Below are 144,179 nucleotides of genomic sequence, written 5' to 3'. Positions count from 1 at the left end.
TGTGTAGTTTTAGTAAATTAAAGAGCCTGTGTTTAATATATTGTACAGAATTATTAAAAAAGAAAACCACAGCAAGAAAATGTTTAAGGTAGCTTATTACACGCTTGGAAGCCAGGAGATAAGAAAGTTAAGTTTGAATAGGCAACTACGTCCCTGCCTGTGCAGGCATTGTGGCACAATGTTAACTGAGACTGGTATTTTGCTGAGAAGTCTGAAGTACTAGGCCATATTGTACCTTTTCCCTGAAATGTTTAATACAATGTCATGTTCTACTATGTGCTGTGTTATTTACTCTGCAACATCTAATAGTGGACTCTATCAAATAGGAATCAGTTTCTACCAAAGTGCTTAAAACTGCAGCAGCCTTTCTTCATAAAATTAATCTAGACAGTGTATGAGGCTGATATGAAACTTCATTACATGTATGTCTCATGCATCATATAGCTTATTAACAGTAGCACAGCTGTTCTCATTCACAAAAAATAATTCCACTTAAGCAGGCCAAGATGCTTTATAGTGGGTTTCTAACCAAACTGAGTCTCTGAGATATAAAGACTCAAACTTCTTTCTGGCAAGGCCTTATAGACAGCTAATTAACCGGAGTTTCTGCAGGAGGATGCTTGTCGTTGAATTTTCCTAATAGCATCTTATTTGTCAGCCCAGAAGTGATCTGCCCTGACTGTCCACTTAGCCCCTCTCTTATATTCTAACTTAAGTCAGGAGAAACCGCTTCCTCATCTTTATGCAGATTCCTGTGCAGGGTCTGGAATCTGCTCGATTGGGCATAAAGCAGAAGAGGCTTTTCCCACCATTCTGGAAGAGACTGTGGTGGTGTCCTCTGGAAAAATACAGCATGTTCATAAACCAGCAGGAGAGATTCCAGGAGTGGCAGGAAGAAATATGAACAATATGAATTACTACAGAGAAAAGCATAGGAGAATGCAGTAGTCCGAAACTGAACAGCTGAAATAACTAACAGTTGCAGGTGCTACAGGCTAGACATCTACAAGCAAAAGGAGAAACAATATAGGGTAACAAGATGCTCCTCACCGACGTGTGTGATCCAGTAGTATAACTTAAATATATGATGACATCCACTTCCCTCTGTGGCCTTAAAAGTGGTGGACTGCTGGTATTGATGAAAAATCCAGCATCTATCATGCCCAGCTGATCAGAATTTTGCACCAGCTGGTTGGGACGTGAGTCTAATACAGTGTCTAAAAGGAAAATATTTCTTAGAATAAGAAATGTAGGCATTTTGACTGGCAAAAGTAATGCAAGGTGGAACTGACCATCCCAGAGGCCTGGTTTAATTTAACTGCCAAACTACCAGATTGTCAAATAGGGGTGGGAGGGACAGCAAAATATAACTTCAATTCCTGTTTTGAAAAATCTTCCATGTTGAGATTTTAAGCAATCAATTCCAGTAACTTGTCATACTTCTTAGTGCCAGTAAGCTATTTCTAATACTTCACCTCTATCTCCCTTGCTTCATTGCAATCATTGTTTCCCCTTTTATCCGTCATTGATTTGGAAATGAAATATTCCTGTCCCTTTTTACATTTGGATTTATACCTCCCATTACTTCACCTCTATCTCCCTTGCTTCATTGCAATCATTGTTTCCCCTTTTATCCGTCATTGATTTGGAGAATGAAATATTCCTGTCCCTTTTTACGTTTGGATTTACACCTCCCATCAGCCCAGTTTTCTTTGGACTACAGACCCCCATTCCTTCCAGCTTTCTCTCTTAGGTCATATTTTCTGGGATATTCCAGTTGCATCTGAAGTTAGAGGCACAGTCCTGCCAAATTCAGCTTTCTCCCATGGTCACTCTGCTCTTTGCTACTTTAAATTCAGTTCTGCCCACTGCAAGCCTACCCTCTCAGTCTGGACAAGAGAGATCTTACCTAAAGCATGTAAACACATGCTTATATTTAAAAACAGTCTTAAACACCTGACAACACTGAAGTTTTAGCCTCTTCTCTGCCTTCAGAAAATAAATGTTCTTTCAGGAGATTTTTTTTCCCCTGCCAACCCTGGCAGGGTTCTTTCCTAAATTCCCCACTCCGAAACCACCTGAAAATGATGCCTGTGAAATATGAGTCCCTGTTACCTTTCCAACGACAGAAGTGCTCGTTCTCCATGTAGTTGTTATGCAGCTGGTAGCCCTTCAGGAAGTTGTGGTGCTGGGCGACAGAGAAGCGGTCAGTCAATGCTCCCCGAAGGAAGCTGGCCAGGGGGCCAGGAGGGGTGTACATGCGAGTCCTCAGCTCATGGGGTCGTGTGGGCAACACTGGCTCTTCATCTAGAGGAGGGGAGAAAAACTGGTGAACTGTTGTTTCTGGTTGTCCCAGGGTGTGGGAGATCTCAGGGATTGTTCTGGGACAATTCACTAAACGCAAAAAGGAAGATCTCAGGGATTGTTCTGGGACAATTCACTAAACGCAAAAAAAATATTCTGAAGGAGTGGCTGGTGGACAAAGCTCTGCTGATGGTCTTAAGCTTTGGCCTGAAGGTAGTTCATCAGAAGCAATCTTTAATCCTGGAAAGCGGACACCCTTAGGGAACTAAGCAATTCAGAGAATGTCCAGTCAGAAAGAAAGTTAATTATCCTCACAGGAAGATGTAACGAAACAGAGGCAAGCATAGAATCACAGAATAGTTTGGGTTGGAAGGGACCTTAAAGATCATCTAGTTCCAACCCCCCTGCCATGGGCAGGGACACCTCCCACTAGCCCAGGTTCCTCAAAGCCTCATCCAGCCTGGCCTTGAACCCCTCCAGGGATGGGGCATCCACAGCTTCTCTGGGCAACCTGGGCCACTGCCTCACCACCCTCACAGTGAAAAATTTCTTCCTAATGTCTAGTCTAAATCTACCCTCTTTCAGCTTATAACCGTTACCCCTTGTCCTATCACTACACTGCCAAGCATGGAGAAAATGGGGCTGAAGCATATGCTCCTACTCAGTCAGATGGACAACAGGGGGAATTGCACCACGGGGTCTGTTGCAACAGTGACAGCTTCTACCTGATAATCACCCATGGCTACATGAACGCATGCTTAATCAGTAGAATGAGAGCATCCCCGGAAAACCTAGGGCATACACTCATATTTAGAAACTACAGGTAGTTTTCAGGGTGACTACATGGCAGAGTACGTGGGTGAAAAGTGGAAATGGCACAAGGTGTGGTTTTATCGAAATCACAACCTGCTTTGCCGGACAGAGTAGCTGATGGTGCAGCAGGAGAGACTTGGTGGTTTCCATGATTACACAGATGTATTTATTTTCAGGATGTCTGTAATTATAGTTACTATCATATTAAATGGTTTAGCAATAAAACCATGGTTTCTGTATTGCTTCAGAAAATACCCACTGGGCTTCATTTATCTTTGTGCCAGGATGAATCCAATGCAGCAATTACTGCACTGAGTAATAAAATAAAACCCAGGAAATATTGATTAGCCAATTGATATTCAGGTTTATTGTCTGCACAGGCAGTAAAAATTACTTCATTCTCTGCCAATGGTTCTTGATTCTGTATGGGTGAGTGAGAACGGGCAATGCCAAAACAATTCCTGAGAAATGTGGGACCTTTCTAAAGCTTTCTCATATGGACAGAGCCTTTTAACCTGTCGGGTTTTAGTAAGTCCAATAATTACAGCAGCATTTCCCTGATTAGCCTCTTCCTCTTACTCTTCACAGTGGGAGGGGAAGTCACCGTCTCTTAAGAGGATCCTGTGACGCTGGCTTCAACGTAGTTGGCAGGATGATGCCAAAAGGCATCCAGAAGACTAAGTGACCATAAATGAAAGGCTTAATAATTTCTTACCGACTTCTTCTATTCTGTCTTGTGTCCATCTCTTCCAGAAGTCCTCTGAACTGTGGGACAGTCCCCATATTTGTAATAGGTTCACAGAAAATATACTGCTCCACATACCTGTAAATGGAATCAGAGAACAAAAGGACACATTTTAACAAGAAACTGCCTTTTTCCTTCTCTTTTGATATCTTGGATTAATTTTTGAATGGGCTTAATTCAAATATTTCTAAACTTCTGGGCTGTTAAATTCCTCTTAACTTTCTATGGCATTGGCTCAGGTCACACTGCCATCAGCTCTGCACCTAAGCTACTGCGTGGCTCTGCCGCACAGTAAAGAGACAGGAGAATGGGAGAAAAGCGAAGGAGAAAAAGCAGTCACTCAAGAAACAAGACAAGAGCCCAGGTAATGCAGAGGGGTGAACTGGTTGTTCAGCCGTTCGGTTTATAAGATAATATCTCACACCACAGCACATGAAGGCTCACAGACACAGCGAGCGGGTTCCCGCTCCACTGTGCACTCTTTTCTCCATCCAGGAGAGCCCCTGTGGTGGCTTTAGTGACAAAACACAATGCCACCATTTCACCTGCCATTGTAAATTTAAATTTCTATTCTCCATCTACCACAAATGGACTCCCTAATTTTCAGTGGGACACACAAACCAACACAGCATTCACACTATATAGAAAAAGAACTTCCCAGCAGTGGGCCAGGTAAAAAGAACCAGCCTGAGAGGCAGTACTTTAAAGATATTCCTTGGGATTATGGACTATTTAATATCACAGCACCTTTACTGAAACCAAGGAGCTTCTAAGCAGCACAAGTACGAAAAGAGGTGACTGAAACTGGACTTGCACAGCTCTGTGTTCACTTCCAGGTGATTCTGACTCCTCAGTAAAGGGATATTATTATTCTTACACACAACCCATCAAAGTATAAGTCAGGCACAGGCTTGAGAGGTTCAGACACCCTTTGGTCTGATCTCACTTTTTGTCCTGGGCAGCCTGAATTTTAGTAGATGGGATTCTCTACATGGGGTTGAAGTTAAACCTCATGGTGGAAGCACAGATGCAGATTTCCTGCAGTGTCAAAATTTTCATAAATTGGAGTGCAGTCAGAGAGGAATCATAAGGATAACCAAAAAAGTGGGAACACATCTCTTACAGTGAATTAAGGAGCTCTATCTATCCCATCTATGAGACACTATGTTAAAAGCTTTGTGCATACAGAGACAGTGACAAGAAGCTGAAAAAAGATGTGGGATTTTTTTCCTGCTACTACAAACTACCACACGCTCCCATTTCCTGGCAGTCTATATCATAGTAGTGTTCAGTGTGTTAGACATGAAATACCCACGCTCTGGTTAATGACATTGCACCACTCTGAAGTGCCTCTGTGCCAGGACAACATGATACATCACCTTGAAGGTAGCAGATCCGGGATTCGGGGACCTTTTTTAACAAGCGTCCCATGAAGAACTCGCTTCCGAAGTGCTCTGTGCGAACGAAGGCGCCGTACTTCAGCAGTCCCACCTCATAGGGTGTGAACTCCACCCACTCTGCAATACAGCAACAAGAGGACACTTAGCAGGCTCCCAGGCTCTCTGTTGGGTGTGGAGAGTGGGGCAGTGAGGGCATGAACCGGGCTGACCTCTGTTTGCTATGCTGCCTTGCTTATAAATGACTTATGGACCATAACTTCCTTTTCATTCAGAAGTGGTTTGTTTTTTCACCTCAACCATAAAAATTTAATCTGAATTTCTTTTCCACCTCTTCTCCTCCTCCATCTCTTCTCTCCGTGGAATAAAAAATAACCAAAACAATGAGCAAAGCCAAAGATTCAGTTGGAAGTAGGTTGGATGCTTTCCCAACCTTTATCATAAGTATGTGTTCTTTCTTCATATTGAAACTCTAACTGGTCACAGACAAAAACCAATATTTAATTTTCAGACAATTCCAATGCTTCTTATTCTAGGTATATCAGATAATATTTCAAAAATGGCCTGACGGGCTTTTGATTGCATATGTCTAGACAGTGATACGCTGATCTCAAAAAGCTCTTGTATCAAAATTATAAGGCATGGAGGTGATGGTTATTTCTTCAAAAAGAAGAACTAATACACCAGGGCTGTTTACTCCAAGTGCTACAAAGCAGAGAAGAGCAAACCACAGGAATTCAGTTGCCAGTTGTAGCCCCATAGGATGTGAAACATAATTCTTACCTTTGAAATCATTGGTGCTGTAGTTGTCCCGGACGCAGACCGACACATAGATGGGCAGTGGGTTCTGGCCATCACACAGGGCTTCTTGCTGCTCTGAAAGTTTGTGGGGGTCTTTCTGGTTTTGAAGAAAAACAGTTATGTGAGAAGAGATGGAAATAAAAATTTGGCAGCTTCTTTTCTGGAAAAACATATTCTCATTCATGAAGAGGTTTGTAAAAAAAAAAAAATCTCATGAACTCCTGACAAATTTAAGACCAGATTAGGGAGATGTTAATGGTTACATAGCAATAGTCAGCATTGCTAAAAGGGAGAGATGCATGGATAGATTGTGAGGGGGACCTCATCTAGCTGAGTTTAAAAGAGAGGCAGCTGTTCAGCTTATACCAGATTGTGAGGGGGACCTCATCTAGCTGAGATTAAAAGAGAGGCAGCTGTTCAGTTTATACATTTGTTTAATATGTAGTGTTCCTCTCTCTATGTATTTATTTTGTGTTTACATATATGTAATACTCTATATGTGTACTTATAGAAAAAGAAATAAATAAAACCAAATGAAAGGCTGAATGACTGCAGCATTTCAGCCCCCACTGGAGCACACTCCTCTTGAATCTTCAACCACTTGTCCCTTCCCACTTCCCAAGTGCCAAAGCACACATCCTTGAACTGTGCTCCAGCTGGAGAGAAGAGGGAGCGGACTGCTATACTCTAGGGGTAGAAACCACTTCAGATAATAGCAAAGCAAATTTGTTATTGCTTGTAAAAATCAATATCACTTAAACCAGCTACTGCTTGAGCAGTCTTTCTCAGCAAAAGTAAAATGTGCGCTTGCCTCCAGTGTACCTGCAGATCAAGCTACCTGCCAGAGGATGCAAATCACCAAGGACCCTAGCTGTTTCGTGCTTGCTTCGGATAGTTTTCACACTGTTGAGATTACTCTGCTTCTCATCTTGAGCTTGTTTTGCATGAGTAATCTGCATCTTAGGCAGGCTGCCTGAGATTGCCTCCACTTCTGTTTAGATACCAGCCAGAGTTCAAAAGGCTACATCTATGACCTAATTTATTAACATACAGTATGCATTTTTCCCTAGATAGACTATTAAAGAAATAAAAAAAATCTGAGAGTTTGTTGACATGGAGAACTCCACTCTGCTTTGAGATGTGTTCTCTGAAATGATGGGCTAGTCTCCTCTCCATTCACTAGAGAAAAATACAAGTTTCTCTAAGAAATGGAATATACATCATACCCCATCATTCAGTAAGTACTCAATCATGAGCCCCCAAAGATCTATAAATGATGTCCTGTATCCCTCTTCTTTCCGCTGACAAAGTTGCTTGTTGTAGTACTTCATGCGATCCATGGAGAAACAGCCCATCTTGCACTTGGTTGCATGTTTCTGGGCTTCACCAATATGCCAGTCTAGGTCCTTCTGGGACCAGTAGGCATCTCTGTATAAGTTGGCCATGGTCCTGGAGAAAGGTAATATAGACAGCAAAAATGAAAAACAGCAAAAAAAAAAGACTTGAAATGTCCTGCCTTTGAGGACAGAGATTTACATTTAGGGATTCACTTCTGCTCATAGATACTCTGGTATTGCTGCTCCATCCAGCAGAATGAACACTCCAGAGTTCCTATGACTGTTTTAAAGATGGGCTTGAAGGTTAAGGGTGTTTTTTATGTTTTTGATATTTTTTTTTAAACAGAACTGGCAGCAGCTTAAGGGATAGAATTGCTAGGTGTGAACATAGGTACCTTTTTGAAGCACAAATTAGTCAGAAAATTATAATGAATTTGCTTTGCACTAGCTGCTGTCTCTTGGTTTTGCATCACTTAGTGTTAATCTTATGGTATCACTATGATTTATTTTAACACCATCCTCTATTTCGCCAACCTTCCCTGTGTGGAACCATCAGATGTTGGGCAGGTCCTGTGAGCAGTAACGCTGCCCAGGGGAACTCAGTCCTCTCCCAAACTGACAGCTTGGAGGGGTAAGTGTGCACTGTCCTGCAGTTTACTCTGCGTAACCAGTCAGAAAACAGAGCCAGTCTCAGAAGCTACTGGGAGCAACAACAACTGGGACATAGTGGAGAGAGGACAAGGCATGATGCTATGGGCAGTCTTACATCCACAGTAACTAGTCACTTAGAAGGCATTTTGACAAGTGTAATTGTCATATATATGTTGCACAGTAAAAAATGGCTAATGAACAATCGGTGCATCAGATCAAGCTAATATTTAATGGCCCATTACTGAGAAGTAGCTTGTTTCTACAATGCTTGTAGAATATCTCCTGATCTTGTCTGATTTCAGAAGCTCCTCTCTGCAGCAGCATCACCCTCAAAAGGCCTGGCCAAGCCTCCTGCCCGAGCTGGCTTACCATGTGGTGCCGGACAGCCCACTGATGTATGTCACACAGTCCAGGAGATTTAATTTCTTGAGTCCCATGAGACTGCCATAGAGTCCTGTCATTGACTTCAGCCCTCCGCCTGTCGTGATGATAGCCACAACTGGGACCTGTTGGGCAGAGGAGGGAGGGACATTCAGACCAACAGCATTCAACATGCCATCCCAGACTTCAGCAGGGTCTGGCCACCACACCCAGCCCAGGTCCTGATCCCAGAGCCTGGGTCCCTTTTCAGAAGGAAAGGCTCCAAAACCAAGCAAGGACTGCAACTGCTGCTTCCCTTTGGATAAACACAGGTTCAGACATTAAACCAAACTTGGGCTCTTACCCATCTCTAGGGCAAGTAGGGGCAGGGATGAACAAGAAGAAATCCTTCTGTGGAGGCAACAATGTTTTTTCTATACATTTCCTATTCCTTTGACACTTTTTTTCTTATTGCAGACATCTAGTACTAGTGTTTTAACATCCACATGCCAAATCCATGAAGAAATACAGTCAGTTCACAGCCAGTGTTGTTAAGCTGCCCTCATCAATGCTATTTTCCTTCAGTATCATGAACTTACTTTCAAATAAACTATATTTATTTTAAGGAATTTCAGAACTGCAAGGAAGGGAAGATATTGTAAGAAGCACTCAGAGATGTTTATCCTAAACTCTCACAAAATGACGACATTTGAACAAGGGAAGAAATCTTTGCTATGTAATGTATTTAGTATGCAGGCAGTATTTCTGAACCAAGCCAGTTATAACATAGGATAGCAGGGATGAACACACCTCAGATCTGACAGATTCCAGATTGACAGTCATGAAGGATGCAACTACTGCAACTAGAGTTTCTTGCAATAACAAACCTTGAGAGAAGAAGCAAATGTATTTAAGACAAGCTGGTACCCACACCACAGATGCACGTGGCCCATTTTGCTGACTGCTCATCTAGAAGAGTACATAAAGGCACTAGAAATTCAAGATCTACCCCCCCAACATACACGTACTTCACAATCCTGAAGATCCTGTTGTAGGTGAAAAACATTTTTTAGGGCACTTGCTACATATTTCTTTCTTTTCCCCAGGAAAGCCATCTCCTCCGAACATAAGTTAAACCCAAAGCGCATGTCCAGGTCTTGGTGGCACGAACAATTACTAAAATAAAAACAGGCACATATTTTACATATTAATCTTAAGACCTCGATAAAATTCAATCTACAGTACCCTTCCTTTCAAACAGGGTGATGCAATATGACAAGAGCAAGAGAGAATATTCCAGTTATTTTTTAAAGTAAGAAAACTTATTTCAATTAGTAAGCTTAACCAGTAGCATTATGCCCCATTGTTACTAATTGATGAAGAAACAATGTATAGTATCTACAAATGAAACAAAATATTTACATTAATAGTCTAAAACTAAAATAATTACAAGTTCAGAAAAATCTGTGCAAATATTCCAAAGTGGGAGTGTTGATTCCCATTTCATGGGATATTTTCTCATTCTAAATCTAAAATAAATCCCGGTTTTCAACTGTTGGCATTTCCAACCTGAAGGGAATGTCCCATTTTGAGCAACTCGTGTGGGAACACAACCCCCTCTAGCGGTGACCATCGCTGGGGAGGAAACCCAGCCACCCGCCTGCGGGGCACAGGTGGCCATGTCACACTGCCTGCTGGAGTGGTGACATCCAACCCCTGAAGGGATGGAGATGGGTCACTGAATTTGGTGGGGCATGATTTCACCCCCACTGCTCTGATCTGTCTGCACCTGCACAAGCTGTCTCATGGGTCAACACTGGCAGCTGCATTTCACGTCAACCTTGACTCAAAAGTTGCAAAGCATGATACTCTTCAGAGGAAGATTACATTTGCGTCAATTTTGAAATTCAGTAAGTCATTCCTTAAAACTCCACTGTTGCAGCTTATTTTCCTGGACATCCATACTCTTCTGCTCACTAATCTCCCTCCTGCTCTCCCTTCCCTAGCACCTACAAGACTTCAGTGGGCAAGAGACCTGGCGTGGCGTCTTCAGGCCAGAGCTACCTGTGGACACCCTGGCCAGGCATTATAAAACAGCAGGGTTTTGCTTTTGCTTTCCATGACAGAACTCTCTTCTTCCGAGTCTGTAATTTCAATGAAACTAGAAATGAAATTTATGTACGAGATTTCTCCACCATCAGATTTGGATAATATCAGCCAAATGATGACAACTGTGTTTGTAAATGAAGATACACAAAGGGAACTGAGTTGAGTGGAGCTGCAAAAGTCGGTTTCCGTTGTAAATCAAGATATAAACAAACTGCTTTAAAGTTCTCTGAATGTAAAATAAATAAATGGTCACATTTTTTCCTGTTCTGGAATAACACTGGTTTTCCTGTTGTCATTGGTCACTTGCCTCTCTGAAATGAATGATAAAGAATTCTGTTTGAATTCAAAATTAAGTTATTTTTCCCTTTTGTTTCCTAGTCAGGCACACACACAAAAAAAAGGTCAGTTTGCCCAGTTCTGTGTGTTACATGTGGTTACGGATAACATGAAACATCTCCATGTTTAGTGATGAGTATTAATGAGCATGTCTACAGATGTCAAATCACTAGCTGCATTGTCTACCCGAGTTTCTATTCAATATGCAGTATAACTGGACTTAACAGAACACAAAGCTTATTGCTACTGAATATTGACAGTTAAGGAAAAAAATGTTTGTACTTTCTAATCAAGTTTAATGTTTACTCCCATCCATTCTGGTTGTTTAGCCAGCTTTGTTCTTTTTGGGAATTTCAGAGACTGACATTAATCAAAAATAATATTCTGTGGTCAGAAAGGAAGGGGTGATGATAAAATAAGTATATGCTTATCAATATTTGTTTATTAAAGCCGTATCTTCCCAAGGCTAATTATGTATAATATACTGTGCTTGTGTTTTATTAAAAGCCCATTCTAGTTTTCAGACTGAGAATGCCTGCTGATGTCCTTTCCATGTGGCTAGAACAATATCAAAAGATCTCTTACCAGCTTTGTGCTGTCACATTCAAGTCAAATCTTTTCTCCTGGAAAACAAGAATGTACCATAATTTTTTAATTTTAATTTTAAAATTTCTTTTTCCCCTTTCTGTCTTGGGGTCAGAGATGGATTTAGACCCCAGCAAGGTCTAGCAATCACGAAGTTAAGCGTCTGAGATCTTGGCATATTTTTCCAAAAGCATTCACTTATCCTTAGTGGAACATCCCTACCCACAGATCCCAAATGTTTCCAGGCTGCAGAAACCATTAACAATCGTGGAATAAGAGGTTCCTGAGACCCATGTTATTCACAAGCTTTTTGCAGCATCCTAAAATACCATCTTTCGTACCTTTCCCATTCTTTATGCTCTAATACACAGCAGATCTTTGACATCCTGGCCACAGTCTCACAGTGAGGAGACTGCAAGTCTGCATTTGCTTCTACCAAGACTTCATCTTGTCTTAAAAATCATATTGCAACCTTCACATTAACTGACAAAAAGTGCTCTGCTCTGAGAAGATGTTCTAATGGCCCTGAAATCTGATGCTCTCCTACTTCTTCACAACGTAACAATTGAAATTTGGACAAGATTGTCCCTAATAATCTGCGCATCTGTAAATATTTCTTAGCAGAAACACTTTTTTTTTTAATATTAAGGATCCTTTTCTTCTATTAATTTCATTCCAAGTCATACAGCATATACATCTATTTTAAGCAATATTCTCATTACATTCTTTAAAATTCATACATTATTTCTAATATTTTCAATATATTTTAATGTATTACCATTTGAAGCACATGTTTTACTAAGAGCAGGTTTAGTGACTTTTTCCTAGCTTGTGTCCAAGGAGCAACTTTCAGCTTGGACCCTAAGCAAAGGAGGGGTCAGCAAGACTTTGGGTAGCAGGGAGAGATGTACTGAAGGAATCATCATCTTTTCTAGCATCCTTGTTGGTCTCTATATCCACCACTGGCACATATAATGGAGACTAATGGAGGGACAAGCTGCTTCTGTGGAGAAAACAGCTGGAGACACAAAGGTCCTGTTTGTTCAAGGTCTAAGAAAAAAACCGGAACATTTCTGACCCTCTTAGCAGCCATCCAGGACAATATTGTGGGGAATGTTTTCTGCTTGAATAACCTGTTATCCCTAAGAGCTGGAAGTGATGCTCACCTCTGCAATGGTTGTTTTCCTTCCCATGGGCAGTGAATTCAGCATCACCACGGGGGAGCCCGTCTCTGTACTGTACTTACAGGTCCACTGGGAAAACAACACGCTTTAGGACAAAAACAGTGGTGGGTTTCCCCTTTCCCCCTCCTCCCACTTTCTAGAGAGGCACTCATGGTCAGTTCATCGTTAAGGTCACTTCCAACATACAGGGTGATAACGTCTCTTCTTTGGCAACATGACGTCCAGCGTCGGCTCCGCATACTTGATGTAGTGGAACTTGGTGGGACCCGACGGGCTGGCCACTCCGTCGGGGCCCAGCGTGATATCCTGTGTCCCCTCAAAGGAGCCCTTCACAGTGAGGGAAAGCTCTTTCTCTAAAAAAGGAAAACAAATGATTTAACCAGAAAATTGTGCTGGCTTGACTGAAAGTGGGATGCAGGTAGCAGAGCTGGAGTTTAGACCACGGCTTTGTCTACTGGAAAGTGCTCTGAAGGGAGCACTGGCAGTGAAGAGAAAGGAGCAAAGAGAATTTCTTTTTGGTAGGGAGGGGACTCTAAATGTTCTTGTTGCTATACAGAACTGGGATTTCAACTTTAACACAGGTCTAACAGACGTGATTTACATATACCTAATGGAGTATGAGATGCAGTCATTAAGGTCTACAACAACCTAATGTGTTTACCTGATGTTAACTGCACTGAACACTGTAAATACTATTTATTACACTAGGACATTATATGAAAGGGGCATCCTCTCATCAGTAATCATGCAGTTATTGGTAAACAGATAAAGCAATAACCTTACTTGATTTTTGCTGCATCTTCTCTGCCACCTCAACTTCCAAGCAACAAAGTTCACGACACTGTAAAGGACAGAGAAGAGTAATCTGTGAGAAAGACCACCACATCCCAACCTTGTTACGGGGAGTTGTGAATCACTCAGCTTTTGGACATGTCTAGTTACCTGAGGTGCCTAGTTCCCTGGTGTTTCTGGGCTTTTGCCCAGTAGCCACTGACTAAGAAAAAGGAAAAGCTTTTGAGGGAGTTGTAGGACATCTTCCAGTGACAGTGACATATGATTGGGCACAGTAAGAGGAATGTACAAAGGAAGAAAATCAGGAGCATTTTCAGGATAGTAGCATAGATACAGAGAGTTAAACTGGGAAAAAATAAATGAAAGATATGCTGCTGGGAGATGAAGAGTCATTAGTAGAAATTGTTTTCTGAAGAAACATTGTTATTAACATTTTGTGGTTTTGAGTTTTTTTGGGAACTCACTCTTCTTTCACATAATGTAATTAGGATAGGTCAATACTTAGTACTGACCTTACCCACCAGGCATGGCTCATCTCCCAGGGGAGGAAAGGGATGGGTAAGTTATCAGCAAGGGGCTTCACAGTCTTTTTACCACTGCTTTGATAGAAAGCAGTAAATGTTTTGACAGAATACTGATACAAGAGGAAAGCTCTGTGTGTGGTATGTCAAAATATAGGACAAATAGGTAATAATGGGATATCACCAATGAACAGGGCAAGAAAATATCCCATTCTCAGAGTATCTAAATAGGAAAGAGGGAGGAAAGAGAAAGAACAGGCCTGCTGGCTTCTCTAACTCCCGCTCTCCTTTCCCCTTCATATTAAGAAAACAATCATTGAAAATTTATTGGGAAAAAGACACATACCACCACGACTCCATTGGTAGCAATGACTTCATGAGGACCAGAACTGGGAAACAAAATTAAAAACATTGGTTTTTTAGATCCAAAAAATGCTTACTCATCCTTGCCCAGGGTGTTACCCTTTTTCCCCACTTAGAAGAAGAACCACCAGAGGGACCCCAGCAGGTATGTAACACGCTCCTTTCCATCCTTGCTTGTCAGCACTGCTCTGAGGGGGCTTGCATCTGTACCAAAGCTAAGTGATGTGTGTCACGGTTACTTTTTTGCAATGCAATCTCATGGTCATCTAAAATGGAATCTACAGTTAGGCAGTCAAATTCTTCTCCTCACTATAACATGTAAAGTACATGTGTTTCAGTGGTAACCTGCTAACACACCAGTATATCCCTGTTGAGAAGCCCAGTTCTATGTATTTACTGGTATGCAAATACAATCAATGGGGCACAGGGCAGTGGGTACCTGCACTAGAGCTTCCGACACATTGTCATTGTGTTGGGCAGAAAGAAAACAGAATTTCTAGGACCAAAACAGTGCTGCAAGGGAAAATCGAAGGAGCCAGAGATACACTGTAAACTTAACCAGTATGGTTCAACATGAGAAGTCTGTACAATGCATGAGCTGAAACAGGCATGGAAAGATTGATAGACATATGTGCACACACAGCCGCATGCACACAGAGCCAGAAAGTCTCCTGAAATGTCCCCAAGTAGCCAAATCTGACATTGTGGATAGAAGAGACAATGCTCGGAGGTGCGTCTCTGAAAGTAACTAAACTACAGAACAAGCTGACTGGAGGGATCAGCCGAGTGTCTGAAACTGCAGTAACGATGTAAGAGAATTCTGCCACTTTTTTACAGAAATCCCAAAAGTATGACTTCTAATGCTGTTTATTTGTTTTAGCATTTACTTATTTTTGCATTTTTTACATAACCTGTATTTCACTTACGCAGCCTCCAATTTGAATTCAACCTCTAGCTCCTCCTTGGCCTGAAAGCAAGAACAAGAAATAAAATGAAGTGGCTACATAATGCCTTCTTCCTTGTCTAAATACAGGTCCCTGGTATGCAACATCGAAGTAATTAGTGGCAGCGTAGAGCCTGTGATAAACATTTCACACTGGAAGGTCTGAAACAACATTTCAAACCAGATAGCTTAGTGATTCCTTCCTCACCTCCTTCCTTCTTCAAGGTCTCATCGAAACAACCTGTGCTTTTATCTCTTAGTGTGAAGCTGTGCCGGAAAGACAATTTGCAACTCGCTTTGTCTTCTGAATCCTGCCTTTTCCTCCCAACTATTCCTGCCGCTGTCCTGCCATGACTTGCCGTCCTTGCTATTAGCTTGGAAGTTAAGGATACTTTCCACCCATCACTTTAACATAATAAACAGAGACTGGTATTATTGAGTGATTCAGAGTTACAGTTATGCAACCCCCCGTAAGGCAGTTTTGATATGTATGAGCTAGTTGTGAGTGACCTAGTTTGGGTACCAGAAGCAATCTGCCCCTGGTAGCAAGAAGTTGCGTGTGAGATACTTCACGGATCTCATCCATCAGTCTCAAAGGGAATCAAGACTCTTTTTCCCGTTTTATACATAGGAAACTGAGAAGCAGAGTAAATCAGTCATTCAGAGCTCCAAAAAGGGATGAAAGTAGATATAATCGAAGGGTCATGGGGTAGTGCCTATGAATTACATGGAAAAAATATTACAGATTATTTACCCTGCAACAGCTGTGCAGCCTTGGTGTTGGTCAGAGATAGCTCATGGTTGGATCCCTCCCTTACACCATATGGTTTCAGTCATATGTTCTTTAATAATTCACAAAAATACTGTGAGGAGGGGCTCAGGCTCTCAAATCCAGATTTTTTACCACATTTTTTGCGTTTATATTTTGAACAGCAATTCATGTACCTATTATTGGGATAAATCATTCCTGGCAGATTCGGAAAGCTCAGCCTAAGATTTTGGAAGTGTTGTACAACTCTCCTCTGGTTTCTTAGTTGCTTTATTTTTTTCTCTCACCTGTGGACTAGGCTTAAAATACAGGATCACTGTTCTTTCAATTGGAAGTTTGGCAACATCAAAGAGCGCACAGAGGAGATGATCATCTGGAGTAGCAAAATCCTCATCATACACTGTCAGCTCCAGTACATTCTGGAAAAGAGGGAGAAGGCTTTCTTTTATAGTTTCTACAGTCTGGACATCATTAGCTCCAGGGAAGGAGGAGTGTTGGAAATGTGTTTGAGAAGAAAAGCTGCAAAATTAAGTACCATCCCCCTTTGGAAAAACATACTGTAAATCCAATATTCATTCTTCCTTAGTTCAGTTTAATTGCGGTAACACGAGTAATACATTGGCGATACCTATACGACAGCCTAGTTAGCTCCCAAATTCTGTATCTGTCTAGCACTGATCCACGTGAGCATCTAGTTTCCCTAAAACCTCAAAACCGAGCTCTGTTTCTGGCTCCCCTAAAGAGCTTCATCGAACAGGCACAGGAACTCAGTCATCTCTTCTGCTAAACAATTTGAACAGTCCCTTATCACGTGCCATCTCTTAAACAATCCCTGGGGGCAGTTCAGGAGATAGGTAGGACCCACCATACACCAGTAGACAACCTTGACTCCTTACCTTGACCTGACTTTGGATCCTGAAGTAGAAGGTTTCATTCCACACCGGGTTGTTGGAGTTTCTCACAGTTTTAGTGCGGGACCTTTCCCGTGTGGCAGTTGGCAGCCACAGCGACACGTAGCAATCCGCCTGGGTCACTGGGCAGGGAAAAGGAAAAAGGGAAAGAGAACAAACAGTCGCCAATGGGGCAAAGCCAGTGGTGCTGCACGACACTGGAAAGGTTACTGCGTGGTACCAACAGCAAATATGGGTTATTTAAAGGCAGATGTGCCAGCTGTGTTGTAAAGCTTTTCAAGATATCACCTAATACAAAAGGTCACTAACTCTGAGAATGTCCTTTGAGGAGACTTTTGAGAGAGACAAGAGATGGCAGCAATATATGGAGAGGACCCTTCGGCAGCAGGTAAGGACTCTGCAGGTAGGCCAGGGGAACAGAGCTTGCACATCTACTTCTGAGGAAAGGCAAAAACTCGCCTGACTGCAACAGGAACTTTTTCTTGTCTTCGCTTTCCTTCGCCACCAGATTTTGGCAGTTGTCGCCCTACAGTCATTGCCTCTGTCTCAAACTGGGTGGAGGCTGCGTTTTATGTTGTTGAAAGCGTATTTGTTAAAAAAAGCTTGCTGCCTTTTTGTCCAAGTCAGAATGAAGAACAGAAATTCAGAACTGCTTGAGAAATCACAGGATGCATTGTGATAGACAATCTGACACCTTAATTATTGTTTTTCTACTTTTTAGTGTAATAATGCAAAAATGAAAAAACATTTTTAATTCTGGCAAATTTTTCCTTAAACCAATATTTCTCTGATGGAAAAAAAAAATGTTCAGAAAATATTCAGCAGGCCCTAACCCTCTCCCTCTCCTGCTCTTTTCCACCTTCTGTGGATTAGAAAAAAAAAAAAAAAAAAAGGCAAATTAGATTCTGACAGAAATTTAACTGTCCTTGTCCAGAGTCTTAACTTCTGCTTTAACTCACTTCTACCTTCCCACCACTCTTTTCTCTTGGCCTCCTTCCCTGTGCTTTCTTCCTGTGTTAGCTGAGTGGAAATCTCACCTACAACATTCAGGTTTCCTCCTTTCTTTTCCTTTTCTTAAGGAACAAAACCCCAAAGGGAAGGAGAAGGGCTGCTACGGGCTGCCTTCCTGCTCTGCGTTCAAACCCACACATGTAAAAAACAGAAATTACCCCAGTAGCATCTGTTTCCCCTCCAGAGATGGCACAACAGGCTTTGCAGACTGACAACTCTGAGAATCATGATTCCCAGGGATGTCTTTTTCACTTTAGACAATTTGGTTGCATATTATATCCCTTTGCTTTCTGCTCTCCTTATACTCATGCCCACTTTGCATTAAAGTCTGGGAGACATACCTGGGACTTTACCATTGCCGTGGGTACAGATAAACAATAAACAGCATCAAGAGCCTCGTTAATGAACATGCGGAGACACTGCAGCACACAGATGATGCATGTCACAGCAGCCTGCCAGGAGACTCACTGCTAAAATTGAAATCATTGGCTGCTCATACTGAATGTCTCCCCAGTAAGGGTGACCCAGTCTGGCTGCCTTACACATTTTGCCTTGCTTAGGCACATGAGCATCTCTCTGAAGCAGGAACAAAGTCTCTCGTCTGCGCCTTTTCCTTGAAAAGGAGTTGCTTGCCTTTATTTCACTTACAGACAGAGTGATTTAAGGCTGCTCTCCTTCTGTCTTAAGACATCGTTTTTAATTGCCTTCTACTTGTCAAATTCCAGCATCCAGTCTATACGTTTCCAGGAGGTGTGTCTGTCTTGGACTGGGCATTTTGGGAAAGTCTGATCTGGAAGAGTTTATCTTTTTTCCAAGGATGAGACAGAACTAAAACAATAAGGCTTTTTCATCTTAAAATAGAAATTCTTAATCTTTTCACTGCCAGGCAATAGCTCGTTTACATCTTGCTACAGAGCAGAAGAAACAAGCTAATTCTAGTTTGGTACTGCACCTGAGACACCCTCCATCATTCAGGCAGTGCCACGGTGGGGATCTCCCAAACCAGAGTTTGCATTGGGAATACTGTGTTAAATAACCCTTGCTAGACTTTTGCTTCATGAATAAGTTATTTTTGAACAGGTATATTTTAGCATCCATACATTTCCGTGACAATGAGTTCCACAGTTTACTCATATGTTGGTTTTATTTGTTTCAAGCTTCCTGTTTGATAACTTTATTGGGTGCTCCTTTACTCTCACATTGTGAGAAACAGTGAGAAATGACTCTTTGTTCACCTTCTCCCTCCTATTCCTTTTTGTACAGCCAGCTTCCATGTTCTCCTCAATAATTTCCCTTCCACTCTGAAGGCCTGTAGCCTGTTTAGTCCCCCGGATGTACAAGCTGTTTCAGATCTGTCATCAGAGTGGGTACCTTTTGTTACTCAATTTCCTCAAGTGCCAGAGGCTTTTGGAGTGGACCTACAGAGTATACCCCCCCCAGAGCATCAATTTCATTCTGTGCAAGTGTTTTTTTTTTTTTTTTTTTTTTTAAATCTGGAAAATTATTATGCTTTGATTATTTATTTGAAACTGTAAAAATAGGTATCCAAATATGTTTGGAGATCCCAGAAGTAATTATATTGATTTTTAAATGTTTTAAAAGTAATTCTGGATGACTACTGCATGACTTCTGGTTTATCATGGGAGATCAATGACTGTCGGCTGTTTGGCTGGCAAAGTACTCTGATCTACTGATGTGATTCATCATTCTTGTATCTTAACTGGATTTTGAGATACAAAGCATATGAAACAATCCTTAATTACATGAGTAGATGCAGGCAAACTAGTCAGCTGTGTATTTAATGCAAAACGTTGCTTCATTTCTGTTTGCACAATCTCTTCCTACAACCTAGTTATTTGTGATTTTGTCTTGCCACCTGACATGGAGAAGATCTGAGATGAGCACCTGATGAAACCTTTCTGTGCTGTTGCATCATGACGTGTGTGCCAAAGCCATGGACCAGGAGGGAGGTACAGCTGCAGAGTGCAACCCGACGACTGAAGATATGGCTAGTGTATTCCTCACTGAGGGCTGTCACACGGGGAAGACCTTCTTTGTCTGAAATACTTCTGCTCACTGCATGTGTGGATAGTCCACGTCCTTTAACTGAACAGTGCTGTTTTCCTTCCCTGCTCACTCGCTTTCCTGCCATGTGACTCACACGCTTGCACAACCTCAAGGCTGCTGCACGATCAGAAGGGACAAAGCATCCCGCTCTCAGTCAGTAGCTTTTTTTGGCAGTAGTTTCCAAGGTAATTAATAATGCCATTAACTTGGTGGTAATGATTTTAGAAAGTTTTTTCTTGTTCATTTCATCTGTGTCAGAACCAAGACTGGGAGGAATGGAAAAGTTTGCTCCTCCCAGCCACAGTTCCCAAGGTGCTACAGCTAAATGGCAAAACTACCCCTTGATTTTGAAAGCGCAGGATGCAGTCCTTTTCCTCTACCTGTGTCAGAAACTCTCCTTTCTTTGCGATAAAGTACTTATACCCAAAAACACATTCAAGTCCTAAAACCAACCGGAAAGCACAGGAGTAACATTTAATGAAACAGCAGCAAGCAACAAGGACTGACCTGGTTTATAACAATTAGTTTACATAAACACTGGGTTAGTTCGGGAACACGTGGAAAAGGTTGCTATACAATTATGAAAGAAAACTTGCTGCCTGTTCCCTGAGATACCACTAAGAATGGCAATACTTACAGGTGTCCACTCGCTGGAGATTTCTCATACGGATGATCCTTACAGTCAGCAGGTAGCAGGGAGAGGATTCTATCTGGAGAAGAATAGTACAAAAAAAGAATACAAATAAGCCTTCAGTGGGAAAAAGTATCAAATGTGCAAACTAACCAAGTACTTCAAAACAGTAATACAGTTGGTAAAAATTGTGTCAACCATCTCACTGTTCTGTAGATGAAAATCTGCAACATAAGCTTCTTCTATTAAAGAAGTGTTGTTTTAACATTTTATACATTTCACTGTCCTTTTGCTGTGTTACTCTGAGAGTCTGGATTGCTCATCATAGCAGGAAAGAAAGGGTTAAATCCCTGTCAGCTGTTACTGTCCGTGAGAAACTTGCAAAACCCCTTTCTCTGAAATTGCAGAGTTTAGCTCTACAACATAGCTACCTTAAGTCTCTTGAATGGAGTAAAGGCACTGGTGAGCACCATGGTGGTGGTGTCAAAATACCGCCAGTTTTACTCAAAGTTACCGGCAATGCCGTTAGCAACCACCCATGAGGTTGCATTGCAATTAAAAGTGCTGTGGAGAACGTCTGTTGTCACTGACTCTCACGGGACAAACCCAAAGTACCACTCTCACAGAGGTATTTTTGCCTTCTGCTTCAAAAACATCAATTTCGCTTTTTTCCCTTTACAATCGTAGGGCAAAAACAGTAACAATGATCTGAGCTTTTGTAAATCACAACTATGAGATAAACCAATAGCTGAGAATTGTTTCCAGAGGATTTAGGGGCTAGGGAATTAGGTATGGGTTGCCTTTGGAGAAAAATAGAGTGCTACCCTCCAAAAAACCCTTAAGATTGAAAGTGCTTAACTTCCTTTGGTCCCTTCGAATGTCTCAGCCATAGCGTTCTATAAAACAAGTCTCGCCAGATTTTGTGTCTGCAGGGACCTCTTCCTATTTATTATTAGAGGATAATGTGATTTCCTTCTTCTAAGGAAGGCGATTTCCTGCCGTCTCATTCCATAAAGCTGTCTCTGGCTCAGACCCATCTGCAAAAGGCTCCTCTGACCAAGCCAATAAATAAATCAGCATTTCCTGTGGCTGTGACACACGGCCATTTCCTCACACTCCTAGAAACATTTCCACCTGCATAAGTGGTAACAGCAGAGCCCTCCAAATCATTCTTTTTGACAACTGCTATTTTTATCAACTGATTTCCTCTAATTTAGGAGCATCCTTCTATTTCTATAGCACTTCAGAGACTTCCTAGAATAACTGTAAACAAGCAGACAAAATAGATGCTAAGGCAGATAAAGAGAAGCTGGAAGAACCTCACTTAAAACAATATGTGTAATGTCGCCAATTTTTTTTTTTTTTAAGAGAACAGAGCAAAACAAACCTTATTTTCAGACAGGAAGACAATTAGGCCTCCTTTGTCACACAAACATGTGTTTAAAATACTCTCTTCTCTCTCCTAACACATCGTGTTGTGTTAAAATGTTTTTGCTGAGATCTTCAAAATAATTTTTTGTTTTCATCCCTTTTTAGTACTTCTTCATGAAATTCACGCACAGCAATCCATCCACCTTCTATTTCAACTGTTTCCAAAGGAGAAGCAGCCTAACTGAAGTTGTAAAATTTGCAAACAACTGATGGAAGGGTATGTCCTCGGAGCTACCCTGTGCAAGGACACTGGTTGACATTTCAGAAACAGTATAGCATATTAATACCACTCTCCACCCAGTTAATTAACCCTTCTTCTCAGCTGGGTAGTTAGCAAAGGTGGATCGCCACACTCACATGTTAGGAATGAGATTGGGCACCTCAGCATATGCCCTGGAAGGCAGAAACTCATGGTTCAGTAGGATCTGCATAAGCACGGGGCGACACTTGCAGCCATTTATCTCCAGAGATTGCACAGGGCGCTGCCAGCTCCTGGAGCAGCTCCAGTCATCAGCCCTCTCTAGTGTTACTGCTTCCAAGGAGGATTTGCTATTTTAATTAATTCCAGTAACATATTTAACAAAAGAAATGTATTTAAATAGCAACTGTGACAACCATAACATGATGTCCTAGGGTCTAGTTACACAAAGACAATAGCAACTCTGCGTGCATAAAGCCAAGGAAAGAAGTTCTGTTATTCTGTTTACTTAAAAACCTATTATGATCTCTTTAACAAAAAAAAAAAAAAAGAAGAAGAAAAATAAAAAGGCTGCTGCTATGTCCTCATGTCCCAGATGCAGAGAGGTTTCCACCACAGCCTTTGCAGACCCTGAGCAGCATCCTACCCTCAGGCTGACAAGGACATACTACATCAACCGTTTAGAGCTGTCACCTTGCAGCTTTGCTTTTGATAAAATCAAGGCTGATGTAGTCACTCTGCGACTGTTTCACTGATTGTCAATCTGTCAGCTTGTCTTCAGTTCAGTGCTTCTCAATTGTGCTCATGTGTGATTCAGGTACACGCGTGTGCAACATTCCTGTGTACAATACAGCACGCTGCGATGCCACTGCACGAGCTGGGTGTACGCTGCTGGTTTTTCTGCACTCCCAGGGAAACAAAGTTTTACTGGGATTTTCCAAACAGCAGCTCCATCAAACATAGTACAGATCTTATAGTCTCTTCTTCCAATTTTGCACCACTTCCCATAAAAAAGAATAACATGGTATGAAACTTGGCACCAAGTTACTATGTAGGTGGAAGTAAAGGATTTCCCTGTCATGCGAATGATTTCAACTTTCTCCCACTCAGGTTAGTAAGAATTCGAAAACATAATTTCTCTGTTGTGAGCACTCTGGGGATGCAGGCTGTCTGCATTCCTGGCAGATTTGTGCCTCTGTAGGTCTACCCCAGTCCTCTTTAAAGTCGTTTCTATTCAGATGTAGGTATGTGTGGCATGCATCCATCTCCAGAAGCACTGTGGTACTGTGAATTACTCCACTAGTTTAGCTGTATAATACATCCTGTCACACCACAAACATCCACAGAGCTCCAAAATGACAGTACTCCGTAATGAGACAAGAGTCCATGAGACCAGAGGATGTCTATTCTTCTTCACCTCTTTTTTACTTTATTTCCTCTCAATATCTTTCTTCAGCCTCTAGATTTCATCTAACAGACTCTTCCAGCATGGGTTATTGCTAGCAGCATCTTCCCAGCTTGTGATATCAATGGTATGGACATTCACCACTCTGCCATGCCTTCTGTAGACTGCCTCAGTCTCACAATTCCACAGCAGGACACTCAAATGTGTGCTGAGTCAATTCATATTTTGGTTTTCAGTGTTAGCTCCTTGTTTTACCATAGATGTTGAATCAATTAACAGAATATTGTAGCTGCCTTTCCAAAACAGAGATAAGTCATCCAACAACACAGATCCAGAGAGGAGAATTTACTCTTGAACCTGCAGGGGCAGACAACACGTTCTCAGTCTTGATTGCTGCCCTTCTTAGATTGCTGTTTATTCCAAAGCAATCATAAGCTAATAGAAAAATAATGCAGACATCCTGAAATTAATCTTCACTGCTCATGATGAAAATTATATCATCTCCAAAATGCAGCTGTCCTCTGAGCAGGTGCTTAGCTGTTGCTTTTCTTCATGAAATGTGGATTGGCTTCCATTTGGTCTTGTGAGGACATGGCTTCTGTCAAGCTGGATGAAAGATTGTGGTGAGGAAACAGAGAAAATTGTGTGCCACAGTGCGCTGGTACCATTACCAGCGTGTAACCACACTACATGCTATTCCACAAGCCATCCTGCAAAGATCAGATGACATTTAAAAGTACCTTGAGGACAATCCATTTACTTTTTCAATGGTTGAAAAAGCCCATTTTTACAGACCAAACTGAAAAAAAAATTTCTTTTGTCTACGAAAACCATGAAAAGAGCTTCCTCTCCACCCACACATTTTTCCTGCAGTCGCACAATAATAACGCCTCTCTCCATTTCTATGTCATCTACTGGCACGGGGGCCTTTCCTGGCACAGATAGCTTCCCTGCCTTGCCTAAGGTCCCCCTGCATTCCTGGCCCTGGGAAGCATTCTGCTGAGATGAAATCACTCACAGGATGTCACCAGGGAACTCCTTTCTTCATCCCCAGGTGCTCATTTAACTAGACGGTAGCCAGGGACCAAATCAAAAGAACTAAAATACTTTGCTGCTGACGATGTATCTAGAGCTGGAGGTGTGTGAAGTGCCCACCTTGAGCTGCCTGAGAGTTGGGTCTCCTTAGAGAATGTGCATCCTCAAGTTTTTTACAGTTGTAGTCTGGATCCCTCAGGATGTGAGCATCCTTCAGCCAAGCCCTGCCCCAGCCTCCCATTGCTGTGGGATGTGCCAGGGGAGCACACCATGGCATGCTGCCTGGGCTAAGCATGGTCAGCTGCTGCGTTTGGCCATGTCTCTGAAGCTCTTCCTCACTCTCGACAAACCCAGTCTCTATGCCGGAAAAACAGTCGCTCTAATTGCTTCCTTCCTTCACCTCGCCCAGGCGCCGGGGGCTGTGGCACCTCCGTTGATGGCCGTGCAGGGGCTGGAGGGGTGCCGAGGACCACTGCTGCCACCGGCTGGTATTCACAAGCCGTGTGTTTCATGGTTTTTGTTAGTAAAATAGCTTCTTCTAATCAGATCATCATTTCACCAGAATTAGCAGACATTGCAGTTGGGTATCGGTGAATTAAAAACTCCCACAGCTGGATGGAAACACCCGTTTCACGCCTATGGTCACAGTAACCCCGGTTTGAGCAGGGAAAATTTCTCTGTGTCCACAGGAGGATGATGGTTTTATGCAAGGCCACAAGAATTGTGGCCTTCAGATCATTGCTTCCTCAAACACATATCCATGGGACTCTGAACACCTTCGAGGAATAAGACTGTGCACAGGATGCTGTGCTTGAAACACATTTCCAAAAAGCAGAACTTCAAATATTGGTCAACACAACACAGATACTCTCAGCGCACAATGATCTCAGTTTCTGCAGGGATTCATTATTTGACTGGTAACTTGGGCTAGTTGCATAGCCCTTTCAGTACTGTTAACGTTGCCCTCCATCTTTTGGTGTTTCTTGATGTTTAACGACCAGATTTTTTTCTGATTTTGAAAAATAGGTCCATTCAAAAACAGAGCATTCAAGTGTGTGTTCAGAATTATTTTCATAATAGAAGTGTATTTTCATAGTAGAACTGTAGCCAGGGGAATGGAATAGTCCATCCTCGAAAAGACAGAGCCCTCTTATACTGCTTTGCCCTTCCCAACCAGAACAAATACGAGAGAAAGAAACTAGACTGAGCATTAACCATCTGAGGCTTGAGGCTCCTCACACCCAATTCCAGACAGCTGGATAGGCGTTTACATCTGACAGCTGTTAGACATTTCTGGAGTCTCATCCTAAGGTAGACATTACCACAGGACATGCATCACACCCTGAAAAATCTCTGTTTCTGACTGCTGATTCTCAAGGAAATCTAGAGGTCTATCTCAGACACATGTTTTACAGGCTTTTTTTGTCAAATATAGATAAGACAAACCACATTTCAAAGTTACGAGCTGATGGGAAGTGGCCTCCTTCGACTTTGCAAGGTTCATTTCTGAAGTGGGAGGCATACTGCAGCACATCACTTCACCAGTCTGTATTTTAGCCACCTCCATACCACCACTTGGCGTGGCAGGGAGGCACCTGGGCTCAGAACAGCTGCTGCAGCTGGTGCCACACTCCTGCAAGCACCACGCGGATGGGGTGGCTCAGGAGTTGCTGCCTCCTGCCTTTCCAGTTACTACTGAGCCCAGGGATGGAGCTGCTCCCCACAGCAGGTTCTTGCCCTTGTGGGAGACAGGGACCCCATGCCTGGCACCAGCGGGGACCCAACCCTCCCGCCTGCCTCAGCTCCTGGTTCCCACGATGGAGCCACGCCTGTATCAGAGACAGCAGCAGCTGCAATCTCCTCCTACCCTCACCGTGATCTCAGGAGCTGCTTCCAGCTTCCAAACCCAGCAGAAGCCAGAGCTTTGCACAAGGTTAGAGCTTAACCTGCCCCTCTTCTGCTAAAGGGCTGCTGTTCTCCCAGCTGCACAAACCCTGCAAGAATGAGGAGCCCTTGCCTGGCAGGGAAATGAGGTACCACTTGACCTGAGGTATGAGGCATCTTGCCCTTGTTAAGGCATGGCTCATGCTGCACTCAGAACTATGCATCCAATTTTTCCCCTCCTCTTCCCTCACATTAATTAGTGTATGAGACCTGCTGCAATCCTTAAATATTTTAATATAAGCACTGATGTCTGAAATACCAGAGCTGGCTCTGCCTGCTGCTTTAGCATGGTGTGAAGTACCAGCCAAGGCCTGGATAATATGGATTTCTTAACACAGATAAAAATCAGCATGTTGGTGTAAAGGCACATGCAGTTGCTGGGATATGCTGCGGTATGTTTCTAACAGATTCCTCTTAGCAGGCAGATACCCTCATATTTGAGGTAGTTTCAGTGATTAAAAATTTATATTTGAGAAAAAATTAGCAGGAGATAAGAGCATGTACGTGTCTTTCCATAAACATATGATATGCTGCAGTAATCGAGTCATTATCATGCAAGTGCATAGGATAGGGTGCTATGTTCTGATCATAGAAGAAAAAATTGTGACTATGTAACCAGATGCAAGAACAATAACTCAGTTGATCACCAATGGATTGCCATAAATTTTGGGGATTTTTGAAATGTGAAAACAAATCCTTCAGTGAGAGGCAGGGGCAGTATAATGGTCTAGAAGAAGGTTATGGTCCCATACACACAAGATGATTCTTTTGGTCCACTACTGTCACACCTTCCCCCTCAGAATTTCATGACCTTTAAATGTCTTTGATCTAAGCCTATAACCTGAGCAGACAACAGGAAAAAACCCACATCACTCTGTGGGATTAAGAAATGGAGACAAAATGTTACCTGTCATATGTATAATTATCATAGGTAACTGCAACCCAGGAGTTCAAATCTTTTTGCTTTCTCTCATCATGATTTTAGGTCCCTTGCCCCTTGTAAGGAGCAGATGTTACGCCAAAGACTGATCAATTCATTGGTTTTTGGCCTGTTTTTACTATCTACAAAATTCTTCATCCTATTCATAGCCCAGAATTTTGGTATCTCCACAGGCTGTAGATACTAGAAATCGTAAGATAAATATTTGAATATTTGCAAGATGAAATGCCATAAAGACCCAAGACTGATAAAATATATCCTGAGAAAATATAGTATAATCTATTAATGCCACTGATCTATGTTTAAAAAAAAGTAAAAATCCTAATACTGGGCAAACACAAAAGCTAAACTTTGAAAAGTGTATGTGGTAAAGTAAAAATACTCCAAATGTGAATAAGAATTTAAAAAAAAAAATTCCTCCATGCCTAAATTGTACCAGGACTACCTGGTAACTAGTTTATCACAAAGCTCACCTGTCTTCTTGTTTACAGTAGAACTTCACCTTGCACATAAAGCTCCTTTTCAGCTTCATTTTGTCTCAGTATAACTTGTCTGCATGGATTATAATGCAAATTTCCATAGAATTATCTGTCTCAGAAGCAGACACTTCTTGGGACAACATTGTTGCACGAGTCACATTTAAAATTCTCTAATCCTGATAGATAGGAAGCAATGCCTGTCCTTACTGCACAGAGAGCAAAGTCGCAGAATGAGAACCCCTATCAAAATCTGTAATTTCTAACAAAAATAAACCTGTGACTGATCTTCAAACACAAGAAATAGCTCTAGCACATTCAAGCATCACTCCTTTTACAGAATCCCCTGTTAAATTTTTTTTCTGATGGAGCACAGAAGTGGTGAAAAATCAGGGTCCAATAATCCAAGGCTCCCCATAAATTGCTAGGATAGAGATTGCACCGCCAAAGCCATTACAGCAGAACATGCGTCACTGTTGCTTTTGGCCCTTTCAGGTACAAGAAAACATTGTGGAACAGAAAGCTCGACAATGGATTTCTCATACAAGTGAGGGATTAAAACAGTAGATATTCTGCATACTCCCCATAGAACGTAACAGAGAAATACAATAAGTGATTCTGAAAATCATAAACATAAGTGGAAGAAAATGATCCAAACAATAAACTTAAGAGCGTTTCCCTTGTAATGCTCAAACTGGTGCCATCATTATTATCTACCTGAGCCTTCTCCCCTTTTGAGCAAAACAAAACCCTCATTGGTTTAAAATGCTCTTGTTCATAATACCTTGAAATCACCTTCGCCTGGCACAGTATTTTCTTCTTGCGGTTCACCATCTCCCAAAATATCAGTGTCTGAGTCTTCATCCTGAAGAAAGAAAATGATAACACTAAAACAACAAGAGCAGCATTATCAGGGTAGATAATTAATTCCTACTTGCAATAACTTATGCTGAAACCCCAATTAGAGCAGCTGGTGGTTACACCCATCTGTGTTACAGTGCTCAACATGCTGAACAAACTATCGGGTGGTTTGGCACATGTGGGTACAAAATCCATGCCGGGGTACCCTTCCAATGGAGTGAATGATGGAAGTGCCATTGCAGCTGGGAGATACCCAAAAGGTGCCTCTGCATTTATCCTGTGAATAAAGGTTTGCTTTTTTGTTTCAAATGTGATATTTTGGCAATCTGCTCCTGCTCTCCGGAGTATTAAATCTCGATTTTAAAAAATACCAGAATCTCTTCTCTGGGTTTGAACCCAGAGCATGAAACATGTTGCAATTGCAAAATTTTAAACCCAACATTTTAATTTTTTCAGGAAACAGAAGTTACCAAACACTTCTACAGTGTAGGGTGCCCTCTTTTGAAACTGTTTGTACAAAAAAACCATTAAAGGACATTTCTTATAAAAAAAGTTGGAAGTATTCTGTTTCCAGAGTACTTCCTGAAACAATGTGCCTTTGTCCAGTTAAAGAGCACACAATGTATGACATACTAGGGTTAAAATTAAATGTGAATCTTGAAATGACCCAGAAAATGCAAAGCAAAATGGGAAATTCAGAAAAAAAATTGGAATGTGGAAATAATAGTCACTTCCCTATCCCTATTCTCTATCCTGGCATTATCCCTTTTCCAAAAACAAAAAAGAAGGTTGTCACATTAATACACATGTCAAAATTTTGCTACTCATACAGAAATATTAAGATTCTAATAAAAGTAGCATTTAACTATGAAAGAAAAAAGATTTTTTAAGTCTGGGTCTGGATTCAGGTTGATAATTCAGTCCCATAAAAATTGTTTCCTTCCTTCTTCTTTTCTTCCACTTTCTCTTCTTTTTCTGTGCCCTTGCTGCGCTGACTTATCTCATTTTGCCTGTGAAGCTGAGATCTTTGGCTCCAGTGGAGTCAGGAGGACTTTTGCCACTGACAGCCACAAAGGGACCATTTCACCTTAAACTCCTCCAGGCAGAGACGTTGCTGCCTAGTCCCATCAGGCAATGAATCTGTACAGTAGCTTGTATACAAACACACTCACAAAGCAGGATTTTGTTTTCTGTCAATGGCACATCAAATGCAGTAGACCTCAAGCAAAATTTTAAAGCCATTTTCTTACCTGTAGCAATTTTGCATTTGCTAGCATCGTGGCCTTCCCTTGATTCCTGTAATAGAGCTCTTCTGGCACCTCCACGGGCAGCACTTCCTGAGACATGTTTGCGGGATTTACTCCTGTAGGAGTCAATGACAAGTTATTTTATAAAATGACCTGAGGCCCCACCCATCTCATCTCTATAAGTAAAGGACTCCCCTCCCATTGCCGAAGACGGTGGAGTGCCAAGGATGACTGCTCCAGGGAAGGATCTTATGGGGCAAGCACAGCAACCAGAAGGGATGCGGTGCCTTCCTCTGGCTGGGAATCTCTTCCAGCCTGCACTTGCTCCTTGGGTCCTGCACTGCTGCTGCCTTTTTTCACGGTGAGCAGAGTCCCAGGCCATGCTGCTAAGCAGAGGAGAAGATGCAGGGCACCACCGCCAGAGCCTGCTCTTTCAAACCCAGCTCATCCCCACCTGCAGCACAGGGACTGCCCTGAGCAGAGAGCAACGGCAGCTCCTCTCTGGGGGAAACTGAGCCCTGGGAAAAGCCCCTGTGTGTAAAAAAACTACCAGTGACCTGCCTGCTTGCAGGCACACATCTGTCCACTTTGGTCAAAGCCTCTGCATAGGCAGGGCGACCCAAACTCGCTGTCTGCAAGCAAGTGCTGCCCTGAGTCACGCAGTAACCCCCCTGGAAAGTAACCCCCCACCCCCTGGCAGCTTACTGCATGGATCAGCAGCTCCCAGCTCCTCCTGGACTGCTCCTGGTCCTTCTTCCCAGGGGACCTAGGCCAAGGCGTGGGGACTGAGCTGGGTCTTTGGTTTGCAGAGCTGAGCAGAAGGTAGTGGAGGTGAGAGAGGGGCACGGAGTAGCAGGACCAGATTGTGTGCAGTAGGATGGTGGGGAGAAGGAGGTGGACATTTGCAGGGGTTAGCAGAGATCTTGACATCAATGCCTATGGCTACAAGCATTACCCAGGACTACTACTGCACCTGGCAGAACCCTAAGTTTCACAAAAAAACCCAAGGAAATATGTAATAGCTGTGCAAAGCAGATAAGAGCTGTGCTTTTGCACATTTTCCAAAGAAAGACAATTGAACTTTACACGGCAATTGCACTTTACATGGCAATTGCAGGAAACTCATGTCAAGATGAATAGAATGTAGTATCCAGTGGTTTAGTTTTATTAGTTTTATCTTACAGAGATTTTGTTCTGTCAAAGAGTATGAACAAAAGAGCACATGAACACCTCCAGGCATACCCAGTGGAAATTACTATCTTCAAACAAACACAGAAAAACAAACGAATAAACTGGCAGCTCCAGTAGGCTGTGTCATAGCATCTGCATTTCCAGCATGAAAAGCAGCTCTGCCCACACTAGAAGTACAAGACCATCTTTTGGCCTCAGGTCACAGACACTCTGAGCTGCATCCTGGAGAACTCCTCTTACAGCTTAATTCAGGGAACAATAATTCATCTTTTTTTTTGTTGTGTTTTTTTTTACCCCCACCACAAGAGAAGACCTGTGATGGGACACCAAAAATACCGGTATACTTGCTCTTAGAGCAGGCCAGCTTTCCCAATGCTGATTAGTGCAGAGGACCATCAGCTTATATGATGATATTCATCAAGAAACCCCTGTAAAGGTGACAAATCTTAAGGAAGTTGAGATCCCCTGTCCTCAAGGAAACCTGTAGAGAAGAACAGGCGGATTCTGCATACAGACTTCCACATCTGCAGTGTTAATTCCCCATTATACACCCACCTGGCCATCTGGAATGATCTGTATGGCCTTCAGCTGGATCGAGGGATTCTGCTCCCACCTGAGTGACTCCACAGGGAATGCCATAAAGAAAGAAAACTCCCAGGCTCTCATTAACAACTGAACCAGTGTTATCAAATTTAAAATCTGAATGTTCAAAGCTGGATGGTCTCAGTTTGTAGAATGAATCTAGGTTCTAAGCTGGAAACACAACCAGGACTGGCTGTGACCTCCTCACTGCTCTCAGACGTATAGATACTTCCATACAAAAGGAGAATTGAAGAACAGTGTCAGATGGGCATTCTGGCTCAGCTGCGTCCTCTTCCTGGAGGAGGAGTGGTATCTTAAGTCATCCCTTGTCCAGTTAGTGAAGAAAGGAGATGTGGAGCAGGAGACGGAAATCATGGGAGGCAGGGGCACTGCTGCTGTCTGTCATCTTACCCCTGTGACAGGTCAGAAGAAATCTTCTGGGAAATTAATTTTAAAGAAAGTGTTTAACCAAAGAGTTTTAAAGTACTAGAATATACTCCTGTCAGGGCATGACAATCAAACCAAGAGAAGTACAGCACTTTACATCCATTAGATATATGCATCAGCATTTGTATGCATCTAGCATATAACGAGTCCACAGCTCTGATACTGAAAGTTATTATTTTCCCAGCAGAGAGACTGGCATCATTAATGACTTTTTACATGGCTGCATTCACGGTTAAATGCTTTTCTATGTTTCTTTCATCTTACGGTTACAGATGCACTGGGTAAAGCTCAGCACTGACCACACCAGTCTTAGAGCAGCCTAACCGAAGTGGAGATTCATGCTTCATTTTGTGTCTCTCAGATTTTATGCATGTCTTCAATGGCTACCTGTAGAGTGAGAAAGTCCTCTGTGCCTGGAGTTGCCTCACTGTGGTACGTTTTCTGTACTTGGAGGTTTCCCAGGAGCACAGTAAACTAGAAGAGCAGTTCCCAAAGTTTTCTGAAACACTGTTCACTCTCCATATTTCTGCAGACTACATGCAAGTTTATCATCTCCTTGTGAGCTGGAAAACCAACACGAGGGCAGGATTACCAGTACAGTGCTTTGTCCCGTGCTCCAGACCAGCTGTGGGTTACAGGCCACCAGCTCCTGCACCAGCAGGGATTACAGACCAGAACTCAAGCGTGACCAGAAAAGGCATTTGTTAAGGGTCTGTGAAGGATTTTCTGACTACCCTTCTGCACATGGGACCAAAACATTTAATCGGTAGCAAATTCTAGGATATCATATCATCTGTTAAGTCTCAAAAATAAACTACATCATACGATTACAAAGTAGACACCAAACCAAAAGAACTACAGCCTAAGGAGGAATTTGGAGCATGCCTTGCTTTCAAGACTGTTAGGAACCATTTTGGATGTCAGCCAGCTGAGTAGCAGAAATTGCAAAATTAAAGAAACACCTGTCAATTACTCAAGATTTAAATGTGCCTATTAATATATGTAGAAACTTGCAGCTCCTTACCTGATAGTTATCAGCCTCTAAGGATGCTCCATTACCTCAGCAGAAAAAACGGAAATAGGAGGAGAGGAAACCTTTCATATATTTACAACTAATTTACAGATTATTAGCTGAGAGGGAGAAGGGTGGAATAAGCAGCAGCTGGCAGGAAAGTCATACTGCTAAGGGCCGAGGGACCATCTTTTCCCCGTGTTTAAGGGCAGAGAAAAAACGAGAGAACTGGAAACCAGAAAGCATTCAACATGCTGTGAGTGCCTATCAAGCACCTGTAAGCTCAGAGTGCTCAGAATCTCAGCAGCAGGATTTAATGCCATCACATTTTCTGAATTAGGTCTTTCTGGTTGCCACTCTTGTTAATGGAAAAGCCTATCAAGACTGCTTTGAAGAAACTAGAGGAGGGATATACCTTTATCTCCATTTTAAATGTTTGTTTCCAACACTTTTTTTTTTTCCTGATTTCCTCTTTCTTTTCTTCTTTCCATTCCCTGCCACCTTTTGTTTCCCATTGACTTCTTGGCTTTCCAAAATATTTGTTTCCTTCCTTTGTCCATCTCAATACCATATAGCTATAATTACCTTTTTCACTTTTATTCATGTATTATACTATTTTTTTCCTTCTCCCCTTCCTCCCTCCCTTGCTTTTTACACCATCTGTTTTCTTAATCTTTCCTCTTTGTCTCAGATGACTGCTCCATAATGCAATGGTACCTCCAGAAGCTTCAAATCCAAGTGACGGAGGTTGGGTTGTATTTGGAACAAGCATGAACACTACAAGGATCAGGGCAGCTGTATTCAGGCCATGACATCTGGGTGAGGCACCCAACTGCATGAAGAAAAGGAGATAAGCAATGGCAGGTTGAAGGGAGTGCAAAGGAGACCTCAGGACCCAAGGAGGAAGAAACTGGAGACATGACAAGACATCCCAGAGCTTAGATACGAAGAGCTGGAGGGGTGGGAGGAGCGGTGGGGAGGTGCTTTATGGATGCTGCAGGTGTGCTGGGCTCCAGTGGAACCCTGCAAGGGACAGACTTCTAGGAGGAGCTCAAAGGTACAAAAGTTCAATGACATGAAAGACAGGGAGCTCTCTCGCGTTGCTGCCTGTTGACCTGCATACCATGACCAGGGCATGAGGAAACCAGGCCTCCTCTGCAGCGTTATCACTCTAGAAAGATGGTTGGATATTGCACATACACAGCAGAGTTTACATGTGAACACGTTTTGGCACAGGGTTTCTCAGAAAGGAGCCCTGCTCACTGCCCACGTTCTCGTCATTCACATGGGGCAACCTGTAGTCTCACAAACGAGTGGCTCACTTCACTCAGATCGTTTGCAGTAATATTTTTTTTTACCACTCTTTGGACTATAGAACAGGTGCTGCCAGCAATCCCATTAGCTTCTGCCCCCTCAGTGGCACTCACCCGACAAGACTGTGAGTAATCACACACCTCTCTAGGGGTTCAAAGACCCCACTGCTGCTTCCCTTAGGTTCTTACGGGCTGACTCACCTCTCTGAGCTGCCCAGTTCTCAATGCACCTTTGAGATAATAGGAAGGGCTGGGGCAAAGGTGCAATTGCATACTAATCCCTTCACTTACCTACAGATAATGAATAGGTAAGAAGGAAAAGCAAGACACAGAAAAGATGCAGAACATATTCATTACAATTAAGGAGGTCACCGCGTTAGAGTTGGTAGTTCCTATTACCACAGCTACCAAGAGTTCTGTCTTTTAAAACATTTAGGAAAAAACTCCTGCCAGTGCTGACACTGTGTTACAGTGTGGGCTTGGATTCTTGCAGTGCTTTTTCCCCTCCTAGTTTATTTCCTCCCTTGAATGGATAATTCCATTAAATTGCTCCTATTTCCTGTAAAAGGGGACACTCCCAACCTGCAAAGCAAAAAGGGTTTTTAAATGCCTGCATCTGCAGCTGTTACCCACATTCTTCCGATGCCTCAGCACAGCCCAGAGGCTGTGCATGGGAAACATACCCCATTACCAGCTGAACCAGAACAAAAACCGCCAGAAGACAAAGCCACACAAAGCCTCCATGCTGGCCTGCAGGAACTGACTACCAGGATCTCCTGCAAGTGTTCTGTGCAATTAATTAATAAATTTAATGATAAAAAGCAAGCTGAGCCCAACAAATTAACCGGCCCCCTAAGTCACAAAAACAGTATCTCTACTAAACACGGACCAGGAGTGCCGACTAGATGGGAGTCAGAACAGGTCATCGCTGAGGAGCAGTCACCTGGAGACACCTCTGCAGTATCTCAGGGAGGAAGAAACCTTCTGCGGATGGTGTGATGGGGCTGGTGTCCTTCCCCTCAACTCAAGAACATTACCTATGGGTGAAGGCCCCCAGTACCCCAGGAGAAGGATGGCTGGATGGAGGATTAAGCCAGACCTTTTTCAGGGTCTACAGGAACACAGGACATACAGGTATTTTCAGGGTCACAGCAATGACTTTGCTGTGGGACTCGGGTGGCTGTGGCCATATCTGAAAGAAGAAAGTCATGGATGTCCGAGGATTGCAAGGGGAGAATTGACAAGAAGATCCAGTTCTTGTCCCAGAGCCTTACCCACACTGAAAGCACCACCAGGAGCTATCGTGTGAGCCTGGTCAGACTGCCAGCGGGTGGGATGTGCTCAGCCCCTCAAGGGAACAGCAGAGCAAGGGATGCTTTAGTGGCACACCTGGAATAAATGGGACGTCCCTATGTTAAAAAGTGACCAACAAACAGAAAGACAGCAAGGGAAGAAAAGGGGTATAGTTGAGGGAAGGGACGAGAAGAGAGAAGTAGGGTTCTTGAAACTTGGTGCCATGGGCAGCCTTGGATGGCAGGTCTTGAAGATGCCCGAAACCCCATCTGGAAGATGGGCAGTTGGGAGAAGCAGCAAACACATGTGTCACCCCCAATGGGTTTTCCATAATGATAAACAGGGGAGGCCGAGAGGGAGTTCCAGCTGAGGCAGAGGAGAGGCGATGCCAAAAGGGACAGCGTGACTCAGCAGCAGAGATCACAAAGAGGAGCCCTGGATGAGCGCTGGGACGTAAACAGCCATTTCAGCACACTGGAGATTTGAACCAGGGCTGCAAATTGGATGGAGGTGTGAGGGCCTGGAAAAGCAGCTGGGGCAGGGACACGCCATCCCTAAGGGGGCTGAGGTCACCGGAGGTGAGTGTGGGAGACTGAAAATGATGAAGGCTTAATGCCATGAAGAAATGCTTGAAGGAAGAGAGAGACAGACAAATGATCACAGCAGCAGGGAAGAGAATTTTTCAGGTTCATATTTCATTTTGAATTAAGGATTTATTTTCTATTTTGGGTATGATTGCATTATGCATAGCTCTGTGTGTGCCAATACCTGTTACTTCAGCACAGACAAGTTACTGCATTTCATTTAAAATTGAATTAAGGGCAGCTGATACTGTCTGAAGCATTATATCTTTTTTTTAGATTAGCATCTCTGTTGTAACAAAACAGGTTTGCAGATCATTTGCATTATTAAAATCCTTCATAAAGCAAATAATTACTTTGGTCTTCATCTCAGAAATAAGCAGTTTAACAAATTGCCTGGTGCTGTTTATAGTAGTTGCATAAACCATGTGTTGATTGCATATAGTCAGGGGCTGACAAAGTTATGCCATTACCCATGAATTACCTATGGATATCAGTGTAAAGCACTTAGATCGCCTTCTTACCACAAAATCTGAATCTCTCTCAGTTTTTACATGTTTTTATTCTCACAGCATCCCATCCTGCAATAATAAGAAATACTATTAAACCTGTTGAAATTAATGGGACACAGATGTTGAGCTGGATCCTCTAAATACCATGAGCGTTCAGTGAAAAGCACAACCCCAGGTTATGTACTTACACACACACCACAGAGCTGATCTTGACTCACAGTGGGGCTTGGAATGGTCACCTCCAAGGGGTTTTCCAAACCTAAATATTGTTGGTATAATACAACCTGTAAATTCAGAAGTATAGAAAATTTGTATTTTCCATGTGAAATCTCAGATTTTCTATATCTTTTATGCTTGGTTTTGCATGTTATTTACAACAAAATTTATTGTTCATACTACAGGAAAACACAGTTTTCTCTTTTTCTTTGAAATTGTCCACATTTATTGAATATTTTTCTGTTGAACTAGATTTGGAATAAATTAAATATCTGTAGTTCATTTTTTTTTTCACATATAACTTCTACTAGCATAGTAAATTTTGAAAGAACTGGTATTGCTGTCCCACATTCATCATTCAAAAAACTCATCAATAAGCCCCATATTTTCTAAGCTTTGATTTACTATATATGCATGTATGTACATGAAAAAAATATTCACCGGTAGTGAAATCCACTATAAACAAAGCACAAGACTAATCATTATTTTGTTTGATTGGTTTATCCAGGATTGCCACGTGGTGGAGAGGAGCCACAGGCTGAGACAAGTCTTTGTACTTTCCCAAGTCCATCATGTTCATTCACAAACAGCTCTTGATTCTTCTGCATGGAAAAAAAATATTATTTGTATATCTTTCTGAAACTCAGGACAGCGTTTGTGCTTTGTGGCGTCGTTTCTGCTCTATAGCTGAATTCAAAGCTTGAAGGATCAGATGTTTGTTGTTCAGAATGTTGTAACTAGTCAGTTCTATCAGCTTGTCAAACTCCTCTTCTGTGTAGGTAAAGCTTTGTAAACAGTATGGGGAAGAAATGCTGGAAACGTCCACGTTGCCCTGCGCCATCTCAGCAGGACTGCGCTCCACACCTGGCAAACAATGAAAGTTTGTCAATGAGGTATGGATGTGATCCCATGTCCCACTTTCCAGATGGGGCACAACATTGCTCTGCGCTACCCAGACACCCGCATTTCTCTCCCACGGGAGCCACGGAGGGACAGGACCATACTAGACCATGCCTCTCAACCTGACACAGCCAAAGGATGGCCAGGTGGTGGGAGGACTCTCTCTTAGCTTCTGCTTACCAGGTTCTTTGTATTTTCTGAAGGTGTCATTCACCAGTGGGAAAAACACCACCGTCGGTGCCTCTGGGGTCTCTGCATCATCAAAGAGGTAGCACTCCTTTAGATTTTTCTTTTCTTCTTCACTCAGGTGGATTTTGGGAAATGGGATTCCCTGCTTTAAGAAGTACTTGGACGCTTCTTCCAAAGGCTGCATTCAGACAAAAAAAGAGGTCAGAAATTCTGCCACCCCCCAACTTTTCCAAATGCACAGATGCATCCATCAAAGGCTCTTTGCAAAGATCAGGAAGCAGTGTTCATGTACAGTGTTTCTTCTGGCCTTTGTCTCTTGTGTGTTATATTAAGTACTGGTTATTAATAGAACAACATTTCAAGATCCAGCCTCCAACTTGCACTCCTGATTGTTGTCCTACCTCCTCCTACTCATCAGCCTTTATCTGCAAGATAAATAAGATGTTCGTGGCTGCGGGCAGGGGTGGTCTGGCCGCTTAGGACACAGAAACATGCCCTCTGCTGGAGAATATCCTGAAATGAGTAAAAGGGACGGGAACCTGAAATGGTACACTTTTTAAATACAGATTCATAAAAGTACAAACATTTTGTTGACTTGGAATGAAATATTTAAAAGCTCTCTAGCTGTCTTAGGTGCCTTAAGATGGTTGTGAAAAGCAATGTAGGCATCTGGAAGAAACAATCATCTTGACTGAGGCGTTAATTTAATCTTGCAGGTGTGTAAGTCATTTTTGAAAATAGGATTTATGTTCCTCAATCTGGTTGATGGGTAAGAAAACTTCAGTCTTCAATAACTTATGTCTTATACATACCTAGTAACAGGAATTATAGGCCAGGTTGTGAGCTGGTAGTTGAAAGAGCAGATATGGCATCAAAGGGCAATTCTCCAGAATTTAGAACAACAACAAAACCGGGTACTGTTTTAAAAGACAACTGGAGAAATTATTTCTAATTCAACTGCGTGTGGGTATCTTTTGATAGATACCAAAGGCAAATGAAACGAGTTCATCAGTGGTGGTACTAGTTCCAGAGAAATGCTCCACGCAGAGTGTAGCCTCGATAACCATATTGAGATACTAGGAGCGTTTACCTATCAGAGGGTTAATTAAAATCAAAAATTTGGAAAACTGACAATATTTCTGTTCTCCTTAGTGGATTTGCCATGGTATACCAGCATCACTGAGAGACCTACACATCTACATGAAGGGAGCTGTGCTCCAAGGATCCTTTTCTTCAGAATCAGTTTCTTCTGTATCAATTAATCTGACTCCTTAGGAGCTGAAGTGCTAAAAGGGCTAAAAGACAGTGGTCATTATTGAAGAAAACAGAGTAGTCATTATACCAATGTCTGTGATCCAGAAGAATAGTTTAGGTGCAGGACAACATCCACTTTCCTCTCCGGCCTCATGAGCGGTGGGTAGCTGATATCGATGTATCCCGCTGTGTCTGCCAGCCGTAAGAACTCTGCTGTTTCTGTCAGCTGGTTGGGGAAATTCTCTAGTACAGTGTCTAAAGGGAAATATTTCTTATGATGAGTGATTAATTGTAAAAAGTAGTATATCTGTTGTTTAGCTAATAAGGGAGGAAAAAATGCCTCTTGTCTCCTTTCTGCTTTTGCTTTCCAAGACCCTGCCACACTACAGAAGCTCGGCCTTTACACAGAAAAAAAAAAACAAACCTGTCCAAAGGAAAAAGACAGAGCTCCTTCACTTCTCATGCCACTCCTCTTCTGTCCCCAGTGAGCAGTAGTTGCCTTTCCTGAGAATCAAGGGACTTCTTGGATTATTTGTTAACACGTTCAATTCAGTAAAAACAGAGCTGTGCCACAATTTGATCTGTTTCACAGTTTCACTTTAAGCTCAATATAAAAGTGCTGATATCTAAAAGTGACTTCTGTTAAAGATGCTCAGGTCTGCCCAGCTGATTTGACTGGATGAAATTTAACTAGTTGTCTCAAAAGTTTTGTTTCCAAAATGAAGAATAAAGCCTGTTCATCCTCTGCCTTCTCTTCACTAATGAAAACACCAATCATCTCTAGCAGATAAAATTTAATATTCAAGAATGTTTACCTTTCCATATATGGAAGCTTTTGCTGTGGAGGTATTCATTATGCATCTGGAAACCCTTCAGGAAGTTGTAGAACTTTGAAACCATCACCCGCTCGGTCAGGACCTGCCGAATGATGCCCATGATGCCACATTCAGGAGTGACTAAGTAAGTCTCCAACTCATGGCTCCTGGCTGGCAGGGAAGGCTCATCTCCTTCTGAAGGGTAGAGGAGATTAACAAGTTGTTGGTTTGATACAGTTCTTTGCAATACTTGAATTACCAGAAGGCACCTAATATTAGCTAGAGGAAAGAAGATCCTAACAAGACATTGCAACATACAATCAAATCAATACCAAAGAAGGAACAAGAAGAAAATCAATATTCAGTAAAGTGTATTCTATGAAAAACAAAGTCAGACTGGCAACAAAACTTCTTAAAGCTGGAAAAAGTGATCTACTTCTTGATAGAAGTCATAGGTGGATTCCCTGTGTGAAGGTCAGTGGAGGCTGAGAAAGGCAGCTTCCTTTAAAACTAGTCCCAACCAGGTTTGAAAAAAAAAAAATGCTGTCAGGAGACTTAGACACCCAGAAAAGAGCAGAGAAAAAAGATCATGCTAAATGGCCCATCAGAAGGTTGGGAAAGTGGGCCAATGATTTTCTATCACAGGCATTCACTGCATTCAGGGTTCTGCAACACTTCCCTGGAGAAAGTGAGGAAAAGCCCATAAAACAAAGGTTTACAGTGAAGGATTTTCCTTTCACAAAAAAAAAAAAAAAAAGAAATTGAGTTCCACCTAATTGATATATCCAAGTCTTCAACAGCAACAGAAAAGTATGATGTGCCAGGGCAGACAGAGAACATAGTGCTGAGATGTTTGTCACATAATGTAGGTTCACTGAAAAGCCCCTGGCAAAGCTGATGTGTTAAAAACTTCAGTAGCTTCATAAGTGGCGGCAAAGGATCACTTGTATTAATTCAGTCCAAGGCAGACTAAAGGAAATAATGTTGCTATGAATTAATTCCGAGAGGAAATCTAATTAGATATCACTGGCAACAGGACACCTTAGGGGGAACCCCCCCCCCCCCCAAACCAGTGCAGTATTGGCCTCAGCTTTAAGATTTTAAAAGCCTTCATTAAGATTTCACACATCTGAATGTAACATTCATTTGAAGATTAATAAGACAACAGGTAAAGTAGAAACAGAAATGTAACCGACCAATGTCGACAGTTCTGTGTTGGGTACACCTCAGGGAGTGCCTTTGTGTAGGATCTGATGAATGCCAGGCATCCAACAGGTTGTAGGAAAAGACATTGCTCCACAGGCCTGTGCAACGGCAGAGAACAGGGAAACTTTTTAATGGAAAATATCTCTTTACAAAAAAAACCAAAAACCTTTCAGCATTGCAGGGAGTATCAGAATGTCTCAAGGTTTCCAAAAACTATATTAAGTTCTTTTGTAGCACCTTGCATTCTGTCTTTCTAAAGAATTTTAAACCTTGTGCCTGGCCTCCAGCCGCTGTAATTCATTGTCTCATACAGCTGTTGCCAACACACCGCAAACCAACATTTCCCAGACTGCATATTCCTGTCCTATAAGCAACTGTCATCAGAGAGTAAAACCACGCCATTTCACATAAAGTAAGGGTTTGCTCTACAGAGTATGTCATATACAACTGTACACTTAATTAAAGGTCTGGTGGCTGCTCCTGAACAGCCAAGATCCAAGTGGTTAGAGCACAATTTGGGATAACCCACAGAATAGTCCTCTAAAACAAGACATCTCCTCTGTTCCTAGTAAGATTTCCCTGGCCACAATCACACAGTCCCCAATAGTCCTTCTTCCCCTTTCACCCTCCCACTTGAAAGAGCACCTAAAAAATGTCTTCTCAGTACAGAAATATCCAGAACCCTCTTGGATCTTGAGAAGTGTTTCTTCCTCCACAGCTCTGCTGCAGACTCTGAGAAGAACTCTGCCAGAAAATGCAGGGCTAAGCTTTGCCTTGAAAATCTCTACCAGTGGAAGCTTTGCAAAAGCCATACATCACCAAGCACGCAATAACTGGAAATCCAGAGAACAATTATGCATTCCTTAAATTAGCAAGAGAAATACAATTCCCTTTTAAACCTGGCTTATCTGTGGAGTGGATCAAGAAGCCAAGGGTCTTCTGCTTCACAGGAATAAGAATGGGACTCACTTGAGAAATGTTAGAAATACATAATTAAGAAATCAGATAGGCTCTCTCTGGCTCTTAGCTGGTAACCACAATTTATTTGCAGAGAATTACTGGCCATTTTCCACCAACACAACCTCATCTCCCCACAGCTTGAGAAGCTTCTGTGCAGGCCTGCTGCGAGAAGGCAGCTCCTGTCATTTTTCCTGTCTTCACCTGGTGGCTCCTCACTCCAGGCAGCTCCTGTCATTTTTCCTGTCTTCACTTGGTGGCTCCTCACTCTGTAACACTTCCAACTCCCTGAGCTTGGGGATTTTAATATCTTGTGCACTTTAATATCTTCCCAACACTGGTGTCCTCCCAGGACTCGGATGTAATCAGGTAGCAATGTTTCCCTACCTTTCTGCACTGAATTTTCACAGTACCTGTATTTGCTGAAGAACTATGAGGAGGGATGGTATCTTTTACTAGGTGGACGGAGATGAAAACAGCAGACAAGCTTTCATGTACCCCAACCTTTCATCTTGAAACCTGAGGGTCTCGTATCTCCATAAGCTTATCCAGTCTTTCCAGCCCTAGCCACTGCTCTTATAAAAGGCCTTACCTCTCCCTGCGAATGACACCTTGCTTTTAATCTTAAACCATCACGCTGTAACTAACAGGACATTTTAATTGCAAACCAAGAGGGCATTACATGTTTTCTCACTAGATGGCAACACTGCTCTAGCTCTCCACTCCATCCTTTCTAAAGACACACCTCTGGCTGTGGGGTCACCAGCCTAATGCAGGTACTGGGGGTGAGAACACAGAGCTCAGCCCAGACTGGATGTGTTGGGTGTATTTGCTACCTGGCCACCTCAGGCATGACCACACCACTGTCATTGCAAAACTGCAATGGGGGCACCGTGCTCTCAGAGGAAGGCTCCATAGTCCCACCTGGCTCTGTGATTTACCTCCTCCCTCTGGCAGTCAGCACAGGGTGCTTCATGTAAGAATACGAGGTAATGGAAAGTGTGAAGGGCTCCTTCTGCAGTGTACTCAATTTGGTACGTCCAGTGCTGGTGGCTGCCTCTGAGCTATTATTGTGTTTCAGAGCCACCAGTGGCACTACCTTCCATGAATTTGTTCTCCCCTTTGTAGACCTATTTATACCCTTGGATCCTGTGGTATCTTCTGACTCTTCTCCCCCAGCCACCTCTCCAACCAAGTTCTAAACACAGCCATTAAAGCTCTGAGATTTACTGTCTGTGTGGCTAAGAACAATCTTCTGTTCTTCATGCCCAGCTTTTTCTCATGATCGTGGCAATAGGACTTGGGACTCCTTCTGCGTCACACCTTGAGATACACAGCTTCTCTGCACACCAAAGAAGGAATACCACACGGTGCTGCTGGTTGTATGGGTTTTTCAGTTCATAAGAAAACCAGTTGTTACTGGTATCCTTGGTGTCCTGTTGTGTGTTGTGCTTATTTACATGCAATATTTCCATTGTTTGCAGTCTAAGGGCAGATGGACTCTTGTGCAGACAACTTCGCCCCAGAGAACCAGTGTACAAAGAAACGTGTCAGTGAACTCTAGCATTATGCAAAATTAAAACAAGAATTGCATAAAACCTTCAAAGCTGTCTTTCATGCATTACTGGCAGCCACTCACTTTACTGAAATAAGGATGTCAAAACTCACTGATTTAATCACACTAGCGAAGTTACAAACTATTTAGAACACTATTAAACTTGCAAAAATGTCAGTAGCAGTTCAGAAAACTACTCAAAATTGACATATTTTATAGCAAACTCAGTAACAACATAGATTTTTGTTATAAAATCATCCCATTCATGGACAAATATGGTTTTAAGGCTTCAGTTTCAAAATACAAATATTTCCCATGTGGAATTCTGCTGCTGATCTGTTCAAAACAAACCTAATTTCTTTAAGCAGTCTTGAAACTTCAGGCATGGGAGTCACCATCCAAGACAAATGCAACAGCGAATAGTGTTATTTGAAATTCCCTCTAAGTATTTTTTAGCCCATCTCCAGCATCTAAGGAATTCACCCAGAGGTGAGAACAACATGTTGGACACTGCTTCGGTCCTACAGGTTGCAGGGCACTGGTTGCAATATGCAGGGTCTGTATTATATTAAAAATAAAGCATATTTTTACACAATTCAAAATTTCCCAATGGAGCATATCACCTTTCATGAAGCAGATGCGGGATTCAGGGAGCTTCTTCATCAGGCGACCCATGAAGAACTTGCTGCCAAAATCCTCTGCACGAATGAAGGCGCCGTATTTTAAGAACCCAACCTCATAAGGGGTGAACTCCACCCATTCTGCAGAGGTACAAAATGGACTTTTACATCTCAACCCTATCCCTACAGCCTTGCAGGAAGCGCTCTGAAATTACAAAGGAGCAGCAGGACAAACCCTATCACCAGGGGTGATCACAGACTGGCCTTCCCCAGTGTAAGGAGATGTCATTCAGCTGGTCTCAGCCACTCACTCAATAATGTTTCCCAGACTTGTTCATACAGAACTTTCCAATGAGCCTCTTCAGACAGGACATAGACGAAGTTTGTACCAAAAGGGGACAGCCTAAATTACCCGACATGTGGAGCTAAGGCTCTGATTTGGGATTACCTTGGCTGTCCCTGAGCACCTCCCCCAAATTAATCCCACCCCTTAGAAGATGGGTTCCTCTCAGATCCTGGGCACAAAGTCTAGAAATGGAAGAGGAAACAGAAGTTAAAGAGAAAGAGGAACTGTTTATGAATGCTATGGTTCAGCAGTGCAAGGGGTTGCAGGACATGCAGTAACCAATAATGCAGATCATTTGAACACCAACCAAGTCCCCATACAGCTCAGTTTTGCCATCACCTTTGAACTCTGAAAGGCTGTAGTCTTCTTTGATGTTGAGGATCATGTAGATAGGTAGGGGATTCTGGCCCTGATTCAACGCCTGTCGCTCATCTGAGAGTTTGTGGTTATTCTTCTGTGAATTGATCAGAAAGAGAAAAACCAAAAAGGCTGTCTTGGCATGGTGTACGGGCTTGCAAGATTACAGCAAAATAAATACCTGTCTCCATCTTCATTTTCTAATTATCTCCACTCATTTTGTGCCCAGACTTCTTTTTAACAAGGAGTGATCTCAACATTTACACATCCACATGAGCTTATTTAATTACCAGTGAGCTGTAGGAAATTGTGGTACAGTGGTCCCTCGTTCTTTCCAGTAAATGCACCCATTTTACATGGATCATTTAAGTTCCATCAACAGAGCAAAAGAAAACAACAGCAGCACTTTGCTGTTAGATGCTCAGACACTCATACTGGTAGAAGGAGACGTAGGTTACCTACTCTACAGAACGCCCTTTGGTCTGCTAGTTATGTATTGAGAGATATGTGGGGATAAATGCTCTTTGTTAGGCAGCAAGAAATCATCTGCTGGATAATGCTGGCATGCTCTCAGGCTAGCACCTGTCCCTGGAGCTTCCTTTTCCATATAACAGTATTCAGCAGCTGTTAGGAAAAACAAAGACACACTACCCCATCACCTAATGCTTTTTCCAGCAGAAGCCCCCAAAAATCAATGCTAGAGATCTGGTATCCCTCTTGCTTCCGTAGTTTTAGCTCCTTGTCATAGTACTTCAAGCTCTCCAGGGAAAAGCAGCTCAGCTTGCTCTTGGTCATGTGCCTGCGGACTTCACCAATCGGTCCAGACAGATCCTTGCGTGACCAGTCAGCACTCTGATACAAATGTGATAAGGTCCTGGAGAAAAGAAAGGAAGCACGTTGTCATATGCGCAAAACAGTTTCACTTTTTCAACTTGGATTTAAGGACTACATCAAATGAACTAGCTGAGGTTCATTAAAAAAAAATATTTTGGGCTTGGTTTATTATGGAAAAGATTGTTGTTTTTTATTTAGGGGACCCCTCGAATCCCTACTGAAACCTGAGGACATGCAAAAGGTCCCTCCATGCTACACAGGTTTCTGCACAAGGCTGTGATCTGCACCAGGGTCACTCCCTAGGGAAGATCCTAGAGGTGAAACAAAGGGTCAAGGAAAATGTTCTTCCCAATAAGCAGTACCGAGGCCATATTTTGGCTCAGGCAATGTATTCCTAATTCAGCAATAAAAATGCTCAAGACTGAAGTAGTACACCTTCCTTTACCAAAATGAAGAGAATAAATGTCATCGCAAAGCAGACCGTAGAGGTGAGGAATGATGTCTTTGCTCAGGATCTCCTTACCATGTTGAACCAGATGACCCAGTGATGTACGAAATGGCATCTAAGAGACCCAGCTTCTGAAGACCCAATAGGTTGCCTAACAGAGATGTCAGTGCCCGGGTGCCACCTCCTGTTGTCATGACTGCTACCACTGGTACCTGTTTAAACATCAACACAGCAGGGGTAAGAGACAACTTGGTTTACCAGCACACGTGATCAGAGCTGAGTGAATTGCAGCATTTCTGTCCCACAAGAAATTCCAACATTTCACCATTTCCCCAAGCAGGGAAGGAAAAAGATGAAAACCAGGTATTTTGCACAGAAAAAAAAAAAAAAAAGCAAGCAAAGCTACTTTTTACCTTCTTTGATCAAAATCAATATTTTTTTTATTCTAAACTGTCACATGCTGGCTTACCAAAACAGCTCAAAGCTTGTTGTTTCAAGGCATTTCAATATTTGACTGTGTTTTCCTCAGTGGAAAACACAGCTCAAATCCTCAGCTCTCATCTCATGGGAGCTCTATTTTGAGAACAAGCAGAGCTCATCCTCTCTTGTAAGTGAAATATAATGATTAGATTACATTTCCTATAAAGTACCTAGAGTATATAATTGCAGTGATGAACCACAAAGCCTAATTGCATGGAAATGTAAATTGCATTACATGAAGACAAATTCCTCCAAGAAACCCACTGAGAGAAGGGGACCCAAATGGCATTTCTCATACACATTTCCAGGCAACTACGTCAAGAAAACACTCAGCAGTAACTTGATTCAAATCAAACATCTCAGATCAAAGCAAGTATCCCGATTTGGTTTTACCTGACTATGGGAAAACTTTCTCTTTTTGGAAAATCTGAAATTACTAGTTACAAGTACTACCCCTAAAAAATTCTTACATGTAAGAAACTTCTTTCTTTTCCACTGAAACTAGTGTGCTAAGGAGAAACAATATACTGATGTGATCAGTTTGTGAGCAGGGACATCATTTGTAGCATCCAAAGCCATTCTGTCATATAATGCCTTTGGCATAATATGCCTTTGGTCCAGATGTCCTGGACAAAGGGAGAAGAACAGGTGAAAAAAGACCTCTCAAAATGAAAACTTTTTAATTTCTGAAGTGCCTGATCACAGACCAAGCTCCCTCCCTAAAGCACCAACCATCCCCATGCCATCAAGGACGTGAACAAATACAAACCCTAACTCGGTCAGACAGGAGAGAGAAAAATGTTAAATGTCTTTGAGCTGTTAAAGTGACAATACAGCTGAGACGATGAGCACCAGAGAAGAGAGTCTGTCTTAAGAAACATCCTCATCAGTCAATGTATGCATCACTTCAACTGTTAGGTATTCCTCCTCCAAAATCTGATAATATAAAATACCTCATGGGGCCTTGGTGACTGAATGCTCAGCTAAGAGATTAGGACTATCCAGGTCTATGAGTCACAGAAGAAAAAGAAATAAGGCAGGGGAAAAAAAAATTATGATTTATGGCATTCTGTTTTCTGAGCAAAACGTGCAGCAAGTGGGTTTGATACTACTCATGTTCTCACATTGTTTCATCTCAATATTTCTCAACGCTTTACGTGGGGCACTGAATATATCAAGGCTGGTTAAGGAACAATATGTCATATCAACAATATGTAACATATTCCTCTTACACAGCATGGTCCAGCATTTATGGTGCTCCCCATACCTCATGGTCTTGTAGGTCTTGCTCTAAATGAAGTGCTTTTTTCAGAGCAGAAGCCACAAACTTCCTCCGTTTCTGCAGGAAATTTTTCTCCTCCGTACACAGATCAAAATCCAAGCGAACGTCTAAGTTTCTTGACCTCAAAGTCCAGGGTTAAACAGGATGTGCATTGCAATTAATGTCTAAGCCCGTGCTTACCGGTCGCAAACCCTATCAGGCTTAGAAAAGCTGTTAGTGCGGCCCCAGAAAAACAAATCACAGATGGTACAGACAAGGTAGAGAAAAGACCAAGAAAGTTAGAAAGTTGTAAAACCTTACAGAAAAAACAACTGAAATATTGTTTATTGCTACACTGACTTTCATGAATTGTCTAACACAGCAATCCATATACAGATATTACAAACAGTGGTATATTTAGGATTTGTTGCCTGAAGACATCCAGGTTTTATAAATACAAATACTCTGGATTCTTCACAAGTAAGGAAAGTGAGGTATAAACACATCTTTTTCTAAACTTGTAGCTCCATGGATTTTGCAGCCAGAAATATTATTCTCCCCATTCAAACGGAACTCCTGCATAGTAGCATAACAGGAAATTTCACCCAGCACAGTTAACAATGTCCACCTTCTGGACGTGGGTAACTAACACAGGATAAATAGAGGTTAATATAATCATTGACTAAATCCTTTCTCCCTTAGTAACAGAAAAATGTGAGAAGGCAAAATCTGGGCAGCATCTTGTTTTCACAACCGCAACACCCAAAGACAGAATTTCTTACCAGTCATTTGTCTTCACATGTAAATTTATTGTTTCATCCTAGAAAAAAAAAAACACATTATAAGCACTGGAGAAGATTTTTTATTCTTTCCTTTCCTTTCAGTCAGATTTGAAGCTCTTAACAATCAGAAAATCCATCCAATTTTTAAAAATTCTCCAAGTCCACTTTATTTTCTTTAAGTTGTTTTACACTAAAGATACAGAGAGCAGTATACAGGAAAAACCAGCACCAGCTCTGCCAGTGTGCCCCGTCTTGCCTCATAATTTGAATTTGCTCTGGCCTGCATTAGTCCCCCAGCTGGCCACGGTTTTTGGTTCTACTTGGTTCATATCATAGAATCATAGAAAGGTTTGGGTTGGAAGGGACCTTAAAAATCATCGAGTTCCAACCCCCCTGCCATAGGCAGGGACACCTCCCACTAGCCCAGGTTGCTCAAAGCCTCATCCAGCCTGGCCTTGAAAATGTACAGGTTCATAACCCTCTCTGTTAGGAATGGGAGGGCACTAGCAGTTGTATATCTAAACCTCTACTTCACATTGATGTAGTTAACTCATGCCCATTGATCTTTGGTCCACAGCTTCACATTCATTCTGTAAAGCTGGTATCAATCACCTTCGCTACTGCTACTTTCTCCTTGAAGGGAAGTGAATCCAGAGGAACAGTGAACGATACATGGCAGTCTTTTTTACCTTCACTTGAGGTACCCTGAAAAAATAAATTATAATGTAGAAAAATATTTAATGTATACATCACAAAAAATGTACATTTTTTTCAACAGGTGTCACTGTCCAGCAATTTCCAATTTGGCATCTAATATTTAGGTGTCTTAGAGGGTACAGTGCACTTACAGAGCAGAAGATGACAAAAGATGGCTTTAATTAAAAATATAAATTCTTTCCATTTGTTGCAGTCAAGTATGGAAAAACATGAGTTTACTGTGCTTACTCACACTAATGATCACATACCAAGCAGAAATGAGGCTTCTTCTCTGCTAGAGCCACGCGCAGCTCTGAAAGGCTGTATTTGATGTAATGGAAGTCCAGGGGCTCTGTGGGTCGCCCAAGAGAGCCCAGCGACAGGGTCTGGCTCTCTTCATAGGATCCTTTCACTGAAAATAAGAAGTCTTTTTCTAAAAAAAAAATAAAAATATATATATATACACACAGAGAAGTTAATGATTATTATCTCAGAAACAGAACATTAAATGGTCATTCAGAAGTTGTCATTTTAATGTACAAAACATTAAGCAATGCTTGAAAGCTCCCAGACACTATTTATCCAAATGGGGATCATTACAGCAAGGGGGGGGTTAAAAAAAAAAAAAAAAGTTTACAAAACAGCAGTAGCTGTTTTTAAAACTCAGACATACAGGTAAATTGTGCAAAATGTAAATCATTGGGAGATAAATATTTATTTACTTCTATTTTGCAGCACTAATAAGGCTCATCATTCTAATCTTTCACTCTAATTTCAAAGTTTTTGTAGTTAGTTAGCACAGATACACTGTAATTGTTGGATCTATGACCCTGTACATACTCCTAAACATCCAATTTCTGTGTTCTAATTGTAAGAACAAAGTAGGGAAATTACTGGATGAGAAAATGACAAAAAAAACCAAAGAGATCTTTTCAGTTTTCCATAAAATAAGATTTTTGTTTGTTTGTTTTTAGTTTAAAGGCTAACCTGAAGGTTCTTTCTTCATCTGTCTATTGTCCACCAGGACTTCCAAGCAGGAGATTTCACGAGACTGTGTCAGGGATGAACAATGAGAGAAACAAGTACACAAAACATGTCATATCTCAGTTACTTCACTGCTACCTATCTCTGGTCACCTGCTTCCCTGGGGTCTGCAAAACTGCCCACCCTGTGTTTGTTAGGCTGACAAGAAAAAGACCTTGGCAGTCCCCAGGGGGAATGACCCAGAGGCAGGCAGTCAATGAAAGAGCACTTCAGGCTTTGTCAGGAGGCTTGCTATCAGCTGGGGGCAGTGGACAGGTCTTTGGGTATCCCTAATGACTGTGCTCACTCTCTCCTAATACATCCTCCCACAGGAAACAGCACAACAGGATGGCTGCCAGTGTCTGACCTCCCCATCTCCCTTCCCTTCAGCCCTGCCTGCAGTGAGGTGTTGGGGCACCTGCCAGATTCACCATTCCCATCACTAGCATAAAGACAAACATAGAAGATAAATAGTTTAAAATTACCACTAATACACCATTAGTGATGAGCTTTTCAGGAGGGACTGGACTGAAAGAGAGGGGAAAAGATGCAATCAGAACTAATAGGACCTAAATAGCTCTCTAATTCAACACCAAGGAATAACAGTTCCTTAAATGTTACCTTATCCAGCATAGTCTCAAATATGTCACTGATTTTTAATTTTGGGAAACATCTGAAATGTGGCTTCCTTGTTTTTTTAATGATAACGGTAAGCAATAGTAGTAATAAGCACAGTGGCTGCAATTCTTATAATCCCCCCCCCTCTTCCAGCAAATAAGGGGATAAATTAGCATCCAGGATGATTCTTGGTAGACAAGGCACACAGAGTTTTAACCAACATGAACTAACTTGATAAACACCAGCCATTGCTGTGATGCTGAATGTTTTAAACTATATGATATTAAATGCTAGCATTTGTTTGACTGCTTGCGTTTGCAAAGTACAGTTCTTCAGTCTTGTGTGAGTTTTACTCACATGCTCTCCGACGCAAACTCAACCTCCAGCATCTCTTGTGTCTGTAAAAGATTAATTCATTCTAAGCATCTAAATTCATTTTCTTTCTCACTGGCTATGGTTGTCAATTATTATTCTGGCTCCTGAAACAGCTCTTAAAAGTCACATTTCCCTCCTGCTCCAAGGTATGCTCAGATGAGTGAAAGTAATTGAGTTAGAGTGATTTTGGAAAGTATTCTTCCTCTTTTGTTAACCGTCAGTCCTGAGGCGGACCCCACTTGTCTCTTCAGTGGTGAGGCAGAGTAAAACGGTCATGTTGACAATCCCCAGTTCTCAGCCTGCAATAACTGTTGGCTTAAAACTGTCTAAAGCCTCGGGGTTTTGGGGGGGTAACATTATCAGAAGATTGATACTGTTGGATAGCAGAGGGCATTCTCAGTTCTGATCAAAAGGACTCCTACAACATGGACCATACATTGACCAGTCATCAAACAAGTTAGTATAGACTGCCTGCTAATATCACCATAGAGCTCAATGCCAATACATATCCTATAAGAAAAGTCAGTGAAACAGCTATAAAAGTATCTAAATTGGACACCCAATTAGATGTCCAATTAGACAATCCAATCCATAAACTCATCATGTATGCATTCAGGCATACTGAAGCAATGAGCTGTTGCAGTAATTGGCCATCAATGAGTTTTAGCACTTCAGCATGGATCTTCATGTTATATTCAGGTATATATAAGAGAATTACAGGGCAAGGTACCAGTTTTTAAGCGAACACTCCAATGTCTGTGCCAGAGTCACAAGTGCTGGTTCCAGGAGAAGAAATTCTAACAGAGAAACTTTGTGCAATGATGAAGAAGTCTCTTATCTCCACCAAAACCTATTTGAGCAACAGAGTCAAGAAAGAGGAAAAAAAAAAAAAAAAAGGAACTCTGGTGTCGGAAAAACCCTGCTAAGAGGTTTGAGGAGCTAGTAAAAGCCTTCAGGATCATTCCCAAGATAGGGAGGTAAACCTTGTCCACTTTGTTGAACAAGGTTTGGAAGGTATTTTACAGGATACATGAAGTGCAAACCGATAGATAACAAACCCTCCAACCTACAACTGCTTTACAATAAGTTATTTAGGAGGTAATACCAAAAATGTGTTTCCTTCTTGTGGCCAAGGCAGGTTTATTCCTCACCTTTGGATTTAGCTGAAAAGTCAAGCGAACAGTTTCTCCAAGCTGGATTTTAGCAACATCAAAGAGGACAGTGAAGAGGAGGTCATCTTTAGTGATTGCATTTTCATCATAGACTTTCAGCTCAAGAATATTCTGTGAAGAGAGGTACAGGATTAGGAACACTACTATTTTGAGACCTTACAGAGGCACAAGATGATGTGCTCAGCATGTTAAGCAAGACAGGCAAAGGATGGGGAGAAATGAGAGAGCATGCACAACCTTTCCATCCACGCAGACCTGGATAAAGATATTCTGAATCTAAAATAGTTGGGTCTGTTACTGATTTTCTCCTGCAGAGTAATTTAAATGACAAAAGCTAGTAGAATAATTGAATATATAGCTCCCATATTGAAACACATGTTTGACCTCTAATTTGGTTTGATTTTCCCTGTATTGTAGGAAACCATCTACCAATCGGGACTTTATAGTGAAAACAAAAAAGAATCCTTGGATATAAGCAGTGATTAAAATACGTTGAGGAAGCACCATATAACTACTGCATGGTTGCATAATTATATCCTGTAAATTATTAAACAGATCACACGGAGATAATTACCACGGAATGTTTTTGCTAACCTGGTGACAAAATGCACAGAAAGCAGTAGGAAAAAGGCCTTTTTCCATTGGATAATATCCTACACTTCTCAATCTCTTCTTCCTTCCTCCCACTGCACAGATCTCCTCCTCTCCCTCCCGTGTCCCCTGCCTGTTTGGATGGACAGGAGGGGTAGCAGCCCCTGCCATGCCTGGCTGGTAGCTGCATGTGGGCTGATTCAGAGGTGCCAACCAGAGTGCTGAGCAATAAACTACTGTTTTCTCAGTGGGGAAATAATTCAGGCTTCTCTCTGTGTATTCGGCAGCTCGTTCTCATGTAAATTACAGTGATTATCTCATAGATTCTTATTTATCCATCAGATTTAACCAAAACTTGCTAAGAGGTTCAATGCTTATTAAAAACACACAGATAGTAGGCACATGGTCCATAATTAAATCTGATAAGAGATTGAATATACAAATACACTGAAAGGAAGATGAGCCAGAATACAAGCATTCTATTTTGACATCTATCATTTCTGTAAGAAACCAGCAGGTGAGAGGTGGCAAGCTGCAGTGAACCTGAGTTTGTGGTTTTCTGCCAGAAGACAGGAAGGCTGCTGCCCTTTAAGGCCACACACGTAAATGCATCACACTGTGCTTTGGACAGAAAAACAATTCTGTTTGGGGCAGGCAGGGTCAGTTCTTGCCTACCACGCTTGCTAGGAGAAACACACCGACAAGAGGCAGAGAGAAGCAGCCCCAGGAACTCGGCTTACAGGCCAGCCACAAACTGCTTGTCAAGGATTGTGGAAGGGGATGGAGAGGATATGGTTAAAAGCAATTGTCTGCAGTTTGCAGAAGGCAGGCTTACACTGAAGAGCATATCAGTTTTCCTAGCTGTGATACTGCACCAGACTGTCCTTATTTAGCTAAAATGTCTGACTTATTTTCTTAGTGACTGGACGATTTGAAGCCCCTCGGTTACTCCCAGCCAGGCGGGGGACACGCACAGGTTGCCGGCGGGCTGCACCACGGGGCTGCTGTGTGGGAGGCAGCCGGGGCAATCTGGGCAGTTCACTGTTTCTCTCTGCTCCTGACAGGGGATAGGAGGGCAGCATCGCTGGGAGCCAGGCGCTGAGCAGAGCCAGCCCTTGGCAGGGCTGCGTGCCACAGCTCCGGGCAGGGTGTCCCTCCTGGCGCAGCCCTTCCTCACCAGCTGTGCTTTGTCAGACATCCATCAAAGCAGACACCTTTCAGCAAACACTCCCATTCCTGATGGGAGCCAGTCCAACATACCCAAATAAGTTTTTCTGTTCCACAGTAACAGTGTATTTTATGATTTTCCTGAGCTCTGGCTCCCATGATCTAGGAGGATAAATACCTCAACGATACACGGGACAGCCAAGGAGAAAATAAGCAGAGCAGCAGACTCTGGCTCTGCTCAGAGGGTATGGAGCAGAGGAATTGCAGTGTACACTGAGAAACCCATGAGTGCCTAAACTTAGCCTGTTGAAACCAGACAGCAGCGAGGCAGTAGTGACAGATGTGCCAGAGCACTTTGGTTGTCCCAAACCCCCAGGACACATCCTGTGCAGCCCACTCTGAAGCCACAGTGACCACTGCCATGCTGCTGTTGCCACACACTGAAAATTATTGGGGTTAATGCCACGTGTCTCGTCTCCTGCTGCAAACTTACTGCACAGTACACATAAGGTCCTCCTAAATACTGCTTCGTGAAGGACTAGTTGAAGGAGCTTCCTGTGGCAGAGGTATTTTTTTCAGCCGTTACGTGTGGTGCTGCAGTTTTGAAAGACCTGTCAGCCACGAGCCCTTGCAAAGAGCAGGTGTTCTGGCGCAAGAGCTGCGGATCGCTGGGTGTTTGTTCCCATGCTGCAATGTTTGTCTCTTGCCTTTCACCTCCCCGACAAACCTGCAGGGCTCCGTGAAACTGTGCCTCACTGGTATTTTGAAAGAAGTTGGAATTTTTTTTAGAAGTTTGGAATTTTAGTACCACCTAACTCTGCTGAAGGAAGCCTGAGAACTTATATCACGGGCAACTTCTGCAGACAAAGGCAGGAGGGATTCTTCACTGGAGACCCTGTGGTGTAGCAGCACTTTGAGCTATTCTGAATGCTCTTTTGTAAGAGTTTGACAGTGCTCAAAAGAGCCAGAGGACTGGCCTGCTGATTTGGCACTTGGCAGAAGTGCTCTTGTCCTGCTCTGCCACCAGCACTAGGAAATGAAGGGTCAAGCTGTAAAGCAGAGCTTGATTGCCCCAGGTGTGAAGGAAGCTTGGCTCACTTGGCCTGTCACTGGTCTTTGGGCACTCCTAGACTCTGATATTAATGCTGTCTTTTGGAGGGAGTGGATAGTGGGGCTTGCAAATCTTCTTAAGCTCTAACAATTATCATCATAGTGAAAGCTCATCTTGTCTTCTTTGCAAACTTTAACTGTTGTTTTCTGATTTTTTTTTTTTTTGTATTGCAGGTCATTCCGAAGGAACAGTTTAAAAGTACAGCACTGTGATGCTTCCACTACTTAGCTCAAACATATCTTTTATGCTGTTCAATTTACTCCAAAATTCTCACCTTTGCTCTTGAAAAGCAGTGATTTAAAAAAAAAAAAAAATAGAAGAAAAAGTAAAAAGTGATAGAACATTATATGAATAGTTATGAAATATCTTGGCTATCTTTTACATATCAGAAAATAAAATCTGATTTTGCTGCTGCATGCTACTCCACATCCCATTACCCTTATATTTGTAGTTCCTCACACATATTTATTTTTATGGTATTTATGTTACTCGACATATAGATCACACAATGAGATCTCTGCCCCACAAGAAAAACAAATGAACTCTTACTTTTACTTGGCTCTGGATCCTGAAGCAAAATGTTTCATTCCACACTGGATCTTTGCAGTTCTTGACGGTTTTGGTCCGGACAGTCTCAGGGGAAGCAGTGGGCAAGGACAGGCTTACATAGCAATCAGTTTGACTAACTGTATTTGAAAAGATATATTGTAACTAACAAATTACTATAAATATCTTAAAACATAGCCTTATAGCACTGTATAGATAGCAAGCTGCAAAAAGGAGATATAATTACTATTATTTTTCTTATATGTCCTTACTCAATAGCACTCACTACTATTTATTCCCTCCTGCAGCTGGGAGCTCTGGTCACTAATGGAGATTCAGAGAAACTATTGCAATAAAGACAACTGGTAAGAAAATATATGCAGAGCTAGTTTTACTTAACAAAACTTACAGTTGTTATGTTGCCTGTTTGTTTAAAATCAACAAATTTCAGTGATAGAGAAGAAAAAAGTTTACATTTTAAGAGAACCTTTTTAAAGGGTAAAATACTTATTTGACTCTTTGAGCATTTACGCAAGGATCCTCTTCTCTTGAGAGGAGAACAGAAGAGCTAAAGAGGGTCTGGGTATGAAGGATCTTCCCCCTCTGGTCTGCTGCCCCCGCATAGCTGTAGCCCGGTCCATGTAATGAATCAACTGTTTCACCCAACATGCGATCACACCCCTTCACCATCAACAAATATGTAAAAATAGTAATGCACTTTTATCTTACTGATTTAAACTCTGAGCCTTGATGGTGAAGAAATTTCTAATTTCTGAATAAGGTGCTAATATAACACAAGGTTGCACAGTTAGCTACAAGTATGGCATTAAATCCTCGTAACACACGGAGGCTGCTTTGGGGTGCTCTCCCAGGAACCACCCCAGCCCCAAGCTGGGGCAGACAGTCTCCTGGCCAGGGGAGCACAACTCTACCAGGCACTGCCACAGTGTTGGGCTCCTAGATGCATGAAAGAGTCGATGTGTCACGAACCTGTGGTAACAAACTGAGACCCTGAAAATACAGTGAAGAGTGGTGGGACTCTCACTCTCTACACCATCATTCACCCTTTCCAGCCCTCCCATTTGGAGCAAATCTGCTGTCCTTCCATCCTGTGCACCATTTGCACTTATTTTTAGACAACAGACGTTTCTTTTGTCTGATGGGAAGCTACAGCGGTCTCTAATGCCTCCAGCTCTAAGAACTTGTTTTGTAATCACAGTAACAGGTCAGATTTGGGTATAATAACAGGCAGTTTGGTGTTGTGGGATACATACTGAGAGGCAGCATGACCAGGTGGGTAACATGCTGGAAAAGGTCTCATGAGATGTTGGCTCCAGTCCCAGCTGTGCTCCAGGCTGCTAAGTCACTCTGGGCAATTGCCTCCATTCCCATTTATCTTGCTTCTCTATCTGCATTTCCCCATCAATAAAGCAGTGATGATGATCCTTTCCTCTTTTGTAATCCTCTTTGACATCCCATGATTAAAAGCATTATACAAAAAGTAACTACTGTTATTAATATTTCCACATGACCCACAAGAAGAGAGAGCCTTATCAGTAACTACATTATTATTTCTCTACTGGTCTCTTGGTTCTTGTTCCACACTTTCTTCAAACTTGTGGTGTAACCCATGTGGCAATGAATAGGTGTTGCTTAAAGTGATTTGTGCAATCGGGTTATGTATGATTTATCTTTCAAGTCTTCTGATACTGTCTGAACATGAAACATCTTCCAGTTTTTCAGCATGCATTTAATAGCTTCCATAGCAAGGAAGAAATGACTCTACCATTGCAAATGCAGGTGTCTGTAACTCTTGCAAGTAATATTAGGATATTTTTAGATTTATTACTGTAATTTTAAAATGCAGAATACGTGCAATTCACCTATATATAACTATTTATTGGTAAAGGAGGTGATGAAATAATTTCTTTAGCTCGCTCTCCCATTCTCCCATTGATTTTTAACATTTACATTAGCGTGTTTTAGAGAATTTGCTCATTTATGGTCTGGGATATCTCCTTGTTGTACATACTGGCTATGAATCCTGATTTGGACGACAGGCATTCGATATTTTCAGAGTATCAAAGAAGCTCTAAATTTGTGACTTATAATCTTGTATCTAGATGGAGCAGTGGTGGGATCTCTGTTCAGCCCTTCATCCTCTCTGAACACAATAGACCTATAGCCAACTTGAGAAGTTAGTCCAGTCTTTAGCAAGGCTGTTCACCCTTAATAAGAACAAAAACAAAGTCCCACAACCTGATGATCCACATGTAACACCAGCTTAGTTAGCAACCAGTGGGGCCTCAGTCTCGACATAGCCCAAGACAAGAATGCAGATAGATATTTGAATCTGAAAACAAGCAATTATAGCCAGGCCACTGCATGAAGAATAGCAAATAATGCCCCAGTACTATAATATTGCAGAACTTATCAGATAACTTATATATACAACACAGACTTAGATAAATTTTGGACCAGATCCCAAATACACAATGTTAAACATAAGTGAAGGTGATGAGATTTAGCACTGGGACCTCTTTGCATACACTCCCAGCCCTGGGTAGGAACAAGTGGATGCTCAGTGCCTTCCATGTTGCATTTCTCTTCCACTCTCTTCCTCCTCTACCATAAAAGGCTTTAACTGTTACCTGCTACAAAAATTAAACATGTCCAGATTGAAGAGGATTGACTTAGACAGTCTGGCATATGAGAAAGCTGAAAGAACCAAGTTTGCTAGTTCGACAACAACAACAAAGACTGTCAAATAAGATGGTTATAGCCAGGTCTGCAATGTCCAAATGATTGACACAAAGAGGACATGATCTGTGGCTCTGTGTGGCCAGAGGGATACAAACAAAGACAAATATTAGGAAGACTGCTCCAGCTCTAAGAGAGTTACCCCTAGCAAGACAGACTTTATGAATCTTTTAGGTAACTCATTTCAGAGGATATTGGTACCCAGATACGTATCAAAGAACGACAGACAAGGTAAACTTGATCCTGCTCCAGCAGAAGAGGAGCAGCCCAGGTGAACCTACAGGGTGCCATATGGAATTGCTGCCACATGATGCCCCTGTTTATGCTGGAAGGCAGCAAGTAGGATAATAACGTAATGGCAATCCCATTGCATGGAAACCAGCTAACCAGTCTCCCTGCCAGCCTTGACTGTCAGGAAAGGAAGTGACAGGACATCCTTACACTGTAAACCAGCCCAGGAGATCAATCCCGGATGTCTGGTTGCTGTCTCCGAAACAACTGCAAACCTTCGTCTTTGAGATGTATAAACTACAACTGTAAATTCATGGGAAAAGTTGCCACCTTTCCTTTCCAAACACATACAGGGTCCAAGTAACAAGGCCTAAATCCATACCTAGAGCCTCCGTGTACAACCCCAGTATAATCATCAAAAGGAAACAACAGAAAAAGCAACACAATACAATCCAGACATCCTCACAGACAGCTGTGCTCTAACTTCTCCCATTCACACCAAATCCTCCATGAAGCAACAGGGTATCCCTTATATATTATATTGCCTAAGTGGCATTTTGGGTACCTGTAGCTGTTCTTGGAAGATTTCTACATGCTAACGGAGGCACAGATGTCATTAGATCACCCTTATATATGCCCTCTTTTGGTAAAGTGGAACTAGAAATCAGCATTTCCACAGATACACCTGTTTTTCAACTTTTCGTAACCATTGCCACTATTTCACTGATCCCACTCTCAGTGTCAGCCAGTAGGAACCAAAAAACCACATATTTCTGGCCAAGAGGTATTATTAAGAGGTCAAACTTCCTTCATTCCACCTCAAACCCTCTTGTAGTGATATGTGGTACATCTCCCATCTATCACTGGAAAATATTGTTTAGAAAGTTATTTCATTTCCATGTAAAACAAACTAGCTGAAAATTAGGTCTTGGCCAGACATTGACGTTGTTGATGCAGTCACTGTGGGTAGGTAGAACTGCTGGATATCTGAAGAAACCATGATCAGAGGGAAACATCACGGAAACAGACTTGGAAACAGGCTGTAAGCAGTACACAGAAGTGCCTTGAATTTCAAAGAAAACATGAGTGGGAACAAAATTTACACCAGAAGCAGCTGAACCAACAAATCAACACTCACAAATTTTCTTTCTTCAGAAAGTGTTCCCAAGGATGTTATTCACACAGCAAGGGAATAGAAACAAAAATTGTTTTAATGTTTACCCAAAACCAATTTTTTTGCCTTAAACATCAATATTTTGACTCAGAAATGCCTCTGACATAATTTACAATAACATGTAGTTATAGTACTTTTTTGTGTTCTCCTCCAGGATTTTTCTGAAAAAACAGGAGCAATACATCATGGGAGGGGCAATGCTGTGCAGGAACTGAGACTAAGCTGCAGCACAGACAGTGCACCGCAGCAGTAATTCCAACTCGAACGTTTCAATTGAGACTCAATGTTTTGAAACCAAAACTTTGCTACTGAATAAATCAACTTTATGGCAGAGACTCTTCTCCTAGATATCTTTTCTTTCAAGTAAAATTTGGTACTGGATAGGAAGCTACCAAAAAGCTGTAGTTCTATATAACAGCAAGGACAAGGTAAATTGACTGGCATGAGGTGTTCTCCTTTTGCTGTGTTTAATGTATCTATCTAAAAAACAGAAAATATTTGCAAATATGGTGAGATGAAAAGTACTCCAAAATTTCACTTAGAGGAAGCAGCTAGCACTGATAATCTGTACAAGTTTACTGTAGGTTCTGTACATATAAATAAAATAGATACCTACAGATATTCTTTGGGTTTTATGGTGAGGATGGAAGAGTTATGCCTAAGAAAAGAGCCAGGAAATAACAATGCACATCATTATAACTAAGTAACAAAAGTAGGGTGCAATAAGTCACCTCATTCCCTCACAGGATGGTTTTCAGCAGCCAATATGAAGGTAAAGATGTCAATGCTGATGAATTAATTTGGTAAGAAAAATTCCATAACACACCAGGACAACTCACTGGAACCAAGAGTGCTTATACCACACCATAAATGGGTCCTTGTGTGTCTGAGAATTCAGCCCAAAGTCTGTAAATGTCAGTCACCATTTTGTGAACTGAATTTTGGACCTACAGGGCATAGCACACAGGTGAAGATTACAGTTTGATTGTTTTGGTTTATTTGTTAAGGAGAGAGCTCATTCAGCCTGGATTAAAAGCTTACATTGCAGCAATAGTTCATCCTGCCATAAATACTGTGACTGGAATGCGTTGCCAACATGCGCTTCGCTTTTGGCAGCCAAGTCTTCGTATTTTATACATGTTTTCTACAAAGATCATAATTTTTTTTTTTCACATCAGAGTAAGCCACAAACAAGCACACAGCCTCCAGACTGTCTTTTATCACAAGACTACAACGAATCCTATTTTCACTGTGAAGTTAAATGAGATCATATTCTGGCTGGAGTCCCCCAGGACTCCCAACTGATCTAGCAGTCTACAGCAACTTCCCTGCACGTAAGAATGAATGAATGCATTAAGAACAGATATATCTGACTTACAAGGAACATTTACACCCAAGACGCCTTTTGTCTAGTTTTCATGCTTGAACTGAAAGAGAACTCTTTAAAAACGGGTAGTCAAGATTGGTCCTGAACAAATGGGAAAAGATGAATACCTTTTCCAGGCAGACATTCAAAAAGAGTGCCAATTCAATAGCAGAATACAATGCAAGCACCAGCACCAACATTTGTCAGTGAATCGTACTTTTAACCTTCCCTGGCTACTACTGCAGCACTACTTTATTGGCTCTTGCTGAGCACACAGTCATTCAAAGTTCCCAGGAGAGAAGCCATAGTCTCACATGAACACTCTCACGTGTCTTTTCAGTAATGCAGACCATTACAGCCATGTTAAATCAAGCCTCTCTACTTTGGCCTTCCACAAAACAGCGAATCACATCTGCATCCTTGGTCCTTATCTCCAAGGTAATCGATGTCCTTGGTTCAGCAAAAAGGTTGCCTGAAGCTCCTCTCTGGAGACCATCACTGAATAAAGGTCCTCCAGCTCTGTGAGGCTCGCCTGTGGGCAAGGCTTTCCCTGGCACTGCTCTGAGTCTTCAGAATAAACCTCCACGGGGACTAAGACATACCACAGGCCTTATCACACTCTGCTTTTAGCGTACAGCTCACCGCAGCAGCACCCATCTCAACACGTGTGAAAGAGCACCAAGAGAGCACAGATGCATAAAACAAAACAGGTCTCTGCTCAGAGGGTACGGGAAAGAATGAATCACTCATTACAGGTATCAGTCACACTGCTTAATGCATAACTGGATGAACTGCAGATACTGCTGTCTTCATGAAACCAGAACAGCCAGGACAGAACTACAATGGAATCTGCAGGTTCTTTAACAGTGGGTAAGAAAAGCTATTTGGAATCAATGAACAAAAACTCATTTAAATGTATTTTTCACAATAAAATACCAAAGATGAAAAGCTGTACCTTCTTCTCCTCATCAAAGGAATACCTCAAAAATTCTGAAGCAAGTCCTGCAATAAGTAAATATCTGTAGCAATCTTCATATTCTTTGAACTTCTTTGGACATCCCACATAACCACTAATAGTCCTATAAACACAGATCTGCTGATATTCAGTTTGTGGTTGCTGTTCCATGTCAAGAAAAGTATACTTTGGTCTTAAACTCAACACATCGTTGTGCAATAGTAAGCATGATATAGAGTAAAAGATGGTCCTTATCAAGGATAATCAAAAACAGTAAGGTACAATAACCTTTAAGATGATGTGTGAGACTTTAAACATGGGAAAAGGCAATGCTCAGCTGAGTTTCGTAAGTGGTGCGAAGGTGTTACACAGCTCAGCCCAAACAAATTAATAAATATAGAAAGCCTATTCAGAAATCAAAACACATACCTCATTGTCATTATCTGTTGACAACTGCTGAAGCTGCTTACCTATGTTTGAAAGAAACTGCATTCTAGGCTTGTGCTATCTGTGTTATTTATTATCACAGCACTTAATGAAATGTGTCTCAGCTCTTGCAGAAACATCCATCCAGGTCAGCTGGAATTTTCTGAGTGCAAACTAGAAAGTCACATCCTGAGCAGAGTCTGCCACTGCCTTTTAACTCTGCAAGCCAAATGGCAGTGCAGGAGCAAAGGGTCACGAATCACAGCATGGATCTGCATCCTCTCCAAGCGCCATGTGGTTCTGCATTGCTGCCATCGTCACCTACTCATTCTAGCCTCTCTTCTCCACCCAAGCTTCTCCCTTGTTCATTTCCATTGCCTCCACCCTTTTCAAACCTGTTTTAAAACAGGTTTTTACAATTTAAACAACTATAGAACATTTTAAAACCTGTTTCAACCACTTGATAACTAGAAGCCTCCTCTAAGCAAGAGGATAATGAAGTCTGCTAGGAACAGGTCGTACCATCACAGAAGGCTTTAAATATCGTCCCTGTTCAGTGACAGACAACAGCTGCAATACCACCTGTGCTGGCACAGTATCAGAGCACAGTAGCTGCTCTCACCTTTGCCCTTGAGACAAAGATGAGCTTAACATTTATCTAGGGCTGTTTACTCCTTTCCCCTGTCCTTCAGCCAGTAATAATTTCATTCTCCTAATGCCCTTGCTGCACTCCTTCCTCTAGAGATGAGGAACTAAAGTTTTGAGTAAACTCATCTTCTCCAAGGTTACACCAAGATTCTGGAGGAAGTCATGCGAGAACATCACACATAATGCCTTTAACAACCAGAACAGCTTTTCTGTCCTCGCACACAGAAGTACACTGAAGCCAGCATGGCTGACAGAAGGGGCACACGTACCTAAATACAAACCATTGATACCTAGCGGTAGAGATGCAATTACTTCCATAGCTGTAAGGAACTGCCCTGACCAAGATCTTTAAACAAATAACACACTAATGAGCTCCTTGGTTATACACAGCATTATCCTTTTTAGTGTCAGTTTATGATACTATGAAGGCACAGCACAGGTTTTAGCCTCTACACTTCTTATCATGTATTCAATACAATTGCATGCAATAAAATATACACTATACAATACACTCCATCACAACATCTCTGCCAACAATAAAGTCTTGAGAAAAAACCCTTGAAATAATCTCTTAGACTAGAGAACACAAAATGGATGCTCATCAGGAAATCAGGTTTTTGAGTGTGTTTAGATGGTAGCAATGAACTGAGGAAGAGTGGGAGCTGAGTTGGATAAGATGAGTGGATAAAACCAAACAGAAGATTGAATGGAGAGGAGCAGAGGTTGTTAGCAACTGCAACTGTGAAGCTGATTCATATCATACTTATTGAGATGATCCTTTGATTTATTGCTCCTATTATTAACTGTGGTTATTACTTTGTTTTTATAAACATCAGTCAGGAGCAGGGCTCAGTTTTGACAGCTACTTTAGTAGTTACGCAATTAGCTCTTGATCTTGATCTAACCCGCTTACAAGTACAGTAAGAAAAGCCCTGCTTCAGGATATGACATCACAGGGAGGAGCTTCTGGTGATTAACAGTTGCCTTTATACCTGTTTGTTTCAGTTTCTTAACCAGTGAGGAAACCCTTGTTTACAGACCTTGTTGCAGCTTGGCAGCCATCCACGCAAGTCCTTCTCTGTCCTTGTGCAGAATCCTATTGCCAAGTGTTCATGCTGGGCTGCTTTTAGGATTTCTCTCCGTTAATGCAAATTCAGCCTGCCGGAGCAGCCAGTGGCATCTAGAACTTGGATGAGATGCCTTGCAAAGACACCAGTGCTCTTTCTCAAAGGACCTTGTTCCAGAGTTTCTCTCTTTTTCTCAGTGAAAAAGCAAAGAAGTGCATACACAGCTTGTTGTGTGCATGTCTTCAACCAGTCTTTTCTGCACACAAAAGTTTCCTTTGGAGAACATGGCAATGAAACGGAATCTGTTATTATGATGGTGTTACACAGGATTAAGGTGATATAAGGAAGAACATTAGTAATGCTGCCTTCCAACTTTTAAAACCAATGGCCAGTTAGTATTGGGAGTTTGGTATGAAATTAGATAGCAACAAGGTCCAGATTTAACAAGACCCAGATTTAACACTATAAAGACAAGCCTGAGACTTCGTGTAAAGAGAATGCTGATTGAGATTAGTTTGTTATATTGGAGAGGAGGAAAAAAAAAAAAAAGAACCAAAAACGCTGTAGGCCATTCCAGAAAAAGTTTTCTGGAGCCTTGGACTTTGCTAAACACGAAGTAGGGCAAGTCAATATTTTTAAAGACCTTCTTTGTCTCCTGAAGGGAATATTTCTATTATGTATGTACAAAATGTTACTTTACATTTCACTTGTAGCCCATGAAACAAAGGGGTTTCTCTCCCATAGGTGTCAATTTGCAGTATAGAAGGTATTTATTTTCCTTCCTGGAAGATGAGTGAACCCTGCCGCTGAGAAAAGGGCTGCACTAAACCAGCTTTGCCAGCTGTGCCGGGCAGCCCGTGCCTGCTGTGGCTGCAGTGACAGCCTCTGGGAACAGCGAGAGCCGGGTGTGCTCCAACGGGACTGTGCGCAGCCAGACAAGTCTGGGCAGCCACGCTGGAAATGAGATCTACTCTGGGGAACTTACACCGTGTAGGTCTGGTTCTTGTTGTAATTAGCACACAGCAGGTGAAATGCAGTGGTACTTGGCCAGCAAATCTCTCCAGAAAGGAACAATCCCCTGGTTAAATGGTGGAAATGCAGAGACCTGCATAAAGGTGGTTTCAAGGGGTCTTCAAAGGCTTCTATGAAGAAATGGGCTCAGGGACTCGAAGATGAAAGCTGCGCCCTCTTCCAGTGATCTTGGCTGGTGGACCAGCCCTTGGAAAACAAAGAGTTTTACAACAACCAGTCCCTTCTCGCATGTGGGAAGCCTTCTGAAAGTACACCTCCACTACACCAGCTGACCGGGAAGGTAAGGGAAGATCATGGAAAGTCACTGGATGGCAGAACAAATTCAAGGCCTTTCAGCAGTGAAGGCAAAACTGATTTTTGCCACTACAAGGATGAGGCATTGAGATTGCAGCAAAGGCTTTTGTGACATGGAAACTGGAGGCTGCTTTGTTGATGCGTAGACCTCAAGTAGGTTCAAGAGCAGACTGGAGGTGTTGCTGCATTCATAGAAAAAACGTATTTGTCCTGGGAAGTTACCAACTCTGAAGTGATCAAAGGCTGGGAGAGCACATTGTGCAGAGCACACTATAACTTTCACTCTCCTCTCACACTCCTCCCCAGGCATCTGCCTTTGGCCACTCTCAAACCTGGGGCAGGACAGATTCTTGGCCTGATCCAGCATGGCCATTCTTCTGTCCCTGTGCACTGCAATGGGGGTGCAGGAACATAAAGAGCCCAGGCACCTCAGCTTGGGACTCTAACTCCTGATGCTGCCAGTGGCTCCATATTTTGCTGGTGCCTCAAGACAGCCCGGCTGGATGATCAATGTTCAGACTATGGGCAATTAAACACTTACCTCCAAAATCTCCACATACTATCCTATACAGTGGCAGAGAAATAGCACCACGCAGGCAGTGAATCCAGATTGAGCAGAAATGGTGGATGCGTTTATGAAGGTTTTTGACAGCCACAAAGCTTTTGCAGTTTTAAAGCAAGAGTCAGCTGCAGGCATGCAGCTGTTAATGACAAGTTTTCTGCTGTTTTGGAATAAGTACAAGGGGGCTGTTTTCTTTGTGTGAGAGTTAACCCTAACTAACATGCAGAAAAGGTCTTTTCAGGCCAACCTGAAAAGGATGAGCTTTTCTCAAGTAGGCATTTCTGCTGGCCATCCAAGGCAAAGGAGAGAAAAAATAAATGTCTATTAACTATTTAATTAACAATATAAGTATATAGACCTCCCCAAATAATACCATCCTGAAACTGAGCCTGGTGTTTTCCTATGACACTGAGAAAGAGCATCTGGGTTCCTATCCAGTGCAAGGAGACCTGAAAGATATCAAAGTAAAATCCCTTAGTGGCCTCCAATTGACAAGCATTTTGGGTATGGCAATTAAATGCAAACACAACTTTTGACTCAGGAGCCAGATCTCTGAGCCACAGACCTTATGAACCACAGATTTCCTTGGAGAGTAGGGCAGGGGAAAGCATGCTGCAACATAATGAATGCCCAAAAGCATTCATTATAGGCCAGTTCTGGGGACATACTGTGGATCCAGATGAAACTTTGGACTGCTCTGGTATCACCAGTCTTACAACTTTTGAAAGGGAAAATTTAACCAAACTCAAACATGCCCAGAAACTGCAACAACTGTGTCTTGGGAATGATACGTACTATTCAATGAAAGGGAAAATTTAACCAAACTCAAACACGCCCAGAAACTGCAACAACTGTGTTTTGGGAATGATACGTACTATTCAGGTTGTAGTTGCCTGATAACCTGCATAATGTCGGAGCAAATCCTCCTGATTCATGAGTAAACCTTATTCCTACCAGATTTCAACACACAGGAGTATCCTAAATTCTTGTTATTATGTTCACACCATGTACAAATACAACCTTTTGTCTGGCACAAAGGGAGAAGGTCAGGAAATCATTATTATAGATGATTGCCACATCTATCCTATAATAAAAAGCAAGTCCTATATTACATTGCATGTGCAAGACCTAAGGAGGCATGGACACTATGGGTTGTGGGTAGCAGCCCCTCTGCAGAAGGAGGACACTACAGCTGCATGGTGCCACAGCTGAAGAAAAGCAAAGCGTACTCATCTTTGACAAGCAGTCTTCCAAAAACCACAGCTTGGTCTAATCAGACTCTGACACCAACAAAGCACCAATGGCTCTTTGCAGTTTGAATGATTTCTGTGCCATCTTTCAACTCTCTGTCCTCATCTCTGTCTCTCTTAACTACTTTAAATTGTACAGAAATAATGATTAAAACAAATAAATGTGAGTGAAAAATAAAATCTTTTCCTAAAATACATTTTGAGCCAAACATATTTCAAATATTTACAAATACTTCAATAAATACATTAATCACACAACAAATACATCCCCACAAAAAATATTTTTAAAAAATCACTTTTGAGCAAAGACTAATCCTGGGAAAGTAAATATCTACAGAAATATAGATACATAGGCCTAACTAATATCTTTATGTTCTTCTTAAATCACTGTTGTTATATTCAAGTGACCCTACTCATATGCAATGAAATGCATAGTTTAGGATTCTCAAATTTGCTTTCAGATTCTCGACTTGTCTCACTGCCTGTAAATGTGCTTCAGCCTAAACTGCTCTGAAGGTGGTACAGACTACACAGTGAACTTTGCTGTACATGCCAATAGATCTCTCTTCCATGACAGAGTTTTTTAGCAGGTGCCTTTGGTCCTCTTCCTCTGAGGACTTCTCTTATTTTCAGGTGTTAAAACCTCACTGGCAACATTTTTGTCAAGAATAGAAGGGCCACCGCATAAAGGATCCCATCACACTCTCACACTGGTTTGCTAATCGAAATTCGTGCTTTTTAACACAGTTCATTTCTTGTAATGTGTATCACACCACATGGCATGGCTCCACTAACGAAATTAAGTGCTCTGAGAGAGCATACAGGTACGGTGCAGATAAAAATCTCACTGGCTCTCTGCTGTGCCACAGGTAACTGGCTCCTGATTCTCAGAGGGAAAATGAAAGCTGGTCCGCTGTCGCACGATAAAGAAAGGCACGTGGGACAGGGAATGAGAGAGGCTGTCCCTCTCAGGCTGACACCCAGCACTGGGTCTTCTGGCTCTTGCCAGCCAAGATCGTCCTCCACATCTGCTTTGGAATCAAATCTCCAGTGATACAGCTTCATACCTGCAAGCAGGCAGTCAGACATCTGCTAAAAATGACAATACAGGATAAAGACTAATAAAAGATAAAGAGCCAAGATAAATAGCTATGGATTTCTGGGAGTTCTTTGGTCCTTAAGAATGTAAAGGCTGTAATTTCCAACCATTATAAAATGCTGAGAAAGAAATAAATATCCCTGGTTTTAAGGTCAGAGGCAGATATTTAGTTATCAACTCTGTGGGTGGTTATCTTGATGTTTTTGGCTGTCAGGGCAACTTAGGCATTCCCTTGGACAGCTATCATTTATGCCAGACAACAGCTCAGCTAAGATTAAAAAGACAGAGAGGGAACTGAACCATCTTTTTGTTCTTCTCTGAAGGTGTGCTGCTTTCAAGAAAAGGCAATATTCCTGTGCTAGGCTCAACAGCAAGAAAGCAAAAATTGGATAATAATCTCCTTGGAGGCAAATACTCTTGCTGAGCTCACTTGGTCTTACTTAATATGCAAAGGTTCATATTCACGTCCTTTCCATTGTGTTCCTGCCTCGTTCTTTCTCTCCAAGACAGTTATTTGAGTTGACCTTCAGCTCACTTTCTCCTACAGGAGTAACTGCTGAGATTTTTCTCTCTTCACTTCCAGTTCTACCCATTCCACCAAGTCCCCAGCAACATTTCAGTGATACTGGTTTTGCCTTGAAAGTCTGGTATTTTGAATGCATTCAGTAAACATTTGACAGAAAAAAAGTTGTTTGTCAATCTATATAGATTGCGCTTTTTTTTTTTTTTAAGCAGATAGAAATTCAGAGGGGCCTGTATGTATTTCTGCTGTCTGCAAAAGGCAGACAGGTACAGATGGTACCAAGGCTCCCATGTTACCCCACAGGCTCTGGCAACCAGTCAACATCAGTGCTGGCATTTCTGTTGAGAAGCAGAGGTGCAGCCTGCATCTCAACACATCAAAAACTGCAACTGGGAATTAACAGCTGAATTTGTTCAGCAAAACTGTCTCTGAAGCTTGTTAGCAGTTAGGATACTTTACAGTACACCACAGTAGACCTTTGAGATTTCCACTAATAGTAACATTCTGTAAACGGAAAGACATTGTTTATACAAAAGTGTGCTCTAAGAATAGTCTACATTCAAGTATGCATCAATATTTGAAACCATGGTGACCCCTCATGCACAGATACAAGTTACAGTGCTCGCTTATATCCTCTGCTTTCAGAACTGAACTACTGGGAACCGCAAGGAAAGACACCACATACTCACACAGATCTGCCTTTCTCAGATTTCTCATTCTTATGATTTTCACAGAGAGTGAGCAGCACGGGCATTCTTCAGTCTGCGTAAAAATGACAAAGTTATTACCTGCATCAATATTAAATTAATTATGCTTCATAAGCATGCCCTCCCATAAGTGCATGCTGCAATTTTTAAAGCTGTACAGCAACGTTGGAAGATGAGCTACTTGCACTGCTTTGGGAGGTAAAATCACGTCTACAGAAAGTTAAAATGAGAGGCAGAAAAGGTGAAGTATTCCTCTGTGTATACACATCATTGATGGAAGAAATAACAGTAAAATGGACAATGCAGTAACATGGTTTAAAATAAAATTAATGCTCGCATTACATGACAGGACATTTTAATTTAAAGGAAATCTTTATCAACAATTAAGCTGGAAAAATAAGCTAGCAAAGAGCAAGTGTGCATGAGAAGCACCTCTGTTAAACACTATAGATGAAGATAAAATAAGTTTAATTCCCTTGAACAGTTGAAATTTCACCCAGAAAGCATATCTTTTCTTCAAATAATTTTATTTAGTAAAAATTCCAACTTTCCATTTAAAATCTTTATCAGGAACTTTTCCCAGAAATGGTGAAGGGCAAATGCATGAAAAGCTGTGAGGTGCTCAGCTATTGTGGTCAGGAAGACAACAACGAGAGGATACAAGAAATACTAGGAAATAGAAACGATCCATGGTAAAACGTATAAACACAATGCTATAGATTTCAATGTCTCAGCTATGTTCAACAACATCATGACCCCAGCGGAAAATGAAACTGTTCAGTGAGTGAGGCACCACCAGCACAAGCACAGCAGAATTCACATGAAAGAAAACAGAGTAGGAAAGTTGATAATTAATCTTCCCATCCAAACCAGGTGCTGGATCATTAGCTCAAATGTCAAGCACAGAAGGAAAGAAATAAACACAACCCAAACAACTTACTGATTCTTGCAGAGTTTAGTACCTGAAACTTTAGTATTGCTAAGTCATCACCTATTCCCTCTCCCACTCTCTGTTAGCAAAATGACTCCATTAAATCCCTTTAAGGAGAATATGTCACTCCTTTTTCCAGTTAAGAAGTTGGATACAATCTCCCCTCTCACTCTTGAATTATGATAAACTGACCTTGGTCTGTATTTTATACCTCACTCCAAAACAGAAGGGTGTGTTTTAATGTCTTCCATCTGGATTCAGGTTCTGGATGGAATAATTCTGCTCCCCATCACCAAGAAGCCTCTGCTCCTTCTCATGAGGCTGTTTCAGTGTTCAAGGGCAAAGGGAAGAGCAGAGAGGACAGTCCCTTTCCTTGTTTGTACATCTACTTTCCACACAAAGACCATTGCCAGACTCTGTTCATTACTCTCCCCTCCTTTCAAAAGGATGAACCTGTAGATCCCTAGTGTTTCTTTAACCAGTTTGGTTATACATTCACACTTTTTATTTGTTAAGCCATGGGGATCCCACATTTGAGGTGTCCAAGCACTAACGCACACTTACGCTAACGCGCATCCATGTTATTGAGAGAAGCTCTATAATCTCCAGTTTACAACAGGGAAACAGGGCACAGAATGATTAAATAACTCGTGCATAGTCAAACAGCAGGTTAATTTCAGACCTGAGAAGAGGACAGAATATGTTGACTCCCTGGAGCCCAACCAGCAGTTTTATGGCTCTCCCTCCTGATTACATTCCACAAAAAAATAATAATAATAATAATAAACAGTCTCAGAGATTATGAACAAAGGCAGATGAAGATTTTCTTGGGTGTCAGCCATGCAGAAATATCAAACTGGGACCATCTTTGTGTCCACGATTAATCACTGGTTTTAGCCAGTGACCTTCCTGTGCACACTACTACCAGATGGGTGCTAGCACAGACGCATGGACACAGCTTCTGACTGTACTCATATCTGGAACATGCTGCACTGTGGAAGAGCCCAGCTTACACAATGCTTGCATCAAACCAGAGATTCTGCCCAAATCCACAGCAAGCTCCTGTGAGGCACCTCAGACTGCTTCCCAGCTTCCACATGGATCACCCACTGTAGCTAAATTTCCCTCCACTACCAGAAGTGCCTCCACAGAGCAGCCAATATCAGCAAAACTCAGTCATCCTGACATAAATAAGTAAATACAGACATGAATTTGGACTAACAGCTCCCAAGTCCTCTTTCAGGCACCACAATCCCAATCACAAACCCACCTCAGGTCATCTTCAGCTTCTAATGAATTACGGTCCGAATTTTTGCACTCTTACCTCATGAGCACTCCAGTACGATCCCATCGTGCCCCTAGCTGCATACAAGTCGGATGTGGAGATCCCTTCACTGTCAGAGGCAACGACTGGCAGTGACTCACAAAGTACTTCTGCAAACTTTAAGGAGCCACCTGCCGAAGAGCAAGTGGCTTATGCCCCACCTTCCTCATTGCCTGAAAGGGAAAGTAGGAAGGTAGAAGGGGAAGGAATTTGCTGAGTTTATTTGACAGCTAAACACCAGAGGTGGGTGTCAGAAGAAGGCTGTACACACCAAGGAGTTATTAGCAATTCGAGATACGGGAGTGATAATGCACAGCACTTACACATGGATACCTATGATCTGGCAGCCTAAGCAATGCAAAAAATCAGAGAAGATAATAGCAGCTGCATGTGGGCTGGAGGAAAACAGAGCTCTACAGCACCCCAGTCAAGAACCAAAAGCATTGTGGACAAAATAACTTTAAAAGACATTTTATTTCAACAAAATTTTGCTTGTTTTCCTTTTCTTGGAAGTAGAAGGGGTTGGGTTGCATTCTGGTAGATGTTTCCCCGATTTCATTTGTATACTTGTGAGGCGGATACATGTTTTCCTGCTTCCAGAACCCGTCCACAAATACAAAACTTCTGAATAAACCAAGACAAAAAACCCCCAAATTCTCCACGAATTAGGGCATACATTGATTCATCTTAAATGCTAACATCTAGGAGGTTTAAACACAATGCAGTGTCATCAAATTATGATATAAAAATAATATAACATTTTCATTTTCTGGCAGAAGACTGTGCAGCAGCAGACACACCGGTGAATAGCCCTTGCAGAGGTCCAGCTATTAACAGATGTCTCATACGAAATGAGGGCTTGAGAACTGCAGGAGGTGATACTATACACTCACAGTACCCACAGCCGGTCTTCCTTTTCTACAGACATACATCAGGAAAACACACCATAAAGAGACTCAATTCTGGCCTTACAACTTTTCACTGAATGAAAATATCTTTAGTCATCAACCACTTTAGGATTAGGAATCTACCCTCCATACGTTTCCAATTAAAGAGATATGAAATGACACAATATAACATTCCCATTAAAATCCTGTCTGGCAAAAACCCTCAAACAGAGAAGCAGCCTTGGCTATTTATCCCAAAACTGAGAAAATTTACCTGGAAGTGGCTAAACCTGAACTGTTTTGTCTCACCCCAAAACAGCTGAGAAACAACTACTTCATTAATAACTCAAGGAAAGAAAAAGGGAGGACCAATCTCTAGGCTTCTGTCTCCTCTCCTACCCAAGGGGCATGCTCTGCAGGAGTTTCCTCCACAGTCAGTGCCGCAGAGCATGGAGCTGGAGGGATCCCATCCCAGACTCTGGCTGCCAAGGGCCTCTGCTAGAAGAGGACCTAGCAGTAGTCCCAGCACAGGCACCTGAGACAAGACTGAATGTATAAGTAAATGAAGAACCCAGTGACCCAAAACACCTTGCAGTGCCTGAGAAAATATGATTTCTGGGTTGGTTCAGATTATTTTATGGTGCATCGCAAAGTCTGACAAGGGACAGACAGAAGGTGGAGCAGGCCACAGGAAGGATCCTCAGAGAACTGTTTCCCTTGCCTCAGGAATACATGTTTTCTGACCAGTCTGAGGCTGGTAAAACCACGAAGGAGCAGATACTCACCTTTTACTCTCAAAATGTCCACAGGCAAAGTCAAGCAGAGTATCTATTCCTGACAAAAAAATCCCCAACGAGGGCCAAAAGCTGAAATGTGAAACTGAACCAGAGTACCTCAGGGAGCCCACAGACATTGCAAGGCTGATGCAATACTGACTTCTTTGCAGTAACAGGAGAACTCTGACAAATATGATGACCCCCTCCCTGGCAGGCATTAAGGATCCAGTCACAATGTCCATTTTGACAGTTCGGGTACCATATGCAGCTTCTCGGATAAAACAGTGGACAGGATTTTAGAAGATAAGATTGAAGTTGCCTGTGTACGTTGTTGGGAAATTTGTGGAGAGAAAAGACTCTTCTATAGGTCTTCCCTATGTCTATTAGGCCAGCCTACACAAGGAGGTGAGGGACACCTGTAAGCCTCATCCTGGCTGGGCTTTGGCAAACTCCCAGCTGCCAGCACCTGCCTTGCTCTCACAACGCTTCTGTGGGACCATGACCAAAAAGACAGCAAAACTCAGCTTCTTATCCAGCTTCAGTTCTAGCAAAAAAACACCTGTCCTTCTCCAGCAACTCACCTCTGAGGAAGAATTTACACTAGAAACAGAAGATACAGATCTCTCTCTGCTGGAAAGAGATCTGCTTGGCCTTTAGTGTGGTAGATTCCCTTCTTCTCAAAATACTTGGGCTTTTTTTTTTTTTAAATCTGAACAGTTAATATTTTTCATGTCATCTGAAAACCTGTCCAAAGGGGTGCAGGATTTACTTATGAAATGTCTCATTAGCTGAAGAGGAAGAAATGCAAGGTATTTATTCTGCTATATATCCACAGTCAGATATGCAATGATGGTTGATCAATATCCACGCTTTGGTGGACAAGACTCTTGCTTCTTGGGAATGATACACAGTTTCTTCCTGCATTACAAACCATTCTCTTGTACAGATTGAAGAGGAGTGCTGTTTTTTGTTAATCAATTGCTCATCAGGTCCTTTATCAGGTGTGTGCATGTGTCATTTAGTGCTTTCCCAGGATGGGCATTTCTTTTTCTGTTCTTTGGCAACTGCACTGGTGTTTGAGAGCTGTTATGCTTTGTGCCATGTGTGTACAAATCAGCTTTTTCCCCTCAGTCACTGCACTTCAACTAATTAGGCTGTAACAATCGTATCATCATAGCATACCTAGCAGCTGTATTTTACATTTCATGGTCGTTTAACAACTGCGATGCAGTGAACAGAATATTGATGTCTTACTCCATTTCTGCAGTGTGATTCTTGTGTGCAACTACCATACATCCTGCAATCCCCCTCACATGCTGTTTCAGTAATATTTCAATTCACTACATTGAAAAAGATCCAGATGATGCTGAAATAAAATCGCATTTTGGGGAGACAACACACGTGATCTGACACAAAACACAGGTGATTGCGAGAGGAAATGGCAATGGTTTCAAAACAAATCTGTAAGTTTGATTTAATTGTTAAGAATAGATATCATCAAAGACCTAAAAGGCCACCCATCCATACATCCGCTATCCAACAAAAGTTTGAAAAATGAAATATACATCTTAAGATATATATATACACATATTTCATGACAGTTCATGACAAAAAAAGAGCATCTGGGAAATAAAACTCTTAAAAGGTAGAACACCTTTTAATTCAAGTTATTAAAACCACATAAAATTATTTAAATTGATACTGCATGGTCACTGCCTTCTGTGTCTGAGAAGGGCTTTATGGATTTGCTACCAATGGTCCCAATGAAATGCCAGAATATTTTGCAGATGGAAAAATACTAGCAACTAACCACCAAGACAAAAAGAGATTGCAGAGAGAGTGAGCTAAAACTATTTCCCTGTCACACACAGCTGAATCTTCACCTCTTGACCATCACAGTGAGAAGGTGTTAACAACATAGACTCTGTGACATCACAACTCTGGATCAAAAAGCAACTACGAGCAGTAGTAAACCAAACCACGTGGCTTTGAAACAAATACTTCAAGTTTTCTTTTTGAGAAGGTTATTTAGTCAGAAATTGGTGGCACCTGCCAAGAACAGTGAAGTAGCTATCGCGTATGTGTTGTCCTGGTAAATATTTAGTAAGGGAGAGGAAAATGCTGTTCAAGAAGAGGACTGTGCTTGTGATACTGTCTGGCTCAGAGCTTGTTTCTTCCGTGCCACAGCCGTGCGCAAGGCCTGCAAAATCATGTTCTCGTTGTTCATGATGTTGTAATTAGTCAGCTTCAGGAGCTTGTTGAAATCTTCTGCTTTCAGCGAGACCTCCCTTGTTGAGTATGGAGAGCAGAAACTGGAGATATCAACCTTGCCCTGTTCCATTTCAGCAGCGCTACGCGACATGCCTGGCAAGGGGAAAAAGGAAGGTGTTTGTATAGTCCCAGGGAATAACAGTAGGCTGATAGAGTATGTCAAGAATAATTTAGAGAGATCACAGATGCAATTGCTATAAAGACAAGTGCCACGATCTCTGAAAAATCTACTTGTGAACAAAGCCTATTGGAATTAAAAATCCCAAAGTGTAGTGACTGAACATCATTCCATTGCAACCAGCACCTTCTACTGGCCAGCTCACGGCACATCATTTTATGTGGTCACATGTGCTTAAGCCTTATTCTGCAAGTTCTAGAGCAGAAAACATACTAAAGGTAAAAGGAATAAAGAGATACATAGCGCAGGAGGAAGCAGAATATTAGTAGCCTTGGAAATCATCACTAGTTACCATTCCTCTACTTGAGGAACACGTTTCTTCTTTCACTGAATTGCACCAAGACTCAAACTCAAATTGTGCATAAGATTTCACCTGATTTTGCAAACGGTTTGTGTCATCCCATGTTGCAATGTATTCACTAGTAGAAACAAGCAAACAAACTGGGATGAGGAAAAAACACCCAGGGAGTGAGAAAGTTTATTGGGTCGATAAAATTATCTGGGTACTGTTAACTCACCAGGTGCTACGTATCTTTGGAAGCTGTCATTCACTAATGGAAAATAAAGCAGCACAGGAGCTCCTGGGGCATCTGCACCATCGAACATGTAGCACTCCTTCAGGTTCTTCTCATCGTCCTTCAGCCCAATGGTGGGAAACGGAATCCCCTGCTCTGAGAAGTACCTGCAAGCCTGCTCCAGGGGCTGGTCATGGCCCAACAGCAGCAGCGTAAGGAATGGAAGAGATAACCAAGATCAGGCTGCTGCCGAAGCCCAGTAATTCATGTCAAGTTGCACAGAATAGACTGACAGCACTGGACAGCCGGCAATAATATGAGCACCTGCAGCCTCAGGGACTGTCTTTCTCTTGCCTGAGGGGGTATTTGGAAAAAGTCTTACAGGAAAACACCTGATATCAAGATGGTAAAGATGGTTTAAGTATGTGCCAAGGCACATCTCTAAAATGGGAATATGATTTAGGAATAGAACACATTAATTCAAAGCATGTTATAGTCCATCATTAATTAAAGGAGAACTAAGAAAAATATAGATCTAAACAAAACTAAATTTGTGGTCCAAGACAGCAAGATTCACAGTCACATTATCTATTTATACAGCAGTATAACTTTGAGCTGGCCTCAACAGACTTTAGCAGAGTTCTGAGACCAACTTACCTATTTCTGTTGCTTTGAAGTTTAGAAATAATATGAGATTTCAAGCTAACATGTTTAAGACTTCAAAATATAGCCCTAAAAGCGTTCACCAGAAAGCTCATTTGTGATGACTGACTTTACTAAATTATCTAACAAAACACTGAAGTACCACCTCAGTTTGAATTAAATATTTCCAACAGACCTCAGATTACAAGAAAGAAATGTAATGCAAGTTATTGCATATGCTGCTTTTCAGCTGCAGTACAGAGACAAATATTTTTCACGTGACATCACAGCGTAAGAGCAGCATTAAAGTATTTTCCATTTGAAAAAATGACAGACCCTTAACCAGCGAACCTAGTGTTTTCTGGGGTGCCCTTCAGGGACAGGTTTGCAATTACAAGTCTATATTTGGAAGTCTAAATTTGTCTTTTTATGTGGTGAATACTATTTTCAAAATCTGTACAACCATTTTAAATAAATCATATTTTTGCAAACATAGTAAATGCATTTGATATCTTGCTTCAAGCCTGCAATTTCAGGAGAAAATTTGTATTTATTAAAAGGGGAAAATAAAGATTAAATTCTTCACTCACTAAGTTGTTATTGGACAGCTAGAAAACCACATATTAAAGGAAAAAGACAAAATCTTATATGTTTAAGGAAAATTCAGATTAAATTCAGCATCTGAATAACAAAGTTTTCCCAGCTGTATTTGTGCTACTAAATCGTACGTATAACTGTAATAGAAGTTGTAGCTCAACCATTATAACTTTACTGTGCTGCTCTGTACTTCATTGGTGAAGTGCTTGGGGCTACTTCAAAAGTAGTTTGAGAAAAATTGAGATATTTTCCCCCCTGGGAATTTCCATTCTTCTTCTAAGGTTGGGAAACACCATGTTACTGAATTTAATTAAGTTTCACTTTTTACAGACAACTGTCTGAAAGCTGTGGAAAGCAAAGGAAAAGCTGTTACTACTAAACACAGACAGTTTTGAGAATTCTCACCAAGGTCTGTGATCCACCAGTGTAATTTAAGTGTATGATGACGTCCACTTTCCGCTCTGGTCTCATAAGGGGTGGACAGCTGGTTTCAAAGAAGAAAGCTGCATCCACCAACTCCAGGTGCTCCGAGTTGTCTCTCAGGTCATTAGGAGAGGTGTCTAGTGAAGTGTCTAAAGAGTAAAAGATTCAGAGCTATCAGCAAACTGCAGAAATACACCTGTCAAGTTAGAAAGCAAAAGGAAGGTGACCTTCCCTCCCATCCAGGATTTTCCCTTTGCTTTATGGTAGTGTGCAGCAACCCTAAAGCTCCATTCACTCATGTGAGCCTCTCCACTCACATTTTGTTGGTGTTTCCAAGCCCATGAGCTGCACCAAAACCTAGGCAGGTGTTCCATGTGTGCAGAACCCCACCCACGTGACTTCCATCCCAGACAGGACTTCCAACACCGAATGACCCAAAAATTGAACAGTTGTGCTACTGGAACTGAAAGATGTGAGGAGTCACTTTGTTCTTCCTCCTCTCCTCTCAGCAAGCACCAACAACAAACCCCCTTCAGTCCTCTTCAGGACGTACAAACACCCCTCACTAAATCCCAGCCTCTGCGCCCGCCCCAGTGACCACTGCAGTACGTAACCGCGAGTGCTGCCCACACCTTTCCATTTTGTGAAATGCTCGTGCTGGATGTACTCGTTGTGCATCTGGAAGCCTCTCAGGAAGTTGTGGTACTTGGAGACGGCAGGGCGGTCCGTCAGGATATCCCGGAGAGCCGTGGAGAGGCCGCTCGTGGGAGTGAACATGCATGTAGCCATCTCATATGGCTTCTCGGGCAAGTCCGGCTGTTCCTCTAGAGATAAATGACATGCAAGTGAATTATAACCACGATGAAGAGGAGGCTAGGCGCAAAGAGAAGAAAGGGTCAGTGACTCTTCTTTTTCCCTGTGGTCTGCAGTGAGTTACAGTTAATTTATTGACAAAAATACAAACTTCTGTTTTCTAAACAAAGGAGCATCTTTTCTCATCAAGCAACCTGATTTTGGTACAGATTAAAGTAATTCATTTTTCCAAGCAAACAAAAACCAAGGAAATTATTTTATTTATACATTTGAGGGGATTACTGCTTTTAGATTCCATGTAGGTTAAATATGAAGTTCAAAGCTTATTCTGAAAAGAACAGAAAAATCTGAACATTTTCTTTTTAAATTAAATATTTTTACTTTTTAAGAAATGGTTTGTTCAATTTAGTTCAGGTGTGGCCAGCTGAATTCAACACAAAATTGCAAATTATTTATATAAACTTAAACATAAGAGTTTGGGGTTTTTTTCCAAAAACAGAGTCCACAGAAATATGACCCAAGTCTGTTCACTTTGTTTGAATTTTAACATGAAGATGCTCATGAGTATTTTCAAGGAATGGTCTTTCAGTATGGTGCTGCCTGTCTCAGCTGGTGTAATAGAGCTCCACTCCATTGATTTCCTTTGACCTCTACTAAATCTTTCAGTTCAGTCAGATTTTGAGGAAGGGATGCATTGTGCAGGGCAAACACATGTTGGAAAGGAAATACTCAAGCTTCTGTCTGGCTAACAAATAGCTGACATGAGACTTTGACAGAAGTTCTTCTTTCCAAGCCTTTTAAACACAGCACTTTAGGGACCACCTTATGTACCAACCCCTATATCTCCTTTCCATCAAGGTCTGTGTGATGGTGCCTTTCCTTCTAATAACAATCTCACTATTCAAGCAAAGCACTGGCTATTCAGTTAAATCAAATCACTGAACCGATTTAATTTCCTGAAGAACCAGGATGACAGAAAAACTGGAAAAAAATGAGAAATGTGAGCAGAGTTAGTTAGAAATGTGAGTCAGAGGGGCCTAGAGGAGAGAGGCCCTAAGCCAAAGGGTACTTGAGATTTACCTATTTCGGTCACTTTGTCTTGGGTCCATCTGTGCCAGAAGTCTTCTGAATTGTCAGCTGCGTGCCAGGCATCCAAGAGGTTTTTAGAGAAGATACTGCTCCACATTCCTAGGAATTGGGAGACGTATAATAAGTAGTGCTGAGGTAAACGCAAGGAAATGCCTTTAGAAACTGCCTTCTGCTCCTTCCATAGCTCTTCTCTAACATTTTGTATTTCTATCCAACTTTTGCAAAAGTCCACACATCTATTTCATTGGTAGAGCTGACTCAGAAAGTAAACTTATTTAAGGTGAAACTTCAAAGTCTTTTCCCTTCTGCCTTGCTTTGCCTGGAACGTTGGGGGGGGGGGGGGGGGGGGGGGGGGGTGCAGGGTTTGATAAATTTTACATTGCCATTTTCCTATTTTCATTTCCTTTTTCCTTTGATAAAGAAATATTTTCAGCCAGCTCCTTCCCTGATTCCCCTCTTTCTTGCCCTATTTATTTCTTCTCAACATTTCCTTCAGCTTTCCCAAAGTCTCATAGATTTCCAACTTTCAAAATGCTTTGCAAGCTACAGTGAAATGGTGATGCTTCAAAAGCACTCACGGAGGTACACAGCAACTTCTTTGTCATTTTAGTTTCATTTTATCATACTCCAAATGACAAAATCACCTTTGCTGGTAAGGGCAGTTGAGTCTCTCAAGAGACATGCTGAATTTCAGCTGGCTGACCCAGTACCGCTGTTTCCACATGCATAACAGCATCTTTCTGGGGACTAATTTCCAGAATCATTAGTGTTTACATTAAAACCTTGTCTGTGATGGTCCCCCAGGCTGGTGAGTCACCTTGCATGAAACAGATCCGGGACTCGGGGAGCTTCTTCATCAGGCGACCCATGAAGAACTCGCTGCCAAAATCCTCTGCGCGAATGAAGGCGCCGTACTTCAGGAAGCCCACCTCGTATGGCGTGAATTCCACCCACTCTGCCAACACACGCACCAACAATGTTAGCTCTGCTACTAAAAACGGTCAACCCACCAGATGTGGAGTAAACCTTTCAGGCATCAGCCCCTCACAGAGGAGCTGGCTTAGCACATGCCCTGAGCAAACCCTGTTGACAGCCGCCTCTGAATGAAAGAGCAATGTCAAGGCTAAGGGAAAATTTAATTTTGTCTTTCTTTTTATCTAGCAAGTGGGAAGTTTCTCATGGAAGGTGGACTAGAATATGGATTGACTTCTATTGCTTTTATTGCCTTTAGCCAACCATGAAAAAACATATGTTAAATGAACTTAAAGCTCCAGTGAATCACTTTCTTTAAGAACTAATAGCATTTCTGAGACAGTGTCACAGAGCTGTGTTGTGTTATCAGTCTGAAGTTAATGTCTGAATATGCACATTTACATGCCAGATCTTAAAAAATACTGAACTGTCACCATCTATCCTGTGGCTGCCCAGTTACTCTTTACATCTCTGAACAGGACTTCTCCTGGCTTGGAGTGAAAATTTAAAACCATGATTATTTATAGTATCCCCATGCTGTATCTCACCAGGTAAAAACATTGCTCTTTTCCAGAATTGAAACATTACCTCTGAAATCCTTGGTGGCAACTTTGTCCTTGACATTGAGGGCAAGGTAGATAGGCAGTGGATTCTGACCCTGATTCACCGCCCGACGCTGATCAGAAAGTCTGTGGTAGCATTTCTGGATTTGGGAAAAAAAAAAACCCAAACAATTAGCTGACAATCTGTTCCTTAAAGATATCAGCTTATAAAGTCTGAATATAGGACACCATTTTCCTGAATTTCCTCCTAAATTTATTTACATGTGCTTGAATAACAGAGTGTAAGAAAATCATGGGAACAGGAATAATTGTTGTTAGGATAACCAGGCACATTCTACATTCAGTATACAACAACAGTAAAGAGTTGCTTCACAAGCTATTCTAACTTTGCACTGCTAAATGTAAGTGAAAAATTATGGCAGATCTGGGTAATTCACCTGTTTTCACGTATTTCATCTGTTAAACATAACAATTCTTCAAGGCAGCAGGTTAATGACCCTTCTAGTCAAGAATTTTTTGAAAACCATATTGAAAGTTGACATCCACAGAGGAAAAAACCTTGACCTGTCCAATACTAACAGCTTATCTTATACATTAAATGGAGATTTTGAGTGTATTTCAGACAAATTAAGTTCTAGCAAATTTTACTAGGTACCACTGAGGCCAGAAATACAATGCGAAATATGATATGAAACAGGAGTATTCCATTTTATCTGTTTCACCTAGACAAAATATAAACCATGTTTACAGGATTTTAAAATAAAATGGCTTTTTCTCCAGCTATCAACATTCTGCTAGTTGACATGGAAAGTTTTGCTTGTGTCATTACAAGATCCTGAAAGATCAAATCCAAAGTAGCTGAAAGGCACCTGCAAAATCACAGTTTCTGTAGCTGTCTCAGGAGCTCTGGATCTATGTATTTTCTCATCACTAAATCACAAAGTGCAGTGACTACATATGGGGTACATCTGCAATATATTCAAGGTATGACTACAGCTTGTGTAAATATTGCAGCAGTGGAGACATAAAAGCATGGAGCCATAAAACACGTAAGAATCTCAAAAATTTCTTGGACAGCTATGCTGTTAATTAGCATGCTCATAACTTTAGAGCTAGTTTGAGCATTTCATATTACGTTCAATCAAACTTTAGGCTCCAATGCAGACATATGATCCTATACACTGTGTCTCCAGGTTATTAATGTAAATAGTGATGTTCTGCCTGCATTCCAAGTACAGTGTTATTGGCCAGGTGCCTCCTCCTAGGGTTTTAATTTCTAGTAACGGTCATAAAGATCAAGTCACCAACTTTATAAGAAGAAAGATGCATAGACATTACCCCATCATTTAACATGGATTCAATCATGAGCCCCCACAGATCAATAAAAGATGTCTTATGGCCTGCTTGGGTCCTTTGGCTTAGCTCTCTGTAATAATTCCTCAGACTTCTCAAACAAAAAGCACCCATCTTGCACTTGGCTGCTTGCTTCCGAGCTTCGATAATTATTTCTCCAAGATCCTTACGTGACCAATCAGCATCTTCATACAGTTTACTCATGGTCCTGCAGGCAGGAAATATGATGGAAAGTGGAAAGAAATTAAGAAGGTACTTTTGAAACTCAGAGAATATGCTTTGCAGAGCTTTGGGCATTTCTTATTGTTTTAGCTTTAGGTCACTCCATGCCTTGGAGCTTACTTTGAACAGAAATGCAAGTCTAAAGGCAATCAATCAAAATCACTTGATCTGGAATTCAAAGCAAGCAAGCACCTACACCCCCCGTCTGCTGTTTCAGTCTAGCAGTAAATAACTATAAAGGAACATTTTGCATAGGATGAAGGATTTTTGCACCTCCAATAAAGTCTCCTCTTAGTCAGGAGTATGTTTCTTCAGTGACACCAGAAGTATGATGCACAATAGGCCTTTCATGGGTGACCCTGGCATTCATAGGCCAGAGATTGAAGCAATAACCCAATAGACCCTTTTTTACCCTTGCCAAGATCTAAAACCCTAGACAAAGCATGGAGTTTGCTTAACACAACAAGATCCAAACAACAGTCTCAAAATGACTCCTCACCACGTTGTGCCAGATGAGCCACTGATGTACGAAACACAGTCCAGAACACGCAACTTTTGAAGACCCAAAATGCTGCCATACATGCCAGTGAGCGCCCGTATCCCACAGCCTGCTGTGGTCACAGCCACGATAGGCACCTGTTTGACATAAAAAAAGGGCAGAAAGCACAGATGGAACACTGGCATCTAGGCACATCATGGCAAAAGAATACAGACATGTAAAAGCAATGTCCAAACACTAGTAAAATAAAACACGTGCATTAGAGATAATGCAACATTGCTCTATGAGTTATAAATAATACAAGTTGCTGGACATCCCTGTGATGTATACTAGAAGATTTCTGGCACTTCAGGAAGGATTTTTAAGAAACATGGACCAAACTCATTGGTTTGAAGCTCCTTCAAATGATTCACTTGAAAGCCAAGTAGAAATAGAGACTTTGCTCATCCAGACAGACTGTTGGACCCTCCAGCTGAGATCATCTTGGCTGCAAACAGCACCCTGGAGAAGGCGCTGCTGACAGAGGTCCTTGCTCCTCATCTGGACTGAGGGCAGAAATCACTCCTCTTCTCCAGGCTTGAGGGAAAGGAGTAAGAAAAATCCCCCAGCAATGCCTTTGCTGGTTACCTCATTCTCTTGCAGATCTTCCTCCAGATGAAGAACTTCCTTCAGCGCAGCAGCAACCACCTTCCTCCGGTTTTGCAGGAAATTCTGTTCGTCAGTGCACAGGTCGAACCCCAGGCGGGTGTCTAAGTCTCTTGGCCTGAAACATAGACCCTGAGTCCTGAGACCAGGGCACAAATATTATTATATTATTATTCTCCGTGGTCAACGCTAGGTATGCTTGTGTGTGTTTACAGACCAGTTTGTGGAGACTGTAGTGTAATAAATGAGGAAGAGCAACACCACAGACAGGTCTCTGCTAACTGCTGTAGCTGCCCACAAGAATGCACGTGGGAAGGATGAGAAGGAACATGACGTATTGTCCTGGTATGGCAATGAGGTTCCTACAACACACTTCTGGTTTTGTTTGCTCATATAATTCATTTTTCCATTTTCAGCAGTGCCTGCCATATGTGCCTGTAACTAGATAACCACTTTCAACGGGCACCGCAGTCGATTAGGGGAACAGCTACCACGCGCTGGCTTTATTTTGTTTGCATAATGCAGAAATATGATTTCTTTGTGGAGGTGGTCTCTCCATCTGTGGGCATAATAATGCACAGAAATCGAGATCTACTTACTGAGCTGCACTAACAGCTTGGAAACTTGGAGGAAAAGGGACCCATGATTTAATTCTCCATCAGTGACAAAGGAGAATCTGACAAACAAAAGCCTGCAACTGAAAGATGAACACACCTCTGCTTACAACTGAGGCTGCAGGGACCCCTGCTGATTTCAAACAAGCTTTGCGTAGGGGCAAATGTCTCCCAGTTACAGAATCAGGTCTTTCTGGAGACTCACTTACCATTCACTTGCCTTTGTGTACAAGTCAACTGTCCTGTCCTGAAAATGGCAATACAAACAGTGTCAGCACACTCAGGTCATTAGCCCCGTGCCTTCCTCCCCCACTCCGTCTACGTGCTGAGTTTCACTGTCTTTGCAGACAGCAACGCAGCTGCAGGATCTGTCAGCAGTGGTCTGGGTTATGAGAGATGTGATCAGATGTGATCTGCCAGCACAGTCTGGGTTGCATAGAAGTGGTCCATCCACCCAAGCCAGGTGGGCTCAGGGCCCCTCAGCTTTTCACAGCTGAACACCTGGTTTAACCTTCATTTTCTGGGAAGGTCATTGAAACCTGGGCACCTGAACCACAGATATATGGATGTTCTCAGTTTCATCTTCTGCTTCAGGCTTTCTCTTTGCAAATATAAGCCTTAATTAATTGTCATATCCATTACCGTTAGCTCACATACTATGTTGATGAACATATTAGATATGTCCCAAGGAAATTAATTTGAACTCAGAAAAGGGTTGAATGGCATGCCTGGAACCACATGCAGAACAAAAGAAAAATAAAAATATTGCATATTTGCAGAGTGATTGTCATTCACATCTTACACTATAGCATGTGCCATCTCTGAGGGGAACTGAGTCGCTGAACTGTCAGACTCTCATAACCCGCCAAACTGAATGTGTGTTGGGCTGTTTTTTATTAAGACTTGTTCTCACCTCTGCTATCGTTATTTTCTCTTGTATGGGAAGCGAGTTCAGAGCTAGCGTTACAGACTCATTCATATTGCTTTCATTTTGACTTGATATAGACTAGAAAAAAGGGTAAAAAAATAAATAAGGACAGTTAGCTATTACACAAAAGGGGAAAAAGAGGTAAAAGCAATGTCCCACACCTCACATGCATACATCTATCAATCCCCTGTGTACACAGACCTGCACACACACTCAGCCCTTAGATGCCTCCACACAAACAGACAGCAAAGAGCCAGCGATGCATGAGCAGCAATCACGTACCCTGCAGAGCTGCCTCCGCCGGGGCAGTGCCACGGTGAGCGCCGACTGGTTGTACTTGATGTAGTGGAACCTGGACGGGGAGGTCGGGCAGAGGCAGGAGCTCAGCGTGTGGGTCCGGGTTCCTTCGTACGACCCATCCACAGTCAACGCAAACTTTCTTTCTGAAGCAAAGGAGTTTCAGACTTAAGGTCTTCAAAAAAATGTGGATTATTTTTTTGCATAGGGATTTAATATGTGTTTTTCTTAAGTAATTGCTTCATTTTGATATCCAAATCATAGGATGAACAATAGAGTCACTTCTCTGAGCCTTTGGGTTTCAGCTTTAGAGCTTGTGTACAGAACATGCTATATAATAACTGTTGCTATAGTACCACTGCACTTCCATATATACTGTGATTTCTGACACTGCTGCCCTATTCATTAGGTAAGGATTCACAGCTGATAACAGTTTCAGGGGAAAAGAGTGCTGTCTCCTGAAAGTCTGAAATTTTCAAACCACCTCAGCAATAAGACAGTATGCGGTACTAAAATATTTTTCTGATATTCTGAAAACTCCAGACTTTGGGAGAAACTTTCTTTTTTTCATAGCAAAGCACAGTCCTCTTTGGAACCAGTAAAATTTCAGTCCCTGTTTCATGTTTTCTTTTACTTCAACAGGTAATATTTCTTTTGAAATAATTTCTAGCACTTACAAAAATAATGTCTGGTATTTTTTGGCCTTCAATAATAAGCCCCAGATATGTCTATTCAAGTAAATGAAAAATGGTCTTTATATGGAATGGTACTCAACCCAGGTTCAAGGTGAAACATACTCTGTAAATCCACACACTCAAAGGTATGTAATCAGCCTTCAAGAGAATTTTGCCACTCAAGTATTTTCAGCCACATCTAGAAAACTTCTTCACTGTGACAATTGAGTTCAACTGGATCATTCATGTGCCTAAGCAGATTAATGGACTGGAGCCATCAGGAGACGTCAGAGTGAGATGTTTTAAAAATTGCATAGGAGATATGCAGATCCACAAGCATGGACTCAACATGGTAGCAATGCACTGCTTAAAATGTGCAACAAATGTCTTGGGTAATATACCATGTGTCTTCTGTTTCTCTGAACCCAGAAATAACAGGAATTATCTCCAGTTTAGGACACAAAAAAAATTCAACTCCCTGCACAAATACTTTGGAAAACTGTAAGAATCTGACATGATGTTATTACAGAGGAAAGTATTTTGTGAGGAAACCAGACCACGTGCTCATCACACCACATTCTGCAATAATCTGTATATTTTTGACCAACTACAGCCCCCTACAGAGGCCACTGGCATCAGTGAGATTTTGTCTTGCATCTTAAAGAACTCTGAACCAGGGTGTTCACGTTTAAAACACCGAGAGCTCTTGCCGTAAAGTGGCATCCAGATTTGCTCCATAAGTCAGGAAAAGGCTCACCAGTACTGTCCTTCCTCAGCCTCCCACCGTTCACCTGCACGTCCAAGCAGGAAACTTCACGGGACTGTAAGAGACAACCAGAGAAAGAGAAAAAGGTGATTGGTGTCAGCAGAGCTCTGCCTCAGCTGGTCCCTCGGGCACGTGTGGAGCTTGGGGTGCACATCTCGGGGGAGAGAAGGTGCCAACCCGTAACTCCCCTGCCATGTCCAGGGAGGTGACGTTGGGCTTCCCCATGGGAAATAACAGATTGTGCAGAGATGAGGAAAGAAAAGGGATCTGCTCGCTCCTGCCTGGGGGAGCAGTTCTGCAAGGGTACGGGGGAGGACACGTTGTACTTTGCAATAAGCATTGCTATATGGCAGGGAAAGGATTACGAAATAAAAATTACCACTAAAACTCCATTAGTAACGATGTTTTCAGGAGGATCCGCACTAAAGGACAAAATGGAAAACAATCAGTTCAAATTCATCACTTTTTTTCTCTTGTTTTTTTTTTTAACTCTTCTTTAATCATTATTTCATTATCTTTAAAAGTTTGTCTTTGGACAGGCAGCATGGGGGAACAGCATCACAAATTCTAGCTGGACATTCAATCCAATTTGCCTCTCACAGGCTTGAGTCTGAACTTTAAACTATTTATGGAGATCTGCTGAACAGAGGAGCTCTTCACTGTATCAGATAGGTTTTTTCTGACTCACTGAAGCAAATTTACACAGGGATGGCATAATTACACTATTACCATGTATTGCTCAGATTCAAACCTGGGGGATTCAAAGCTGAAAAGCTGGTGAATTCACCCAACATGCCGTAACAAAAAAGGAAAAAAAAATACCATTTACCTTCAAAATCAACAGCAGCTCTAGGACTGATTTACATGCCTATTCTCTCCATTAACTGTACAGTCATCATAGAAACACAGTAAAAAAATTTTTGTAATCTATTCACACAACTAAAACAGATTCCAAGTATCATCTTCCCACATTCTTATGACAAAGCAATCATCTGGGGTCCAACAGTAAGGGGCCAGAGGGGTTTGAAACCTAAAACTTCCTCCTGTGCAGAATGCCCCTTGCAGCCTGGTGAGCAGCAGCCGTCAGGGACATCTCCGTGCTCCCATCAGCATCTGTGCTTGCACTTCCATGTGTCTGCATGCCCAATGGAGATGTGCACACATCAAGCGCTGCCGTGCAGCCCTTCTCCATTAAATGCCCTACACAAGCATTTCCTGAGCACCCAGAGTTCCGCTCTACTTTATTCAGATGGTGACAGTGGTAGGGGGCTGCAGGTGTAAACTCATTTTTGTGTCAGTAACATTTTGTCTCTGGCTTACATTGCTGTTGATTGCCTATCGGACCTTACGCACCTGCTCTCCATTGTGAATTCAACCTCCAGCTCCTCTTTCCCCTGCAAAAGAAAATGAATGCAGTCACTGCAGGCTGGTCCTCCTGGGAAGAGAGATACCCTACAGGAATCTGTGCTCTTCAGGGGTTTCTATAAGCCAGTGCCCACCTTTTGTTACTGCACATGCAATAGATTTAATTTTCTTCCTGTTGTATCTGTTATACTTCCAGTGTCACATATTTCCAACATCATATCAATTATTTTAGCAGACTCCTATTTTAGACCTTGCAGGACAAATGTAATACATACCGCAGGGACTTGGCAGTTGCTGCCCCTTTCTGCAGCCACAGGTTCACCCCCCGCTGTTTCACGTGCCCCTTGCAATTCCCCTTTCCCTTCCCCTCCCACAAGCTCTCCCGCTCCCCACTGATCCTCAACATAAACGAGGCAGGATTTCTTTGGTGCAAACATATCATCCTGTCCCAATCTCCCAGCCCTCACCCACAGCCTGTCCAGATGGGCCCAGTGGCACATTAACGTGGTGGCACATGGGGGTGTACGAAGCCCAGAGCATTCTGGAGGGTGTATTTTGGTCTGGTAGAGTCTGCCCACAGACTCATTGTGTGCTCAGACTTCACCTTTGTCTTTTTTAATTGCCTCCCCCTAAGATGTCCTTCTTCCTTTGCAGGTTTTTGTGCAACTCCTGTTGTCTTGTTGCCCTCCTAGTGTGAGCACTAAGGAAAATGCATCACAAAGACCCAGCCTTTCCAAAAGAGTTATCAATTCAAATCAGCACTCACTCAAGGGTTCTGGCCTAAACACTGCCCTTAAAATGTCAGTATAAAGTTGTCTCAACCATATGAAATCAAGACCTGCTGAAAAACTAACTTTTTAAAGTAGTTCAACTATCCAAGTGTTATGTTCGTTTTCCAAATAAGCTGACTAGCCCACTGGGTTTGTGGTTTATGACTGCAGATCATTGCTTTCCTGTTAGTGGAACATAATGCACAGCTCAGAACCACCAGCTCCAACTGCAAAGGGACATCTAAAACTATTGGGGTAAACTCTTCATATTTTGCCACCACGGACATCAACCAAATAATCAAGTCCAACAACGCTGGCCAACTCTGTCTGTAGAAGCAGCACCCAAAATTTGCCATAATTACAGAAGCAACACTGGGCATCAGCCCCTGAAACAGAGGGACACACTCAGGTGGCTAAACGGACAGTAAGGAAGGCTTGTATATGGGACACATGAGCAGAAAGCTGAGATAACCACATTCTCACCTGACCACATCCCCTTAGCTTTGCCCTTGAATTTTATCCATACCTCTGGATTCAGCTGGAAACTTAGCTGAATGTTTTCTCCAAGCTGGATTTTGGAGACATCAAAGAAAACAGTGAGGAGATGGTCATCTTGAGTTACATTGTCCTCATCACAAACTTTTAGCTCCAGAATGTTCTGGGATATATAAAAAAAAAAAAAAAGCTTGCATCAGGTTTCACAAACATAACATGCTACAGATATTTCGTTTTAGCTGAAGGAATTTGAGAAAGAAGTTAAAGAATAAAGAAACAGACATTTTGCAGTCGCTCTCTATAGACTCTATTGACTATACAGACAGGTACAGCAGATACAGTTTTATCCAACCATTGAAAGCTAAATAGTTGTGACAAGAGTGTGTGAATCCTTCATAAGAGAACTCAGAGAGACCCGCAGTGCAGAAGGTCCATATGGTAGGTTTGATATCTGGTAAGAGTACCTGTTGGGGACAGGCACCTTCCTACCTTAACCTGGCTCTGAATTGTGAAGTGGAAAGTTTCATCCCACGTTGGGTTCTTGCTGTTCTGGACTGTCTTGGTGCGGAATTGCTGCACGGAAGCTGTTGGCAATCTCAGGCTCACATAGCAATCAGACTGGGTAACTGTTGAAGAGAGGGAAAAGTGTGAAAGCAAGAGACCAATAGAACACATCTAGTACCCCGTAAGGTGTTGCACTGTACAAACTGTTAAGCTCTGTACACAGGACAGCACGCAGAACACAGGCCAGGATGCTAGCTGAGGTGCCAGCAAGCCACTGCTAGAGAACCAGCCTGCTTTCATCTTTGTGAAAGCCTGGCAGTTTGCTCTTCTTGAGAACTACTTCATTCAATTGCTGGAAAAACAACAAACATTCAAAATATGCGGTTACATTGCACTCCTTTTCAAAGAGATACACAGCCAGACTATCTATCTATATCAGACTTCCAAGGTTTTAACACTGATGAGCCATCCGTACACACAGGGGCACACACACACGAGGGCTGGGCACCGCTGATGGTTCAAGCTGCCTGTCAGGAACATAGAGCAGATAACATGAACAGCTGTGACAGGGGCTGCTGGACAGACAGAGCCCAGCTCATACATAGTGGGCCTCCACAGGTAGGTATGGACATGCCTTAATGTTTGTGGGGTAGCTCTGGCTGTACGTTCCATCTTGCCTACTTTTTAGAGCATCTTTTCTCTAGCACATCTGGCTGCTGCCGCAGTGGTGGCAGGAGCTTATTTCACTGAAGGTTCCCATGAAATCCCATTGCTGTTCACAAAAAGCAGGTCTTCCAACAAGGCACTTGATCTCAGTCTGCTTTCTTCCTTTTTGGAAAGGTGAGGAAGGGAACACACAGACATACACCACAGAGCTCAACAACAGAGCTTTTCAAGAAAAAAAAAATCAACAAAAAAAAAAATTCAAGAAAAATAGATTAATCATTTGTGAAGAAGATGAATTGCATTTAATCCTCTGTGAAGTGGATTAAAATGGGTACACAAAAGAAAAGCATTGAAATGATGAACAGTCTGATGGTGTAACATTTGGTTTGAGAAGCAGCAGTCCTGAGGGAGAGTTTTTGCCAGTAGAGCTGCATAAAAAAGTATTGCTTAATGCCACTATTTTCACCTGCAGCTCTGTGCCTCAGCCAGAGAGGAATAAGAGTATTTGCAACACTTGACAGGCAGGTGAAAGCTTGTCTGTGCTTCCCGGCACAGAGCAAGGTGACATTGCTCCTTTGTACAAGATTGCATCGCTTTGGCTTTACTGTTTCAATTAGAGGTGTGTTCAGATCATAGAGTTCACTTATGAATGTTAATGTTTCCAGATGTAGGGAAGGCAGCTTTAGTATTTTAGTTTTCCCTTCCTGGATGAAGAGGCCAGTTGTAAAGTTTGGCTTCCTTCCTGGGCTCCATCATAGGTGAGAGATGTTCAGGATCAAAGCTTCAGTATGAAACAGTGGCTAGCAGTAGCCTGCAGTGCTCACATCATCAACAAGCACTTTCATTCTGAGGTCAGAATAATCCACCTGCATACAGTTTTTGCCATAGTTATTAAGAAATAAAAGGTAAACGTGAATCATGAGATTAGCAATCCTGTGGACCCACATTCAAAAGTCAGGGATGATCACCCTGCAGAACACAATCTATTAGTTGGGGACGATAATCCATACAACTGCCAAAGATAGTATGCCCATAAAAGTCAATCCTATCATTACTATTATAATTCCTCTACTTGCAATGCCACCTACTCGAGCGTTCCTGCCATTGCGTAGCAGACACACCTTCAGCTGACTAGATTTAGTCTTGTCCCACTTGGTGTTACTGGCAGACCTGACTTTGGGAAACACAGAACGATTGACTCAGCCCTTTACTGCACTCTGTGTGTAACTGAAGAGTTAACAAAGCCAGACTTTTTTTTTTTTTTTGCCTGACACCCCTGAGACTTAAGTAATCTTTGTTTGAGTAACTCTGAACAAAAAAAAAAGGTAACTGACTGATGAAGGTAGTTGTAGTATACACAAAGATATATACATTCTAAAAAAAAAATAAATCAAAACCTCATAGAAACCACCTGAGTTTCTCGCAGTCCTAATCACTTCCCAACTTCTGTTTGTATACAGGAAATGTCCATATGAAAATCCATTTTGGCTCCTGGGAAGTCCAGGCTGGTATTAGCACAGATTGCTGTCAGCTCGTGTCCCCACTACAAGGAGGATCACAAAGACCCGAGTCCATACGTTTGTGAGTGACTCAGAGTTTATTCATTGACATTTCCCTTCCCAAATACCAATACATGCTGTGACTAGGTCTGTTGCGAAGAACTAAGTATTACTTCAAAAGTCCACCAATTTTTTTTTTTTTTTCTGTAAGCGATCACTGTCTGCTGCTGCCCTGTACCACAGGCCTGTAAGAAACAACTACTTGTCAGACAGCAGAGCTCCAACTCCTCATTTCAAATCTCTGACTTTTGCTGGGGGACTACCCATACAGCCACGAAACAAGCATGCTTCCCTCTCCCCACCTGGAAAACGTGTTTGGTGATGCCTTTTGTACTTCAGAGGTGTCTGCCCAAATTGAACTGTCTCTTGTTCATGATGTATTTTCCAGGTGTTACAAGAGAGGCACATACAACACCCAGGAACCTTTTTTTACACATCTTGGATACCTCAGGCCCCTATTCTGCCCAACAAGCTCCAGGCACAAGCATACGGACCTCCACAGCGCATCCTGTGCCCAAGCCGGTCGGTCACGCCGCAGTATGGCGTTGCCTTGTATCGAGTGCCTCTTCACATACCCGTACAACGCTCCCATTGCCAGCCACGTGCACGCAAATCATCATCACCCTGGTACATAATCCCAACCACCACCCAACTACGGTGACTACCCTCACATACGATACACACAACAGAGTTTCCCAGCAGCGACCTGGTGTGTCCCTCCCCAAGACCACGACACGTGAGCAGCCGTCAAACGTGCGTGGGGTGGCAGCCGTGGTATCGCTGTGGGGCAACATCCTGCCAAAAGCAGGCGTGGCAGCAGCTGTTTATGACAGCACCGTCTCTTCGTCCAGTTATTACACTAAGTTTCTAATTATCTTCCAGGACGGCAGCAGGACTGGATCCTAATTGTGCTTTCCCATTACAAAGCATTACAGCGACATGACCCATGCTCAGAAACACCACAGCCCCAGCACCTCGCTGCATCCCAGGCAAGAGATGGGATCTGGCTCGAGCTAAATTCTCGCCTGTCTCACAGACAGCTCAAATTCAAATCGGGCGAAACCAAAAGTTTCTAGTTTTAATTCCCTCCCTTTTTTGGTACTAACGGATACAACTTCCAGCCCATGTGTAACCTGTGCAGAAACCTGGACATCCCCCTCCTCTTGGGCTGTCTTTAAGTGCTCACATTGAGGCTATTTCTAGGGGGGAGATTTTTTCGTGACTGTTAGGGTATAGTTTTTCTTATTGTGCTGAAGGGATCTGAATGAAGAATGTAGTCTGAAACACTCTTTGCCCACATCACCTCCTTGATTATGTCCCCCCTCACTAGGACCCATCTGTGTCACAAAATATAAACTATCACCACCAGGTGAGAAAAGCATTTTTTTCTTCTTCCTCCCTCCCATACTGTGGAGCTGAGCAGAGATCTGGCTGAGGGTGGGTGGACAGGCACCCATTGCTGGTTTCTAGCATGCAGAATATTAGAGAATTTAGATCATTTTAATATTTTTTTTTAAATAAGAATGTGGGTTACGTCTGTGAAGGTAAACATCTTCCTTCTGAAGACCCTTCACAGTCAGACTATCAGAATTCATTCAGTCCTGGGAGATCAGTTCCTGCTTCCAGGGAACATTCCCCGTTAATCTCCCAATAGTTAAACTTCAATAAAAAGCTTTATGCTTTCTCCGTCCTGCCCTTGACATTGGGTGGAGCACCTTGTAAGTATCCCTAAAACAGCATCACTAGTGTCATTTACATCCCTCCTTAAAACGTCCCTTTGCTGAGATATTGCTAAATAACCTTACTTTTTTTTCCCTATACTTGCCCTTGTCAGGCTTTTTATCAGTCCACATCCTCTTATTTTATAACGAGATTTCAAGCAGCACCTAGAACAATGGGCTGTTGGTACTTAATTGCAACTGCTTAAATGGTGAAGTAAGTAATAAAGAACAATGAAACAATAACAACAGTGTGAGACCAAAACACCGGAGGAAGTCTGTGGGTTCCTGCAATAAGTGTCCCATTGGACCATAGTTCCTCAAACAATAATGTATTTCACTGGCTGTATTTCTTTTCAGGATCTCAAGGGCCTTTCCATGAATTGATCTCACATATGGCACAACTGCTACTGCAATGCTGTAGAAATTCGGTTTTTGATAAAAATGTATACCGTACTTAATAATTTTATAAAATATTGTACCCAAAATAATATAAATCTTATATGAAAAAAGTAAAAAACTTAGAAGTTTCCAAAATTAACAAGCCTAATTAAAAAAAAAAAATCCATAAAAGTCTCAAAAAAATATAATTTTCTTACTAAGAAAATGATGAAGAATATTTTTAACTCTACACCAGTCAAAGTCCATTTAGCCCAGGGCCCACAGGCTGTGTCCACTGAGGGCTCTTGGATGTTTTCAGGAAGCAGGGAATGACGGCTTAACATTGCCTAGCTCAGTGTCCCCATCCAGTTGCCTATTTTTACCTTTTTGTTTAAAACTTAACACTCTGTTTTGTTTTCTTTGTCATTTGTTAATTCCACTTAATGGTTTTGTTTCTCTCCAGCATCTTGTTCTTTATCTCCTTTTCTTTTTTTCTGGGAAAGATCTTTGGTCTTGTTAGGGATGGACATCAGTGCCTGAGGACAATATACCCCACATTTAGTGGTGGGTATCTAAGGAAGAGTACAAGAGGACAAGTATCATGGAATGCTCTCTCAGACCTGACAATTTAAGTTTCAGAGACTTCCTAAGACAACCTTCACTGGATTTTTCTTCTATGAACTTATCCAGCCTCCAGCTGGAACCCACATAAACTTTTGGCATCCGTGATCTCCTGCCATGAGGAGTTCCCGACACACTGTGGAAAACTCTGTCCTTCTGTTTGTTCTGAAGCTATTGTGGTTGCCCACGGGCTGTGAGAGGCTGAGCTTGAAATTTGAAATTTTCTGCAAAGAAAGCCCTATTTTTAAGGGTGGGTTGGATTGGTGCACATCCAAGTCTTACCCCACTGGGGAGTCAGGATGCAGATGGGACACACACCCAAATGTGGGAACTGGCAAGTGTTCCCAGAGCCCCAGTGAGCCTGGCAGGGATGTGGGTGTGCTCAGTGGGAAGGGGGAATGTGGAGAACATAAACAAAGCACTGAATTCCCAGGTGGTATCAATGATATCAGCTGCACATCAATACACAAGTGGAAATTAGTGTTATAATTTACACACTGATGGAGCAGTGGGAAGAAGAGACAGAATAGCGCAAGGCTGCATTAGGAAGATTCAGGGTTTAAAAAGCAGAATGAAACAATTTAAGTTGTCTTAGATAAAAATAGTATCTGATCCACTGAACTTCCTTTAAAGGTCTTGTATTACATATTCTGTGGGAGATGTTAGTGAGGTTTTAAGAGCCTATTGTTATGGATTAATTTTCCCATCTTCGTTACCTGGAAAGTGGAATAAATAGACCAACAATGAAGTCAACCTGCGGCACCAGGGAGATCTTCTAAACACTAGATGAGTATTAAACAAAGTTATCCAAAAACTCTACAGAAACCTTGTGCAGAAAGGGACCTCGAGAGGAGAAAATAACAGAATGGGATTCACTTTGGAAACAAAAGGATGGGCACAACTGGTAAGAGATACAAGAACCTGATTAAAAATGCTAAAAATCTGTAAGATGAGTTAGTGACAGTTGCCAAGTTGTTCTGTCTAGAAGAGTTTGCAGGAAAAGGAAAGTGACAAAAAACAGAGATGGGAAAAGGAAGAATGAGGGAAAAAAAGATCAGTTTTAGGAAAATGGTCCTGTAAAGAAGTCTGCGTCACTGGTGATGGAGGTCCACATGCTTCTGGGTTTCCTAAGGCTGTGTCAAGCTAATCTCTAGGGAACTGTAAAGATGACTGAAACAGCTCCACAATATTCCCCCAGTTTTGCACAACAACCAGCAAAGTTTTGTACAAGTGGTACATTTTTATCATAAGCCTCCCATTTTGCGGCTTCTCAAAGTCACATACAGTTGCCAACATGCAATTTGCACTAGCTTTTACATTGCCAGTGAGTTTAACCACAGGTTAAATTAATTTATTAAAACACATAAAATATAGGTTTAATTTATACGATTAAAAGCATCTTATTGAGATATGTGACTTCTACAAGTCTGGCTGCATAGAAAACTACATCCCAAAGTGGCTTAAAAGCAGATCTTTCTGATAAAGGCAACTGACAAATTTTACTCTCAGCAAAACCAAATATTACCGATATTAAGCAGCTGTCAATCAAAACCAGAGTCAACAATTAAGCTCAAGCAAGGCAGTGCCATGACTGGTATTGTTTTCTTTTCCTACATGATGGAAGTACCCAACAAGCAAAGCATTCACCTTTTGCAAGTATTTGGTTTGGTTTGTTTACGTAATTTTTTCCCCTCAGTATTTTGACTGGTACTACCATTTCAAACAGATCATAGCTTGACAATGTTGGTGGTGAATGTCTCTCACTCTGTTTTGCAGGCAACATCCAGTATGTGCTTTGCAGCCTAAGGCAGAACAGCCTCAGGCCAGAAAGCCCGTGCTGCGGCTTTACTGCTGCTCCAGACCCTGTGCCATGCTCCAAAAGGACCTGTGCCATTCAAACTGCTCCTTTAAGCAGCTTTACAGGCTGGTGGGACATCTCTTGGACTGGGAAGCAGAAATGTCTGAGCATTTCTGTACCTGTCCCTTGCCCTAGCAACTTTCAAGTATTTGGAAGGACAACATCAAAACACAGGAAACTCCCTTCAGAATAAAAATAGTTTCAAGACAAAAATAACATCATTGATCTAGATGAGAAAATGGTGAAGAGGAAGTTTGTTAAGCTCATTATCATGCAGATGGTTTAATAGAATGTGATTACGTGGGGAGATATCTAAGGGCTGTAGTTGTGCACATCTCTTTCTTTCAGTTCAGGGTGCACGTTTGTACCTTCAGATAGGTTTTAGTTGCAGCAAGGGATTTCTCTCCAGCCTATAACTGAGCTTCAAACCTCCTTTCCACCCTTTAGAAGTAGTTCAGTGGGAAGATTCATACAGATTCTTCTTCCCCATACATTCAGCAACAACAAAGAATCTTACTCCTCTTCAGTAAAAATCAGAGCGAGAAACTCTTCTTCATATACCTTTGGTCTCTAGAGAAACTATAGAATGCAAAGCAAATCATTTTGGAAAGGCAAGACGAATGTCTTGTCTGACATAATTTTAAGTGAACATATGTAGCTCAGTCTGGTTCCTACAGAAACCTTCTGGATTCAGACTTTCTTATTTGTGTAAATGAATCAATGCAGGACAATCAGCCATCTCCTCAGATTGGAGGTGGCTGTCATTCACACCTTTTTTTCCAGTGCTTCGTAGTTCAGACATTTATGGAGCACTAATAAACCTTTATGTAACTATCATTCCTGAGGATTTTGTAAAAATAATTAAGAATAGAAAAAATTAACAGTGTAAGCCCCCAGCTAAGTTTTGAAACATGGCTGTTCCTATGGCTGAATCAAATTTGACAGTCAAGGATTGAGATGTCAAGGATTCAGTCCTGAGCTCACATAAAATATTCTGTGCTAGGCCCAGGGATGCACAGGGTGGACACTGCTCTAAGAAGGAACCACAGAGAGAAGTGCCCCATCTAAACTTCTTACTGCAGTCTTCCCTGTGAATAAAAAACCTTTCTTTGCAGATTCAGATGTGAAAAATTTTATGCACTCTATGCAAACATTTTCTGAACTACAACTGTTGGCTAGACTTCAGTGTTACACTGGTGAACGTATAAGAATAAATAATATCTTGTAACTATTCTACCTCATCTTCAGCATACCACAGTCACCCATCTTCTCCCTCTCCTTTTATAAATACTCTGTAGTGTTTGTGGCACTTGGTTATATTCTGAGTAGTTTTACAAGCAGACGTATGCTCCAGGGGTATAGCAAAGATACTCACGTAAGTCTGCTTTTCTGGCATTTTTCATCCGTATGACTTTTACAGTGAGCAAGTTGCATGGAGAGGGTTCTGCCTGTTGAACAGCATACAAAAGGCATTGGAGGGGCATGCAGAGAGAGTAAACAAAAACACAGTTAGAGATAGCATTGAATTAAGCATTTCAATTCCAACCATCCAAAACATTTCTGAACTGAGGCTGTTCCTTGTGCATTGTCTTCTCCTTCCTCCCAGAAGGTTTGCAGCCAGGTGTGGCCAGAGCCCCAAAATGTACATTCAATCCCAGACCAAACCCCTGATGTCCTCCATTTTCCATTCTGAGGAAACTTGTGGTAACCCTCAACGTGAGGTGTCCGACTCTCACAACCCAACCACAGAGAAAGGCACGATAGTGAGCCCTGCTGTGTTATTAATACAGCTGACATGCATCTTGGCCTGTGTAAATTCAAAGGACGTCATATCCATCCACCGTATTTCACAAGAAACAGCAGTCCACCTAGCAGGGCAGGAACTAGTAACAATGTCATGGCGTAACGATGCTGCTTGTCAGCTAGTTTATAGCCATGTAACTCCAGTGTTATAACATAACACTGACGTAAAGCAGTGCTGGCTTTCAGATGATGAGGACCTGAGAAGTGCCTTCCAGAGACCTATATCAAACTCTTCAGAGGAGGGGAATGAAAGCAACAACTCTGTAATTATTTCTCTCTGAATAATTCAGCTCATCCAACCTTCCTTTAAGCAAAGGCCACAGAAAAGTGTCAATGGAAATACTGGGAAAATACCTAAATCTAAGTGGTTATCAAAATACATTTAACAAGCCTGCCAGGAAACTGGTTTGATTTTGGTCACCCTCTCTCATCCTAAGTAAGGATCAGACAAACATGATGCTTAACCAAAAGTATGGGGGTTGAAGGTGAGGTACTTTGTTCCCTTGATAATTGTCTTTTTTAAAGGAATAAAAGGAGGAAAAACTGCACATTTAATGCTCTAAATGACACAAAACCCCAACACCAAAACCAACAAAAAACCCTCAAAAAAAACTTAAAACTACAAACAAACAAAAAAAAAGCCCCAACAACCAAGAGAAGCAAAAAACAAAGAACAAAACAACGTAGTGATCCAACAAACACATATAAAATGACAGTTCATGCACACTACCTACAGAGCAGGGAACATCACTGCAACGAATACGTAAGTCAATACATAACGATGTGTCACCATTCATTCCCTCATGCCCAAACACTCCTACAATTTTTAAGAGAGCTATATTTAACACCTCACATAATACTAGTTTCCCGGATTTCCCCAAGCACTCATTGACACTAGTGATAGCTCCTTATTTTTCCCCAGTGAATTGCTTTGCCTAGCCCAATTGGATGGAAGCAAAGGACAACAGCAACATACAAAAAGGGTTTTTTTTTTTTTAAATTAAAGATTTTCAAAATAGTTAAATTACTGCAGCATTAAAGTCCTTGCATTCCTGTAGGCACAAAACCCAGGCAGAAGCCTCACCTTGCTCTCAGGCTTGGTGCTGAAGAAGAAACCCCAGAGCTGAGAATACAGGAGGTGGAACAGCACCTCCCACAGCAGGTCCCCTCTGTCACCAAGGGTCTGCCTGCACAGCTCATCACAGACCCTCCTCTTCCCTTTTCTTACCTGGCTTTTACTGTAGAACAGCCCCATCGTGGTCTTTTCTGAGTCTGAGCCAGCTGTGAAACGTACGGAGGAGTCTCGGCCAGGCAGCTTCTTGTGCTTTAAGTCACCGGGAGCAGGCAGGCAGGTGTGTTGGAGCCTGACTCAGCCCCGCCTCACCCACCACCACCACTTGAGCAATCCCCAACTCCTCCTCCTCCTCTTCCTCGCTGCCGGGAGGCAAGTGTGTGCTGCACACCTGCACCCAGGCACAGGCATCCAGGCTCCAGTGCAGCAGATGGATGGTCTTTGGCAGATGTGGTTAGAGGGACATCGAGACCTGGAAGACATCTTCCCTTCACGGTTATGGGCACTGAGCAAACGTTTTGTACTTTTAAGCATCCCTACCACTTCTTGGGGAGGCCACAGTGCTTTTGCACTCTGGAGGCTGTCAAACGCCAGCCAGGGTCCACCTGGCTGTCCAGGAGTGGGCACCAAGGACTTCTTTGGCCAAGGACAGTCAAACAAACTGTTGTGCATAGAAAAGAATTTTTGTAGCTTTTTATTGCCTATAGGGAATAGGTGGGTGTTTGCTTAAAGACACATTGGAAAGAATTTTTTTTATCCCCACCTCACCTTCCATTTTGCTTAACTCCAGCAGTAAGCTGTCTTTCAGCCAAGCAGGACAAATACTGAATGAAACAATCCCCCAAGCACCTGTTGAAACTCTAAGAGTTTCCCTTGTAAAGTCAAAGTTTTAAAAACTCACTCATTTTCTCTTTTTTTTTTCACTTTGTACATCCAAATTAAGGTGCTTAAGTGAGTAACCTCAAAGAGGATGTATTTGGGAGGGTGAAATTTATGTCGAAATTAATATTCATTATTCTTTATGTCCTCACACTTATAAGAATTCACCTTACTATTATGAAATTTAACAGAAAAATCAAACTCAAAATAATCTCATTTCACTTTGGAATGAGTTGAGAACTGATTGATAAATATAACTTCACAGACATGATATAATTTTAATTTTATAAAACATTTGGCATTTGAAGACACTCTTAACTTGAGAACTACATGCAACAAATATCATCCAGATGTTAAACAGATTAAGAACAGATAACTAACAAATCACAAAAAGCAGTAGTCAAAGGAAGGTACACTCAGAGGGAAATATTCCTAAGGAGGTTGCAAATAGATCAGTTTTAAGCCTACAGCATGTTTTTATCAATGATCTGGAAATTACAACCAAAAAAAAAAAATCACTATTGGCATCCTGCTTCAAACAGGGGATATTGAAATATTGGGGAAGCTGAACGAAAGAGCTGCAGAGTGATCTGGGAGTAGGAGGAACTCCCTCCGAGAAGGAAAGGCAGGTTTCATATCATCCAGCAGGACACAACGCAGAGATATCCCAGTGCTGACTTGGAATGCATCACAGCTATGTCAGTACAGTAATTAGTCATGGTTAGGAGATGGGCTAATTAGCCCTGATGAAAAGCAGGATTAATCCAGCTCAGACTGTGTCATGCACCTATCTGGCTTTTTTCCATCCTGTTGAGTAAGTTTCCACTGTAAAATAGACTGAAAACGTTTCCATCTTGCTCGGTATCATTTCCAGCAGAAAGGGTCTAGAAACCATGGGAGTGAACCCAAAGATCTCTCTGGAAAAGACCCAGAGGGATCCCAGGAGCTGCCGTTCTACTGTTCTGGAGCTGAACCACAATTGCAGCTGCCTCGCACATGAAGGGCTAATAATCTAGATTAAAAGATGCAACACTGTACCTAGAAACAGGGTTATAGTGTGCCCTGTGAAGTGTTTCAGGTGCATGAACACAATGAACATTCTCACAGGTGAAAAATACGGCCCCCTCCTCCTCTTCCACCACCCACATTGCTCTAGCATACACCACCAGATGTTTTTTCCATAGAAATCTTCCTCTCCCACCCATTTCCTAGAACTTTGTTCCATACAAACAAATTTGTCTCTTCTAAGCATAATCAAGACTCTGATCCCAACACCAATGCTGCCCTGGTGACTCAGTCTGAAGTTCACTGCAACAGCAGGAGCCTTTTATTATCAAAAGGAAGATAATCCCAAGCATTTTCTGAGCTGCTGTGACCAGCCTCTTCCTGTACCCCAGCTCTGCAGTGCAGGGTAATCTTTCGGGAACAGTCAAGGCAGGGGAAGATGAGTGAGACAGGCCAGTCAGCAGCAACTCCAAGAGAAAATGAAAGGAAAGTTGGGCAACATGACTACTACTCAGGCTGAATATAGGTGGTTCTGTGAATAGCAGCTCAGAGTATTTTTTTGACCATGTGAAACAAAGTTGACCTAATTCAGGCGTATTTTTTATTGATGTAATCAACTGTATAGATTTTCACAACACTGATAGTAACTGAAGAAACTTATTTTCAAAGATTAGAGAAGAAAGCCAGTTAAATAAAAACCTCACAGCAGACAGACGATCAAATCGGAGATGACAACCTTCAGTGCATCAATAATTAAGATAATTAAGACCAACACAATGGATTAGCTATTTACCAGAGAAATTCCAGTGCAAGGGATTGCTGTTCCACCAAACAGAAAAGAAACATATAAATACTGGTTTGATTCACATTTTTTATATTACATTATCTTACATGACACTGTATTAATTTATACAGAACATACATATCAATTGGTAAAGTAATGAGGTAAAAAAAACTAAACACAAATTTGCTGCTTTGAAGTTTGGATTAAACCACTGATAAATTCCAATCTGTCCACATGAACAGTCACTTAAATAGGATGGAGTCGAGCACATTCTCAGGATGATGCGATTTCTACCGCAAGTAACACTGCCAAGCATCAAACATCTTCATCTTGCCAGATAATAGACAACCCAAGAAATAATACGTGGAAGGTTAAAGCCAGCAGGCAGAGGCTAATAATTCCGCTGCTTCCTCCGTGCCACTGCCAAGCGCAAGGCCTCAATGATCAACTTCTCATTATTCAGGACATTGTAATCAGTCAGTTTCACCAGCTTGTCAAAATTCTTTTCACTGAAACACACTTCCCTTGTTGTAAATGGGGAGAGGACACTAGAGACATCAACTTTGCCTTCAGCCATCTCTTCAGGAGTCCTTTCCACACCTGAGGGACAAACCACAAGGAGATGCACCAATAAGTTTTCCTCGCAGTATGTGGCTCATATCAGTCATTTAAGTAATTAAAGGTAGAAAAGGGAGATTTGGAGGGAATGCTGTGATTTGCCAGAGGAACGTAAAAGTAGTCTAGTAGCACCATATTCTTCAGCCTCTGTCCAAAAATTATGTCAATCCAAACAGCTGGGAATGAGAACAACACTGACCACCAGCAGCAGTGCTTGTAGACCATTCCTTGGACAACATAAAGTCTTTGTTACCCAAACTAGAAAAGCACCAGCAAAATGAAAACAAAACACTCTTGTACAGGATGAAATAACACCCTCTCACTGAAAGATCAGGAGAAATGATGGCACTCAGACAGAGGACATAGTTCATATTAAAAACAAAGACCTCTGTTCACTCAGCCCTCAATCTGTGAGATTACTTTTAAATATATGAACGGGCTACCACCAAAACTCCCAGAAGGTTTTGCCTCCATCTCTGTTTGCAAGCCGCAGTGCATGACAAGTGCACACTTGTAGAGTATAACAGCTTGTGTTGAGGACCTGCCACCCTTGCTCTATGTATTTCGGGAGTTTTAACTTCACCCTATCTCTAGTAAATCCTGTGGATTAAATGCATATTTTAATCTCAAACGTATTAGGAAAGCTTCTGGAGTTGTCCTGGTTCAGACGTCCTGAGGCAGACCAGTTATTTTTGTCCATGATAAGACTGTGATAATGCCGGCACTGGGAACAAGGTCAGAGATGATAGTGAGACATTAGACGTGAAACGGAGAGGAGACACTAGGCAAGTGACTTTTTATTAAAATTGCTAGCTGCAGGTGACTCACCAGGAGCTTTATATTTCTTGAAGGTGTCGTTTACTAGGGGGAAAAAGAGCACTGTTGGAGCTTGTGGACTGTCAGCATCTTCAAACACATAGCACTCCTTCAAGTTTTCCTTGTCTTCCTCACTTATCTCAATTTTGGGAAATGGGATTCCTTGCCCCGAGATGTACTTTGCAATCTGTTCCAGAGGCTGGATGAATGAATAAAATAAATAAAATCAATACAAAGAATAAAAACTAAAAAAATATCCAGAGACCGGGATTCTTTGAACTCCAGCAGCTAAAATGAATATTCTAAGGCTTAACATCTTCCCAGAGAAAGATTCAAGTTTCAGATGGAAACAGTCATAACCACACCAGCCACTGCAGCTTGTCTTGTTTTCCACATTGCTTTAAGCAAAACAATAAACCAGTCACTTTGAGTTTGCAAATGGAACCAAAACCCAGAGGACTGCTTTTTATAATTCCAATGAAACAGGTTCAGAAGGGGAAGGCAAAGAAACTGCAAGAATGGAGAAGGAACAGATCAGTCCAGATTATTGTGTGTCATTGCCTTGACTTCATTATCTGACACTTTCCCAATTTTTCTGTCCTCTGCAGTTTGTGATTGGTTGATAATGATGCCCTACTAACAAATACATTTATCAACACACCTTATGATCTCATTAAAAAAAACTTTAACAGACATATTTACTGTAAACCTATGTTTATTTTTATATTATTCTCATTATGTATGCAACCCTAATTATATTATTTTTCATTATTAATCAAGTCTAGCATCAGCCAGTACATTCCCTAAGACTAATATGAGAAAAACAGGCCCAGAGACACACAGGTTTTCCCATTTAATCTGTTAAAATATTGTCAGGACTCTCCACTGCCTCTGTAACTTGCTTAGTTCAGGGATAACCAAAATCTGCATCAGACCTCCACTCTCTTGGATCCACAGCAGTGAAGACCTTGATGATTTTAAAATGCCTATATCCATCACTGTCTTCTAATATCCTTAGTTACTGAGAAATAAATCACCTAGTAATCTAAATAATAAATCATATAATAATAATCTAATTCCCATTCCAGTACTGGAAAGTTAGTTGGTTTAACTGACAAGTGCTAGAGACCAAAAGACGATGAAGAAAAAACATCTGCGATGTCATGGCTTTTCTTACCAGCGTCTGGGACCCTCCACTGTAATTTAAATGCAGGATGACATCCACCTCCCTCTTGGATCTCAGAAGTGGTGGGTAGCTGGTGTTGATGAAAAAACCAGTATCAACCAGGGAGAGCTCATCGTCTGCTGTTTCCATCAGTTTATTTGGGGAGGAGTCTATCACTGTGTCTGAAACACAAACATTTCTCATTACAACAAATAAAAAACATGACTGACTGCTCCTCTGCAGAAAGTTAAAGAGGTAAGAATGGAGAATTTCACCCCCCCATTTTCCCTGCATTCCTTTGACTTACTAGCAGCACTGATTTACAGAAGTAAGTGACACACCACAGCTTTTTCTTTCCTTCCTTCCTGGACACCTCAAGCAGCTTTGACCCTAATGAGATCCCTCCTGCCTCCTCAGGCCGAGCTCAACCTTGTCCACTGGAACACAATCCCCAGACAACTAAATTCAATTTCACCTCTCAATCCCTTCCAAAAATGAAATGCTGTTCAAATCTGGCTTCTAGGGCTTCCATTTGTGGAAGGGAGAGTGGAATTTCCAAAGAAGTCAGTCTTGTCTCTTCCTCCTCATTGGAAATCCTAAATGAATTCCCAAACCTAAACCTCCTCAAATTGTCACTGAAAAACATGCTGTGTTACTGTGCCTTTCCAGGTGGAAAATCCTTCACTCTCCAGGTAATTGCTATGCATCTGGAAGCCTCTGATAAAATTAGGATACTGTGCAATGGTTGGGCGTCCTGTTAAGACATCTCGCAGAGCACAGGAGAGCGCACTCGAGGGAGTAAATAGACATGTGTCTACCTCATAGGGATTCGTGGCCAGAAAGGGTTCTTCCGCTGCAAAAAAGGAAAGAGGAAGTTCTGAGTTCAGGACAGTTTTCTGAAATGATCAATATTTTTAAAAATTGAGTAACAAATAAACACAGTTGTCACTATATCCCACCCCAAAGGTAAATCGAACATCGTTATAAGCCTGTAAGGTCTATGCTACCAAATAAAACTCAGCATTACACGGTGAATTAGATGACAGCTACCCTGCAGGCAGCAAGCTGCCAGGCAGTAAGCACCACCTCCCACGCCAGCCTTCCTCGAGCGATGCCCACCTCTGCCGCAGCGCGCGGTACAGCGGAGAGCCAAGCCCCAAAAGGTGCAGGAGGACAACACTGGCCTTTGAACAGGACACCTTCAGAAAGCATGTGAGTACCACCCAGCTGCAAACATCAGCTAAGTTAGGAGGCCAGTCACTCCAGGTTCCTTGGGCAATTAACCGCCAGAGGTAGCTGTCTCCATGGGCGGTTTAGCGGAGAAAACAGCCCTCTGCAAGAGATGTCCTTTCTGCTGACAGTATTGGCGGCCAAGGAGGACCACGTCCTAACCTAACAATCTTAAGATGTGTTCTTAATACACCGTGATTTTTACATGTCTGCTGGAGACTGGTTTTGTGTCTGTAAGTCCTTTAGAAAAAGGCACAGCTTTGCCAAAGAAGCACCGTTCAGTTGTTCTAAATGAGGCAGAAAAAACTCCTAGCTGACATCTCTGCTTCTCCCTCCTCATCTCTCTCTCCCTGCCTTTGACAGCATCTCTTTAGGTGTTAGACCTCAGAACAGAATATAAGCAATATATACCAGTGGTAAAAAAAAAAAAACAACACCAAACCACACAAACAAAAAAACCCCACCAACAACCAAAAATACCCAAACAAACAAAATACACCACAACACAAAAACATCTCACCAATATCTTTTACTCTGTCTCTGGTCCATCTAAACCAGAAGTCCTCTGAATCGGTAGCCAAATTCCAGACGTACATCACATCTATGGAAAATATACTACTCCACATGCCTGTAATGCAAAAGAGAGAATAGAAACTGATCGATGAAGTAGCCTTGGAAGAATTTTAATTGATACATTCCTTCAGTCCTTCCCCTTGGATACTTCCTTTCTGTCTGGATGGATATCTTTGTGGGCACACTTCCTAAATATGTCCTTGCTCATGCAAACTCACACCTGTTCAACCTGTTTGCTGACACCTTCCCAGGGCTGTCCATCACAGACCACGTGCTCATTCACACCAGCTCCCTCTCAAGTAGGCCACCTTTCCCTCTAAGCAATAGTCACCTTGCATGTAGCAGATCCGAGCCTCCGAGAGCTTCTTCACCAGCCTTCCCATAAAGAATTCACTTCCAAAATGCTCTGCGCGAATAGACGCCCCATATTTCAGGAGACCGACTTCATAGGGAGTGAACTCCAACCACTCTATGGTGACAGCAGCCAGACCATGAAAAAGCACCAATCTGTTAACTATTGCTAAGCAGAGGAGTACTAGAGAGCAGGAACAAATCATCAGAAAGACACTGTCTAGTTCACAACATACTGCTCAGCACCTATAGCAGTGCTATTGCCCTGAGAGAATATACATCTTTTGATACAGTGATATCCAGCATAAAAGCCCTGGTCTGAATGAAACCACAGGCGTTCTGTGCAGATAACCTTACCCAAAAGCATGTATGGCTCAGTTACAGCTTTTTGCCTTAAGGGCACCCGTGACATTCACCTGGTTTCATGCACTCAGCTGTTCATTCTAAGCAAACATTGTAAAAACTAATACTAGAAAAAATAGTGATTTTCCTGACACTGGAAAAATTCATAGCTTTCTCTTTAATTGTTCAAAATAAGACCACATGAAACCATGATAAGAATTAGTTTTGTTACAAGGTTTTCATGGGTAGGATAAATTATGAGTTTGATATCTTCTGCAGTATAAATATATTTATTTATATGGAGTAGAGAACTCAAATTCTAAACACTAAACATGTCTGGATTTTTTATTTTTAAATGTTACTCACTATGATGTGAAATTTTAAAAGGTTATTTGCAATTAGAATGAAAGGACTGTTCTATTATTAAAACAGATTACATGCTTTTAGTCATAGTTCAGGTTACTTAAATTATAAAGTTATTAATACATCTGGATCATAATCATTACCTCTGAATGCCTGAGCACTATAGCTGGGCTTGAGGTTGATAGCCACATAGATGGGCAATGGGTTCTGACCATTATCCACGGCCTGCCGCTGGTCTGAGAGTCTATGCTCATCTTTCTGGTTTTGATTAAAAAAGGTTAATGGAAGGAAGTTAAAAACAACTTGCATTTGAAATAATAAGGTGCGAATTATGAGCTTTATCCAGGTTCTCCTTCTTGTTCTCAGCTCACTGGATTGTGCAGAAATATCAGCCGTGGGATATTCCAAACTTGGCAAGTATCCCATAAGCTACACCCTATATGGGTTCTTGGAGACGAGAGATATGCAGAGAGGCTGACTGTAGATTCAACAAGGAAAAAAAAAATCCCAGGAAGAAATACGTGGCTAAGTGAAAGGTAAGGTACTTTCCTTGGCTGGATCTCAGGGAACAGTGTTTCTCATATTTTAATATATTTTGCAAGTATGTTCATATGCAAGAACATATTTTGTTGTACGTGACAAGTTGAAAGCTCCTTGTATAAATATAAACCAGAAGGAAACTACTTAAGTTATACTATTTTTAAAGTACCAACATTTCTATTGCTCTTTCTTAAAACTTCGTAACATATTTAGAGAGCGGTCTTTCCTGCTATTTGAACCATCTCCATATGCAGTCTATAACTAAGTCACTTTATAGATGCATATATTAATTTATGCTAATAAAGTGCATAATTTCAATTTTTTTAGTGCCTCTTCTAATCAGAATATTTGTGTCTGAAGTGATTAGCTTACATTTCAAAATATTGTTTTTTCTCATTATTTTTCTTTCTTTAAGAAGAAAAAACACCTTTGACTGTGATGCTATGGCTGCTTCTGTTCAAGGTAAACATCACTTTAAAGCAAGAGTAGTGTTTTAATAACGGTTCTGAATACACAGGATTTAATCAACCACTAAACTAGCTATTTGCATTAGTAGTACTGAATGGCATCCCAGGACTTATTTTCTTCTCCTTTCTAGCTATGGAAGTTCATCAGGTTTCTGGAAAAAAAAGGCGTAATACCTTATCGTGTAGCATGGATTCAATGACAAGCCCCCAAAGGTCTATGAAAGAAGTGTTGTGTCCTTCTTTAGTCCTCTCCATCAGGTCATTATAATAGTACTTAAGACAATCCAAAGAAAAACAGCAGATCTTGGATTTGGTCACTTGCTTGCGAGCTTCCTTAATTGCATCCTCCAGATATTTTTGTGACCAGTTAGCATCTTCATATAAGTTCGCCATTGTCCTGAAGAATCATTAGAAGAAAATAATGAAAGAGAACTAATGCTGTGATTTGGCTTCAGAGACCTTTTGTGCAACCTGCTTGCCTGTTTCTCAATTCATACAGGGTTCACAACTGAAAATTAAACACACCTGAAATACTCTTATTGCAAGAGGAAACAAAACCTCCAAGTTTTCTTGGTCTTGATGGTAAAAGTTTTTGTGGGCTCAAAAATTATCTGAGAAGCTCAAGGGGAAAAAAAAAAAAATCCACCCAAGGCTGTTAAATACAAAGACTGCACAAGTCCTCAGAAAATCCATTTCTTGGAAGGTGGGAAGTATCATATGGAGCAGCCACTGCTAGTTTGCTCTAGTCTCATATTTGTTACCAGTATCTGCTACCGGCTCCTACCAGTGAGAGAACTGGGCAGTTCTTGGGTCTTAGGCATGTCCTGGTATGACCATTCTTACTTGTCTCCTTGAAATAGATAAAGAACTGACATACGCTGAGTGCATAAAGACCTCTCTCCACTTCCAACGAGGTGTGGAGGAGTGGAGCTACCTGGAACCCACATGATTAAATACTTAAGTTATTTTAAATATGACATCATCTGCCGTATGCCCACTGGGAGGAGGGAGCACTTTATAATGAGCAGCTGTAGCTGCAGTCTCTCTGAGGTCAGTAACCTGGCATCATTTGTTGGACTGTCTGTGACAGTATTAACTCTAATAGCCCGAAATACACCTTTTACCAGAGGGAGATGCACTCTAAATCCAAAATGGAAGTGAGAATAACCAGCAAATGGCAGGCATAAATTCTTCTTCCCATCTTTCTTCAATTTCCAGTCTAAAGACAAATTCGTTGCATTCAGTCTAAGGTATAATTGATAAAATATTAAAAGATAATAGAGCATTTACATGAAAATATCAGGCACAGACTGTGTCAGTGTGCTGACAAAAGCAGTTGATGAATGTGACAATTGATCTCTTATTCAGTATGTTTTGTTTCATTGCTCTGGGTGGACACAGAGGAGACTGTGAGGAAAATGGAAATGCTTTTGATCTACTAAATACCATATAAGCTGATGGTGCTGTACAAATACTCAATAACACTGAGCAAAGAGAGCGCAAAGATAAACCTGGTTTGGGTCATTCTCACCATGTGGTACCCGATAAACCACCAATGTAGGAAATGCAGTCTAAGAGATTGAGTTTCTGGAGACCCAGCAGGCTGCCGTACATCGCTGTCAGCGACCTTGTCCCTCCTCCCGTCGTCGTGATGGCCACCACCGGCACCTGCTCAACACAGCGAGGCAGAAGGAGTGAAAGCCATGCATGTGTTAGAGACAAGCAACCCTTTTTACTGCAGAAATCAGATAACAGGTTACAGGCATTAATGCAAGCAGTGACTTTACTTCATGAAAAAAATATGTGATTGTTGCAAAAGGTTTCTGTTGCCGCCACCTGACTGATGGGATAGGGAAAGCTTTTATCTCACCCACCCAGAGCAGGTGGGAGGTAGGCTGTTTACTTAATACATAATTGGAAATCAACCTCATCACCCTGGAATTCTTCTCAAAGTGTATTATTAGAAGCCATCATAAAAAATACAGGATTTACCACGCCGGAGCAGATTAGAGATACGTGATTCTGCCTCTAACAATGGCCAGCGTCTCAGAAGAACGCACAGCAACCTGTAATCAGCCAGACCACACAATTGTGGAAGCCTTCCGGGCCTCAGGTCACTAATTACTTTATGTCCTGAAGCACCATCATCAATAGGGCTTCCCCCCCTCCCCAAGTTCCGAATGTAGTTGAAGAGACAGACTATTCTTCTCTTAATCTCTTCCTGATGAAGTACACCCCTTGGTTTCATTTGTATCTTGAGTTGCGTGGATGCCTGGATGCCCTATGGAAAAATGTCTCTTTATGCCTTTTAAGTATTAGCTTCCAATTTCATCAAGCGATCTAAAGTCAACTAATAGAGCTTGAAGAAATTATCCCTCCCATTCTATGAAATTGAAAAAAAAAAAAACCAACAACAACAAAATAGATATTCTTCCTACCCTAAACTCAATGAGAACTTAAAATGCAGGAAATTTCATAAAATAATAAAGAGGAAAAATCTGATCATCTTAAATAAAATTTGAATTATTTCAAAAAGTTATATTTTGGTTGTTACATTTTTTAACCTTTTCATTATGAATTAAAATTATAATGATAATTTTTTTTCAGTTCAAATGTAAGTCAGTTAAAAAGGTAGAGGGGATTTTTTTTCCACATGTTTGAAGTTAAATATATGAATAGGAGAGACAGAGTAATTAGACCTTTTTGAAAAATAGTTTTGATCTTACCACCTCAACTACTCTTCTATGTGTCAGGAAACTTGGACAGCTGTGTAAAAATGTTCTTTCCAGCTTTCCTGAAAACCTTATTTCTTCTATTATTCTCTGCGGTGAAATCCAAAATATTTTTTTTTTTTAAATCTCTGTCTTATCCACAGCACTGTTTCTTTTAATTGTCAGATGACAAGGATTCTTGCTGTTGGTATGTTTGTACTTTTCTGACTTTCAACAACCCAGGTAAGCAGAAGCAGTTACAAAACTTGTGGCTGAATTACAGAGGTAGGAGCAGGGGCTACAGTGACAAACCTACACTTTTAATCACCTATTTCATCCATACAGGTCCACAATGCTGTAAGATTCAGTGTTCTTTTCCAGCGTTACGGTTTCATTCCAGTAGTCAGTTTTCCCAACAATACCTTTTCTGCTGCAGAAACCACACCCAAGGTATTTTTATTCAGATGTGCGTGTGAAAATTTTTGCTTCCTCCCCTCCAAATCCTTTATAAATGCCATGACTGCTGCCTTGGCTCTGTCACTGAGCTAAGGCACACCATTTCCCAGGCAGCATCTACCAGCTGTTCCATGTCTGCCCACTAGAAATTTTCCTCCTGAGACCCATGAGCAATATCAAGAATAAACAGGAATGGGTTGAATTGAAGTTTTTGGGGCTATAAAGGCATTATCCTGCCTTCCCCACCCTGCTTGTGTGAACCAGCTGCTTCTTCTCTTGCCCATCTCTTGCCCTAGGTGGCCAGGCCTGCCCCAGAACAGCAGGATTAATTACCCTAGTTTTCTATTTGTGTTTTCAATTTGAGCCAGGCCCCAATGCCCAGAGAGGAGTTGCTACCAGGGACTGTATTGTCTTGCCTCATGCTCTTTCAGATCCTCCTCCAAATGAAGAATCTTTTTCAGAGCAGCAGCAACATATTTCTTCCTTTTCCGCAGGAAGTTCTGCTCTTCTGTGCACAGGTTAAAGCCCAAGCGCACATCCAGGCCTCCTGAGCTGGAACAGACAGTGGGACAAATCAACGCACGTGCCATTCAGAGCTGATTTCAAGACCTGTAGGGCAGGTAGCCAGTAAACTCCACAAATCATCTGTAAAACAAGCTGTTTCCAAGTCTGCCTATTGATCAAGGAACAGGGAAAAAAAAAAAAGGAGTGTTTCTATCGCCAGCAAGGAGTAGTAGTGAGGATGAAGGGGAGTTTCCAAGGTGCTTTAGACTTCCTGTGAACGTGGGCACAAGTCAGGCAAAGATCACCAAAGGGGTAATTTCAGGAGTAATTTTTTCTGTATCTGTTCCTTTTTGTTACCGTGACATCCTGTAAAACTGAGTGATGCCACCATCACCTGTTCTCAGGTGTTCAGAGATCACTAACAGTATGTAAAGTAAAGGTCCTAACGAACCGTGTGATGGAGCTTGACCTGCAGAGCAGGTCCTGTAGCATCACCCCCTGCTCAGCCTTTCACCTGTGAGCTGAACAGATTTCTAGAAAAACATTTGCAAGCTTCATCTTGCAAATATAGAAGAATATCCATCATTTTTTCCCCAGGGGCAGCCACACTGAATTTTCTCCCTTGAGAAATGTGAAGCACAAGCCAAAAAATTTGCAGAAAAAAAAGGTACAAAACCAGTCAAATGACAATTAACATTTTATGCCTTCAACAACACAAATACACTTGTTACGGAGAAGAGCACTTAATATTGACCAAATCTTCTGGGTCACATCACCCTCTGGTGGCTGCAAACTCTATCCTGAACATTATTTTCACCAATATTTCACAAACATTAAAGATTTACATTTCAATATATTTTGCTACAGGCTGAGACTGAGCAAGTAGCTCTTCTTCTTATGCTCTGAATTTCATCTACACAAACTGCTCCCATGCTCTAAAAATCCGCCTTGCTTCCCTTCTGTATATCACCCACTAGTCAGGATGCTGTGAACCATACGGAGTTTTCAGCTGTACCATAAAACCTCATTGCCCTCAATTTTCCCTGTCACTGGTGCAATTCTGTCCCTGCGAGTGGGCTGGCAGAGGAGCAGCCGGTCAGGTCTCAGTTCCCATTCTGCCCACTGAAGCAGGAGAAAGGGCAGAAGCCAGGCTGCCCTATGTTTGTTTTGGGGACTTTGCAAAGCTAAAGAGGCACAGAGTTTATTTCAGTCAGTACGCAGATTTGACTATTGGCATAAATGGGAAACAAAATTAAAACATGAGCAGTGCAGTTTTACTCATGTCTAAGAATAGCAGTCACAAAACAGGTTAATTTACTCCGAAGAAACCTACCAAGGCTCATAAACTCATATTGAACTGCAAGATCCTGTAGCTGCGGCAGACTTGCACTTACCTCGGGCACCACGTGAGCACAGGACAAAGCACTCACGCAGCGTGTGCTCAGCTCTCCACCTACCATAGAAAAAACCTAGATAGCTAGTTTACAGTAATCCTGGATGAGAGGACAAGAAGAGGCTATCTTACCATTTCCTTGCTGTCAAGCACAAGTGAAAGGAATGATCCTAGAAATCCAGAAAATGAAGCTGATTACCACCAAATTTTAGAACATTTATTTCCTTCAGGCTCAGGCAAGACTCATTCGGTAAGAGTGGAGATCCTCAAATAACTCCTATGGCTAAGGATGTTGTTTTGGTACAACCAACCCAAGTCTCACTCCCCGCTCTGGAATCAAATTCTTTATTATCTAATAAGCCTGTCTGGGGCGGTTGGTGTGCCACGGGCTGGCATGTTACACCACACCAGCTCACAGAGTGCACCCTTAGAAGGAGCAACAAGAAAGACAAGTTATCTTATTAAAAAAAAAATTACATATAAAAGCACTCTCAATATCAATATTCAGGCAAGTTAAGATATGAATTAAGTTGATATTCTGGATATTTATTCTTTTAATTACTAGCCAATTGGAATTACCCCAATACCCAAAAAGAAATTTTGGAATGCATGTGCATATGATGGTGATTTTTGTTCCTTGAAACCACTTAATCCAAATTTTGGGATGCAAGTTTGCAGTGATTTTTGTATTATGATAATTATTAACACCTGCTTGCTTAAAAGTGAATGTGACAATTAATTTTTTTAACATTTGCAATAAATAGCTGTACAATTTTACACAGTGATTTTGTTAACTTGGTAACTTTATTTCTAGCAGGACAATATTAAGCACATTTTGAAAATAGTTATTTCAAAAGGTTCAGAGCACTCACCTCTTCTACTATTATTTCCTTCTGCAAAGGGAGTGAATTCAGAGGGAAAGAAAGGACCTGGGATTTCTCTGTTTCATTTTTATCTGCCAGCTGTAACAACATAAAAAGCAGTAGGGATGTGCCCATTGAAGGTTTGTCATCTCTAGAACTTCTCCTACTAAGAGGGCTAGTTCAGTTCACTGGTTACATTAATTTCTTCTAACTTCATTGAGGTTAATGGTAACATACAGAAGGGGAACGTACCTCTTCTGGTAATGTGATGTCCAGTCTTGTCTGCTCATTTATGAAGCAGTGAAATGTGATGATCCTAAGGCTGGAGTCAGAGTCCAGTAAAATCTTCTGGCTTCCTTCATGGGATCCTTTCACTGTAAACGTAAGCTCCTGACCTAAACATAGAGGCAAGGAATAAAGAGAATTTTAACTATTCCAAGCAAACACACATAACCGCGAAATAAAATCTGCTTCTACTCTGCATGCTTTTTGGGTGACTTTCCTTACACCACAATGATTAAGTAGACTTTGGGTGGCTGAAACAGATTGAAAAGTGATATAAAACATCTTGACAGATCTGTACAAATCATTAATATACAGAAATCACATATATTTTAAATACTGTAGCGTGGTATTTCGTAAGTGCTTTCCATAAATAGGTAAAACCAAGATTTAGATTTAAAGGACTGTCGGTTGAAAGGCATTTTGAGTTATTCACATTGAATAAGAGTCATTTATTTGACATCAGTCTGTTCTAATTTATCGTGTACATTTTATGTTATCTGCTACAATAGTCAAATGATTTGAACCCAAAAATCAAGCAGACTACTTGACATGTGCCCTCACACCACCAAAACTGAAACAACTTGTCAACCCAAAGGCTGTGTTCCTTGTAGAGAAAAGCCTTTACGTTTACAGAGAGATTGTATTGCTGTTCTCTTGCATGATCAGGGCCAAGAGGCATAAAATTTTAGGTCCCTAACCTTTCCTCCCCATGTCACATTTCAGTCTGAAACTTCCTATAATGCAACTCGGCCATTGCTACCATTTTGTTCATAAAGGTCAATTTTCTGCTCATTAATTATCTCAAAACAGCCATGATTTTTTGAGATTTGACCCATGAGCAGCTACTGTTTATTTGCATGAACTTAAAGACTAGTGAAGAGTCCTACTATATTTATTAGAGCAGCACTTTACAGGCAAAGTCTTGATTTGGTGGTGGTTTGCAATTTGCGCAGACCCCTTTGATACAATTTTATATTTAAACTTCGGAACTTAAGTCTATTATATTTGCTCAAGCAACCAAAAAAAAAAAAAGATCTCTTTCAGAACCCTGACTGTGCAGAAACTTTGTACATACACAAACCCAAATTAAACATACAGGATAAGATTTCTACATATCAATTTAATTATAAGAACATTTTAAAAGAAGGTCCAACTTGGTTCAAAATTTTCATTTTGAACAAGCAATGAACAAAGAGAACTAAAATAATTTTTCCCAACTTTTTAATTCTAGTATATATGACTCTATTTTTGCATCAGTTTAAGATTTGCCTTAGAACTAAATATTTGACTAGCTCGAATTTTGACAGATACAATCTTTCTGCAAGGTGGGGCATGGCAAACCTAAGTATTATGTGACACAGCTCGAGTAACATGCACAACAGATTATTAATTTTTCAACATCTGTTATAGCGACTGAATCACAACACAAAACCAATAGGTTAATGAAGCAATAACCTCACTTGTGGATTGCTGCTTCAGCTTCCCCGTATCCACTCTAACCTCCAAACAGGAAACCTCGCGTGCCTGTACAAGAGAGGATAAATGACGATTGAGAGAAGTGTAAATGTCATTGCAAGTGATTCATCATGTTCTCAACCAACCCCTCTAAGCTGACCATTGAGCAACACAATTTTTTATCTACTGCTGTGTCTTCAGATAACACGAGGGCAATAGTGACAGAGTATTTTTTCTAAGTTTGAAGGTGAAGAGGAACAACTCATGAGCTGCTTGAACTTGGAGAGACAGTTAAGTAAACAATATGAGATCTATTCAAAATAATAGGCATATTGAGATACAGGGCTCTTCTTATGAGTGTTTATCACTTTCTTCATTAATCCCTGATAGTTCTGGCTGTAATGGGTGAATAATGGGTAGGAAATTCAAATTTATATAAGAAAGTAGGTGACGCATGCTGAGAGCAGTCTCATAGCGTGCCTTTGCAGAAAATGGCACCATGCTGGAGTATTAGAAAAACAGTGGTCCTTAGTGTCAACAACAGACCCTTTTTCTCAGTAGGACAGTGTGGCTGATAGTACTGGCTTCAGGACACAGCTCAAAGTTTCCAGAGTTAAAAATATGAACACTTGTTATGCAGGCACAGGAAAGACTCAGAAATTTACATTACCACTAGTACTCCATTAGTAATGATGCCATCAGGATACTCCAGACTGAAAAATAAAAAGGAAAATATAATGTCATGGGTGGGATAACTCCGACAAATATTTAAGTCTATGAGTTAACACATCACTCATTTTCCCCCCATCAATTTCAACACTTCTGACTTTAGGATTCTCACTCACAAATACTTTAAAGCTTTTATCAAGCATAGTTCTGGATGACGACCTGTGTTGAAAGTTTTTCCATTCACCCATGACAGAATATGAAGCTGGGCTTTTACTCCTATAGTTGTTCATACTTATGTTAGTAAACCATGTCATGAATTCTGATACATAACATACAGAGTTTGAGGTGGGCTAGAGGCTGTTACATCCATCTTGATTGTTTTGATCATTACACAGTTCGGCCAAAGGTTTTGTACTTGAAAAACTAATACACTTGCCTAGATTTACCCAATTTTCCAAAAATTACCATAATGGTGGAAGAAATGGTACCTGCTTCTATAAAGTGATTTGCAAAACGCACATGAGATTTTAATATATCACTATATGTGTAGATGTGCTTCCACCTATCCATCTAGGGGCAGAAGTGGGTTCATATACTCCAGACACCAACTGTTATATTCTTAAATATTTTTCTCTCAGAAAAATCAGGCAGTGTCTCCTTAAGGATATCTTACAATTTACCATTTTATTAAATTGCAGATGTAAATTCATACAGTATCTTAATAACCCAGGTTAGTCTAAAAGGAATACATACATAGATAAAATTATAAGGACTGAGCACCAACTCCTCAACCTGCTACAGGTAGTATGAGCTGTTTATTCAGACTTCACAAGCTATGGATTATATACTGCGTAGTCTCACAGTTATGACCGAGATGTCCCTCTTGGGTTGTTACCTCTGCAGTCACTCCTGTAAGGAAGCCCAGATGCTGTCACTTGTTCATTACTCTCCACACTGCACTTCCAACTTTTATATCCCAGATTTCAAGTCTTCTGCTGGTTACAGGATAAGATCATAGAATCATAGAATGGTTTGGGTTGGAAAGGACCTTAAAGATCATCAAGTTCCAACCCCCCTGCCATGGGGGGTTAATGTTTTTAATTAATTTTTTTTAACCTGATGATCCGTACACTTATTTTAAGATCAAAAGCACTCATCTTTCTCTGAAGCTTTGGAGATCAGCTGTGGCTAGAGACACAGCTGAGCCGGATGCAGAAGAGCTCTTACTGTTCAGGTTGGCAGGGATCTTTGAATATTTTGCCTGTCTTTGGAGCACTGAATAAATGTCCACTTCTCAGGACTAGCTGGTAATTTCCCTAGCAACCGACCTGCTATTAGACAGCCCTCATTACACATACTAACAGTGCTGTCCTCTCCTCCACCACAGTTTGTGATGCAGACCCCAGTTTTTTGCTGTGAGAACTGGGAACATATTATGGCCTGTGGCGGGGGAAGCCAGGAACAGAGACCCTGGGCATTCTTCTTCATTTAATGTGTATCGAAGGGGTGTCTGAGACTGCAGTGGACTCTGTGAACCTGGGAATCTCTTCCCAACACCTGGTGCACATGAAACTGTCACATTCTCCTTTTTATATCATGCCTGGTTTATAATGAAAAGAGCAATAGTGTATGGGAAGTTACAGTCACACAGATTCTCGTATTACACTTCTCCTTTGGAATACTGTGCTCCATTTCATCAGAGAATCTGGATTTTTTGATATCTATGTACAAAATCTGTATTCTTTCATGTCAGATCCAGCTTCCCCTTCACTTAGTAGCTTCCACATAGTGCAGGCTACTTTTCTGAGAAGCACGGGGGATGGTGCTATTCCAACAAAGGAAACTGTATTCACCTCAAAGATTTTTTTGGTTGTCATCTTTGAGTGAAAACTTTTGCCCTCAGTGGTCCCTGAGGCCCTGTGACTTCCTGCCACGAAAACCGACACAAACAGTATGTTTGGTACCTGATGGATCACCTGATGGATCAGTCTACCCTGCTAGTAGACAATAGGCTAGCACGATCTGCTGGTCCCACCACACATGGGCGAAATTTCGCAAAATAACAAAGCAGAACTACAGAAAGAAAAAAAAGAGTTTTATTTTCTAAAATAATGCTTTTGCCACAGTTCCATAATTAATATTTAACTTTTATACAACTTTTTGTACACCTATTTACATTTATTAGTATTAAGTGGGCTTTGTTTTGAACATCGTCTTTCACATTTGAAAAAAAAAAAGAAAAGGGAAGGGGAGCTGAGATGAAAGGTTGTGTAAAAGTGGTCCTTCATTCTTCTAAGAGTTGTTTGAGATGCGCCTCCTCAACTTGGGACATCTGAAAGATAGAAAGAGGCCAAAAAGAAGCTCAGCAGAGCCAGAAAATAGTCTACGGCCCTCAGACCTCTCCTTGGAAATTCAAAATACCTTTTAGTTCACCAGAAGTCTCTTTGAGGCCCCTCAATATCAGATGTGGGTTTCAGTAGAAGTCAGAGGGGAAGGGGATATTGAGGGAGCGAAGCCACCTAGTCCAGCGAGACTCCGTCCCTGTAGCAACTCGTAGAGGCTCATGCTGATGCTGGACCCTACCAGTGGAAATACAAGGGAGAAAGCCCACGTTACCATTGATAATCACCCGAAAATAACACAAAAAGCACTAAAGCATGCTAATCAGCAACCTGTGTACAACGACCTCACCTTTTCCATCAGTGCTGCTCAAGGGCAGCAGCTCTCACGCCAGCCGGGCTGGTGTTATGGGCCCGTAAAACACTGGGCGGGCGTTTGCAATCCCTTGGCTCAGTTGCTGGTGAAAAGGCACTTGGAGGAAGGAGCATGCCTTCCTCTCTGTGTCGTTAGGATGAAACACTTGGCTCTCAGTGCCTGCCAGCAGAGAGGTAAGCGTTTGCAGGTACTGGCAGGAGTGGCGTAAGAGTGAGGCAAAACTAAAAGAGGGTATTTGTCTTGAAGTTGTGGAAACCAAGCTACCCAAGTGAAGGTTTTCTTCCATTTTAAATAAAAGATAACAGGAATGAATGTGGGAACTGATTTCATACAGCCCACCAGTGTATCGTGAGGGAATTTTTACAACGTTCTTTGGTAAAAGTAACAGAAAACACAATCTTTCCAGTGAGGTCAATAGGCAAACAAAGAGTGACAAAGACACAATTGTAGGTACAACCCAGGAAATTTTCTTGGCCTGGGGTTACATTTCATGTGCGATATTATTCATCTGAAATGCTGGAAAGAAAGAACAGGCTAATATAGTAAACCTTGCAATTGGTGAAGTCTGGAATGAAGATGGGGAAGGAATTAAAAACTACCTCAGATAGTGTTAGACAAAATGCGCTGGTAGGAGTAATTATTCATTTCAGAGATAAACTGCCATATTCACCCAAAAAAATCTATCTTCTCACTGCTTCCATCACAACACCAGATGTGTAGGAACTGTCCAGCATGGTTAGCTGTACTTCTTGTTAGTACTATGGTTGGCTCTCCCCCCGTGAAAATTATCTCTAATCGCTGTCAACACTTCTCTCATCCAGCAACGCCAAAAACCCTTGCCAAAACCTGCTGAGCTTGTTCAGCACAGGAAAGGCTGGTTTCGTCCATAGCTTTCTGGTGACCCATCTCATCTGCTTCAGTTCAGTCTTTCAAACCTCGTCAAGGCTCTTTAGCTTATCACAGGTAATGCCATCCATTGTCTCCAATTTTAGTGCACAAAGCCTTTCATCAATTACTCCTGACACCACACTTTTCTATGTTGAGGGGGAAAAACCCCTCTCAGTATCCTACCAAGATCATGATATTTAGCCAACTCAGATGTGCTTACACCTTTATTCCAGGCTCAAGTGATGGGGACAACAATATTAACCACCACACATATGCAAGAAATGCAAACGAGGGATAGTAGGGGAAATGTTTATCTGCCTTCCAACAAGAAGTCCATTTTCCCAGAAAAGTGTCTTTCCTTTTCTCAGGGACATCACGGGGACATTCCCTCCCTAACTGACTTAGGACACAGCAAATTTTTCTCTTTGCGCGTGGAGTTCTTCAGGCCACAGCTATTACATTGGTCACCCAGGTACCACACTACGAATGAAACCAGTGATGTGTTCTTGCTGCAGCTAATGAGCCATGACTGCTATTCTTTTTAAAACCTCTTCCTTGACGCTGCCCGGGTTCCTTTTCATTTGTACAGTCCCAACCAGCTTTTTCCAACGAGTAGGATTCCTACTCAGCACCTGCAGGAGTCACTAAATTTCTGACTTTATGTATTGAAATGTCTCCAGGAAAAGGCAACTGGCTGCGAGGTCTAAAAGAGGAGTTTGACACAGAGCCAGCACACACATGTTCAGAGACGAATTCCAGCCTCCATCCCCATGTACAAAATATGTTATTCAAACTCTCCACCAACGTACTATCCTGTAGGCCTCCTGAAGTGTCCCAAATACCTGAAGAAGGTCCCAGCAGTACCTTTCCTTCTCTAAGGCTGCTTTAACAACACTTTCAGTCCAATAACATGGATCAAACTGGTTACAGAAATCCTTTCAAGTAACTTCCTCAAAGTCATAAAGCATACTATGGAGACGGACTAGAATACCCGTGACCCTGCATCACACTCCCTCTCCAGTTAGAGGGACAAGCTCCCAGACTCCTCCTCAGCATGAATTACCTAAAGCAAACACATCCCCCAAACAGTCAAACTCCACCAACAGCTTCCAAGCCTACCAAGTGAAGCTAGTGCTGCTCCTCCAGTTTTCCTGGTCCTCAGCCCATGAACAATATTTAGTTCCTCTCTCTGCTGGAACTGATTCCCAAGTCTACCACAGCTCCCCAAGTGTAGCCAGACGAGCTAAATAGATCAACTTACAGCAGAGCATTTTATAGCACTGTGGATTTGAAAAGCCACGATCCCCAAGGGGTGACTTAAGACATTTAGGCTTGGCATTCCTTCTTCTGTTTAAAATCTAAGAATATGTGTTCTGAAACTAAACTTAAATGAAAACATCTAGATACTTCTTTCAGAGACTGTGGATTTAAGCAGCACTGTCACATACGAACCCAATTTCCAGACTATTTTTATACTGAATACAACAGTTTATATAGAATTTAGGACTCTACTCACGTGTTCTGCAATGTGAACTCCACCTCCAGCTCCTCACGTGCCTGAACAGAGCAGAAAAAGAAAGAAAGGTATATTACTTATTTTTCTTCATAGTTTTCATCCTACCAGTTACATATAATTTGTAAAATACATATTTAGAATAGCACTTAAGAAAATTCCCAGAACATAAAATTAATGTGAAAAGACTCGCAGTGCCAACCAAAGATGTTCAGTTTTAAGATACCGAAAAAGCAGTTGCTAAAAGTAGTTTTTTGAAATCTAAATATGAGCATGCAGACATAAGAACTGCTATTCTGCTGAAGAAGCCATTTTTCTGATTTTAATTCCCAACATAAAAAGAATCAGTGACTTTAATATTATTACAGTTAAAGTGGTCGAAAATTCTGAACTCATACCAAGAACCAACAAACATGTCAGAAATATTCAGACTTAAGGCACCAGGTAGTTACTTCTAGCTGGTTCAATCCTAGATTTTTAGCACAGAGATTTGTTCTTAACAAAAACTAGCATGGACAACTCATACAGGGATTTTAAATCTTTCTTATAGGAGCAGCAAAATACAGTTTAAGTAGTTTTTTCCTATAATAAAGGATATACTTAGATGGAAGGAAATAATTTGCTCTTGTTGTCACCAGTTCCATTGCTCACCTGTGGATTCAGCTGAAACTTCACTCGAACAGTACGTCCTACAGTGAGTTTATCTATGTCAAAGAGAACTGTGCAGAGTTCGTCATCCCTGGTGATCGTGTCTTCGTCACAGACCTTTAGCTCCAGCACGTTCTGCAAAAAGAGATTGAGAATATCATGGAGTTATTTCTGGATCCAAGAGCTCCATAAGGCAGGAAATTCTCAAGACTAGGTTTTCCTAGCTCCCTTTAGTGGAAGAAGGGAAAAGGAGAAAGAGAAATAGAAAAGAGAAAGAGATCTGGGAGTACTAGCCTTCACATTACTGGTAACTGTACAAACACAAAGAAGCAGGCTTGTCTGCCTGGGGAAATGAAACAGGACAGACAGGTCATGCAGGACATTCATGAATTTGTGATAAATAACTGCATTAAACGTTTCTACATTTATTTGATGGCCTTTGGCTCTAAGTGTATAAAACAGGCACAGGTACATCAAGAGTGTTTAAAGGATTTCCTTTCCACCATAGGTAGAATTAACTGATCACACTGTTTTTGTGATCTTTATCTTGGGTTTCATTTGTATATGTAGAGATCGGGCAGAGGATAATAAGGCCGTATTCTGCAGGGCATTCAATTGCTTCTCACTGCTTCAGTCTAGTGGATTTTTAAGTAACAAATAGCTGGAACAGAACAATACCAAGGAGGATGGAAGCAACTGAATTTTTTCTGAGGAATCTTTAACACTTCCAGTGTTTGGAAACTAGCTATAGACTTATTGGTTTATTGTCGCTTTGCATTATCTACTGATCATCTGCAGACAGCGTATGGTGAAAACCATTTATTTTCACTACCTTGACTCGGCGGTCGATCTTATAGCAGAAAGCTTCATTCCAGACAGGGTTTTTACTGTTCCTGATGGTTCTGGTCCGAACCTTCTCATGTGAGGCAGTAGGCAGCCACAGGGTCACGTAGCAATCTGAAAGGGTGACTGTATAACGAGAAGATGAGAGGAGTGACAACGTATCCAGGGAAAGAATTATTGCACTGTGCACCTTTAACCCTAATAAGACAAACATAACATGGTAGGGGATTTCTTCCTAAATTACACAGGGTGTGCAGTAAATAATACAATGAAGCACTCACAGGAAAACAGAAACATCCTCACATATTTGCCCTGTTCATTCCCAATATAAAGTTTTATTTGAAATAGCACTGTACTCCACATGCAGTACACACACACCTATCCATGCTGCATTTGGCTTTATAATAATGACTATCCAAATGACTGGAGCAGGGTAACGTTGCCAAAAGATAAGAATATCTACCGGTATATACCCTCTGCCATGCACACTCACATCACCTCTAGGATGGCTCCTCTGTCACTCAGGCGACACACCTCAAACCTTCGATATGGGCTCCAGAGAGACTCGTTTTCTAGCATTTCCTCCCCAGATTTGGTATCTTAACTAGTTGAAAGTTTTTATCGAGGTGCTGGCTTAAATGAAGAACAACAATTTTTTTGCCAAAGTGTTCTCCCATCACAGCTGAAAAGTTTTATTTCCATATCACAAATCAGGATGCGCCAATTCATATTCATTCACATGTTTGATTAAATTTTTAGGAGTTCTGTCTTTCTCAAAAACTGTTGGAAAACAACATCATGCTCAGCACCAGGATTAAGTTACAATTCATCCTATTCCTTCCTAACACTCTGCAAACTAGAAAAATCTTGTTGTCACTCAAGTCTGAGGAAAGAAGCACTAAGTGCCACCAAAAACATCACTCCTTCCATATTCTGACCCCCCACGTTTGGAGGAAGAACTGCCAGGGAGTGAGACTTGCAGAAGCTCGACACAGACATGGATGGCCTATCTCTCATACCTATAATGCAATACGTATCCTCCCTATTTCACATTAGAAGTGGTCAACCAGTCATCTGGTTCTTACGGCAACCTTGTGAGTCAGAAGAGGTGAAATAATTCAACCCATAGTCAACCCCTGCATCATGCTCAAAACCTCTGACAGTGTTATTACATCATATTAAGTACAATTTTCTTCTTCTCTTTCAGTAACAACTGTATTTCTCCCAAGCTGTGCTTTTATCATGTAGTTAACCATCCTGTCGCTATCAGCAAAACCTTGATAATGACTGGGGGAAGGAAAGTGTTTCCAGAAAGTTCCCTTAGCCCAACCTGATCAGAAAATCACGACCGATCAGACATTCATCAGGGGCACAAGAGTAGACAGATGAAAATGTAAATGGTTAACAGTGATTAGTGCTGGAACTTCCGTTTTCACAGAGCTTGAGACACACTCATTAATTGCTTCACAGTGGCAATGTAAAGATTAAGCAAACAAGTACAATGAGAAAACTTGAATGATTTGCCCAAAATCTCATAATGCAGTCAGAATCAAAAGCACAGTCTAGATTTCCAGGCCTATACCCAGATACATTAAAATTATGTTGCTCTGGAAGAAAAGTAGGGAGAAAGACTTTTAAAGCATATTTAGTTTCCACTGGTAAATAGGAATGTGAGAAACAAAGACCAAGAAAAAAGATTCACTTCAATAACTTAAGCACAAACAATTAACAAGAAAATATGACTAAATAGCATTGAAATGGGAAACGCCAAGGTTTAATCAGAAAAACAGGAAAGCCAAAGTGAAGGAAATAAATGCTCAGAATTGTAACAAGCAGCATACTGTCACCATTACAAAACCATAGAAAAGGGACGCTTTACCATAGCTGAAAAAACTGAGGTTTTGAGGAAAACTAACTGAAAACTCTGGATTCTCAAATGCCTTTTTAATGCCTCAGAAAAGTAAAGCTTGCCTTACATACCATTCCCACTAGACAAAAAATTAATTTTTTTTTTTTTTTTTTTACACAATAATTGAGTTGCCTCAGAAAACAAATTTTCTGCTGAGAAAATACTCTTGCTGAAAAGTTTTCAAATCTCTCTGACAGATACACTTTAATCAAAGCATTGGGAAGCCCAAGTTCTGAATTCGGGGTATCTCAAGGGGGTAAAGATATGATATTCATTTGTTGTTGGGATCAGCACACAATGAAGTAAGGCAATATGATGTGTCAGACACGCCAACAGGCTTCACAAAGAAAGACCACACGATTCACTGTGGAAAGGAGCAACTGTGAGCAATCTGTTCCTGAAAAGGACAGCCACAACGAACCAAAGCATAAGCAGGCGACCTGCTGGAGTACACAAGTGCATGTGCAATTGTGCATGCAGGTTTGCAGATGCAATTGCAGTGACTGCCAGGTCAGATCACATATTTGGTTGATGCAAATCACCGCTTTGGCATTTGAACATCTGGGTCTTGTTAAATAAAATGTCAGTGCATACAACTATAAGCCCATGAAGTGTGTGTTTCTGCACATTAAAATAGGTCTCTAATCTCTGAGAAATCCAGAACTTTATGTCTTATTAGATGCTCTCACTTCATCTAATGAACCAAATCCCCTTCTCAAAATGACACTGTAAATATCACAAAATAGTTTGTTCATCTGTCATTTCTAGAGTAAATAAATATTTAGACACAAACAGTAAACAAAGCATTCAGTAAGTAATAGCAGGGGTTTTTTAAGGCTACAAAAAAAGGAAAATCACAGTAGCACTACATTGTGGAAGATGCAGGAGTAACCCAGAATACCACAAACGAGTGCAGCAGAGATTTCTTCCCTGATAGTAATCATTCATTCAAAAACACTGTTGTTAAGCACAACTGCCACGTGTTCTAACCATGTTCTTCCCGTCAAAAAAAACACCAAATCCAACCTCAGTTAAGACGACAGAGTTTTGCCTCTACACTTGACCCATTACATTAGTTGAAATCTCAAAATATATAGTAGATTAACTAAAATTTACAGCTGCTTTCCTTAGAAACGATGATGTGCTGCATGAAATTCTGTGTGTACATCGAAATAAATTTTATTTTGAGCAATGTTCAGCAAGATCTTGGTGAACATAGAGTGGACTTTTCCTCTTTGTTTTGCATCTTTCCAATTTATTCTTGTGCTCTTTCAATTTGAATTTTCTTGTTCTCTTTGTCTTTATTTTGCCTTTTTCTTTCATGCCTTTTCCAAGTTCTTTACACAGACATTTCACCGTTCAAATTTCCCCATGAAAGTGATGCAGTGGCATAATCACATTTTGAAAGGCACCTGAACAAGCCTCAGCGCTCTGAGGAACAGAAGCTGTGAGGAAGCTCCCCAATGAATTGGAAATTTGTAAATTCAGAAATGAACCAGTCCCTCCCCTGGGTAAGTCTGTGTCACATCTGGACAGTGAACAAACAGTTCTTTCCACCTACTGCAAGTCTCACTCTCCCAGTGAGGATTTTCATTTTATATTTACTGCTGAGCTCTGGTTCAACAAGCCGATGCTCACTAGTCTGCAGGGGCACAGAAAGTGAATCGTTACAGGGTTTCGACAGTGGGATATCATCAGACTCTGCGGACTTCCCCTACTGCAGAGATTTCTTCCTGTCTTGGTCTCTTCTTGTTAACTTGTTCTTCAATTAACTCTTTGTCTGTGATCTGGCTACAACATTTTTCTCTTGTAGTCTCTATTCTACATATCCTTTTCTCACTTCCCTTCACTATGCCTCACTTAAACTCCTTTAAACCCTCACAGCAGAGTTCTTTTTTTTTTTTTTCATGACTTTTAAATTGCTCCCTTCTCTAGGTTAAATAAAGTCCCAGACACACTGGATTTTATTATCCCTTCTTACATATTTATAAATGCTGTAGAAGCAACAGAAAGCTTTTGCTTGTACTTCTGTTATTTTCTTCGGCTTTCCTACTACTGCTGGTTTTGCATTTGCACCAGCAGACCTCTCCTTCCTTCTGTCCAGAAATTTTGTAGGGAATACTCAGGTTTCTTACTCAAAAGTACAAGAATTCTCATCATTTAAAGAGCAACCCTCTGATCAGCAGCTAAGTCTGATGTCACAAGGGCAGGAAATACATCTCGTTCAGTGAGGTATGAAAGCAGGAGACCAAATGCATCACCTTGCTTGAGTCTTTACACTTAAGAGCAGAAAGCAATGCTTCAGTATCACAATAAAAATAATTCTTGCAAACCGGCAGCAACGTATCTTTTTATTCCTACACCATTTAAGAATAATAACATTGACCAAAAACTTTCTATAGATTAAAGAACAATAATAGAAGTACTCACGCAAGTCTGCCTTCCGGACATTCCTCAGTCTTAGTATTTTTACAGTGAGCAAGTTGAAAGGAGATACTGGTCTCTGCACAACAATTCAAAAAAAGAAAGAAGTGACATTGGGATTAATATTATAGCCAATAGTCACAGACTACTGTAACCCCAAAGCTCTAAGGATGTAGATAAAACAAGGTTTTTAAGGTTGAGCCAATATCATTTATCAAACCAACTGGAGCAGCTGGAAAAACTATACCAATTTTCAGGTCTGAAATAGAAGTAAGAGATTTCAAAACCACATACGAGGCGAGAATAGGTTCTGAGAGTTTTATTTGCTAAAGATCACTTCTTTCTAACACCACTCCGTTATTACCACAATAAGCACCCCTACAGCACCCGCACGGGTGTCCTCGCCTCTTAGACACCACTGCCTGCAACATAACAGACCACCTCTGGGCACCGAACACGGTCACAGCAGCTGTGCAAGTAAAGTTAAGTGACCCTCATGCACCAGCACAAGCCCCTGCACCAGCACAAGCCCCTGCACCAGCACAAGCTCCCACGGACAGTCTAAAAGACAAAAATGCAGCTGACCGTGACGAAATAGTTCTGGTGAAGGCTCTGATCCATCTCTGATCTTCAGCCCTGATCCTCAACAAAAACCTACAAAACTCTTTCCAGAGATGGTCTGTGGAATTAACTCACAACTCCACTAGATACCAGACACCTTGGGCTCGGATACATTAATTCTATAATACCTCCTAATTTCCAAGGCTCATACTAATATGCCTTCATATTGCTCTGGCGACAAATTAGCTTTTTCCCCATTTCACCTCGGAGATAACTACTTACCATCTTTCCCTCCTCTCCCACACTAACATCTCCTCTGTTTCATCTTTCCTTTTAAAACCAATGTACATACAGATATCATTTATCTCAACACTTGCTTCAAACTGGTATTTAGCTTTGAGTCTACTGATTCTGTTTTAGAACAGAAACAGGTGTTTTCTGCCCCAAAAATTGTCTAATATTTCTCTCTATACCAGTTGGTAAGAACAGATATTGACTCTATCCACAAGCCCTCTCAGTCCTGCATTCATAGACATACTATACCCTAGTAAAGTTAATACAGTGTCCTAACGCAAACACATGGGTTTTATCACTGTGCATCTGAAGTGCCTGTATTCACCAAAAGCAAAAATGATGTGCTGATGTTAACTAATAAAATGTACCTCACTGCTATTTCCTTCATACACGCTATACATTTTGCCAGACCATGTGTTTTTCCAGCTGTAGCACGAGGCTTATCCTGAAGTGTTTTCACAATGTTTTGACAGAGTGTCAAGCAACTGGGACCATGATGTGACATTGTGCATTAACACCATGTAATGAGACAGGTCCTGGTCCTTGTCCTCACCAACAAAACCTCAGCACCTCTGAAAATGCCGCAGAGGTAAAGAACAGCCTCCAAGAGACAGACTGGGTAATCCCTGGCATATCCTCTTGCACTTCCCTTTGGGTCAGCAAGGGGCCTGAAGACGCAGAGCTGAAGGTCAGTGAGACAGCAGCAGGAGAGTCGGAGCAGTCACTGACATGGGCACATTTGTTCTACATTATCTTCACCTGTCCAGACTCTAGCACAAGGCATAGTTGCAGGTCCACAGTTTGCAAGCACTGGAATTGTCAGCTGTGGGACATTTCAGCTGTTTCAAAAAGTATATTGCACCTCTACCTTCTCCATTAGCCCAAACAGGGCCACAAAGGAGAACTTGAACAGACACACCTTGAAAGAAAAAAAAACTAGTTCTTTTGGAGAAAAAAAAAAAAGAAAATATTACAGTCTCTAACCAAAACCAGCCAAAGACATCATGCCCACCAGGCTATCTAGTTGAACTGCCAGGATTGCTTTTTTTAGAACTGGGTGAAACACAGCAGCACTTCCAGGCACAGGGAACAGCATCCAGAGCTTGTCTGTCCTTGCCAAATCCGCCAACATGTTTGCTACATTTCTGCTTGGTTCCTGCTTTCCCACCTGATAAATCCTAAATGTTTTTGTCTTGGGCAGTGCTATTTTGGCAGAAGAGGTGGAGCATATCTTTATTGAGGAACAATGGGGCACGCATCCCCCTGAATACAGAAGAGGAGACTTGCGCAGAAGTTCCCAGTCCCAGGGAATTGCTATACCACTAGGCTGGACTCCGTTTTAAAGGAATGACCTTTGCTCAGTTCTTGGAAAACAACCATCTAGACCTCTACTTTGCACATCTGATGTGGAGAGTGATCTCTCCCTGCAGCCCTAAGGGGCACACAGAGATAGGATCTAAGAAGGGCGTTCCTGTCCTCAGCTGCCCCTGTTTGCTGGATTTAGGCAGTTCCCTGCTCAGCTGTTACCATTCTCACTCTAGTGTATCCAACTCTCCAAACATACCAACTCAATCCTCAGTGATTCACTCTGGGTTGTAGAGTCTATTCCCATACTAGAGACGTGGAAGCCAGTCCTTATAGCTCCTAATGTTTAGGTGCCTGAATGCTTTGTCAAGTCAAGCTATCAGCAGCTTACTCAAAGCCACACAGGAAAACTACTGAGGGGCATATTTTAAACTGGACAATCTGCCAGTAACAGGCAACGACTTCCACATCTTTCCCCTTAGTGTGCTGATGACCATACCGCCGGCTGGGTAAGTTCTGAAGCCAGAAGCCTTCCCAGGTCAGTTATTAACACACACTTCGACTTTCAGCTTCTGCATTTATTTCACCTGAGACATGATTGTTACCTCATAAACCGGAAACACAAGCCAGGCATTTTAATAATCACTGTTGAAACTACTTAAATACATGAGATTGCAAACACAGGACTTGCTCACACTATCCTACGTCAGATAAAAGTTAAATTAAGGTCTGTGGCACAGTTGTGCAATCCTTACATATCTACTCCCAGGGAAGCCAATAGGAGTGTTCACACACGTGACTGCTCATCCATATGAATAAGAGTTACATAACTGGGCTCTAAAACTGCTCTAGTTCAGTAAAATTCCAAGCTTAGAAGTCTTTCATAGATTTTTTTTTTCCTTGAGAAGACTAGAGAGAAACACACAGAACATTCCCAAGTTACATCAAGAGGAAAGGCAGTTATCAAAGTAAAGCAGTGTGTCAGATCTACTTGGAGCAGAGCACTCTTCCCTCAGCTTTCTCTTCAAGAAGATAAAAATCTCACCACTACCTTAAAAACTATGAAGGCCAACAGAGAGAACACTCAGCCTTGTCGGAAAGAATGGCAGGACTTTAAAACACAGACCATTGCCTGGCTTCTGACCTGCGTCAGGCATGTGACACCTTTTAACTTCAAAGACTTTTGGAGCCTCAAGGGCAGGCAGGATTTCATTACCTTACTATGTCTGCCACCTCAGGCAAGGTCAAATGCATAAGAAACACTTTTCCTCATACTACATTTTGAATTTATTTCATCCATTTTAAAATATCCCATAGCTGGGTCTTATTAAGTCAGCAGAAGTCACAAGGGTCAAAACAAATGGAGCAGCAGTGACTCAAGGCCAGTTGCTTTCCAAGAGACTGCCATTTTAATGTGATTTTTCTTCTCTTCCTGTTTGCAGCTCCACAGTTGGAGTTTCACATGAGAATAAATCCAAATCTTAGAAGAGAAACCAAGTCAAGCATTTCCACAGTTCAACATGGCTTTTTCTCAAGACCATGCTAACCTGTATTATTTTGGTATGCTAAATATCAAATAGATTGAGTAATCTAAAAAAATATTACTTTTTTGCCTGTCAGCTTAAGGGCACTACCAACATCTTCTCACCAAATATGTTAATTTAAATGGCCACTCAAATTTAAATCACACACATCCCATGGGTTGCCCCGAAACTGATTCTGACAATGAAAACTGGTTTCCTTTGCCATTGAATAACAAAAAACATCTCAGACATACTGTGCTTATATATGTACCATCACAAATACCAACTTACATGACAAAAAAAAAAAAGCTCCGGTCCTTCTTGTTTTTTGCCTCTGTGAGCCTCCAAGAGTCAGGGCAGAAAGAAGGGGCTCTGAGTCCTACCCTAAACCATATGTACTACATACAGGTCAGTTCTGCCACCCTGATACCCCAAAGAAAAGAGGCACAGTCTAAAGCCACTGAACTACTCAGGTCTCACACCTAGAGACCTACTACCAATGTACTAAAAGTAACAAATTTTAGGATTCTAGCATACTTCCTTAGGGCTGCAAGGCAATGCAGAGGCCTAAACATAATTTTAAAAGCTATTTTTTGAAGAAACTCTGCAAAGGCTTTGCTTTCCCACAGTATTCCACTTTGAACAGAGAAGGCAGGTGGCTCTCAGGCACAACAAGGCATCAGATACCGTCAATAGCACCAAATCTTCATGATGCAGCCAAATTTACCACCATTTGGGAGAATCTCTGTATCACTGCAATCCCCCATGTGGAAACAAAGCCCAAAACAAACCAGCTTGGGAAACCCCTACATCACCAAAGCAGGGGCAAGAGCCCATCCTTCTGACTACAGATCCCCAGAGAGATGCAACTGATATTGGCGGCCCCAAACCTGTTGCAAGTGTCTGAAGACAGCCCCATCCTGTTGCCACGGCCATCGTTCCCATTTGCTGGCTCATAGCAGCTTATCTAATATATTTTTTCCTTTATGCTAATACCTGTTAACATGAACATCTGCTAATTGCCCAGGGAGTTTTCATTTGCCTGTGCAAAGAACCCATCCTCAGTTCAGCCTTTATAGAAAACCATGTTGCGCTTTTTTTTTTTATGTTCAGAGAAGTTTGGGCACTGCTCCCACTCCTAACCAGGCTGATGAGACTGGGCTTGCCAAGAGGCTGAACACAACGCATTATTCCACAGTTTTACCTGTTCCGACGCTGTGTTTTTAAACACGGCGTTACACGGAGAATTGCAAGCTCTACAACAGGTTGTTACAGCGCAAAGACTACAGGGAATACCAGAGCACCAAGAACAACCGAAAGACCTCTTTAAACAGAATCTTCTTACAAATGAATACCACACAAGACAAGTAGGTGTTTCATCCAAAGCAATCAAAACACAAAAAAAGGAAGGAATGAAAAAAGTGAGCATAAGTGAAGTATAAACCAGCCCAGATACAGTGCAACACCGGCACAACAGCAGCATAAGCATCAGACACCAACAGAAGCCAGGCTATTTAGAGTTTACTGAAAGCCAAGGCAATATTTCATCTACAGAGCTGAAGTTGCAGCTCAGCTCTTTAGTGTTCAGTAAACATTGCAGTACAATTTTCCCCCGAGCCATTCAATTCCTAACATTTTTTCTGGTGATCTACATTCAGCACTGGACAGCATTTAATGAAGGGCCAGCTAATGACTACCTACCGTTCTCACCGCTGGCGCTGAGGTGCCCGTAAAATTCTAGGAAAAACAACACAAGGTAAAGTTAAGAAAACTAAGCTATATGTTAAACTGCTATTTTAGGCTGACATTTAAAAACATCTCACAATCAAAGCCATACTTAGAGCTACGCTCGTTAACAACACTCATTAGCTGCTTTACCAACCACCAAACCCATCACAATGCTGTGCCAGCTTCTTATTTCTTTGACATGAAGCTTTTTTTAAGGAAGCACAATAAGCTATATGTTGTTAGCCCTAAAACACAGCTTGAAAATGCAGACACGCCACGAGGTTCTGTAAAAGGCTAGACTACGAAAACCATCCTCGAGACCATGAGATGTGAGGAACAGCAAGCTCACTTTCCACAGATTGCCCGTACACCTCCAACAGCTTGTTCTCTGCTTGGTCAGCTGAACTGGAATATCAGACAATTTTACCCACTTCGTGCTGGCTATCGGCTTCTTTTGCTTACCTCATTTGAACTTAAATTTGATCCCATTGCAGCCCCAGTTGCATGTAAGTCCAATGTTGAAAGACAGCAAGTCGTACAGCTGGCAGGAACTCCTCATGCAGATGAGGGGTGGAGGAATAGGGATTTTATGACGAGGCTCTCCCGCCCCACCCCTTTATTGTTTCCAGTCATTAGGCAGTCCCCTTCCTGCTTCCTGCAGCCTATTAGAGCACCTCAACTGAGTCAGCACAACGAAGAGTAATTTCTTTTCTACCTTTTCTACCTTCTACGTCTCGGGGGGGACACTGAAGCCCCTTTCTGCACAGGGATTGCTTTCTCGAAAATACTACTGCTAATACAAAGTTTTACATTTATGCAACAACTCTAACCCCCAGGAAAAGCGCTTGTGACTAATTAAATCACAGCTCCCCAGGTATCTCTACACTGCCACCACCCTACTGCAGGGTAGGGGAGAGAGATCTCAGCAGCTTCTTTCCAGATCATGAACTCAACTACCTGTAGCAGTCTTCCTGCAGTTGCACGCAGGTCGACAAGGTGACGGCATTGCAGTGCCACTACTGATTGCAGGACCCATGTCCCCCTGAAGCTACTTTGGGCACCTCTGTGCTACACTCCGTGACCATGCCAGCTGCCCAGTATTCTTTGCCTGGATATTTAGCATATATCTAGGAAGGAAAAAAAAAAAAAAAAGAAGTGAATCCATGTCCAGAAACCTTGCAGTTTGATTTTAAATGCAACAAGAGGGAAGGGAGGAGCTCTAAGCAGTAGGTGAAACTTGAGGGCGGCAGGGCGAGGCAGGCGAGAGGGTTGTGCTCTCCTGCGTGGGCCCAGGGAGCGCAGCAGTTCATCCATCCTCAGAGCTTACGTCAAAGGGATCTTGCATGCTCTCGCTCCCACAGCGGGCCCAGCAGGCACTGGTGTGCCGTGACTCACCGCCTGTAAGAGCAGTGTATTGTAGTAGCCCTAAATTAGCATATATGTGCAGGCTGGCTGATTCTGCAGCATGCAAGACCAGTCTCCGGCTCTGCCACACTTTCCGGCCTCTCTGCTTGATGACAGGAGGCGGCTGGTACTCACTCTGGCATCACGAGATCCAAGTGACTATTTTTAAATCAATCTCATTCGTATTGATGAATAATTCACTTCATGCAGGTAAAGACAGTAACCTTGCAAACTGCAGCAGATGCCACCTAACTGTGCTCCCCTGGCCACAGAGGCCAGTACCAAAGCCATTCTGGACAGAGGAAGAGACGTTGTCCAAGGAACGTCGCTAGAGTAAAATTCTCCTTTTACATACAAGCCGCTTCCTTCTATGTTGATGTCTGTGTGAAATGCACGTGTGATGACTGTTCAGAAGGTCTTATCCCAAATGTCTAGTGGTTCTGTCTGGTGGTTTCCACCTAAAGCACTTAATAGCCTGCTGCTCACTCCATAGTCACACGTTGCACAGCCTTCTCAATAGGCACGGAAACAAAGGAAATGGCTCATAACTACGAACCTGCAGCAGCATCTGAAATGCTCCTTAAAAGAACAACCATAAGATATTTCCAATGGACATGAGCATCTCCACCCTAAAGACAAAATATCTTGCTTTACTTCTGTCTTTATCACTTTATATCTGTTTTAGATACTTATGAACAAATTTAGGTGGAGCAGTCACAGCTGAGAACCACTTACTTCTGCTCTCACAAAACTAGTCTTTCCAGCTTTTGAAAAAAAGAATGCTTCCCTGGAAAAAATACATTATTTAAATTTAAAGTGGGACTCTGCTTTCATTTAAAAATGTCTGTAGAACATTCTCTATCAAAGGAAAGGAGGTACATTACCCAGTTCAACTTCTCTGAGTTGTCCCAGCATATACATGTACCTGTATACATTTCTACCATCCCAGATGTTTCACAGCTGATACGAGACTTCCTGACATTACATTCCCTCACCCATGTCACTAATGAGATACACCTCACGATTCAGGACATTATTCCAGAGTCAGTGCATCTTGCTCACAGAATGGTTTCCTGATGTTCAGATTATGTTTTCACTTTCTCAAAATTATGTCATCATCGCCATACCCAAAACATGTTCCTAAATAACTCTTCCTCTCCTGATAATGACCACCACCAAACTGTCTTCCCTTAACCACTGCTTGTCCAAGCCACACAAGGAGGCTTTGGAACATGATACCTGTAAAATGTTTGTGAAAGTCAAGAATTATGATCTCAGTAGGTTTTTTTTTTTTATTCGTGCAGTAAATTCACGATAGAGCTAAGCACTGAATGCTCATAACACACGTAACAGTAAGTCCTTGTCATCACTGCGAAAATTTTAACTGCTAATGGCTTGTTCACTGGTGTCTATAAGGACTACACAATCTGCTTCAAAATAAATCCTGATTTTGTAGTTTGTCCCACTGACGTTTTAAAGGTAGAAATATGTCCCTAGGATTATGATTTCAAAAATATTACTGCTTCAAGGGTTAAGTATCATGTTGGGGTTTTTGCATTTTTCCTTAGCTCCTCCACAATTCAGGGATAATTTCAAAGACAACTGTCAAGCATGCAGTAAGCAAATTCAGGGGTGAAGTTATCCAAAGTCTAAAGAGCCATATATTGTCTGTTTTTAGCAATCACATTTCCAGAGTAAATAATTTAAAACCAGTAGTGTTCTTCATATACATGTGACTTACACTCTTACTTTGTTTGTTAAAGAGACTGTGTTACTGATGAGGGAGCACACAGCAGTCTCTTTAAAGCTCTGAGCCATAACCAGGAAAATAAAAAGGAAGATATAATTCTCCTCTGCTCTCCGTCTACTTAGTAGTGCGCATCTACATGCACATGATTTTTAATCTGTGTCTTAATTAAGGCAAAGTGCAACAACTATAAATATCTTGCTGATCTGAGGCAGTCAAAATTCATTTAAACTACCCTATTGCAAGTCCTAGTTTCCCAGCATGATATTCAGATAATTGTATATCTTAGTGCAACAGGTTGCAGGAAGCAATAACAGCTGATAATCTAAGACTACAGAAATATATGACTAATGAGGGGCTTCATATTATTGCAAGAGAAAAGTACCCTTGTGCCACCTTTGGGATGACAATGGGAGTTGGCCAACATAACAAGAAGGGTAAATATCCAAAAACATGCTAGAGGTGTTACAAAACAATAGCCAGATGTCACATTAGAAAATAAATACTCAGAATTAACAAACAAAGCAAATTAACAAATAAACAAATATAGTGTCAGATCTATAGCTGAGGATTTTCCCTGGCTCTAGCCTTTCAGTTTCTTTGTTTTCCTTTTTCTTATCTTTTTTTTTTTTTTAAAAAAAAACCAATTCCATAAGCTACAAAACCTACACAGACCTCATCCTGCCAATCAAACAACAGAGCAAGCAGTCCAAGTCAAATTCCAGTTACACAACAGACCTAAACTCAATAATCTCTGCACAAAAGAAGATTTACTATGGATGAAAAGTACCACTTCCTTCCTTATTGCATCAGATTTCACTCTCTGAAAAATTCAGCTTTGGCTAGACACTTTTTGGCCTACCAATAATTTAAAGTAATTAAAAAATTAAAAGAACAAAACAAAACAAAAGCCAAACATGCTAACTTTCACATTAACATGTTGGCATTTTATTTTCATATTTATACATACAACATATTCAATATACCTGTCCTTCAATACTCTACAATATCCTCGATATTTTGTGCAATATAAGGTCAAAAAAACCACATAAGATGCAAAAAAATCCTTTCCTGAGAAAGCATTCTTGGAGAAGGGTGTGCCCACAATGACAGAACAGGCAAGGGCTACAGAAACCATGCCGTCAGTGCCCCTGGTTTCCTCTTCCACGGGGTGGGAAGCACAGGACCTGTGTGCTACGCTGCACACAAGTCTGCAGAAATGTTCAGCCACAGAGGAAAGAGGCGAAGGCCACCTTGGGTGAAAGGAAATCAGCTGTCAGGTTCACTTTGATTTTCAGTGTCATGGACTAAAATCTGAGTTGAAATACCTAGAATCACAGGTGTATCTTAATGGAGGAGAGAGGAGAGCTGCACCAAATGTGTGAAAATATGATTGTGAGGAGATGCTGGCTGAATAGAGAATTTTGCAAAGGATACAACCTCTGATACAAATAAATTTAAAATTATCTGTGATTAAATTATTTGTTCAACAGGAGCTACTTTAAGTTTTTTCTTTAATTTAAAACATGCCTGTAAGATGTAATTTCTAAACATATAATTTTGCATTAAAAACTGCAAAAAAAATGTTAAGTTTCACTTTTTATTCAAAAGCAAAGGATTTAGATCTTTTAGTACTGTGTGGCTTTTTCTGTCTTTATTTCCTCTTTAACCAAAACAACTTCCTGAAACAAATTCACAAAATGTTTCAAATCATCTAAGGATGACAGGGAGCACAGGTTAGAGAAAAAACAAAAATTTTTGTATCATCCATATGTAAGCAAGAGAGACCTTCAATCTGAATTCAAATTCCTGAGAAGTAAAGGTGCAAAATCAATCACTGGAGAGAGAAATTACATTAACTGAACGAAATAGGGTGGATTATATTTTTACTTAAGGCACTATTCTGATTATGACACATATGAAGGAGGACTTCTGCCTTCAAAAGACCATTAAGAAACTTGATTAAAAACGATTCCACATGCCTTTGATGTGTTTTGGAGAGATAAAAATCTCGCTCCTCCTACTCACTCACTGGAAGCAGTTGGGCAGTTTTGCCATCCAAAAATAATCAGTTAAGTATTGGCCCAGCTGTTCCCAATAGATGTAATCCTGCCTTCAGTTTTGTTGCAACAGAATTTCAAATCCAATCCTTGTTTCAAAAAGCAGCAGCTCACAACCTTTACCTCTGACTTTCCCTGTGCTCTGTAGATCTGAACATCCAGCAGCATCTCCCTTTTTCTCTGCAGGAACAGCTCGAGGTTGTCTGACCTTTCCAGGTTCATTCAACACTTCAGAAACCGTTCAAGCAGCTTTTTCTCTTCCCTATCCCCATCAGACCACAGGCATAAGGAATACCAGCACCAGCCCATGTCAGCTAATTAGCCAGTAATTCCTTTGGCATAAATGTGGCAAGACACACAGCCCAGGACCTTTACAGGGAAATGCACAGCCAATTTGAACCTGAACCAGTTCTCAGAATATCAGGGAGTCACCTCCTGTCACCAGCTAATTAAGGGGGTAACTTCATCTACAGTCAGCCTGACAGATGTTTGACTCCTAACAGAAACTATAAAGATTCACAGCTAATTGCTTACAGGAGCATGCCATTACCTTTAGCAAAGCTTGTGTGACAGGTCACAAACAGGTGTTTTCAAAAAAAATAAATTGTTGTTGACCTGCCTGGGTCTTAAATAGAATGATTATGTCAATGCTGAATCACTTTGAAAAATCCAGCTGATATGTCACCGGGCCTCAGCTCCTTCCTTACAAAATCGCAGTACTCTATTACCTTCAGTAGTACTGAACTTCTGCTCTCCTTTGTTATTTTTGATTAACAGCTGGCAAGCCACTTGAGTAAACGTCTCTTCCCCTGTCCTTTCACACTGCCTTTCACCACCACATCCCAGGCAGGATTCTGAGGTATTGCTGCAACACAAATAGCAACATGAACTGGTTTTACTAGGACAGGAAAAGAAGCCTTTCCTTCCCCAGACAGGAAACCAGACAAGTCCATCGTGGAGAAAACTCAAAAGCCACCAAGGTAAGGCCACCGAGCTTGGCAAGCCCAGGGAAAGTGTCAGCCTCATGTGCAAGGTTGGATCCTCGGAGCCAGGTCCCAACTCAAACACCAGCACTTGCCTTCAAGTCAAAATATCCAGCTGCTAAGCTAGACAATTTGGACAGCCTAAAATTTTTCAGTGGCTTGCTCAACAGGGTCAGATTTCTTAACACGGACTCTCTTTCCTCAGCTCATTCTAAGCCATCCTAATTTATTGGGTCTACTGCCAAAAGACACATCATCACCACACCTTGAGTGAGTAAAGCTCAAGGCCCAGTGCCAAGTGTTGCAACTAGCAAAAAACTGGTTGGTGGAATACACCAGGCACAAACTGCACTGCCTCTGTTACATCTTCTGGAGCCATAAAAGTAATTCCTGAAAAATTTTCAAAATACCTAAAAGATACTTAGCAAAGAAATTTTAATCAAATTTTTTAAAACCCATTTCACTGTTGTTTAAAAATAAAATTGTGAACACAATTTGACTGTCAAAGTGACATCTTCATTTTCTTCTTTGCTCAAAGAATACTATTGCCATCTTAGTGGCAAGACATAACATCAAATTATCCTAACCAAGGGCAAGAAAAGAAAGTGGAAAACTGGCTTCCTGGTTAAGAGGATAGGGTTGAAACAGAAAGATTTATCAGTAACTGAGAAAGAAAAGAGTTTTTGGATTTGACCACCTTAGATCCATGAAAAGGAGATGCAAAGGTTACTGCTAAGTTTCCTCTTATGAAGGGGGACTTGATTGGTTTGATTCATATTGCAGCAAATCTTGACAGGAGATAGCTGCTAGTGTTATCTCCTGTTAATTGAACTGATGCGTAGAAAAAAATACTGTGTTAGAGGTAAAAATGTATGATATTATCTCCTGCTTAATAAACAGAGATCTGTCAGACTGGATGACAGAGACCACGTCCTTCTGACCATGGCACATGAGAGGAAGACACAAGAGGCCACACTCCCAGGGTAACGTGGGTACACTGCCGGCATACCACACTGACAGCACTGAGATGGAGGCACCTACTGGATTTTTATGCTCACACCCATGTAATGAATGAGATGACTGCAAAGCAGAACAGTAAAAAAACCTGATGAAAATATAGATACATATACAGTGGCAGCCAAGTACTTGCAAGTACCAGTGTTTGGACTTGTAAACCTTTCATCATCCCAGTCACGTGCACTCTTATGAGCAGAGTTTCCTTCCATTTTTATCTTCCACTGTTGAAATGGCAGCTTTTCTTTTATCCTTCCTCAAAGGTCATTAGGAAAGCCCATGGATGCCTCTGTTCCCTCAGTATTTGATTTAGTGGAATCAGAAGCAAGCAGCATTTTTTTTTTCCCAGATCAACTCACTAGCTTAGGTGAGCTGAGTTCATAGAACTTAATAAAACAACATACTTCAATGATTGCATCTATAAGACTAATTTTTTAATAACACTATGCACATGTAGTTAGTATTTGAATGGTAGCTATTACACTGTATCTATAGTGATATATACAAAAGAAAATAAGACCTAAGAATGTCCAGTTAAATGTATTTTCTTAAATAGACATTTATCTAAAACAAACATTAACTGAATGGCAGTGGGAATAAAACTGTAGCAGCAGCTACACACTGAGCATCATAATGTTGCAGAAGTCAAAGGAGTTGGTAGAACATGCTTTGTCGCCATCATGAACATCTGTGAGGCCGCAGCAGATTAATAAATGAAGACACAGTTATGGCCAAAGGCTAGGCTGTTAAACTGTTTTTCTAAACCCACTAAGTGCAGGATTTAAAACCTTAACTGCTATCCTCAGCTTCAAGATCTACTTGGTAGGTGAAAGTTGAGAGAGAAGTTCAGCAAAAATGGATGCAGCCAGATGATTTTTATCAGTCAGTTGACAGAAAAATCAGTCTATTATACGTTGGTCACTGTGGGGCTGTCCATCACAAATGCAGACTCAGTGCAATGACGGCCAAGCAGGTAAATTCACTGAAGGTTAAACTTCTGCCTAACAGACAGATACTGAGAAAACAGAAGATGTCATGTGCAGTTCTGTTCTTCATTTTTCAGCCTTCCTTCTCCAGGTGCAAACATTTTTGGTATCTGGTTTACTCCTCACTGTCACAAGCAGAGATGTACAAACAAGGCAAGGCTTTGCTTGATCTTTGCTTTGGTGTCTGGTTCAAAGACCACACACCACCAAGATTTGCATCCAAATCTGGCACAAACATTTGTGAGGTTGAAATCTCATTCTTACATGACTGTATATCCAAATAGGACCCTATAGTTCTACAACTGCCTTTCCATTCCCTAAAACAGCAGAGAGAATTTTTTAAAGTAATCATGATTTGCCAATTACTTTAATGCCAGAACCAGCATTAGTCCTGACACATAGTACTGAATAAGATACACAATTTTATTTTTTTTTTTACAAGCTAACATGTATGTTCATTCTGTATGGATTCACGTTCCCTGAATATTTACAAATCCATTCCCAAAACATTTGTATTTCTCCTTCTGATGAGATTTGTCAAAATATGCTTTAAGGAAGTTTAGACGACCGAGGTGACGAACAGTTTTTGAATCGCTTCCTTCGTTCCACTGCAGTTCGCAAGGCCTGAAGAATTAAATGTTTATTATTCAGGATGTTGTAGC

The 144,179-nt window shown here is 41.6% G+C and overlaps 5 protein-coding genes across 5 annotated transcripts in view; all 5 read right to left on the bottom strand.

Moving 5' to 3' along the window:
- Positions 1 to 20,694, bottom strand: part of LOC104471791 (cytosolic phospholipase A2 epsilon-like) — a 22,498-nt gene extending 1,804 nt beyond the window's left edge. The window contains exons 1-16 of the mRNA XM_010087272.1: positions 20,637 to 20,694; positions 16,907 to 17,043; positions 16,298 to 16,429; positions 15,225 to 15,265; positions 14,282 to 14,324; positions 13,406 to 13,463; positions 12,805 to 12,975; positions 10,641 to 10,686; positions 9,437 to 9,584; positions 8,418 to 8,554; positions 7,287 to 7,509; positions 6,043 to 6,157; positions 5,242 to 5,379; positions 3,833 to 3,940; positions 2,116 to 2,307; positions 1,051 to 1,217 (exon numbers count right to left, since the gene is read on the bottom strand). Coding sequence (XP_010085574.1) covers positions 1,051 to 1,217; positions 2,116 to 2,307; positions 3,833 to 3,940; positions 5,242 to 5,379; positions 6,043 to 6,157; positions 7,287 to 7,509; positions 8,418 to 8,554; positions 9,437 to 9,584; positions 10,641 to 10,686; positions 12,805 to 12,975; positions 13,406 to 13,463; positions 14,282 to 14,324; positions 15,225 to 15,265; positions 16,298 to 16,429; positions 16,907 to 17,043; positions 20,637 to 20,664 — 1,884 coding nt within the window. The 5' untranslated portion in view covers positions 20,665 to 20,694. The remainder of the gene's footprint in view (positions 1 to 1,050; positions 1,218 to 2,115; positions 2,308 to 3,832; positions 3,941 to 5,241; positions 5,380 to 6,042; positions 6,158 to 7,286; positions 7,510 to 8,417; positions 8,555 to 9,436; positions 9,585 to 10,640; positions 10,687 to 12,804; positions 12,976 to 13,405; positions 13,464 to 14,281; positions 14,325 to 15,224; positions 15,266 to 16,297; positions 16,430 to 16,906; positions 17,044 to 20,636) is intronic.
- Positions 20,695 to 37,958: 17,264 nt separating this feature from the next.
- Positions 37,959 to 72,994, bottom strand: LOC104471790 (cytosolic phospholipase A2 epsilon-like). The gene is made up of 20 exons (XM_010087271.1): positions 72,968 to 72,994; positions 70,695 to 70,767; positions 56,622 to 56,758; positions 53,183 to 53,314; positions 52,014 to 52,054; positions 51,524 to 51,566; positions 51,003 to 51,066; positions 50,285 to 50,448; positions 49,932 to 50,024; positions 49,320 to 49,357; positions 48,544 to 48,679; positions 46,872 to 47,008; positions 46,166 to 46,388; positions 45,497 to 45,611; positions 44,815 to 44,952; positions 41,670 to 41,777; positions 40,474 to 40,668; positions 39,747 to 39,913; positions 38,396 to 38,582; positions 37,959 to 38,179 (listed from the first exon to the last, which is right to left on the bottom strand). The coding sequence occupies exons 1-20, from the start codon at positions 72,992 to 72,994 to the stop codon at positions 37,959 to 37,961; spliced, it is 2,439 nt and encodes an 812-aa protein (XP_010085573.1).
- Positions 72,995 to 76,755: 3,761 nt separating this feature from the next.
- LOC104471785 (cytosolic phospholipase A2 epsilon-like) lies at positions 76,756 to 101,686 on the bottom strand. Its single transcript, XM_010087267.1, has 20 exons — positions 101,660 to 101,686; positions 100,004 to 100,076; positions 91,811 to 91,947; positions 91,353 to 91,484; positions 90,045 to 90,085; positions 89,071 to 89,113; positions 88,683 to 88,746; positions 87,237 to 87,397; positions 86,940 to 87,032; positions 86,236 to 86,273; positions 85,395 to 85,551; positions 84,768 to 84,904; positions 84,032 to 84,254; positions 82,719 to 82,833; positions 81,976 to 82,113; positions 81,150 to 81,257; positions 79,889 to 80,080; positions 79,239 to 79,405; positions 77,598 to 77,781; positions 76,756 to 76,994 (listed from the first exon to the last, which is right to left on the bottom strand). The coding sequence occupies exons 1-20, from the start codon at positions 101,684 to 101,686 to the stop codon at positions 76,756 to 76,758; spliced, it is 2,469 nt and encodes an 822-aa protein (XP_010085569.1).
- A 2,876-nt stretch (positions 101,687 to 104,562) lies between these two features.
- On the bottom strand, positions 104,563 to 135,812 carry LOC104471787 (cytosolic phospholipase A2 epsilon-like). Its single transcript, XM_010087268.1, has 20 exons — positions 135,786 to 135,812; positions 129,919 to 129,991; positions 125,569 to 125,705; positions 124,740 to 124,871; positions 124,092 to 124,132; positions 118,974 to 119,016; positions 118,309 to 118,372; positions 116,816 to 116,958; positions 116,573 to 116,662; positions 115,833 to 115,870; positions 114,220 to 114,355; positions 112,168 to 112,304; positions 110,811 to 111,033; positions 109,773 to 109,887; positions 108,905 to 109,042; positions 108,521 to 108,628; positions 107,432 to 107,623; positions 106,783 to 106,952; positions 105,618 to 105,804; positions 104,563 to 104,771 (listed from the first exon to the last, which is right to left on the bottom strand). The coding sequence occupies exons 1-20, from the start codon at positions 135,810 to 135,812 to the stop codon at positions 104,563 to 104,565; spliced, it is 2,403 nt and encodes an 800-aa protein (XP_010085570.1).
- Positions 135,813 to 144,066: 8,254 nt separating this feature from the next.
- LOC104471789 (cytosolic phospholipase A2 epsilon-like) overlaps positions 144,067 to 144,179 on the bottom strand; it is an 18,690-nt gene continuing 18,577 nt past the window's right edge. The window contains exon 17 of the mRNA XM_010087270.1: positions 144,067 to 144,179. This exon is cut by the window's right edge and continues 126 nt beyond it. Coding sequence (XP_010085572.1) covers positions 144,067 to 144,179 — 113 coding nt within the window.

Source organism: Pterocles gutturalis, unplaced genomic scaffold (assembly GCF_000699245.1).
Source record: "Pterocles gutturalis isolate BGI_N339 unplaced genomic scaffold, ASM69924v1 scaffold876, whole genome shotgun sequence".
NCBI classification, from domain to species: domain Eukaryota; kingdom Metazoa; phylum Chordata; class Aves; order Pterocliformes; family Pteroclidae; genus Pterocles; species Pterocles gutturalis.
This window is presented reverse-complemented; position numbering and strand designations above follow the sequence as displayed.

Bases quoted from the DNA above. Each gene is read 5' to 3' on its own strand.
- LOC104471790 (XM_010087271.1), bottom strand. From the start codon at position 72,994: ATGGGATCGTACTGGAGTGCTCATGAG. The intron at 46,389-46,871 runs GTAAGGAGATCC...TCTTTTCTCCAG, and splicing joins GGGTCATCTGGTTCAACATG to GACCTTATCACATTTGTATC. The intron at 39,914-40,473 runs GTAAACATTCTT...ATTTCCCTTTAG, and splicing joins AAGCTTCCATATATGGAAAG to ACACTGTACTAGAGAATTTC.
- LOC104471785 (XM_010087267.1), bottom strand. From the start codon at position 101,686: ATGGGGCTGTTCTACAGTAAAAGCCAG. The intron at 91,485-91,810 runs GTAGGAAGGTGC...TATATATCCCAG, and splicing joins CAATTCAGAGCCAGGTTAAG to AACATTCTGGAGCTAAAAGT. The intron at 79,406-79,888 runs GTGTGGGCAGCA...TTTACTCTTTAG, and splicing joins GCATTTCACAAAATGGAAAG to ACACTTCACTAGACACCTCT.
- LOC104471787 (XM_010087268.1), bottom strand. From the start codon at position 135,812: ATGGGATCAAATTTAAGTTCAAATGAG. The intron at 109,043-109,772 runs GTAATGATTATG...CTGTCACCATAG, and splicing joins TAGTGCTCAGGCATTCAGAG to AGTGGTTGGAGTTCACTCCC. The intron at 105,805-106,782 runs GTAAGAAAAGCC...TCATTCATCCAG, and splicing joins GTGGAGGGTCCCAGACGCTG to CCTCTGGAACAGATTGCAAA.